Source organism: Ochotona princeps, unplaced genomic scaffold, assembly GCF_030435755.1.
Source record: "Ochotona princeps isolate mOchPri1 unplaced genomic scaffold, mOchPri1.hap1 HAP1_SCAFFOLD_148, whole genome shotgun sequence".
In the NCBI taxonomy this organism is placed as follows: Eukaryota; Metazoa; Chordata; class Mammalia; order Lagomorpha; family Ochotonidae; genus Ochotona; species Ochotona princeps.
The window spans coordinates 75,062-189,442 of NW_026697404.1; the positions used below are offsets into that span (position 1 = coordinate 75,062).

At 64.4% G+C, this 114,381-nt stretch overlaps 16 protein-coding genes and 1 long non-coding RNA gene across 37 annotated transcripts; 10 read left to right on the forward strand and 7 right to left on the reverse strand.

Moving 5' to 3' along the window:
• The first annotated feature begins 406 nt into the window (after positions 1–406).
• LOC101524297 (cell cycle exit and neuronal differentiation protein 1) lies at positions 407–1,436 on the forward strand. Its single transcript, XM_004599877.2, has one exon. The coding sequence runs from the start codon at positions 473–475 to the stop codon at positions 914–916; it is 444 nt and encodes a 147-aa protein (XP_004599934.2). The 5' UTR covers positions 407–472; the 3' UTR covers positions 917–1,436.
• A 973-nt stretch (positions 1,437–2,409) lies between these two features.
• Positions 2,410–4,854, forward strand: GATD1 (glutamine amidotransferase class 1 domain containing 1). The gene is made up of 8 exons (XM_058659614.1): positions 2,410–2,525; positions 2,667–2,743; positions 2,878–2,983; positions 3,074–3,181; positions 3,511–3,605; positions 3,698–3,791; positions 4,149–4,257; positions 4,342–4,854. The coding sequence occupies exons 1-8, from the start codon at positions 2,462–2,464 to the stop codon at positions 4,346–4,348; spliced, it is 660 nt and encodes a 219-aa protein (XP_058515597.1). The 5' UTR covers positions 2,410–2,461; the 3' UTR covers positions 4,349–4,854.
• Positions 4,855–5,600: 746 nt separating this feature from the next.
• On the reverse strand, positions 5,601–12,330 carry LOC131478945 (transaldolase). The gene is made up of 8 exons (XM_058659608.1): positions 12,178–12,330; positions 9,742–9,865; positions 9,050–9,157; positions 8,639–8,770; positions 6,414–6,589; positions 6,130–6,327; positions 5,907–6,052; positions 5,601–5,769 (listed from the first exon to the last, which is right to left on the reverse strand). The coding sequence occupies exons 1-8, from the start codon at positions 12,272–12,274 to the stop codon at positions 5,737–5,739; spliced, it is 1,014 nt and encodes a 337-aa protein (XP_058515591.1). The 5' UTR covers positions 12,275–12,330; the 3' UTR covers positions 5,601–5,736.
• Positions 12,331–15,957: 3,627 nt separating this feature from the next.
• LOC101520633 (epidermal growth factor receptor kinase substrate 8-like protein 2) lies at positions 15,958–26,037 on the reverse strand. 3 transcript variants are annotated; one of them, XM_058659594.1, is made up of 22 exons: positions 25,923–26,037; positions 25,450–25,577; positions 23,722–23,815; positions 23,545–23,600; positions 23,084–23,148; positions 20,401–20,562; positions 20,126–20,275; positions 19,969–20,048; positions 19,742–19,884; positions 19,449–19,519; positions 19,241–19,367; positions 18,986–19,074; positions 18,759–18,833; positions 18,465–18,613; positions 18,074–18,203; positions 17,869–17,978; positions 17,277–17,382; positions 16,909–17,028; positions 16,749–16,821; positions 16,493–16,673; positions 16,278–16,410; positions 15,958–16,186 (listed from the first exon to the last, which is right to left on the reverse strand). In XM_058659594.1, the coding sequence occupies exons 3-22, from the start codon at positions 23,733–23,735 to the stop codon at positions 16,121–16,123; spliced, it is 2,100 nt and encodes a 699-aa protein (XP_058515577.1). In that variant the 5' UTR covers positions 23,736–23,815; positions 25,450–25,577; positions 25,923–26,037; the 3' UTR covers positions 15,958–16,120. The 3 variants fall into 3 exon arrangements, with proteins under 3 accessions (XP_058515577.1, XP_058515576.1, XP_004599299.2); XM_058659593.1 differs by having other exon boundaries at positions 23,692–23,815; XM_004599242.2 differs by lacking the exon at positions 25,923–26,037 and having other exon boundaries at positions 23,692–23,815; positions 25,450–25,593.
• A 1,473-nt stretch (positions 26,038–27,510) lies between these two features.
• LOC131478947 (uncharacterized) lies at positions 27,511–27,975 on the forward strand. Its single transcript, XR_009244666.1, has 3 exons — positions 27,511–27,542; positions 27,612–27,661; positions 27,869–27,975. It is a non-coding gene; the product is annotated as an uncharacterized LOC131478947 (long non-coding RNA).
• Positions 27,718–30,777, reverse strand: LOC101520395 (transmembrane protein 80). Its single transcript, XM_058659618.1, has 5 exons — positions 30,612–30,777; positions 29,542–29,561; positions 28,858–28,951; positions 28,685–28,777; positions 27,718–28,133 (listed from the first exon to the last, which is right to left on the reverse strand). Exons 1-5 carry the CDS (start codon positions 30,628–30,630, stop codon positions 27,928–27,930), a joined length of 432 nt encoding a protein of 143 aa, XP_058515601.1. The 5' UTR covers positions 30,631–30,777; the 3' UTR covers positions 27,718–27,927.
• A 56-nt stretch (positions 30,778–30,833) lies between these two features.
• On the forward strand, positions 30,834–90,127 carry LOC101520149 (DEAF1 transcription factor). 3 transcript variants are annotated; one of them, XM_058659604.1, is made up of 13 exons: positions 30,834–31,542; positions 32,959–33,056; positions 33,417–33,546; positions 34,614–34,778; positions 35,038–35,177; positions 35,262–35,327; positions 36,120–36,246; positions 36,572–36,700; positions 36,824–36,952; positions 37,039–37,271; positions 39,197–39,286; positions 39,376–39,484; positions 90,116–90,127. In XM_058659604.1, the coding sequence occupies exons 1-12, from the start codon at positions 31,251–31,253 to the stop codon at positions 39,478–39,480; spliced, it is 1,704 nt and encodes a 567-aa protein (XP_058515587.1). In that variant the 5' UTR covers positions 30,834–31,250; the 3' UTR covers positions 39,481–39,484; positions 90,116–90,127. The 3 variants fall into 3 exon arrangements, with proteins under 3 accessions (XP_058515587.1, XP_058515588.1, XP_058515589.1); XM_058659605.1 differs by having other exon boundaries at positions 39,200–39,286; XM_058659606.1 differs by having other exon boundaries at positions 34,632–34,778.
• Positions 41,377–43,521, reverse strand: LOC131478946 (D(4) dopamine receptor-like). Its single transcript, XM_058659620.1, has 4 exons — positions 43,223–43,521; positions 42,387–42,499; positions 41,660–42,168; positions 41,377–41,579 (listed from the first exon to the last, which is right to left on the reverse strand). The coding sequence occupies exons 1-4, from the start codon at positions 43,475–43,477 to the stop codon at positions 41,377–41,379; spliced, it is 1,080 nt and encodes a 359-aa protein (XP_058515603.1). The 5' UTR covers positions 43,478–43,521.
• LOC118760747 (secretin) lies at positions 45,345–46,268 on the forward strand. The gene is made up of 3 exons (XM_058659619.1): positions 45,345–45,544; positions 45,610–45,703; positions 45,785–46,268. The coding sequence occupies exons 1-3, from the start codon at positions 45,345–45,347 to the stop codon at positions 45,896–45,898; spliced, it is 408 nt and encodes a 135-aa protein (XP_058515602.1). The 3' UTR covers positions 45,899–46,268.
• Positions 46,488–51,297, forward strand: LOC131478939 (cadherin-related family member 5-like). The gene is made up of 15 exons (XM_058659570.1): positions 46,488–46,849; positions 46,977–47,152; positions 47,330–47,380; positions 47,700–47,792; positions 47,871–47,972; positions 48,141–48,251; positions 48,331–48,501; positions 48,749–48,839; positions 49,073–49,170; positions 49,287–49,487; positions 49,565–49,681; positions 49,756–49,840; positions 50,065–50,214; positions 50,626–50,768; positions 50,862–51,297. Exons 1-15 carry the CDS (start codon positions 46,759–46,761, stop codon positions 51,243–51,245), a joined length of 2,064 nt encoding a protein of 687 aa, XP_058515553.1. The 5' UTR covers positions 46,488–46,758; the 3' UTR covers positions 51,246–51,297.
• LOC101519172 (interferon regulatory factor 7) lies at positions 52,061–54,265 on the forward strand. Its single transcript, XM_058659621.1, has 6 exons — positions 52,061–52,379; positions 52,452–52,614; positions 52,737–53,214; positions 53,291–53,806; positions 53,880–53,998; positions 54,086–54,265. The coding sequence occupies exons 1-6, from the start codon at positions 52,360–52,362 to the stop codon at positions 54,245–54,247; spliced, it is 1,458 nt and encodes a 485-aa protein (XP_058515604.1). The 5' UTR covers positions 52,061–52,359; the 3' UTR covers positions 54,248–54,265.
• LOC101518917 (PHD and RING finger domain-containing protein 1) lies at positions 54,403–72,046 on the reverse strand. 5 transcript variants are annotated; one of them, XM_058659589.1, is made up of 18 exons: positions 71,767–72,046; positions 70,274–70,389; positions 69,983–70,063; positions 69,173–69,378; positions 66,987–67,070; positions 66,037–66,152; positions 63,318–63,415; positions 63,000–63,175; positions 62,577–62,706; positions 59,925–60,037; positions 58,632–58,813; positions 58,353–58,472; positions 58,064–58,218; positions 55,474–57,936; positions 55,243–55,397; positions 54,904–55,155; positions 54,700–54,828; positions 54,403–54,632 (listed from the first exon to the last, which is right to left on the reverse strand). In XM_058659589.1, the coding sequence occupies exons 2-18, from the start codon at positions 70,365–70,367 to the stop codon at positions 54,489–54,491; spliced, it is 4,698 nt and encodes a 1,565-aa protein (XP_058515572.1). In that variant the 5' UTR covers positions 70,368–70,389; positions 71,767–72,046; the 3' UTR covers positions 54,403–54,488. The 5 variants fall into 5 exon arrangements, with proteins under 5 accessions (XP_058515572.1, XP_058515571.1, XP_058515573.1 ...); XM_058659588.1 differs by having other exon boundaries at positions 71,708–72,046; XM_058659590.1 differs by having other exon boundaries at positions 71,631–72,046.
• LOC101518680 (ras association domain-containing protein 7) lies at positions 78,406–81,698 on the reverse strand. Of its 5 annotated transcripts, none has more exons than XM_058659610.1 (6): positions 81,586–81,698; positions 79,811–79,935; positions 79,087–79,706; positions 78,863–78,976; positions 78,722–78,782; positions 78,406–78,644 (listed from the first exon to the last, which is right to left on the reverse strand). In XM_058659610.1, exons 2-6 carry the CDS (start codon positions 79,932–79,934, stop codon positions 78,613–78,615), a joined length of 951 nt encoding a protein of 316 aa, XP_058515593.1. In that variant the 5' UTR covers position 79,935; positions 81,586–81,698; the 3' UTR covers positions 78,406–78,612. The 5 variants fall into 5 exon arrangements, with proteins under 5 accessions (XP_058515593.1, XP_058515594.1, XP_058515592.1 ...); XM_058659611.1 differs by having other exon boundaries at positions 79,811–79,940; positions 81,586–81,687; XM_058659609.1 differs by lacking the exon at positions 81,586–81,698 and adding an exon at positions 80,454–80,561.
• On the forward strand, positions 82,006–86,058 carry LOC101518195 (lamin tail domain-containing protein 2). Its single transcript, XM_058659595.1, has 11 exons — positions 82,006–82,239; positions 82,309–82,461; positions 82,742–82,829; positions 83,515–83,670; positions 83,796–83,867; positions 83,954–84,042; positions 84,232–84,645; positions 84,740–84,917; positions 85,006–85,125; positions 85,203–85,683; positions 85,763–86,058. Exons 1-11 carry the CDS (start codon positions 82,073–82,075, stop codon positions 85,879–85,881), a joined length of 2,037 nt encoding a protein of 678 aa, XP_058515578.1. The 5' UTR covers positions 82,006–82,072; the 3' UTR covers positions 85,882–86,058.
• Positions 86,145–93,799, reverse strand: LOC101517950 (leucine-rich repeat-containing protein 56). 7 transcript variants are annotated; one of them, XM_058659601.1, is made up of 13 exons: positions 93,552–93,683; positions 92,880–92,950; positions 92,493–92,666; positions 91,888–91,975; positions 89,913–89,973; positions 89,018–89,114; positions 88,707–88,907; positions 88,039–88,222; positions 87,812–87,916; positions 87,667–87,731; positions 87,333–87,478; positions 86,962–87,167; positions 86,146–86,525 (listed from the first exon to the last, which is right to left on the reverse strand). In XM_058659601.1, exons 2-13 carry the CDS (start codon positions 92,901–92,903, stop codon positions 86,242–86,244), a joined length of 1,635 nt encoding a protein of 544 aa, XP_058515584.1. In that variant the 5' UTR covers positions 92,904–92,950; positions 93,552–93,683; the 3' UTR covers positions 86,146–86,241. The 7 variants fall into 7 exon arrangements, with proteins under 7 accessions (XP_058515586.1, XP_058515584.1, XP_058515582.1 ...); XM_058659599.1 differs by having other exon boundaries at positions 92,493–92,669; XM_058659602.1 differs by having other exon boundaries at positions 92,880–93,001.
• A 295-nt stretch (positions 93,800–94,094) lies between these two features.
• Positions 94,095–97,349, forward strand: LOC101531636 (GTPase HRas). 2 transcript variants are annotated; one of them, XM_058659616.1, is made up of 6 exons: positions 94,095–94,254; positions 94,638–94,778; positions 95,063–95,241; positions 96,212–96,371; positions 96,469–96,523; positions 96,804–96,927. In XM_058659616.1, exons 2-5 carry the CDS (start codon positions 94,668–94,670, stop codon positions 96,502–96,504), a joined length of 486 nt encoding a protein of 161 aa, XP_058515599.1. In that variant the 5' UTR covers positions 94,095–94,254; positions 94,638–94,667; the 3' UTR covers positions 96,505–96,523; positions 96,804–96,927. The 2 variants fall into 2 exon arrangements, with proteins under 2 accessions (XP_058515599.1, XP_058515598.1); XM_058659615.1 differs by lacking the exon at positions 96,469–96,523 and adding an exon at positions 97,115–97,349 and having other exon boundaries at positions 94,096–94,254.
• A 10,425-nt stretch (positions 97,350–107,774) lies between these two features.
• LOC131478944 (ribonuclease inhibitor-like) lies at positions 107,775–113,641 on the forward strand. Of its 2 annotated transcripts, none has more exons than XM_058659587.1 (10): positions 107,775–107,860; positions 109,705–109,858; positions 110,641–110,814; positions 110,896–111,066; positions 111,189–111,359; positions 111,443–111,613; positions 111,688–111,858; positions 111,969–112,139; positions 113,186–113,356; positions 113,545–113,641. In XM_058659587.1, exons 2-10 carry the CDS (start codon positions 109,773–109,775, stop codon positions 113,630–113,632), a joined length of 1,374 nt encoding a protein of 457 aa, XP_058515570.1. In that variant the 5' UTR covers positions 107,775–107,860; positions 109,705–109,772; the 3' UTR covers positions 113,633–113,641. The 2 variants fall into 2 exon arrangements, with proteins under 2 accessions (XP_058515570.1, XP_058515569.1); XM_058659586.1 differs by lacking the exon at positions 107,775–107,860 and adding an exon at positions 109,222–109,395.
• Positions 113,642–114,381: the final 740 nt, after the last annotated feature.

Genomic DNA, 114,381 nt, shown 5'->3' on the forward strand with positions numbered 1-114,381 from the left:
CCACCTGCGCGACAAACACTCCCAGGGGACAGCAGGAACTCTCTGACCTTGAGCTCCCGGCAGAGGAGGCCGTCCGGGAGGCCTTGTTGCTGGGTCTGTGTGGTCCCCTGGCCTTGGGCCGACTCCCAGCAACAGCCCCCGGCTGCCAGCTTGCCCATTCTGCCCAGCACCAGCCAGAAGGATATGGGCATGTACCGTGCCCTGCCCTCCCCCATGTATGGCCACAGCCGGCATACAACTTGGGGCAGCAGGAGCCAGCAGAGGCCAGGCAGGAGAGGGGTCTGACGCGCACTGGAGGGATGGGAGCACAGAGCCGGGTGGGGTCTCCCGGGCTCAAGAGGTGGGGGCTGCCCGGGAGCTGAATCCTTGTCCCCTGCCCCCGCCCCATGTGTCTCCTGCAGGCCCATATCATGCTCTGGGCCCAGCCGTGCTGAACTTACTGCCCATCCCACACACCGGCTGCACCACCGGCATGGAGGCTAGAGGGAAGGGAGCCGGCAGCCCCAAGCCTGACACCAAGGCGCCCCAGGCCACCGCTGAGGCCAAGGCTTCCCCGGCCGGTGACAGCAAGGCTACTTCGGGCAAGCCCACTAAGAAGGAGGGGCAGGCTGAGAAGCAGGGGCCGCCCACTCCTGCCTCAGCAGCCACCAAGAAAGCCCCAGCCAAGGCCGACCCTGCTCTTCTGAACAACCACAGCAACCTGAAGCCGACCCCTGTGGCCCCTGGCAGCCCTGAGGCATCCCCGGAGCCCAAGGGCCCTGCAGATGGGGCCGAAGAAGAAGAGCCAGTGGCCAGCGCCTCAGGGGGCCGGGCCTGGCCCTTGGAGAACTTGACTCCCTTGCTGGTGGCCGGGGGTGTGGCTGTGGCAGCCGTGGCCCTGATCCTAGGGGTGGCCTTTCTGGCCCGGAAGAAATGATGCCCAGCGCCACTTCCTGTACCGAGCTGGAGCATAATGCATGCAGAGCTGACCGCCACACACACACGCGCGCGTGCACACACGCCCCAGCACGCCCCTCCCAGGCTGCAGGGAGCCAAGCATGTGTCCGGCCTGGGCACTGGAGGTGGGCTGGCCTGCTTAGGGCCCAGGGCATTAAAGGGTGTGGCTGTCTCAGTCGTCCCTCTCCTGCTCTGTGTCTCCAGCGAGCCTGCCCCGCAGCGCACACCCCTCACTCCTGCTCCCCGACTGCTTCCTGCCCCTTGTCTCACAAGCGTATACATGCAATAATTCTGGTAGAGTAGACCGCTTGGCTGGCAACCGGCACCCACGCCCACAGCCTCTTCCAGCCTGCAGGGGGACCTTGCCCAGCCTCTAGGCACATGTGGTCCCAACCTGGCACTGGACGCTGAGGGAGGGGCTGCCCACCCACACCTGTCTGGTGCCCATGGAAACCTGCCCAAGGGGAAGCCAGGGCTGAAATAAACTCTGTTATCTGACACTGGGCTGCTCTCGCCTGCACATGGGGGAGGGGCTGACACACTGCTCTCACCTGCACTGGGAGGGAGGGGCTCCCCTCCCAGGAACATGCAACCACACCCTGGGCGTTCAGGGACAACAGGTGGGGACGCTACCCCTACCCTGTGTCCTGGCTGTTCCCCAGCCAGTGTCCTTTGACCTGATGGGTTCAGCCTTGCTGGGAGCCCTGGGCCCAGTGGGCATAGCCCCTCTGCAGCACTGACCCCTAGGCCTGGGCTCCCTGCCATGGTGTGGATGGAGACCAGGGAGGGCATGGGAGAAGGCAGCAGGACGCTTCCTGGAGCTGGGGAGGGGGAGGCAGGTTCCAGCAGGCCAGGCTTGCCGGTGCTCCCAATGGTGGGCTGTGTCCCTGGCATTTCCTTGGGGTGCTCCTGCAACCTGTCTTCAGAGACCCCAGCCTGTGTCCATCTGGGCCCAAGCAGAAGGGGACAGCACCTACCACCTGCCCCAGACCACCCCTCCTACACCAGCCCTTTTTTGTCAGTGTATTTTTTAAAGATTTATTTCATAATTTGAAAGAGAATTTTGCACCTGCTGCTCAGTGCCCAGCTGCTGCAAGGACAAGGCTGCACAGGGCCAGGGGTCCCAGCACTTGGCTATCTTCTGGGGCCCCTCAGCCCACAAGGACCTGCTCCTCCCTTCCCTCCCATTACCTGAGGAGTGAGCTTGGAGAGCTGTGGGGACACTCCCAGCCTAGCCAAGCAGCCCTGCTGGGCCGGATTCTTGCCTGGAACAGGCCAGGGGAGCCCAGGGCCAAGTTAGAGACAGCAGAGGGGTACCCTGGCACTCCGGGTTGTGAGCAGGCGCGGCCAGAGGTGCCGGGCATCCCGGCCAGCGTCCCCCCACGTCCGGGTTGCGAGCAGGCGCGGCCAGGGGTGCCGGGCATCCCGGCCAAGGCACCCCACGTCCGGCTCTCCGAGCTCGGCGCATGCGCGCATCCTGCCCGTCGCCCGGCCCCAGGCGCATGCGCCCGCACCCTCGCTGACCATGGCGGCCGAGCGGCTCCCCAGCCGGCCAGCCTGTCTGCTCGTGGCCAGCGGCGCCGCGGAAGGTGAGGGCCGAGCGGCGGGCAGCGGCTGGTGCGGGCCGGGCCGGGCCTGCTGCCGCGGTGACCTCCGGGGCCGCGCGCAGCGAGCCTCCCTTCCGCGTGTGCGCTCGGCGGCGCGCCCACCCGGGACCCTTCCTCCCGCAGGCGTGTCCGCCCAGTCCTTCCTCCACTGCTTCTCGCTGGCCAGCGCTGCCTTCAACCTGCAGGTGGCCACGCCGGGGGTGAGCTCGGACGCCGCGGTCCCACAGGCTGGGGGGTCTTCCCTGCTTGCCCGGGTGCCCCTGGCGGGGGGACTTGGGCTGCCTCTCGGTGTCCCCGGGAGGCGGGGGTGACCACCCGGGGTCCGGCCCTGCAGGGCAAAGCCGTGGACTTCGTGGACGTGTCCGAGAGCAACGCCCGTTGGGTGCAGGACTTCCGCCTCAAGGCCTACGCCAGCCCTGCCAAGCTCGAGTCCATCGATGGTGGGTGGGGGAGCCCGCGATCCCGGGAAGGACCGGGCAGGGCGCGGGCCACGACCCTGGAGGCTGACCGCAGCCCGCGATCCTCCCCAGGAGCCAGGTATCACGCGCTGCTGATTCCAAGCTGTCCGGGGGCGCTGTCCGATCTGGCCAGCAGCGGCTCCCTGGCCCGCATCCTGCAGCACTTCCAGGCGGAGGGCAGTGAGTGATCCGGGGACCCACCTGGTGGCCAAGTGGGCGGGTGTGGCTGCCCGGGGGCCACTGTGGTCCCATGGTGCTGCCCGGAGCATCCTGACTGGGTGTCGGGTCAGGTCAGGGCTAGCTCTCACACGGGACCCTTGTGAAGGCAGAGTGGGCCCCTCTGTGTCCTGGCGGCCCAGTAGAACCTGCACAGGCGTGAAGGTCCCCGACCGCCTGGTGCAGTCTGCAGAGCCCACGGGAAGGGAAGAGGGGTCATCACAGCTGCGGTCAGCCGACCTGGGCCCGTCCAAGCTGGGGACCCACCCCCTCAGCCCCGACTGCCATTCCAGAGCCCATCTGTGCCGTGGGTGACGGTGTAGCGGCCCTGTGCTGTGCCACCAATGAGGACAGGTCCTGGGTGTTCCGCGGCTACAGCCTGACAGGGGTGAGACCCTTCCCGTGGCCCACCCTGGGGTGGGGGTGGGCCCCCCTTGGGAGTGGGCTGGGCAGGGCTCCAGCTCAGTCCCTGTGCCCCAGCCCTCTGTGTACGAGCTTGTCAGGGTGCCCGGCTTCGCCCGCTTGCCACTCATTGTGGAGGACTTCGCGAAGGACGCAGGTGCTGGCTTCAGTGGTGAGCAGGAGACTAGGCTTGGAGGGGCACCTGCTGGCCAGGGATGGGCTCCAGGGGGGCACTTGCTGGCCAGGGATGGGCTCCAGGGGGGCACTTGCTGACAGGGGCAGGTTTGGGGGCACCTGCTGGCCAGGGATGGGCTCCAGGGGGGCACTTGTTGGCCAGGGATTGGCTCCAGGGGGGCACCTGCTGGCCAGGGATGGGCTCCAGGGGGGGCACTTGCTGACAGGGGCAGGTTCTGGGAGCACCTGCTGGCCAGGGATGGGCTCCAAGGGGGCACTTGCTGACAGGGGCAGGTTCTGGGGGCACCTGCTGGCCAGGGATGGGCTCCAGCCTGAAGCCTGTCTCGCCCTGCAGCCAGTGAGCCTGGGGCTGTGCATGTGGTACTGGACCGCCACCTGGTCACCGGGCAGAATGCCAACTCCACTGTGCCCGCCGTGCAGAACCTGCTGCTGTTGTGTAGCCGGTAAGCAGCATGTGGTCCCTGCAGGGCTCATGGGTGGGGCCCTGGGGTGGCCACTGGGCCCTGACTGACTGTGCAATCCCATAGGAAATGAGCAGAGGCAGCCAGAAGTGACCCACTATGGCCTAACACCCCTGTCTCAGGGGAGCCCCGGGAGGGGGCCCAGGGACCCGAGGTGAGCAGGAGCTTCCAGAAGCTGCAGCCCTGGCGTCTGGCTTCGCATGTGATAAGTCCACAGAGGTCGGCCGCGAGGGACTCGGAACAGGGACGCTACTGCCCAGCCCCATGTGGGGCCCGAGACCTGTGCTGCTGTATGCCAGAGTACCTGCAGTTCTCTGGGGCTGGGGCCGCCTCCCTGCTGAGGTTCAGGCCTGACCAAGCCCGTCCACAGGCCTAGCCCCTTATACCCCATCCCCCTGACCAGGGACACCCAGTACCGGCGACCTGGTAGGAGGCCCTTGGTGACTGTCCCGCTGTCCACCCAGGAAGAACCAGCCCCTTGCCCCCATGTGCTCTCAGACATCTCTGGACCCAGCCCCGTTTAAAACACAAGAAAGATGAAAAAAGCAGAGACTAGAAGTGGTGCTGTGCAGGCTCCTGTCCGAGACCAGGCAGGCTTCCTCGCATGGGGAGCCTGAACTGGCAGCGCCTGAGGGCTGTGGTGGGAGCCACCTGGGGGCAGAGGCCAGCGCCCAAGGTGAAGGACCTGCCTCAGTCAGAAGCCCTACCTGAGTGGGTGAGGCCCCCCAACATGGCTGTGGACGCTCCTGCAGGCCCACTCATGGCAACAGGCCCACTGGGACCTGTGTCGCCAGCTGCGTCCACTGATGGGTCTTGGGACCACTTGGACAGAGCTGCTGCCAGGATGTACGGGCATACTCTGAGCTGTGCCAGGAAGGCAGGGGGCAGAGGAAGCACTCCAGCTGTGCCCTGTGCAGGCCAGGCCGCTGTCCACAAAGCCTGGCTGAAGAACTGCCTCCCGGCAGGAGTACCTCAGCCACGGCTTCATGGGGTGGGGGCCACGGCCTGCTGGCCTTCCCAGCCAACCAGGGGCAGACCCACTGGGCCCAAGGCTTCTCCACCTGAACCCTCCCTTCCACCAGTGTGTGGGGAAGCACCAGGCCCGGGCAGGCAGGTATCGCCTGCAGAAGCCTGGACTCGGCTTGTCCCCCCGACATGCTCTGGCACTGTTGGGCACCCCCAGGCCCATTCCCTCCTCTCCCAGCCCACTAGTACCCGGACCTGGGTCCTAGTGCCTGCAGAACGGCGGGGTGGGCACTGCTGCCCATTGGTTACCTGGTGCCATGGGGAGGGGGAGGGGGAGGGGGGGAAGTGGGACAGCCCAGGAAAAGTGACTGCTTTACTGCACAAGGCAAAATTTACATAAAATCAGAAACCCATGATCCACCCCGCTCCACCTGCGAAGAAACGCGTGCCTCGTCCTGGCCCGTCCAGGGCACCTCAGGGCCCGCCTCGGGCGCCTCACTTGCCGTTCTCGGTGCCGAACATGAGTTCCTGGAGGGGAACCGGGGTGAGCGAGGTCAGTCGGGCAGTGACCGTGCGCCTGTGTGCCCAGGCCTCGCCGGCAGCACCCACCCACCTCGCACCCTCAGCAGTGTGTGTTTATGTAAATGTGTGTGCCCCGCCCTTACCGCCAGCACCCGCTCCAGCTTGACAGCGTCAGCAGCGAACTTGCGGATCCCGTCGGAGAGCTTCTCCACGGCCATCTGGTCCTCATTGTGCAGCCAGCGGAAGGCAGCCTCGTCTAGGTGCAGCTTCTCCAGGTCGCTGGCCTGGGCTGGGACACAGAACAGCCCCTGTATGCCTGCCCGCTGCCCTCAGGGCCTGGCTCCCGGGGGCCACGTCGGGCCTCACCTGCCTTGGCTGAGAGCATGGGCGTCAGCTTGGTGGTGTCCTTGAGCAGCTCGGCCAGGAGCTTGGGTGCGATGGTCAGGAAGTCGCAGCCGGCTAACGCCTTGACCTCGCCCGTGTTGCGGAAGGAGGCGCCCATGACGATGGTCTTGTAGCCAAACTTCTTGTAGTAGTTGTAGATCCTGGTGACGCTCTGCACCCCTGTGGCACAGCCAGCCGGAGCCGGTTCAGGGCAGCTCTCCCCGGCCCCTTTCCCAGCCCGGACCTTTCTCCACCCGGCTACTCACCAGGGTCCTCCAGGGGCTCGTAGGACTTCTTGTCTGTGTTGGCCACATGCCAGTCAAGGATGCGGCCCACAAAGGGTGAGATGAGCGTGACGCCCGCCTCGGCACAGGCCACAGCCTGAGCAAATGAGAAGAGCAGTGTCATGTTGCAATGGATGTCATGCTGCTCCTCCAGCTCCCTGCGGGGGACAGGGACGGACGGGTCAGTGCTGGGGTCCCTGCGGGGGGACAGGGACGGACGGGTCAGTGCTGGGGTCCCTGCGGGGGGACAGGGACTGGGACGGGTCAGTGCTGGGGTCCCTGCGGGGGGACAGGGACAGGGACGGGTCAGTGCTGGGGTCCCTGCGGGGGGACAGGGACGGACGGGTCAGTGCTGGGGTCCCTGCGGGGGGACAGGGACGGACGGGTCAGTGCTGGGGTCCCTGCGGGGGGACAGGGACAGGGACGGGTCAGTGCTGGGGTCCCTGCGGGGGGACAGGGACAGGGACGGGTCAGTGCTGGGGTCCCTGCGGGGGGGACAGGGACGGACGGGTCAGTGCTGGGGTCCCTGTGGGGGGACAGGGACGGACGGGTCAGTGCTGGGGTCCCTGCGGGGGGGACAGGGACAGGGACGGACGGGTCAGTGCTGGGGTCCCTGCGGGGGGACAGGGACGGACGGGTCAGTGCTGGGGTCCCTGCGGGGGGGACAGGGACAGGGACGGGTCAGTGCTGGGGTCCCTGCGGGGGGGACAGGGACAGGGACGGGTCAGTGCTGGGGTCCCTGCGGGGGGGACAGGGACAGGGACAGGGACGGGTCAGTGCTGGGGTCCCTGCGGGGGGGACAGGGACAGGGACGGGTCAGTGCTGGGGTCCCTGCGGGGGGACAGGGACGGACGGGTCAGTGCTGGGGTCCCTGCGGGGGGACAGGGACAGGGACAGGGACGGGTCAGTGCTGGGGTCCCTGCGGGGGGACAGGGACAGGGACGGGTCAGTGCTGGGGTCCCTGCGGGGGGACAGGGACGGACGGGTCAGTGCTGGGGTCCCTGCGGGGGGGACAGGGACAGGGACGGGTCAGTGCTGGGGTCCCTGCGGGGGGGACAGGGACAGGGACGGGTCAGTGCTGGGGTCCCTGCAGGGGGGACAGGGACGGACGGGTCAGTGCTGGGGTCCCTGCGGGGGGACAGGGACAGGGACAGGGACAGGGACGGGTCAGTGCTGGGGTCCAGGGACATGCATACCCATGGCATGTGGTCTGTAAACACTGGACAATGAGTGCCAGCCCACATACACACATACCACCAAGACCCAGTCTCCACTAATACCAGCAGGTGCTGTGGCCTGGGCAGAGTAACCCCTAACAACCTCCTCCAGGCCTGCCCCCAGCCCTGGTTTTTCAGCAGGGGATGTTCTGTAGCCTAGTCTAGCACATTGCATCTGGCTTTCAAGCATGCCACGGAAGCTGCAGCGTTCATCCGGCACACACGTCAGTGGTCTGGACCAGCCTGCCCCCCAGGCTGGGCTCTCCTGCCAGTGGGAGCTGCAGTGCAGCAGGGCAGTGCCCGCAGCTCCCCTGCCAGGCCCGCTCCTAGTCCCAGATCTTGAGCCTGTAAAGAGGGTATTGTGGTCCAGGCTGACACTTGCCAGCAGAGTGGCACGCAGGGGACACGATGGTCAGCTCATCTAGGCCAACAGGGAACATCAAGTGCAGGGTTGGTTGGACTACTCCCCTGGCCAAGCTTTGCGGCAAGCTTAGTGTGTCTGTGGATACACTAGGGTGGGCTTTGTCAACCAACACACCTCAGAAAGATTCTCTCAACCTTACCAGGACGAAGCCAACCACCTCTCAGAACTATCAAAACCACTCAAGTAACACTCCTGGGACACTTCCCTACAATGGGGCCAACTGATGCTGCTGATGCTGTCTGACAGGAGGGAGGGGTCCCTTCCCCATCCCCCTCACGTGTGAAACGTGTCCCACCCAGCTTCCTCCATATCTGACCTTCCCCACCCTACTCAGAGGCTCACAAGGGCATGGAACCCTCAATTATGTAAACAGTGTTAAAATAAACTAAAGGGTGTGGCAATAGTACCCCATAAGAGCACCAATTCTAGCCCAAAGCCTTGGACCCTCCACCCACATGGGCGACTAGAGGGGGGCCCCTGACTTTGGCCGTCGGGGGCCTGAGCTGGGAGACGAACATATGCACAGTGTAGTGCTGTCAGGGAGGGCACCCTCCCAGGGCACTCACTTTCCCGCCTGGATACCCTCCCAGGTGGAGGACAGCTTGATGAGAATCCGCTCCTTGCTGACTCCAGCTTCCTTGTAGAGCTCGATGAGACGCCTGGCCCGGGCCACCATGGCAGCCTTGTCAAAGGAGAGCCTGGGGGTGGGGGAGGGAGTCAGCAAGGCCTGTTGGGGGAAGGGTCCAGGGGCTCAGCAGGGCCCGGGGAGGAGGGAAGGGATGGGGAGAGGTACAAAGCCCTTTTCAGGCAGCTGAAAACCAGCCCTCGGGATACAGTGCCCTCCTGGGTCCCGTAGCCTGCCAGTGTTCCCGACAGCCAGCCCTGGCCTGGTGCTGATCCGTCACGAGGCAGTCGCAGGCTCAACCTCCACAACTCAGCCCAGGCAGAAGTGTGCCTCTTGCCAGAAAGGCAGGCACCTTGCATCTACTTCTGTGGACACACGGCCTGGAATCTTCTTCAGGATCTCGACGCCAAACAGCACAAAGAGCTTATCCATGGCATTTCTCAGCTGGTCCTCTTGTGAGCTGCAACCCAGATGGAAAAGAGACAAAAAACAATTCAAACCCACGGGACAGTTCTGCGAGCCCTTAAGACAGCGAGCAGGGCAGGCACTGCAGAGCCCGGCTGTGGGCGGCCAGTGCGGTGCCCGGGGAGGCAGACGCTGGTCCAGGGCCACTGGGAGCTGTGGGCGGCCAGTGCGGTGCCCGGGGAGGCAGACGCTGGTCCAGGGCCACTGGGAGCTGTGGGCGGTCAGTGCGGTGCCCGGGGAGGCAGACGCTGGTCCAGGGTCACTGGGAGCTGTGGGCAGCCGGTGCCCGGGGAGGCAGGTGCTGGCCCGAGACCTTCAGCCGGGCCCATCACGGGCTGGACTGGAGGATGGGAGCTAACTCATACCTTCACAGCCTGATAAGCAGAGGGACGCAGGCGCTCAGGGGAAGTTCCTTCAGGAGTCAGGCAGGGCAGAAAGAGCCTGGCCCCAGGGGGAGCCCTGGCATAGGCTGGCACAAACATGCGCACACACCCAGGGCCCGGCCCACACTCAGCTATCTGGCAATTACAGGAACACACACACACACACATCAACTGGCCTGGCCTGGCCTGCACTCACCCGCCCAGCTTCTTGCCATAGGCCACAGCCTCCTGCACCAGCTCCTGGTAGGCGGGCATCTGTGCTGCAGCCAGGATCAGCGAGGGGTTGGTGGTGGCATCCTGAGGTTTATACTCCTCGATGGCTGCAAACAGGATAGACAGATGGGGTCAGCTGGGATGGCCATGAGCCGCCACACCACATGGACACCACGCCTCCAAGCTGACCTCAGTGCACAGGCCTGGCCAGGGCAGCTGGAGTAGTGTCACACCGCAGGCCACAGGCTACATCCCTGGCTGTGCCAAGCAGACCCAGGGGCCAGCAAGCTGAGATCCAGCTTCAGACCCGGAAGCTCCTGCTTGTGGCCTGCGAAACCAGTGCAGGATATCCTGGGCCCCAGTCCCCGCGCGGGGACCCAGAGGGACACTTCTGGCTCCCGGCCAGCCCTGCCCGCTGAGTCCACTGCCCTCTCACATCTAGGATGAACAGGCGAGTGTTCTAGAAAGTCAGTTGGGGCAGAAAGAGCACTTAAGAGTGTCTGTGAATCAGGAGCAGCCTCGGGGTGCCAGGGCACTGGGGCACTCCGTGCCTTGACAGAACCACCGACACAACCGTGCTGCCACCAGGCCCTGCCTGCAGAGCAGACCCCAGCTCAGACACACCCATGGTGCCACAGGCCCTGGCTGCAGAGCAGACCCCAGCTCAGACACACTCATGGTGCCACCAGGCCCTGGCTGCAGAGCAGACCCCAGCTCAGACACACTCATGGTGCCACAGGCCCTGGCCGGCAGAGCAGACCCCAGCTCAGACACACCCATGGTGCCACAGGCCCTGGCCGGCAGAGCAGACCCCAGCTCAGACACACCCATGGTGCCACCAGGCCCTGGCTGCAGAGCAGACCCCAGCTCAGACACACCCATGGTGCCACCAGGCCCTGGCTAGCAGAGCAGACCACAGCTCAGACACACCGGCTGAGGGGACCCCTCCCCAGTTGGTTGGTTTGTTTATTTTCAAAGACCTATTATTTATTTGAAGGGCAGGGTTAGTGAGAAGGAAGAAAGGTCTTCCATCTGCTGGTCCACTCTCCCACTCTGGTCAGGGCTCGGCCAGGTGGAAGCCAGGTGCTTCTTCAGGTTTCCCACGTGGGCTGTCCTTGGCTGCTTTCCCAGGCCACAGGCAGAGAGCTGGATGGGAAGGGGGGCCGCCGGGACAGGAACCGGCGCTGAACTGGTGGGGGCAGGCGGAGATCTGGCAGTCAACGCGCAACGCGCCCGTCCTCCCCCGCCCTCCACAGGTCTTCCTGTGTCCCCCTCCCCGGGGCCTGGGGCAGGTTCTCAGGGCTTGGTGTGCCAGCTGGAACACACGGGAAATGGTGACAAGGTGGATTTCCCAACTCAGCAAGAGTCAGCAGGGACAGCCGCTGAGCCTCAGGGTGCAGCACCCCCACCGCTGGAGGCAGAGCTGGAAGAGCCCCCCAGGGCAGCCATCAGCAGTGATCCTGCAGCCCAGGACTCTCACTGGAATATTCTCCAAAGCTTGCATTTCCCCTGACAGGCAGACGGCCCACGTGCCCATGCTGGGGTCCCCAGAGGGACTCAGGGGTGGAGCTGTCAGCCACCAGGGCTCATCCAGGACACAGGAGCTGAGGCCTAGCCAGGCACCCACACTGCACATACCCGGCTATCTCTGAGGCCACCTAATCGGCCTAATCGCTCTGGGCCAGATAAACAGCCTCCTTCAGCCACAGGCTGTTTCTCAAGTCACCGTGAGAAAGCAGAATTGCAGGCAGCCACTTCCTCATCAGGCGCCCACACCCCCTGCCTCACAGGATCAACCTGGGAGCCGCCCCTCCTCCACCCTGCACCCCTACTCCTCCCTCAGGGTCACCCAGCCACCCAGCCAGGGCAGGAGCTGCAGGGCCACCAAGAGCTGCAAAGACAGGGTGTCCCGGCTGCCTGTGCGCTGCCCCCGCCCCCTGACCTCGGTCCCATCCCGCTCCTTCAGCTGTCCGATTCAGGGCCGCGGTGCTGGCGACTTTGGCACGCCTGCCAGGTGTCCAGGGCCGGCATCCGTGCAGACCTTCCCCGCTGCCTGCTGCTCCCGACCCCTGTCCCTGCCTGCTGCCCCAACCCGTGACCCTGCCTGCTGCCCCGACCCCTGCCTGCTGACCCCTGCCCATGTCCCTGCCTGCTGACCCCCGACCCCTGACCCTGCCTGCTGCCCTCTATCCCTGCCTGCTGCCCCCTGTCCCTGCCTGCTGACCCCCGACCCCTGACCCTGTCCCTGCCTGCAGCCCCCTGTCCCTGACTGCTGCCCCCTGTCCCAGCCTGCTGGCCCCTGCCTGCTGCCCCTGACCCCTGACCTCCGATCCTGCCCGCCGCCCCCCTCGGTGCCCAGGGAGCCCCAGCTCCGCTTCCTTCCGGGCCTGGCGTGGAGCGCTGCCCGCGGCGGCCTCACCGTGGAAGTCGCCCGTGTCGGCCACCACGGTGGTGAACTGCTTGAGCTGCTCCAAGGCGGACTCCACGCGCTGACGCTTCACCGGGGAGCCTGACATGATGATGGCGGCGGCGGCGGCGGCGGCGGCGGCGGCGCCAGCGGCGGGAGGAAGACCGGGTGCACCGGCCCACAATGCCCCGCGCCGCCGGCCAATCGCAGCGCGGAGCGGGAGGGAGGAGCACGAAGCTCCGCCCCTAAGATGTAGCTCCGCCCCTGGAGATTGAGTCCCGCCCCCTGGGGACAGAGCCCCGCCCCACGGGGTGCAAGGTGCACGGCTATGCACGTGCAGCAAGGCCGGAGGGCCCGGCTGCTCCAGCACCGAAACCCAGCTCCACCGGCTCCCTGCTCACCCAGGAAAGCAGCGAGCGTGGAGCAGGAGCTTGGACCCTGCACCCATAGGGACCCGGAGGGAGCTCCTGGTTTCAGCCTGGCCCAGTCCCGCCTCTGCAGCCATTTGGGGAGTGAACCAGCTCAACTATTCCTTTGAAATGCTTTCAAATAAAAAAATACATGTTTAAATTTTTTTTTAAAAGAGCGGTGAGAGCAGCATTGTCACCAGCCCCAGTGGACTCCCATGGGTGCCAGCACCCACTGCAAGGCCCAGGTCACCTCGCATGTGGGTTCTCCCAGGTCCACGGCACCTACCACCAAGGGTGCTCCGGCCAGCCACTGCAGACACCACAAAGCAGCAATCTTTTTTTTTTTTTTACTTTTTTAAAAAGCATTTGTTTATTTTATTTGAAATGCAGAATGACAGAGAAAGGAGAGAGAGAAAGATCTTCCACATGCTGGTTCACTTCCCGGGTAGCTGCGATGCCTAGGGCTGGTCCAGGCTGAATTCGGGCACTCTGTAGTGGGTACAGGGACCCTCCCAGCCGGCAAGCTGAATGACTGGCACTGCAGATGGGTGGGGTGCGTAACACGCAGGCGTCCACTCCCCTCCCCAGCAGCTACCTGGATGTGGTGGGTTTCAGCCAGCTGCACTGGCCAGTTCCCCAGGACCCCAGATGTGGACAGCCATTCCTTGGCCCTGACTGAGCCTGGCGCTGGCCCAGGCTGCAGGCAGCCCCACCCTGCGGGCAGTGGCTGCAGCTTCCAGGAACTGGCCAGGCCAGACAGGGCTGACTGGGGAAGGCAGGGGAGGTACCCGTCATAGCACCTCGCTTCCTGTGCTGCTTGGGACAGGGGAGGGATGCGATGCTGGCGGAAGCCACGACTGAGGGGGCCCATGGCTAGTTCTGTCCCAGCTTGTGGTTGGTCAGCAGCACCCGTGGCCTGCTCTTGGTCTGGGATGTTCTGTACCCCGGGAATGCTCACGGTGCCCACATGGGCTTCCCTCCGTGCGGGATGGTGTTACCTCCGACCTGCAAGTCCCCTTAACAAAGCCCCTTTTTATGTGGACCATAACCTAAGGGCGATACTATGTGGGTCTGTCCCCTGCTTCTGGCGGCCTCCTGGGGCAAGCACAAGAGGAGCGAGGCACCCCTGCCTAGAAGAGCAGCAGAGGCTGGCCCAAGTGCTGGGACCCTGCATCTGCGTGGAAGACCCAGGCCATCTCTGTTACTCTGTAATTCTGCTTTTCAAATAAAAATACATACATATTTGGGCCCGACGGCGTGGCCTAGCTGCTAAAGTCCTCGCCTTGAAAGCCCCGGGATCCCATATGGGCGCCGGTTCTAATCCCGGCAGCTCCACTTCCCATCCAGCTCCCTGCTTGTGGCCTGGGAAAGCAGTCGAGGACGGCCCAATGCACTGGGACACTGCACCCATGTGGGAGACCCGGAAGAGGTTCCTGGTTCCCGGCATCGGATTGGCGCGCACCAGCCCGTTGCGGCTCACTTGGGGAGTGAAACATCGGATGGAAGATCTTCCTCTCTGTCTCTCCTCCTCTCTGTATATCCGGCTTTCCAATAATAATAAAATCTTAAAAAAAAAATACATACATAGTCAAGATAAAATATAAAATATAATCCCCTGGGCCCAAGAGCTGGGATTCTCCTCATGGCTGCCTGGCCACACCGCATGCCTCAGGGTCTCCCCATCTGAGTCAGTGCACCGCAGCTGTCCCAGGTGCACAGGTGTCACAGACAGTGGGCACCGTGGAGGCAGTACCTGGGAGACTGAGCTGACCGCCTCCCGGAAGGGCTGCTGCCCCAGCCTCGGTGCCATGGGTACTCTCCAGTGCCTGCCACCCCCATCGTCCGACACACGCCTATTTACAATTTTTGTTTTGAAAGTCAGAGCTCCACGGAATGGACAGATGTCCCATCTGCTGGTTCATTCCCCAAATGGCCACAACAGCCTGAGCTGAGCTGATCCGAAGCCAGGAACCCAGAGTCTCTTCCAGGTCTCCCACACGGGTGCAGGGTCCCAAGGCTTTGGCCCATCCTCCACTGCTTTCCCAGGTCACAAGCAGGGAGCTGGATGGGAAGTGGAGCAGCCAGGACTAGGATCTGGTGCCCATATGCGATGCCCACCAGTGCTACAGGCATGCAGGCACACCCACACCCCTGTGGCTGTGCTGGACTCATGTCCACCCCCACCCCTGCTTCTTCCAGTGGACCAGTTGGCTGTGAGGTTCCAGGCAGCTCACCCCGACCCCTGCTTCCTTCCATGGAGTGGGTGGCTGGACCTCACACAGAGGGAGTGCATAGGCCACTTTTTCCCAGGATGCCCAAGGACGCCCAGCCACCATGTTCCCTCCCCTCACCCCTGTCCACCGCTTGGCTAGCTACACCACCTAAGACCATGCCCCACTCCCTGCAGCGGCCAGACCTGTGTGGGTGCGGGCAGCCAAGGGCCAGCCAATGACAGCCACAAAGACATACTTATTCCCAGCACAGAGAGGCCTTGTCCAGCTCCGGCCACCACCACTCCTCCACACCCTGCCCCGAGCTCTGGGGCCAACAGCTCAAACCTCGAGTGGACAATGCCCTCCCCCAGGCCCCAGGGTGGGCCTTCTGGTAGTGAGCGGCTGAGGACAGTCACCCTGGGGCCTCTGGCAGGTGGCCACAGGCCAAGGAGCTACAGGCCCTGTGTGCCCCACCTGCGGCGGACGCTGTGGCAGCCCCTACACCTGGCCAGGGAGGCCTGGATGGACACTGCTCTGAGAGGGACTGAGGTGAGCGGAGCCAGGCAGCAACACCAAGGACCGACGTCTGGCTGTCCGCCATCTGCAAAGTGGTGACAGGGCTCGGGAGCACTGGCCGGGGAAGCAGCTGGAGGTTTTGCGCCAGCAGAGGCAGGGGTGCTGGACCGACCCTGGATAGGTGGAGTGCTGGCCACCCCACCTGAATGCGGGATGCCCGCCGCAGCTTGCAGAGGGTCAGCAGAGGGCGCTAACAGCCACCTCCACGGAGGGCAGGATGAGGTTGGGGTTGGGGCTAGGGTTATGAAGGGTTAGTGTTCAGATTGGAGTTCAGGCTGGGGAGGCTGGACTCAGCCCCCTCCCACCCTTCCCGCCCGACTCGCACCCCCATGGGAGACAGACACGTGGCTGCTGGGAGACTAGGTTTAATGATGGGAAGGGATGGAGAAGGGGAGGCCACAGGCAGGACTGCACAGGCCTGAAGCTTGACACCAGGGTCTGCGGGGTGGGTGTGGGTGGCCCCCCTCGTGTCCACTCCATCCTGCTCCTTGAAGGCCTGTCTCCAAGCCCCTGTCCAGGCTGCCCCCTGGGGGATGAAGGGGTGGCTCGGAGCGGGATGGACAAGGGAGAGGCAGGCAGGGCCCGCTCCTGGGGCCGGTGGCCTGCAGTGAGGTGCCACTCCCTCTGCTGCAGCAGCTTCGGCCGAGGTCAACCGGGGGTGGGCTGGGGCAGGAAGAGGGGCAGGGGTGCGGGGTCCCACCCTGCGCTGCCCCCGTCTGCGCCCGGCACAGGCAGCCCCGCAGGTGCGTGCTGGCTCTAGGGGTCCCCGCGCCTCTGGAACCTGCTCATGAGCTCCTCCAGCTCCGACCCGCTCTGCTGCTTCTGCGGATGACACAGCGGTGTTCTGGGCGTGGGGGCCCCCGCGTCAGGGCCCCGGGGGGCGGGGGGCGCGGGGCGTGGGGTGGGTGCTCACCTCCAGCACGGCCTTCTGCACCGAGAGCTGGCTGTACACGCGCGCGCCCTCCTCCCCGCACACCTTCCTCAGCTCGTCCTTGTTGAGCGAGAAGAGCTGCGGGCCGGTCAGGATGCCCAGGTGCTCGACGACGCTGCGGGCGGCCAGGTGTGAGCGCGGGAGCAGGGCGGCCCCGCCGCAGCCTCCGCCTGCCGCCCGCGCCCCGGGCCGCTCACCGGGCGCTGAAGGCCTTTGCTTCCAGCCAGGCACGGACCTGGTCGGGGCCGGAGTCGAAGGAGAGCGGCGCGCTCACGGCTGGGCTGCGCTCCACGCGCACGTGGCGCTGCGGCTGCGCGCGGATGTTGCTGATCTTGCGGGCCAGCTCGTCGTTGACCTCGTCCATGTGTTGGATGAGCTCTGCGGGCAGCGGGGTCAGCCGCCGCGCCCGTCCGCCCGCCCGCCCGCCCGCCCTCCCGCCTCGTGGCCTCTCACCGTCTTTGTCGCCTGCAAAGCTGGGGGGCAGCTTGTGCGTCGGACTAGTGGGGCCCCAGTATTTCTGACCGGCCTGCGGGCGGACGGGGTGAGCTGTGGTCAGGCTGCGGCGACCACCCCGGGGGACCCCCTGCACGGCGCTGGGGGCTCAGCCGCCCACCTGCTCAGGCGGGCCAACGGCGTCCTCGGGCCGGGCCTCATCCAAGATGTTGCAGGGCACGTAGCCGGCCTGGCCGCTGCGGCTGCGGAGCTTCCACCACTGCCGGCCATCCTCCAGCACCTGCGGGTGACCCACGTGAGCCCGCGCCCGCAGCCCAAACGGCTTCTGCGGGGCCTTCGGCGGTGGTGAGGCCCTCGGCCCCGCAGGGCGAGGGGGCTCCAGGTCCCCGTTGGCAACAGCGACCGCCCAGCCGGGCTGCAGCGCAGGAGTGGGGATGTGGGACAGAGGTGTGATTGCGAAGCCCCCCTGCTGCCCCGCGTCTCCAGGAGCCCGCCCGGCCCCGCAGTCCCTCCCCCGCACCGCCTCACCTCCAGGACCTCGCCCCGGAGCACCGACAGCTCGTTGGCGTTCCGCGCCGTGAAGTCGTAGAGGACGCGGACGTACCTGGCCATGGCCGGGGCGCCCGGGTAGCCCCTGCGTGGGACACGAGGCACTCAGCCTGGGGCAGCACCGACTCCCCGGCTGCAGGCTGCGTGTGCGGCACCGCGCCCCGGTCACAGCGGAGCGAGGCCAGCTCGGCGCCGGCTGGGGAATGGGAACTGTGCCGGCCCCAGAGCGCCGGCGGGAGGTGGGGCGCGGGCCGGTGCAGGTGCAGGGGCTGAGGCGGGCGGGGCGGCCCGCGCAGGCGCGGCAGGGGCCTGCACCACGGAGGGCTCTGCCCTGCCTGGCCCCGCAGCTAGGACCTGCACCCCGTGGGGATGCCAGACCCTGCTCTGGACCCCAGGGCCGTCAGCTCTGTAAGCCATCCCTCAGGGAGGGCCACCTGCCCGGGTGACCCGACCACAGCCCAAGCAGGGCAGGGTGTGGGGAGCTGCCTCTCCAAGCGGCTTCCATAGCCACCCACCCTCACCTGGTGGCAGGTACCCACAGGAGAGTGAGGGTCCCTGCCAGGCGGCTTACCTCTGACCCTGTGTGGGGCCCGGGGGCAGGGTGTCACCGGGGGGTGTGCTCTCAGGGGCCACGGGGGGCTTCACGGAGTTTCGGAAGGACAGCCGGTTCCCGGGGGCCAGCTGTGGGCAGAGGGGGAGCGTGGGAGCTTGCCCCGCGAGGACTCGGGACAGGGGCAGCGGGCGCAGGGCAGTGTCCCAGCCACAGCAGGTCTGACCTCGTCCGCGGGAGGGCCCAGTCCCTCCACCTCCCAGGGCGCCTCCTGCAGCACGTCCAGGGGGGGCTCCCAGCCGCTGTGGAACCTGGGCACGTAGGGGGGCACCTGCGGCTCCCGCGGCCACTCGGCACTGAGACGAAAAGGAAAGTCAGGGTTCAGCTGTGGTCCCCGTCCCCCACCCAGCACCCCAGCTCCCTCACCCTATATGCAGCCCTCCCGGACCCCTGTCACCCCCAGGACCCTCAGCTCCCTAAGCAGCCCTCCTGGACCCTTGTCACCCCCAGGACCCCTGTCACCCCCAGGACCCCCAGCTCCCTAAGCGGCCCTCCAGGACCCCCAGGACCCCCAGCTCCCTAAGCGGCCCTCCTACACCCCTCTCCACCCCCCATACCGCGGCCGTGTCCATGTCTCCCCCAGGGACTCCCACAGCGCCATCTCCTTGGGCACCAGGTGGCCGCGCAGGAAGCCCACGGCCTCGCGGGACAGCAGGGGGCTGGAGACGCTGCGGGCGATGTCGGGTCCCCCGCAGGTGCTCACGATCTGCACTCGGTGGTGGGGGAGGGGTGAGCGGGCCCAGCCCTGGAGCCCCGCCCACTGGAGCAGAGTCCCGCCCCAGCCTGAAGCCCCGCACCACCACGAAGCCCCGCCCCGCAACCCCACCCTGCCCTGAAGCCCCGCCCCGCACCAGGTCCAGAGGGCCGAACAGGAAGTGCACAAGCTCCGCAGCGCTTGGGTTCTGGATGTGCTTCTGCAGCTTGGCCTGGGGACAGGTGAGGGGGCGGCGTCGGCTGAGGGGCGGGGCCGCTGGGGGCGGGGCCTGGGGCAAAGGCTGGGGCGGGGCTGAGGGCACGGCCGGGGCGGGGCAGACGGAGGGGCGGGGACGGGGCGGGGCCTGCGGGGCGCAGCCCTCACCAGCAGGTTGATGGCCAGCTTGGTCTTTTGGAAGCAATCGACAAACTCAGTCTCTGACGGAGGCCGTGCCCGCAGCGTGAGGACGCCCTCTGCGTGGGGGATTGGTGAGTACCCCTGAGGTGCCAACTCGAGGGCCTCCAACAAGCCACCCTCCCACCTGCCACTCCCCTCCCATCTGCCCCACGCCCCGCCCACCTGACCCACGCCCTGCCCACCAGCCCCACGCCCCGCCCACCAGCCCCACGCCCCGCCCACCTGCCGGCCCACGCCGCCCCTTCTTCTTCCCCTTCTTGCGCTGGTTCAGCTGCTTGAAGGCCTCCGCCGCCTTCTGCAGCCTCGCCACGAACCACTCAATGTCGTCCAGGGCGCAGTTCAGGATTTGCTGCGACGGGAGGGCAGGGTCAGTCTCCGCGAGGAGCACGGACAGCCCCTCGGCCAGGGGCAGCGCAGGTCGGGCACCCACCGTCTCCTTCTCGATCTTCTGGGCCAGCACTGCCCGCGGCTCCTCCTCCGGTGACTCCTGGTGGCGGAAGCCTGCTGGGGACAGAGCAGCTGCTGACCCGGACTCGCCAGGGCGCCGCGCTGCCCCCCACGTACCTCCTGCCCCCCACGCGCTGCCCCACACTCACCTGCCCCCCACGCACCAGCCCCCCACACCTGCCCCACGCGCTGCCCCCACACACACCTGCCCCCCACACCTGCCCCCCCATGTGCCTGCCCCCCCACCTGCCCCCACACGCCTTCCCCACAGCCCACCTGGCTCTCCCGGGCGCAGCCAGGGCCCCACGCGGTTCCGGGCCTGGGGGGAGTCGCCGCTGAAGCGCTGGAAAGGGATGGGGGCCGGGCCTTGAGGGGGCGGCAGGATGGACTGTCGCTGCCGGATCTTCTCCTGGTGGCCCCTGGCGGGAGAGGAGGCCGCGCTGAGCAGGGCTGAAGCTGCGGCGGGAGGGTCGGTGCCCGCGCGCCCCCTGCGTGCCCCCTACTTGAGCGTCTGCGGCCGCGTCTTCTTGCCCTGCCGGCAGTCGGCCAGTGCGCTCTCGATGTCCTCGTGGATGAGCTCCGCCTGCGAGCACGGGTGGTCAGCCTGGGACGCGGGGAGCATGCGGGGGGTGGGGGCCGCCTCGTCCCGCCCCACCTCACCTCCACCTCGTCGCAGTGGAAGAAGTGGACGTCGGGCTTGTGCTGCTCCGAATCCTGGCACACCAGCAGCAGCACGGACTGGTACCGCAGCTGGTTCAGCACCGTCTGGCTCAGCTGCACCGTGGGCAGCGGGAAGTTCTCCAGCTCCTCCTGTGGTCGGGGGAGGGCTCACACGCCAGGGACCCTCAGCCCCAGGCTCACGTGCCAAGGACCCAAGGCTCGCACACCAGGGGTCCGAAGCCTTCCCCACTCCATCCCACCGTGGAGCACGGTACCTGGGACTCGATGTCCAGGAGCCGCACGCACCGGTCGTCCACCTGCAGCAACATCTCCTGTGTCCAGATCTTTTCCTTGGAGCTCAGCTGCACCAGCTTGCGGATGGCGTCCTCCACCGTGGTGATGGCCTCGCTCTTGTCCATGATGAACGTGGCCAGGTGCTGGGTGGGGGAGGGGAGGGTGGTCACCGGGGGGCTGAGCCCTTCCTGTGCAGAACTCCCCTCCTCAGGCATGCGATGGGGGTGTCCATTCTGCCTTATGGCCACTGGGTGACCTGAGGCCAGGCCGGGATGGACCATGTCCCAATGGCCACAGCCTGCACCGCATCCCTGGCCCCACACTAGACTCCTGGTGAGCTTGGCCTGCAGTGTCTCTCCATAGCCCTGGAACTGCACGGTGGCTGCCTGGGGCTGGGCTCTGCACGCTGCTCTGTCCCCTCGTCCAGGGAGAGCAGCGGGGGTCCTGGGCCAGGCCCACCCCTTCTCTGTTGACTGTGCCTGCCACATATCCACCAGGATGTCCTGGGGCCAGAACGGGCAGCCAGTAGAGCCAGCTCCCCCACCTGGACACTGAACCATGGAAGCCCAGGAGAAAGCTCTCATGATTCCTGGTGATTTCTCACCCAAAGGAAAATCCACACACAAGAGGAAAGACAGACAAGCCCAAAAGCCTGGCTGAGACAAACCCCATGGGCAAAGCGCACACACGTTCAAGCCAGGGGTCCTGCAGCGGGAAGAGCCAGGTAGCAGAGGCCAGGGCAGGGGCAGCATCCCAGGCACAGCCAGCGAGGGCCCAGCAGGAGCTGGTGTGAGCTTGAGCAAGGGGGCCAGCAATTCAGAACATGTGGAGGTGGCAGTGCCCGCAGCTCCTTGGAGACAGGGGTGATCCTGACTTCCGGCCTGTTCCGCCAAGCAACATGGACAGCCCTGGGGTCACACCTGTGGCTGATGGGGGCCTGGGTGCCAGCCTTCGGGGGACCAGCAGGACACCCTAAGGATGTACATGCCCCCGGCCTTTTCCAGCACAGGTCCCAGGTACAGAGCTGCTGCCATGCCACAGGTGGTCTGGGGGGCTACGCAGAGCACACAGCACACAGTGAGCACTGCACCACTGGCTGGACAGCCCCGGGCTGGATAGTGTGCCTGGTAGATGCCCAGGAGGCTGCCAGGACAGGGCCCCTGCATGCATGTGGAAGACCCCAACGGGTGCCCATCTTGGCCGAGTTGGGCACCTTGGGAAGTGGGCGGGGAGTGCGTGACTGCTCTTTCCTCTTCACAGATAATTTGAGAAAACAAGAGGGGGCAGCAGCTCAGGCCTTAGAGGCACAAAAGCCAACTGGGACTTGAATCCCTGCTGCAAGGAAAACCACATGCCCCGACACCCCTGAGCGCCCATGGCCCCAGTGGCTCAGGCACCCGAAAGACAACGCCGGCCAGAACCTGCCCCTCGATGCAGTAAGAGTCAGCACGGTAACCCAGTGTCAGCCCAGAACTGAGAGCCGGCCCGGCACACCAGCCAGCCCATGTGCATGACAGGCTGGCCTGAAGCCCCACACCGGCCAGCACCACGTCATCCAGCAGCCCCGTGCCAGCCAGTAGCCCCACACTGCCAGCCTGGAGCCCTACGCTGGCCTGGAGCCCCATGCCGCCCAGCACCACTCCAGCCAGCCCCACTCTGGCCAGCCCCATGCCAACTTGCCTTGGACTTGGCCCCATGTGGCCCAGAGCAGGCCTCCGGGCATCACCTTGTCCTGAGCAGCCTGCTGGGCTCTGCTCCCCCTCAAGGGGACCAATGTAAGTCCTGTCCCCTGCCCTCCAAGGCAGCTCCCTGCCAAGGCACACGGGCAGACGCTTTGAGGGGACAGAAGTGGGGACAAGGCCGGAACGTGGCAGTGCCCAGCGGACAATGAATGGGGAATCCCTCTGACAGTGCCGCACCCAGTGTGGAGCCATCCCGTTCCGAGGGCTGCCTGCACTGGAGACCTGGTGCATCCCCGTGCACGACCTCTCCGGCCTCCGCAGGCAGACGGAGTGACCAGCACGCTGGAACTCTCTCTGCTGTCATGGTGCTGCTGGAGGAAGGGTCCCTGTCTCTGGCTGACACGCAGGGCCTCGGGATCACATGGTATTGGCCCTCCCTCAGGGCCTGGGTTTCCTCCGCAGGGTGGGGAGGGAAAACCCCACAGACTTTCCACTCCTGCTGGCCCCTGGGAGGGCAGGAAAGGCCTCAGAGCAGCCAGCCAGTGTGGAGCAAAGTCCAGGCGCTCCTGGGCGGCTCCTCCACATCGAGGCTAGAGTACCCGCACGAGGGCCAGAGCTGCCGGGAAAGATGGACGCCCCATGCCCTGCCCATGCCCAGTGTCGGCGCCATCACCTGTCTGGCCACACCAAGAGGCCTTGGGTCCATTTCACAGAGCAGGAAGCCAAGGCTTGGCGGGTGAGACTACCCATGGGGCATCACACCCCGCCATGTCTGCCCTGCCTTCCAGGCACAGCAGCAGGAGCCAGCACCTCCCAGCTCCCATGTGGGAAGACTGCTGAAAACCCATGTCCTGGGACAGCCACTGGATAGCTGCACCCCTCTTCAGACCTGCTGTTCCCCTCGCACCTTGAATTCAGACCCTGGCTACTGGCTGAGCCCCGCCTCCCTGTGTGAGAGCTGGGCGCAGCCACGGGGCCTCACCTGCACGTGGTACTGGGACGTCTCATGCATGATCACCGTGGAGTTGGAGTACTTCTTCCTCTGCTCTGGACGTGGAGAACACACTTAGCCCAGGAGCCCCGGCCCTGGTCCAGTGGGGCTTCTAGGGGCTGGTTGGGTCAGCATCCCAGCCCAGGCCTCCCCCGACACCCCCACTCCCCAGCCGCCAGCTCAGGTCTGCCCACCCTCTACTTTTCAGTGGGGGGTGTGGTGGGCTGGATGGGGGTGCAGGAGGCAGGGCTGGGGGAGTCGGCCAGCACTCCCCCAGACACCTGGCAGCTCAGGCCCCGGCGTGGCTGCCTGCGATCAGGTTGCGGGAGGAACGTGGGTAGTATTGATGCTCCCTGAATTATTCCTGAGGCCTGCTCCCCTTACGGCTGGGGCTGGGGGAGGGGCAACCTCCTGGGAGTGTGGTCAGTGGGACGGCCCTTTGGTCCACTCACCAAACAGGTCCTTGGCGCTCATTTTGGCCATTCCATCCGATCGTCCCAGGCTGCCACTGTGGGGTTGGGGTGGAGGGAGATGTCAGGTAAGGACAGAGCTGGGCCCCTCCCCCTCCCGGGCCCTGTGGTGGGCTGGGGGTGGCTCACTTGGTGGCACCCGGGCAGCAGCTCACAGACCCTGACTGGCTCATGATGTCCTACAACCCGCAGGCAGCGGGGTGTTGGCTGACCTCAGGCTGTCCGAGTCAGGAGTCCAGGGCCTGGCCTACACCTGTGTGGATAGAGGAACCACAGTGATCCCTCCCAGCCTGGGGCAGGCCAGACTCACAGGGCAGCCTGGGTGGGGCCTGTGGTGAGGATGGGCGAGGACCCTGCCACTGTCGAGTGGCCCCCTGCTAGCAGGCCCCCCAGGCCTCAGTCCCCAGCCCTGGCCTCTCCTTGGCTGTATTTTTGGGAAGATGAGGCCCAAGATTCGAGCCCTTCCCTAGTGCTCCTGGGCAGGATGGCCAATTCTGGCTGTCCAGTGTCCCATAGGTCCTGCCGCTGGCCCCCACAAACCTTCAGGCTTGGGGTCCACAGCATTACTCCCTGCCCGCTGGCAGTCCCGGCTCCGCCCCTGCAGCATCCTTGGCCATTACCTGGGGTGCTGTCCAGGGGGTCCTGCCTGGTGAGGGCCTCCTAGGGGCAGTGGAGGGGGCGTCCCCAGCATCTGGGTTGGCGCTGGGGGCTTGGCCAGATTCCTGAGTCCACTGGGCGTGCAGTATGTGCGGAATGCCAGTGACCTCAGCAGGTGAGCTGGTGTTTGCTCAACGAAATTCCGGGCGGCTCCACTGAGGGTGCCAGCATGTGGGGCCATGTGAGCACGTGAATGCCCCAAACTTACTCCTAACCCCCGAGACACACACCTGCACAGACCTGCACACAGGTACACTTAGAGGTCCACCAAGAGAGACACACACAGACACACCCTTGTACTTAGAGACACCCCTGCACTTACACAAATCTGCACTCATACCCAAACACACATACACAAATCTACCTCATCACCTTACAGACCTAGGCCCACGGCCTAAGATTTGTGGACACTATGCCCTCAGCCCCCCCGGCAGGGCTAGGCGGGGATCCCAGAGACTGGCCCCCTGTCATCTGGGGGAGCCTGATCGGGGGGTGGAAGGTGAGGACAGAGCCAAGGGCTTCCCAGGGCTTCTGGCCTGCTGGGCAGGTGGAGAAACAGGCTCCAAGTTCAAATTCCAGCTCCACGCTGGGTGACCTTGGGAAGGGGTCAGCCTAGTCACAGCAGGGCGGGCACTGATGGGGTACCCCCCTCCCCCGCCCAGGGAAGGCCCTGGTTGGGCGCCTGCCTGGGAGGAGGGAGGGCAGGGCAGCCTGGCTGTGGGTGTGCCAGGAGGGCTCAGGCCCTGCGGAGGCTGGGGCACAGGTGGTCAAGGGGGCAGTCTCAGGGCACCACCGACTTCTCGTCCCCAGTGGCTGGGCATGTCCCAGGCCAGCCTGGCTCAGACAGGACCTGGGAGAGTGAACAGTTGGCTGTCCACAGGCTCCTGCCTGGTGCCCTCAGGATTCCCGCAGAAACCCCATGGGGTCCTAGCACAGCTTGTGGGGCTGGAGGCCCAGGAAGTGCCCAGTGGCCTTGCCATTCCAAGGGCAGCCCCTCTCCTCCCCCACAGCCCCGACCCAGGCATTCCCTGGCCTAGGGATGGTGGCTGGTGAGGTGACTCACAGCCGCCGTCTTTGAAAACGTCCCTGCACCCCGGTGCTGCCCCGCACCCATGGGACAGGCCTGGCCCTGGTGGGTCCGACTTAGGCCCTGAAGCCCAGCGGAGGAGACGGCGGCCCGAGCCCCGCGCCCCTGGAGGAAATGAGACCGTGCCCCGGCCGAGCGCTCACCTGCTGCCCGCGGCCGTCCGCGGCCGTCCCTCGGCCCCGCGTGCGCCACCGGCCTGTCTGTGGCGCCCTGGCCGCCGCACTCGGTGTCCACGGGCGGGGTGGGGCGGCCGCACTGGGCGAGGAGGAACCTGAGCGACAGGTTCGGAGTCACCGGGGTGCGTGGGGCGGGGCCGCAGCGTCGCCCCCGCCCTCAGCCCGCCCCGCGGGTCCTCAGCCCGCCCCGCGGGTCCTCAGCCCGCCCCGCGGGTCCCCAACACGCTGCGCGGGGCAGGGGCCCCTGAAGGGGTACCCTGGAGCCTGCAGAGGTGGGGCTCCCACCTCGGGCGTCTGCCAGGTCCAAGGGTCCGGCCCCCTCCCCTCCAGCCCTGCCGGGGCCCGGGGTGCTGTGCGGGTCCAGAGGCGGCTCTGAGCTCTTGCAGGGAGGACCTCAGCCCCGCTGGACACTGGGAGGAGGGGGGCTCCCTCCTGCTCACCTCTGCTCTCCCAGCACGAGGCAGGCGACCTGGGCAGGTGGGCAGCAGGAAGAGGAAAGGCCAAGGTCAGGCCCAGGTCAGTGCCTAAGGTGAGGACAGAGGCCAAGGTGCTTCTAGGAAGCCCTAGCCAAGGCCAAGGTCCTAGGAAGGCAGGACTCCTCCCAGCTTGGACACAGGTGGCAGGAAGTGGCCTTGTGGGGACCAGCTTCCTGGTTTGTGGCCTCTGGCTGAGCTCGCAGAACACACCTGGTCCTGCTCTGACCTGGCAGGTGGGAGCTGGGCGCCCAGCTGTCCACCAGGAGGGAGGACCTGGCTCAGCCTCCTCCCTGGCTAAGCTGGGCGCTGGCCCATGCGGGAAATGTTCCTGTCCTACCTCCTGCCCCAGGAGGGGGTACTGCCTCCTGCGAGCAAGATGGGGGTGTCCAACAGAGAGTATAAGGTGGACTATGTCAATCAGTGGATTCTGAAGCGACGTCATCATGCTTGGAATGGTAAGATTGGCAGCAATTCATAACTGTCGAACTATCAGAACCACTTGAGCAAGACCCTTGAAGCATGCCCCACATCGGGGGTGGGTGGGAGACTGGGTGGGGCTTCTTCCTTTATCTCCCCCTTTACCCCAGATACAGAGGGAAAAATGTGAAAATAATAGTCTTACCCACTTTCCTGTAGCCCTTGAATCTCTGTGCCCTTATATCCATGTAAAAATTGTCAAAAATAAAAAAAAATTAAAAATAAAACATTAATTCTTAGATTTATTTAAAAAAAAAGATGGGAGTGTCTGACTGCAAGCTAGACCTTGCTGGTCTGCAGGGAGACTGGGGGGACACTCCCACACGGCTGAGGGGGACATCCCACATGGCTGAGGGGGACACCCACACGGTTGAGGGGGATACCGCACATGGCTGATAGGACACCCCACGTGGCTGAGGTGGGGCACCCCCACATGGTTGAGGGGGACACCCCCACACAGCTGAGGGGGACACCCCCACATGGCTCATAGGACACCCCCACGCGGCTGAGGTGGGGCACCCCCACACGGCTGAGGGGGACACCCCCACACGGCTGAGATAGGACACCCCTACATGGCTGAGGGGGACACCCCCACATGGCTGAGGGGGACACCGCCACATGGCTGAGGCGGGACACCCCTACACGGCTCAGGGGGACACCCCCACACGGTTGAGGGGGACACCCCCACACGGCTGAGGGGGACATCCCACATGGCTGAGGCGGGGCACCTCTACACGGCTCGGGGGACACCCCCACACGGCTGAGAGGGACACCCCCATGTGGCTGAGGCGGGCACTTTCACTTGGCACCCCCTCACAGCTGCAGCCTCAGGCGCAGGCAGTGGGGAGGCCCCTGCAAGGGTGGGAGGGTCCTGGCAGTGTCCTTCAGGGGGAGGCACCTGAAGGGTCTATGGCAGCAGCAGGGCGGGCTCAAGCCCACTTACTGAGGTCAGGGAGCTGTGGGTGTGGGGTGCTGGCAGTGTCTGAGCTGAGGAGGGTTACCAGAGGTGCTGAGATTTATTTTAAAAAAGTGAACAACAGGAATTGTGGTGACAAAAAGCAGGGCCAGTGAGATTGTCCTGTCTGGTGCCGGGGGCAGTGTCCGCAGGTGTCCTAGGAGCAGGATATGGGGCTGCGGCAGCCGTGGACATGGCCTGAGTGGGGGTAGTGTCCGCAGGTGTCCCAGGAGCGGGCTGTGGGGCTGCGGCAGCCGTGGACATGGGCTGAGTGGGGGCAGTGGCCGTGGTATTCCAGGAGTGGGCTGTGGGGCTGCGGCAGCCGTGGACATGGGCTGAGTGGGGGCAGTGGCCGCAGGTGTCCCAGGAGCGGGCTGTGGGGCTGTGGCAGCCGTGGACAAGGGCTGAGTGGGGGCAGTGGCCGCAGGTGTCCCAGGAGCGGGCTGTGGGGCTGCGGCAGCCATGGACAAGGGCTGAGTGGGGGCAGTGGCCGCAGGCATCTGAGGAGCAGAGTGGGGCGCTGTGGCCAGCTGGCAGCTATCTGATGAGGCCAGCGATGACTAGTACTTGTAGGATAGCCTCCAGGCCGTGCAGCGCCAGGAGCACAGCACCCAGGACCGAGTCTGCCCGCAGCACCAGGGTCTGCCAGAACAGGAAGTGGACAGCGAGGAGGGCATTGCCTGCAGTGAGCACCAGGCTGGCAGCCAGTGGCCCCTCGGCCTCAGTCAGGTTGCCTTTGGTGCCTGCAGAGCAAGGGTGAGCATGAGGCCCAGGCCTCTAGTCCTCCCAGTCCCGTGGCCCCACACAGCCCTGTGCCCACTATACTCCCTCGGCCAGTGCCTCTGTAGCTGCGTGAGGGCAAGGACCAGAGTGGCTTGAAGGGGGCCTGGGGTTCGCCTGAGTCCAAGTGAGACAGAAGATTCTACAACTCCTGGACCAAGGACAGTCCTGGACAGGACTCCTCCTAGGGCAGGACCACACCCTCCTGCTTCACCAACCAGGTCCCGTGCAGCCGGTCCTCATGGAACAGTGAGGACACTGGCTCACTCTCTGGCACCCAGTGGAGGCCCAGGGCCGGGGACAGAGACCAGCTGGGTTCCTGGCTGGGCCTCGTGTCTCCCCAGTGTGTGTGCAGGGCTGAGGCAGAGCCTGGGTTAGGGGTCCCCTCTGCACAGACAGGGCAGGGCGCTGGGTCAGGTGTACGTGCCCAGCGCTGACCCAGGGCCCCTGGAGAACCGTCCACTTTCTCCAACTGGCGCCCTCTGGCCTGGCGACAGGTGGCCCCAACACTCACCCAGGTACAGCCGTAGCACTTCCAGCAGCCCCATGGTGCACAGCAGGCCCAAGTCCAGCAGCAGGAAGCTGCAGGGGTAGCTGAAGGTCTGGCCTGCAGGATGGGGGATACACAGCAGGGCTGCAGCAGGTGCCGGGCTGGCCCCCCACCTAGTCCCCTCCTAGAGGACTCACTCTTATAGAGGATGAGCAGCAGGGTGGCTGGGAAGTAGAGCACGGAGAACAGGCCGCTGAGGCAGAAGAGAGCTTGCAGAGGGACGGAGGAGAGCTGCAATGGGTCAAGGGCCAGCAGCAAACAGGCATGTGCACACACGTATGTCCACCCCACAGACGTGTCAGCTTACAGACATGCGCATGCACACAGACACACATCCACATGCGTGCCCACCCCCCGACACATGTCCACATACAGACATGGGCATGTACACACACACACACACACAGGGCCAGTCTGGGCATGCCCCCCAGGGTGGGCATAGCAGTCCCAGGTTTAGCTCTCAGGTCTGTGCTGTGTGGGTTCCTGGAAGTTCAGGCTGGGTGGGCAGCAGGCACCTTCCTACCATGGGGTGGGGGTAGAGAAAGCCACTTCAGGACACTGCCAGGACCCTCCCACCCCTGCAGGAGGGGAGGGGCGGCAGTGGTGCTAAAGCAGCAGGACAGGAAGAGCTGTTGGCTGAGTGACCCCAGAGCCTGGGCCCCTGTCCCCAACATGAACAGGGTTCCTGGCCTCAGCCTGAGCCTGCGCTCGCATTGGTAGGGTGACCCAGTGTGAGCAGGTCTCTGTCCATCATCTTGAAAAGGCAGTGAGGTGACCTGCTTCCTGGCCAGTGGGTGCCTGTGGGTGCACGTCCAGGATACCACCTCACAAGAGCCTTGTCCTGCAAAAGACGGTGCCCAGGTCAGCAGGGAGCGCAGCCCACGGGAACAGTCCTGGTTCCTCCCCAAGCCTGGCACGTTCCCACCACCCCTGTCCCCTGGGGGCATGGTGGAGCGGAAATGAGGCTCAGTGCTATCCATGCCTGGGCCAGACTCAAGCTGGACAAGCAGGACCAGGGGCCCACCCAGGGCAGGTCTCACCCCGTGACCTTTGCTCATGCTGTTTTTAAACACTTGTTTGTTTTTATTTCGAAGTCAGGGTTACGGAGGGGGTGCGGGGAGGAAAACATTCCACTTGCTGGTTCACTCCCTCAACTCGCACACTGCCCCAGGGCTGGGCCTGTCCAGAGCCAGAAGCCTCCTGCCGCTCCCTCATGTGGGTGCTGGACCTGGGCCTCCTCTGCCGCTTGCCCAGGTGCATTAATAGGGAGCTGCATGGCCAAGTGGGGCAGCCGGTCACCTCCCCCTTCCGCAGACCACACTGCCCAGGACACGCGAGTACAGCATGGGGACAGCTCCCCACAGCCCAGCCCGAAGCCGCAATCCGAGCCGTGTCCAGTGCAGGGCGGCTGTGGGGCCAACACGGAGCAGAGTCCTCCCCGAGTGAGGCCACCAGCACGCCCCACCTGACTGCAGGACTCAGGGACACAGTCGTGGGGGCGTGGGATCTGTCCATGCAGATGGCACCTCAGCCCATGGGCTTCAGGTGGAACCCAGAGACGACTGGAAGCTGGGCGTGGCTGCATCCACGGGGGACAGCGGGTGATGGCTCCGGCCACCCTCGGGGGACAGCGGGTGATGGCTCCGGGCTCCGGCCACCCTCGGGGGACAGCGGGTGATGGCTTCGGCCGTCCACGGGGGACGCCCGGGGACAGTGGGGTCTCCGGACTGTGAACCACTACATCTCAAACACAGAAAAAGTGCCTCAGGGGGCCAACCCGCCACCTGCCCGGGGGCCGCAGGTGCTCAGGCCGGCGGCCGCGGGACCCTCGCTCGTGCCCGGGGGCCGCCGGACCAACACTCCTCAGGAACGAGCGCCGCCGCCCGCTCACCTCGCCGCGCGGCCGCCATCTTGCGGGCTCCTCCGCGCTCCCGGCAGCCCCCGCGCGGCCTCGGCCATCTTCGTGCGCCCGAAGGAAGCCGACCGGGAGCGGCGTCCGAGCACCGGCCGAGGCCCGACTCGTGCGTCCGGCCGCGCTCGGCCACTTTCGGACCGGAAGAGGCGGGGAGTCGAGGTTCGGAGATTTGGACTGGGGGGCGGGGGGGCTGTCTTCGGCTGAGCTCGGGCCGACTCGGCTCCCTCCTTGCGGGAGAGGCCGGACCTCGCGTCGGAGGCCGGGGAGGGGCGTCCCGGAGCCGGACGTCCCGGGCGGCCAGGGGCGACGCGCGGCTCGGCCTCGCAGCCGGAGCGGAGCGCTCGGAAGCCTTCGGACAGCTTCGGCACCTCTCGGACCGACTCGTCTCCAACTTCGGACTGCTTCGGCCCGCGCCTGGGCCGGCTCGGCTCGGCTCGGCCCGGCTCGGCTCCGTCCGACTCGGCTCCACTCGGCTCCGCCCGCCGGACGCCCGGCGGCCGCTTCGGGCGGCCTCGGCCCGGCTCGGACCGCGGCTTCGGGCCCGGCTTCGGGCTCGGCTCCCGGGGCTTCGGGCTGCCCCGGACGGCGCCTTCGGGCGGGCTCGGCGGAGTCCGGATGGAGGACTCGGACTCGGCGGCAAAGCAGCTGGGCCTGGCCGAGGCGGCGGCGGTGGCGGCCGCGGCCGCTGTGGCGGCGGCGGCCGCGGCCGCGGCGGGGGGCGAGGCCGAGGAGCCGGTGCTGAGCAGGGACGAGGACTCGGAGGAGGACGCGGACTCGGAGGCCGAGCGCGAGACGCGGCGGGTCACGGCCGTGGCGGTGATGGCGGCCGAGCCCGGGCACATGGACATGGGCGCGGAGGCGCTGCCCGGCCCCGACGAGGCCGCCGCCGCCGCCGCCGCCTTCGCAGGCAAGTGCGCTCGCGCACCTGCCCCGCACCTCCGCCAGCCCCTGACCCCTGACCCCGACCCGGCCCTGCGCGGACGCCTGCTGCCCTGGCTGCGTCCCCGTTCCAGAAGCTTCTGCACGTGTCTGTCCCGCACTCCCCACTTGGCACTGCTGCCGTGCAAGGGGGGCGCCTGGCCCCAGGCCCGGGAGCACAGGCAGGTGCTGGGTGTGGGTGGGAGCCTGGCCCAGTTCCGCGGGCGAAGGGAGGGTTGGCAGAAGACAGCCGCCCTGTGCCACCCTGGTGGGCGCCCTGAATCTAGTCCATGATTTTCTGAGGCGAGCCTCGGCGTGAGCTGTTTGCAGGTGTTCTGTAGGGAGCTGAGTTCTTGCAGGTTCAGGTGCCCACTGGAGGCCACCTGGCAAGGCAGTGGCTCAGTTCATCCACATGCTCACATACCTGTTTGAGTGGCGTGTGGTGCTGGCTGCTGCTGGTGGGACAGGATTGCCAAGGGCAGAGTGTGGCAAAGGTCGGGGGCTGTGGGTGTGACGGGCAGCCCTGGGTGGGCCTGACCACGCAGCGGGACTGCAGGGGCTGTGGGCGTGAGCTGGGGCCTGACCACGCAGTAGGACTGCGGGGGCTGTGGGCGTGAGCTGGGGCCTGGCCACGCAGTAGGACTGCGGGGGCTGTGGCCGTGAGCTGGGGCCTGACCACGCAGTAGGACTGCGGGGGCTGTGGCCGTGAGCTGGGGCCTGACCACGCGGTGGTAAGGGAACAGACTGCGGGAGGTACTGCCTAGAGCCCTAGAGCCCACCATGTGGGTCTCTGGAGCTGGCCTAGTGGTGGACAGAGCCTGGGCTGGCCACCTCCCCATGTGGTTAGACACTTTTTTTTTTTTTTGCAATATATGATTTTTTTTCTATCGGAAAGGCAGATTTACAGAGGAGAGACAGAGAGATCTCTCTGCTGGTTCATTCCCCAAGTGGCCAGTGCTGTGCTGATCCAAAGCCAGGAGCCAGGAACTTCTTCCAGATCTCCCATGTGGGTGCAAGGTCCCAAGGCTTTGTACTGTTCTCTACTGCTTTCCCAGGCCATAGGCAGGGAGCTGGATGGAACAGCCAGGACACAAACTGGAGCCTGTATAGGATCCCAGTGCACGCAAGGCAAGCATTTAGTCACCAGGCTATTGTGCCAGGCTCCAAATACTCGTTTATTCTTGGCTCGCGTTTGCTGTGAATGCAGAGAGGAGGAGCCGACGCTCTACCTGCCTGGCTCCCACAGACTGCCCGCAGCAGCTGGGGCCGAAGCCTAGCCAGGACCTCCACCCAGTCTCCGAGTGGTGACTGGGCCATGTCAGCAGGCCCTCCACCACCCAGGCCGGGCCTCAGGGTCCCAGGGTGGCCCTGGCTCCCCACCTGAGCTGGCCTCCTCCTGTTGCAGAGGTGACCACGGTGACCGTGGCCAATGTGGGGACCTCTGCAGACAACGTGTTTACCACGTCGGTGGCGAATGCGGCGTCCATCTCAGGCCACGTCCTGGTGAGCTGCCCCTGGGGTCCAGCAGGGCAGCCCGGGACAGACCAAGAGGGGCTGGCCATGCGGGGTGAATCAGTCTAGCAAGGGGGCACGTGGTGAATGTGGCATCCATGTGACCTTAGGTATGTGGGGGAGCGGGAGGGCTCAGCCAGCCACATGCAGGGGCGTTGCACTGTGGGCCCTGTCCTCTCTCCTCCTCTCCTCCATCTGTTCCTCCTGTCTGGCCAGCCCCAGAAGGTCGCCCCTGCTCAGCAGGGACAGGGTGGTGCTCCGAGTCCTCTGGAGCCAGCTCTCGGGGACCCTCCACTGGCCCTGGGCTGCATCCCCGGCCGGCCCAAGGTGACTGCCCGCCTGTCCCTGCAGTCGGGCCGGACAGCCCTGCAGCTGGGGGACAGCCTGAATGCAGAGAAGGCTACGCTGATTGTGGTGCACACGGACGGCAGCATCGTGGAGACGGCGGGCCTCAAGGGCCCTGCGGCCCCCCTCGCCCCAGGTACGCGCCTCCCCAAGTCCGTGCCCCCTCGCCCCAGGTACGCGCCCCCCCAAGTCTGTGCCCCCTCGCCCCAGGTACACTCCTCTCCCCAAGTCTGTGCCCCCTCGCCCCAGGTACACTCCTCTCCCCAAGTCTGTGCCCCCTCGCCCCAGGTACGCGCCTCCCCAAGTCTGTGCCCCCTCGCCCCAGGTACGCGCCTCCCCAAGTCCGTGCCCCCCTCGCCCCAGGTACACTCCTCTCCCCAAGTCTGTGCCCCCTCGCCCCAGGTACACTCCTCTCCCCAAGTCTGTGCCCCCTTGCCCCAGGTACACTCCTCTCCCCAAGTCTGTGCCCCCTCGCCCCAGGTACACTCCTCTCCCCAAGTCCGCACCCCTCCTCACCCCAGGCACATGTCCCCTCCTGGCGCCCCTCCCTGCCCCAGGTACCTGTCTCTATCTTGCTCTCAGTATGCATTCCCTCTGCCCCCTCCCCCCATTCCTACCCCCAAGTACGCGTTCCCCACCGCCCCCAGGTACCTGTCTCTATCTTGCTCTCAGTATGCATTCCCTCTGCCCCCTCCCCCCATTCCTACCCCAAGTACGCGTTCCCCACCGCCCCCAGGTACCTGTCTCTATCTTGCTCTCAGTATGCATTCCCTCTGCCCCCTCCCCCCATTCCTACCCCAAGTACGCGTTCCCCACCGCCCCCAGGTACCTGTCTCTATCTTGCTCTCAGTATGCATTCCCTCTGCCCCCTCCCCCCATTCCTACCCCAAGTACGCGTTCCCCACCGCCCCCAGGTACCTGTTCTCGCTCCACCCTCCACCCGCATGCGGTCCCTCCCCCTGCCACAGGTTCGCGCCCGCCTCCTCCCCGTGGCAGGTTCACTTCTGGCCCCTTCTCCCCCCCCCGCCCAGGTTTGCACCCCGCCCCTTCCTCCATGTAGGTTGGCACCCTGCTTCCCTCCTGCCCAGGTTTGCACCGCCTCGCAGGTCCATAGCCCGTTTCTGTGCTGAGTTTGAGCTGTGGTTGGGGGTAGTGGGCAAGCGGAGCACTCCACAAGCGACCCACACTGCCTCTGACCTTCAGCTTGCCCCCCTGGCCCAGGCTCCCAGTCTCCTCCAGCCCCCCTCACTGCGGGCCAGGAGAAGACCGGCACCAAGTACAACTGGGACCCATCGGTGTATGACAGTGAGCTGCCCGTGCGCTGTAGGAACATCAGCGGGACTCTGCACAAGAGCAGGCTAGGCTCAGGTGGGCAGGCCTTGGTGGGCAGGGCTGTGGTCAGTTGGGCGGCCTAGGCTAAGGAGGGGGTATTAGGAGGTAGTAGGGGCCTGAAGTGCCCCCAAGGCCCTGTGAGAAGGTAGGGGTTCTGTGGGCACAGTCGAGCTTGGTGCTGCACTTCGGGTGTGGTGGGGATTCTCCCAGCGGCTCACCCTGGGGCTGAGGCCGCAGGGAAGGGCCAGACCCAGTCGGTGGGAGGCAGGGCACTGGTGACCATGGCCGTGTGCAGGGGGCCGGGGCCGCTGCATCAAGCAGGGAGAGAACTGGTACAGTCCAACCGAGTTCGAGGCCATGGCCGGCCGGGCCAGCAGCAAGGACTGGAAACGCAGCATCCGCTACGCGGGGAGGCCCCTGCAGTGCCTCATCCAGGTGAGGCCGCCCGGGCAGGGCAGGGGTGTCCTGGGACCCCAAGGTGTGCAAGGCCGCCCCAACAAGATGTTTCTCACATTGCAGGATGGGATCCTGAACCCCCATGCAGCCTCCTGCACCTGTGCCGCCTGCTGCGACGACCTGACCCTGGTAGGTCCCGGGAGGAGAAGCGATGGGGCCAGGAGCACCGGGGGTCCCAGGAGGAGGAGCGATGGGGACCAGGAGCACCGGGGGTCCCGGGAGGAGGAGCGATGGGGCCAGGAGCACCGGGGGTCCCAGGAGGAGGAGCGAAGGAGGCCGACGAGCACCGGGGGTCCCGGGAGGAGGAGCGATGGGGGCCGGAGGAGCGAAGGGGGCCGATGAGCACCGGGGGTCCCAAGAGGTGGAGCGATGGGGACCAGGAGCACCGGGGGTCCCGGGAGGAGGAGCGAAGGAGGCCGACGAGCACCGGGGGTCCCAGGAGGAGGAGCGATGGGGCCAGGAGCACTGGGGGTCCCGGGAGGAGGAGCGAAGGGGGCCAGGAGCACCGGGGGTCCCGGGAGGAGGAGCGATGGGGACCAGGAGCACCGGGGGTCCCGGGAGGAGGAGCGAAGGAGGCCGACGAGCACCGGGGGTCCCGGGAGGAGGAGCGATGGGGCCAGGAGCACCGGGGGTCCCGGGAGGAGGAGCGAAGGAGGCCGACGAGCACCGGGGGTCTCAGGAGGAGGAGCGATGGGGACCAGGAGCACCGGGGGTCCCGGGAGGAGGAGCGAAGGAGGCCGACGAGCACCGGGGGTCCCGGGAGGAGGAGCGATGGGGCCAGGAGCACCGGGGGTCTCAGGAGGAGGAGCGATGGGGCCAGGAGCACCGGGGGTCCCGGGAGGAGGAGCAATGGGGACCAGGAGCACCGGGGGTCCCGGGAGGAGGACCTGCCGCCATTGTCCAGCTGCGCCATGTCTGCAGAGCGGACCGGTCAGGCTCTTTGTGCCTTACAAGAGGCGCAAGAAGGAGCACGAGCTGCCCAGCACCCCAGTCAAGAAGGACCCGGCGAAGAACATTGCACTGCTGCCTGCCACCGCGGCCACCACCTGTGAGTCCCCATCCCGCCAGGGCCCAGCGGCTGGGGCACACGTGGGCTGATACCCAGGTACTGGCCTGCTGGGACCTGTTGCATGGGCGATGCCTGGGCCTGCAGGATGTGTCCATTCCCCAGGGACGGCGGATCACTGCCCTGACGCCCACAGCGGCCGGAGCTGGGCCAGGAGCTCCATCCGGGTCTCCCATGTGGGTGTAGTAGGGCCCCAGGCACAGTAGCCAGCTCACTGCTGGACAACCAGGCGGTGTCGTGAGGGCATGCGTGGGGCCTGTGCCGCGGGTCTGGCTCACCCATGGGCACTTCACTTCTGCCCCGCCAGTCACCGTCACGTCCTCAGGCCAGATCACTACCTCTGGGGCCCTGACCTTCGACCGGGCATCCACCGTGGAGGCCACGGCCGTCATATCAGAGAGCCCAGCCCAGGGCGACGTCTTCGCGGGAGCCACAGGTGGGTCTGCTGGCCCGTGGAGCACCGCGCGGGGGTGGGGCCAGGGGCCCTGGCAGCTGTGAGGGCGGAGCGGACAGTGGGGCTGGCGTCTGTCCCGCCCGCCGCCTCGTCTTGTCTCTGCAGTGCAGGAGGCGGGGGTGCAGCCGCCGTGCAGGGTGGGCCACCCTGAGCCGCACTACCCCAGCTACCAGGACAGCTGCCAGATGGCGCCGTTCCCCGAGGCTGCACTGCCAACCTCACACCCCAAGATAGGTGAGTGGGAGGCCCGTCTACTCCCCGGGAGCCAGGGGGAGGGGCGCCGGGGCGGGGCAGTGCTGCGACCCCCTGGCTTGTTGCAGTGCTGACGTCGCTGCCCGCGCTGGCCGTGCCCCCGTCCACGCCCACGAAGGCTGTGCCGCCTGCCGTGGTGAACGGGCTCGAGGCGTCGGAGCCGCGCAGCTGGGTGTACCTGGAGGAGATGGTGAACTCGCTGCTGAGCACGGCGCAGCAGCTGAAGGCGCTGCTGGAGCAGGCGCGCCAGGCCAGCTCGTACCGCGAGGCCCGGCTGCAGGCGGACGCAGAGCGCAAGGAGGTGGGCCCGGGAGGAGGGGATCGCAGGATTGACGGATTGCTTGACGTGAAGGGCAGGGCCAGGGAGGGAGAAGAACGTGCTGTGTCGGGAGAGCTGCTCCTGGGTCTCCCACGCGGGTGCAGGGTCCCCAGGCCTGGGGCTGTCCTCCGTGGCTTTCCCAGGCCACACGGTGCTGGGTGCAAGAGGAGCAGCCGGAACTTGGACTGCTGTGGCTGGTGATGGGTTCAGCCTAGAACCCTGGGGTGTCAGGGGAGAAGAGGGGGCGCTTGCTGGGGGTGCAGGAAAGAGAGTGGGAGCTGGCAGCTTAGCTGCTGTTCCTGTCAGCCACGATGCCCCAGGGTGGGGGACACAGAGCTGCCCGTGCTTGTCTGTCTGTCCCTCTGTGGCTCGGGAAAGGTAAGAGGGCAGAAGCGGAAACCCCTCAGCTCCCAGTCTGCGTTCCCGGCATAACTACCCTTGTCAAAGGCTGGCAGGGTGCGCCTTCCCTGGCAGCCCCTTCTGTGCCGCCTGGGCACCAGTGCTGACCCGAAAGCCCCAGCCAGCCCATGCGGGACCCTCTTCGAGCGGGACGTGGGCTGTGACTGCTAAGTTCGTTTGCAGAGCAAGCTCAGCAGGGCTGGCCGGCCTCCCCCAGTGGGTAAGGCGTGCCCCTTGCAGGTTCCAGCTGCTGCGGCCAGCTGAAAAATGAACCTGCAGATGGAAGGTTCTCTGTCTCCCTCTCTGTCTCTCCCTTCTCTCTCTCTGCATTCAGTTGGCCTTCACAGCGCAGCAGGTGGCCTGGCTGCAGTGTCCTCTCTAGGTCACCTCCACGGCCGCCCCAGGCAGGGACCAGCAGGAGCGACTGAGCAGCCCAGGCCTTGGGCGGCTTCCAGGCCAGCCCGGGGTTGCTCCCTGCCCCTGTGCGAGCAGTTCCTCCCTGTTCATTCCTAGTCCCTCAGGTGGGGTTCCCCTTAGTGGGAGGGAAGAAGTGGGGTAACAGCCCCCCAGCTGGATGCAGTGAGAGCTGCTGGGGGTCCAGCCAGACTCCCGGAGGCTCTGCCAGTGCTAGCTGCGGACATCGTCAGAAGGTTTTCTTTATTTGTGTTGATCTGTAAAGCAGAGAGCTAGACAGAGTTTAGGCTCACAGCTGCCAGCCTTGGCCAGGCTGGAGCCAAGGGCTTCTTCCGGGTCCCCCCGTTGGTGCAGGGCCCCAGGCACGTGGGCCGTCCTCTGCTCCTTTCTTAGGCCACAAAAGGGGGCAGGATGGGAAGGGGGGCCCGCGTGGGATGTGGCATTGCTGGGGCCCATGCTTACGTACCCATGCCGCCTTTATCTGGGTACACGGGTGCAGGTGGGACTCCGAGCTCAGGCCCTGCCCTGGCCCACGCAGTCCTGCCAGCATACACAGTGTGTGCTGGACACAGGTGTGCCCCACAGCTGGCACAGCAGGGTCCTTGGGGTGGTGCAGGAGGGAGGCTGGGGCCAGGTGGGACATGTACATGGAGGGCCCACTGACTGGACGCTGGCTGTTTGTGGTGTCCCTGGGTTGTCCTGGGCATAGCACAGGGGGCTGGCAGTGGGCAGGCAGGGTTTGGCACAGGGGCTGGATTTACTGCAAACACAAGTTTTGCCCTGGCCACTGGCCCTGCGCTAGACCGCAGCCCCGTGCCTGCTACCTGCGCAGGCACTTCCTGCTTCCTGAGGGCTTGGCGGTGGAGCTGGCAGCTGTCACCCAGTGACCCGACCACATGAGGGTCACCTGCACAGCTTCCAGTCAAGTGAAGGGGACGGGGCTCACCTAGCTCTGCCCCCCCCACAGGGTCCTGTGCTCTTGCTAGTGGGGGCCTCGGGGTGCTGGGTGTCTGGAGCCCAAGCTGCTGGGAGGGCGCGGGTATGTCACCGGGCCCCGTGGGGCCACATGGCTGACCGCTGTCCGTGTCCTGCAGCAGTCCTGTGCCAACTGCGGCCGGGAGGCCCTGAGCGAGTGCACTGGCTGCCACAAGGCCAACTACTGCTCCACATTCTGCCAGCGCAAGGTAGCCCTGCCCAGGTCCCGTGAGCCCCCCTGACCCCTGACCCCGGCCGGCCAGGGATTCCCCAGTGCCCATGCTACCTTCCCCTGCAGGATTGGAAGGACCACCAGCACCTGTGCGGGCAGTCCGCGGCCGTGGCTGTGCAGGCGGGCGAGGTGCACGTGGCTGAAGGCGCCATCGAGAAGGTCCCGGTGTGAGGGTCGTGGGGGGCGGATGCCAACCCTGCCGCCCCCACCCACTGCCCGGGGTGTGCCTGTGCAGCATGAGTGGACACGCGCCTCCCCTGTCAATAAACTGTAAATATGGTCGTCCCTCGCTGTGTCTGAGGAGGGGGCGGGGTGGGCCGGCCCTCCCACACCTGCTGTGCCTGCACCTGCAGCCAGGTCTCTGGTGGGAGCAGGGGGAAGTGCTACCTTCTGGAAGCCCCTTTGGTTTCAGAAATGCCTTCAGGAGCCAGACTGGGTACCCTTGAGATGCTAGACTGAGCCAGGGCTGTGCACACCAGGGCTGGGGCTGACACACCAGGGCTGGGGCTGTGCACACCAGGGTTGGGCTGACACACCAGGGCTGGGGCTGTGCACACCAGGGCTGGGGCTGTGCACACCAGGGCTGGGGCTGACACACCAGAGCTGGGGCTGACACACCAGGGCTGGGGCTCACACACCAGGGCTGGGGCTCACACACCAGGGCTGGGGCTGACACACCAGGGCAGGGGCTCACACACCAGGGCTGGGGCTGTGCACACCAGGGCTGGGGCTCACACACCAGGGCTGGGGCTGTGCACACCAGGGCTGGGAGTGTGCACACCAGGGCTGGGAGTGTGCACACCAGGGCTGGGGCTGACACACCAGGGCTGGGGCTGACACACCAGGGCTGGGGCTCACACACCAGGGCTGGGGCTGACACACCAGGGCAGGGGCTCACACACCAGGGCTGGGGCTGTGCACACCAGGGCTGGGGCTCACACACCAGGGCTGGGGCTCACACACCAGGGCTGGGGCTGTGCACACCAGGGCTGGGGCTGTGCACACCAGGGCTGGGAGTGTGCACACCAGGGCTGGGGCTCACACACCAGGGTTGGGGCTGACACACCAGGGTTGGGGCTTGTACTCCAGCTCCCTCCTGTACCTGCCTGCTGCTTTGTCCCGTCCTCTCATGGAGCCCATTCTGCCTGTGCCCCAGCTGATGAAACTACTTCTTTAGTTCTCAGATTCACTTGTAAAGCTGTTCCACTACATGGCTCACCAAACACCCCCTTCCCGCTGCTGTGGTGTCCCTGCTCCTGGGGCGGGGTGGGAGACTGGGCGGGGGCCAGAAGAGGGCCCATCCGGCCTCTGGAGGGCCCCTGTGCCTGGGGCAGCCTGCAGGGGTCAGCACTGCCTCTGGGTGGTCTGAGAGGTCAGCTCAGCCATGCTGTCAGCCAACCCCGACCCTGGGCCCTTGTCCTGGATGAGGCCTCCAGCCTGCAGTTGGCAAGGACATCACCTTGAAGCAGGTGCCAGGACAGGTTTGGGGGGAGCCCACCACACCAGGCAGGACACCAAACCCCAGATCAGAAAGAGATGGACTTCAGGATTCCACTCCTGAAAGCCTAACCAACAGTCCTGCCCCTGCCTGTTCACTCCCAGGTGCGCCTGCCAGCCAGGTCTGGGCCAGGAGCTGGGAACTGTCCCTGCTGCCCAGGGACACTAATGGGGCACCCAGGGGCAGGGGGTGGCAGGTGGACAGGAAGCCGAGCCTTGACGTGGTTGTGATGTCGGTTAAGGAGGCAGGGCTTCCATGCTGGTGTTCTGTTTGACCCATTTTATTGGAAAGGCAGAGAGCTTCATGCCGTTCACCAGCGGGGCTGGTGGGGAGCCAGGAGCCTCAGGGGTCTCACGGTGTCCCACGTGGGTGTAAGGCCCAGACGTGGGCAGTCCTCAGCTGCCTCCCAGGACATCAACAGAGAGCTGGGTTTTGAAGTGGAGCAGCCAGGACTGAATCTGCACCCCAAGAGCCTGGGCATGGGCTAGGGTGCGCTTTCCAACCTAGGGCCAGCCACGGTCCCCTCCGTGCCAGATTCAGGCAGGCACCAGCGTCAGGGCGCTTGGACTTCAGCAGCAGGGGCGCAGCGCCCTGCGAAAGACGCCCCGAAACTCAGCGTTGAAGACGGTGTAGATGAGTGGGTTGAGGGCGCTGTTGACGTAGCCCAGCCAGGTGACGGCACTGACGAGCCGCGGGGGCACGGGGCAGGCGGGACACAGCGCTCGCGTGATGTGCACCACGAAGAAGGGCGTCCAACACACCAGGAAGGCCCCTGCGGGAGCGCAGAGCCGGTCGGCTTCCGCCAGAGCCACCGCCCCCTGTCCCCGGACCCGCCCCGGGGCCCACACGCACCGACCACCACCGGCAGGACTCTCATGGCTTTGCGCTCGCGGCCCGGGATCTTGGCGCGCCTCCTCCCGCGCGCCTGCGGCGGGGGCGGCGGCTCGGGGGCTGGGGCCGCGACGCCGGCGTCCGGGGGCGCGCAGTAGGGGCAGCAGGGGCCCTCGGGGAGGCTGGACCCGGGCGCGAGCAGTCCGGGGCCGCTGGGCCGGCGGGGCGTGCGGCCGTGCAGCTTGGCGCGCCGGGCCTCCTCCCAGCGACGCAGGCCCCGGAACGTGGCCCAGTAGAGCAGCAGCATGAGCGGGCAGGGCAGGAAGAAGGAGCACACGGACGAATAGACCACGTAGTCGCTGTCCTCCAGACGGCACACGGCAGGGTCGCGACCGCGCACGTCGTTGAGGCCGCACAGCACCGGCGCGGCCACAGCGGCCGACAGCAGCCACGTGGCGCCGATGAGCACCAGCGGGCGCCGGGCTCCGCCCTGGCTGTTATAATGCAGCGGCAGGGCTACGGCCACAAACCTGCGGGCGTGCAGCGGGTGAGGACGGTGAGGACGCGAGACCCGGAGAGGGCGCACCATACGAAGAGGGTGAGGGCTGGTCCGGGAGGGAGCGTGCAGCGCAGTGAGGACGCGTGACCCGCAGAAGAAACGCGGCGGGGTGAGAGTGGCCAGCCAGCACGGTCAGGGCACCGGGCCGGTGGGGATGCGCACACGACGCAGGGAGGGCACGCAGCCCACCTGTCCACGCTGATGGCACATAGGTTGAAGATGGAGGCGGTGCACAGCATGACGTCCATGGCCATGAGTACGTCGCACAACCGGGGGCTCAACAGCCACGCGCCGCCCTGCACCTGGTAAACACAGCACTGCGTGTGGCCGGGGTGTTCCCAGCCGGCCCAGGTCCTCCGCCTAAGCTGGGCGCGCAGAGGCCAGGGGGAGGGGCACAGAAGGAAGACCCCTCTCCCAAACTCCCCCTTCCCTCGTCACAGGGTGGGTCCAAACCCGCCGGCCCGGAACGGGGCACCTGGAGCGCCAGGGCCTGTGTGGGTGACGGTGAGAGGTGTGGCTGAAGTGGAGGTGCGACAGGGCTGGTGCCCCTATAGTGGGTGCAGGCAGGACGTGGGATGCCCGTCTCCAAGGGCAGGGAAAAGCCAGCCGCCCCCTCCCTCCGAAATCCCTCCCCGCCGATTTGGGACAATTAGCAGCTTAAGCGTGACGTCACCGTGATGGGGGGCGGCAGAGGTCGTGCGTGTTTCCCCGCTGCCCAGCCGCCCCTCCCCCGCCGGCCAGGTCGCCGCGTCTCCGGGCCTAAGCCGCTTTTCTCCGGCGGACTCGGAGCAGAAACCCCAACACCAGCCGGGACGCCTACCCGGCCGGTCCCAGGGCTCCCCTCCGTCCGTGCGCAGCGCGGGTCCAGTCGGGCGCGAGATGACCCGTGCCTGGGTACCGGAGGCGTCCCATTTGCTGTCCGGGCTCCCCTAGCAAAGTCGCCTAAACTTGGCGTTGCTGGGTCGGCCGAGGCGCGGGGCGGGGCGGGGCCGACGGGGAGGACGCGCGGTGCGGCGCGAGCTCACCTCCGAATACACGAAGAGTGGCAGTACCAGCAGGGCGAGCAGCAGGTCGGCGGCCGCCAGGCTCACGATGAAGTAGTTGGTGGGCGTCTGCAAGGCGCGCTCGACCGCCACACTGGCGCACACCAGCGAGTTCCCCGCCAGCACGGTGCCGATGAGCAGCACGCCCCCCGCCAGCGCCGCCGCGCCCCCAGGCCCCAGCCCGGGCGCACGTCCCGCCGCCAGCCCGCCCGCGTCCGCCGCGCTGCGGTTGCCCATGGCGCGCCCGGGCGGGCGCCAGCACCGCGGCCAGCGGCCAGCGCGCTCAGCGGCCAGCGCGCTCAGCGGCCAGCGCGGCGTCCGCGAGCCCCGCCCCGCCGGGCCCTCGTCCCGCCCTGCCCCGCCCCCCGCCTCGGGGCCGGTGCTGGGGCGGCCACCCGGACCCTCGCTGGGCGGAGAGCGACGGGCGCAGCCGCGGTGCTGCCGGAGGCCGGAGCCCAGCCCGACTGTTGGTGCACACGCCGGCGGCATCCGCGTCCAGGGCACCTTGGCAGTGCCCGGGCAGCCCGACCGCACAGCCCCGGGGGCGGCGGGTGAAACCGGCGGGGCCCTCTCCGAAGCGCAGGGGAGGCGCGTGCAGGTGGGCACCGCAGGCTGAGGTCGCGGCTCCTCACCTGGGGCGGGTCCAGCCCTGACACTGCACATGTCCTACCCCCAGGTGTCCAGCTGCCTGACCCTGTGATGGCAGCCAGGCTGGACGGGACCCGAAGGGTCAGATATGGGGTCCCCACAGGCAGGCGTCCGATGTGGACGTTGGATCGAGTCCCCGCTGCTCCACTTCCCATTCAGCTCCCTGCTTGTGCCCTGGGAAAGTAGCGGAGGACGGCCCAAAGTCTTGGGATCCTGCACCAACGTGGGAGACCCAGATGAGGCTCCTGGCTCCTGGCTTCAGATCAGCGTAGCTCCGGCCGTTATGGTCACTTGGGGAGTGAATCAGCAGACAGAAAACCTTACTGTCTCTCCTAATCTCTGTATATCTGCCTTTCCAATCAAAACAAATCTTTTTTTAAAAAGATTTATTTATTTTTATTGGAAAGGCAGATATACAGAGAGGAGGTGAGACAGGGAGGAAGATCTTCTACACGATGGTTCACTCCCCAAGTGACCGCAACGGCCGGAGCTACGCTGATCTGAAGCCAGGAGCCAGGAGCCTCATCTGGGTCTCCCATGTTGGTGCAGGGTCCCAAGGCTTTGGACTGTCCTCGACTGCTTTCCCAGGCCATAAGCAGGGAGCTGGATGGGAAACGGGCCGCCGGGATTAGAACCGGCGCCCATATGGGAACCCCGGGCACGTGCAAGGCCAGGACCTTAACCACTATGCTATCGCGCCAGGCCCAAAATAAATCTTTAAAAAGAAACAAAGAAAAGGGGCTCGGCAGCGTGGCCTAGTGGCTAAGGTCCTTGCCTTGATCCCATATGGCTGCTGGTTCTAATCCCGGCAGCTCCACTTCCTCTCTGTCTCTCCTCCTCTCAGTATATCTGACTTTGTAATAAAAATAAAACAAATCTTAAAAAAAAATAAAAATAAAATAAAAATAAATGGCTATTTAAAAAAAAAAAAGAAAGAAAAAATAAATAAATGCACACCACACCCAAGAGATTTGTATGATTATGGTCAATCAAGTGTTTAAATAAAAAAGTTGAAATTTCGACATTAATCATGCATTTTTATTTGAAAGACAGGAAGAACGAGAGAGTGAAGGATTCTATGCGTTCGCTCACCCCCCAAATCCCCAGAAAAATCCGACCCAGTTAGGCCCAAGTCTGCAGATCCACCGGGTCTCCGACCTGTGCGGGTTCCGCGCTGAGGCCGGCTCAGCACAGCGTGGAACTCTGGGCCGGGGTGTCTGCCCACTGCCCCGTGCCCCGGCTGCGTCTCCCGCGCCCTGGAGGCCTCCAGCCAGGCTGTCCACTCCGGACCCAGGGGCGCCGCTGCGGCGCGGGAGGCCCGGGCGACAGCTGTTGGGGCGGCCCCGACCCGGTGGAGATGGATAGGGCGCGGCCAGGCCCGGGGCGCCCCCCGCCCGCCCCCGGCGCCGCTATAAAGGGGCCGCGGCCGGAGCCTCTCCCCGTCTGCGCCCCCGCCATGGCACGCCCCTTCCCGTTGATGCTGCTGCTGTTACTGGCGGGCTGCACCGCGCGCCCCGCGCCCCCCGCCGGCTCCAGGGGCGTCCCCCCGCCCAGGGCCCCGCGACATTCGGACGGGACCCTGACGAGCGAGCTGAGCCGCCTGCGGGACCGCGCGCGGCTGCAGCGGCTGCTGCAGGGCTTGCTGGGCAAGCGCAGGTGAGCGGCGGGCAGGCAAGCGGCGGGACCCCCGCTAGGCGAGCTCTGACTCGGGTGGGGGACAGCCAGCAGGACCCCACGGACGACCCCGCTTCCTGGCCCAGGCCCTGGACGGGCCGGCTCTGTCCGATGTGGCCGCTCCACCCGCCTGCGAGCCCGGTGAGTACTCCGCTCCCTTGACCCTGGGGACTCTGCGGGTCCACCTTCAAGGCCAGGTCCCTAAGCTGCCCTTCTCCGCAGGAGGGCCCCGGGCGTCCCCTGCACCCCGCCCTGCCGCGCCCTGGGCAGAGGTGTGGGGTCCAAGCTTCAGAGCCAGTGAATGAAAAGACCCAAGCCACGCGGTCCCAGGAATGATGACCTTGGAGGAGGAAGGACCCCAACCCAACCGGATACAGGGGGTGGTGGGAAGGGTTGTGTTTGGCATCAATAAAGGCACGGCTGAACCCCTGGCCCTGAGCACCTGTGGCTGCGTGTGGGGCAGGCACGGGCCTGCAGGGTAGTGCCCACAAACTGTCCTTTATCTCTGGGTGGCCATCGCTGGCTCATTCTCCAGGTACCCTCCCATCACCCTCTGATCACCCAGACCAGCCCCACCCTGGACACCCCAACTCCTGCCCCCAGGGTCAGGAGGCAGTGTGGGCAGAGAGGAGGGGTCACCCAGGTCTGTTTGGGGCTGGCCTGGACCGGCTGGGGTTGCAGGTGGCCAGGGGCACCTTGAGGGCTGCGAGGTACATCCTGTCCTTGGCAGAAACTGTGTGGGAAGGGGCAGTCCCCAGCCCTTCTGCCCTGGTCCCACCCTGGCCTCACCTGGCTGCCTGGGGGTGGGAGCCAAGGAAAAGGCTGGGGCAATGGGGTCCCTTGCTGAGAGGGGCCCTGGTTGAGGGGACCCTGCTTGAGGCCCCCATCTGCTGAGCACCAGAACAGGCAGGGGTGCCTTGTGACACAGTCTGGGGTTCAGGGAGGTGGGCTCAGAAGGGACCTCCAAAGCCCGGCTAGCCCCAGCTGCTGCCCTCGGGCTGAGCTCCCCAAGGCTACTCAGGGGGTGCCGAATGGCCGCCGGCCAGCGGGATCCCCCTTGGTAGAGGCCAGCTGTGAGGACCATAAAGCCGGGCGGCGCCTGGCAAGTGCGAAGGTCGCTGAGGCAGGAACTGCGCTGGCAGGGTCAGTTGGACGCCAGACCTGCAGCACGTCCCCGCCAGACGGCGCCCGCTGAGATGGGGGCCTGGCCCCAGCTGTGGCCTCCGCTAGTGCTGGCCCTGCTGCTCACCGCCTTGCTGGGCCAATCCCCGGGGGCTGAGGCCCAGGGTATGTGGGGGCTGGTGGGTGGGGGACACGGTACATGGGGGCTGGATAGGGGACTGAAGCCCAGGGTATGTGGGGGGCATAACGTATGTGGGGACAGGTAGAGTGCCCAGGCATGCCCTTCCTCCAGGCTGCTCTGTGAACCCAACCATCGTGGAAATTGAGGAGAACACCCACAGATCGGAGGCCCTGGCCCACCTAGTGATCCCAGATGGCCAGCAGGTGGTCCTAGGGCCCTCAACCACCACTGGTGCGTTTAGGATTGAGGGGACCGAACTGTTTCTCAACGTGACTCCTGATTATGAGGTATGGGCAGCAGAGAGGGGCGGGAATGGCCCCAGCCCCACCCCCAGTCTACAGGGACGCCTGAGGGCCATGGCCCATGCTGGCTGGCCGGACCCCAGGGCCTCAGTGGACAGCTTCCTGGCCCCACCCCCTGCCCGTGTAGCGTACAGGTGTTCCCAACACTCCTGTGTCCCGCAGGACACTCCATGGCTGTTTGCTGAACTTCAGTGCATGAGGGGGACCACTCTGGTAAGTCCTCCCGGTCGGCCACTTCCTGCCTGCCTGGCGATGCCCTCACCCAGGATGTGTTCCCACCCTGGCCGAGGCCTGTGCTGGCTGTGCCACAGCCTAGGAGGGTGCCTGTCACTGCCCCAGGTTCAGCCCAGCTGTTCCCCCTCCTGCTGCGTTCTGGAACCTTCCAGCTGACCTCCCCCATCCTGGGGCGCAGCCCCTGCTACCCTTGGCCGCCGGCTCCCTCCCAGCCAGGCCTCCCCCATGCACTCACTGCCCAAGGCCACCTGCTGAGCCGGTGCAGCTGGACGCCCTCATAGCTGGCCACTGCCCACAGGTGACCACGCTGAACGTGGACGTGGTAGTGCTGGATCTGAACGACAATGCCCCAGAGTTCCCCTTCAGCAGCCTCGAGAAGTCCGTGGAGGAGGTTAGGACGGAGTGGCCCTGGGGGCAAGTGGGGGACATCTGGGGGCTCCAGGGTGCCCCAACCTGCCCTTCTGCCCAGGACACTAAAGTGGACACCACAATCATCCCTGAGGAGGAGCTGGAGGCCCAGGACCTGGACCAGAATGACATCTTGTTCTACACGCTCCGGGAGCTGACCCAGGTCAGTGCTGGCCAGGCCTGCTGCTCACTGGCCCCGTGCTCCAGCTCGCAGCCCCCAGGCTGTGCCCCCCGCCCCCAGCCTCTCAGACCACCGGCCCCGTGCTCCAGCTCGCAGCCCCCAGGCTGTGCCCCCGCCCCCAGCCGCTCAGGCTGTACCCCTTCCCTGCAGGGTGCCAGCAGCTTCTTCTCCCTGGTGGGTGAAAACCGTCCAGCACTGAAGCTGACCCGCACCCTGGACTACGACAAGTTCTCGAGCATGACCTTGGAGCTGCTGGCACGGGTGAGCATGGGTCCAGCCCTGGGTCCTGGACACTGGGCCCCTGGGGCTGCCACCAGATCTGACCTGGGGTCCATTGCAGGACACCTGGGAGGAGAACGAGCAGCCCAGCCATACGGCCACGGCCACACTGATCCTGACGGTGCTGCCCACTGATCTGCGGCCACCCTGGTTCCTGCCCTGCAGCTATTCGGATGGCTACGTCTGCATCCAGGCCCAGTACCATGGGGCCGTGCCCACAGGACACACACTGGTGACCGGGGTCAGGGGTTGGGGGTCAGGTTCAGGTCCACAGCTGAGGTCTGCCTTATGGCACTGGGCAGCCCCTTGGAGATGGGGCCAGGCAGGCTGGGCCATGGGGGAACCACAGGGCACCCCTGAAGCAGACAGGCAAGGGGCGTGGCCAGATAGTGCCAGGGAAGGAGTTGGAAATCCTAGGGTCACCCAGCAAATCCAAGGGTCAGCCGTCACAGCAGACACATGGTGTCCCCTCCCTACAGTCGGAGCCTCTTGTCCTGCGTCCCGGGCCCATCTATGCGAAGGATGGAGACACGGCCATTGGGCAACGCATCATCTATAGTTTGTTGAGTGGTCAGTGAGCCCAGCCCCAGCCCAGTCCAGCCGCAGTCTGGCCCATCCCCTGTTCTGCCCAGTGCAGCACAGCCCAGCCCAGCCCGATCCATCCCTGCCCAGTCCAGTCCAGTCCAGCCCCTGCCACAGCCCCCTTTAGCCCCTGCAACAGCCAGCCCTGCCCCTACCCCAGCCCCGTTGCAGCTGAACCCAGGTAGAGGGGGCCAGGCCTGACCTCTGGGTGGCTGTTGCAGGAAACCAGGATGCCACATTCACCATTGATGCAGCCTCAGGCAACCTCACCATGGCCAAGAGCGTGCCGCACCCCATGACCTTCCTCCTGGTGGTGAAGGTGGGCACAGGTGCAGGGGTGCGGGGTGGCCGGAGCAGTGTGGGCAGGATGCGGCAGGGCAAGCAGGGGGGCCCACCCTCCCTGCCCCCTCACTCCAAGGTCCTCCTGGTCCCCAGGGCGAGCAGGAGGACCTTGCCCGGTACTCTGTGACCCAGGTCACTGTGGAGGCCCGTGCAGCCACAGGCAGCCCGCCCTACTTTGCCCAGACGCTGTACCGTGGCATCGTGGCACCTGGCTCCACAGCGGGCGTGGCCGTCCAGGATGCCACTGCTCCGCCGGAGCCTCTGAGGCTCCATGCCCAGGACGATGACTTCCCGGTAGGCAGCCCCGCCTGTGACCTGGTGGCGGGAGGGCGGGGGCGGGGGAAGCCGGGACTCACCAGGGCCATGCCTAGGACTTGAACTCAGCCATCACGTACCGGGTCACCAACTGCTCTGAGTTCCGGATGGACGGCGAGGCCCTGCTGACCGCCAGCAGCGAGCTGCCCCAGGACCACATCTTCTACTGCGAGGTGCGGGAAGGGCCGCGGCCTGCCATTCCTGGGCCGGGGGGCTGCAGAGCTTCTCAAACCTCTTGCTGCCCCAGGTGGAGGCCAAAAACACGGTGACAGAAAGCACGGCCACCACCGTGGTCGAGATCCACGTCTTGGTGCAGAATCCACTGCCCACAGGTGACTCTGAGCCCGGGCAGGCTGGGTCGCTCTCCCCCAGGGCACGGGCCAGGGCCACATGCAAACCTAGGGCTGTCCCCACACTTCAGGAACCTCCACCGCGACTCAGCAGCCTCCCAGCGGGGGCTCCAGCACCATCCCTGTGAGCTCAACACCAACCCCGACAGCTGGACCCCCCAGGCCGACGCCTTCCAGTGGGGGTTCCAGCCCCACCCCCTCACCAGTCACCCCAGGGGCCTCGACAGACACCCCCAGCGTGGGCTCCAGCCTTGCCCCCTTGCCATCCACCTCTGCGGACTTGACACAGACCCGGACAACACCTGGGCCAACATCTGAAGGGAGCTTCAGGACCACCACTGAAACCGCCCCACAAGGTACCCGCTGACCCTCAGGAGCCCCCGTCCTGCTGACCCTCACACTGGCATGCTGGCTCTCCATCCCCTGAGCCTGCACTCTGAACCCCAAACTCAGTGCTGGGGTGCCAGCAGGGGAATCCCAGGTCAGGACCCCAGGGCACCTCCTGTGGGGGGTCTGAGTGGTGCCCAGGGCCCACCTGAACTCTAGCTGTCCCCAGGTAGGTGGAGTTCAGGTGGTCAGGAGTGGCGGCTGGTGCCCCTGCCAGGGTCCAGGGCTGTCCTAGCGGGACACCCACCCTGCCCTGCCTATCCACTTCCATCAACTGGGGGGTCTGGTCTGTGCTCAGGACACACTGCACTTACGCTTGGCCCTAGCGGGAACTGGAAACCTTAGAAGGCTCTAACCTTCTAGCCGCGGTGTCTCTGCAGAACCTTCTGGCTACTCTGCAAGGGACATGGCTGCGCTGGGCGGCACGTTGGGCGGCCTGCTGTTGCTGGCCCTCGTCGGCTTGGTCTTCCTGTCCCTCAAGCTCTATGGCCACCAGCTCAAGTGCTGCGCCCGCAAAGTGCTGGTAAGGCCCCGCACGGATGGGAAGGGGCATTGGGCTGCAGGCAAGCCCGGGCAGCTGAGACCCTTGCTGACGCCCGGGGCCTCCTCCTTCCAGGAGCCTGTTCCCCGAGGCTTAGACAACCAGGCCTTCCAGTCGGACCCCTATGACGACGACAACGCCAGCGTGTCCTCCACCCCCAACGCCGAGCCTGCGCCCCCGTCCCCGCCTGTAGCAGACCCCGACCCCGCGCCGCCCAGCCCTGCGCCCTCCGACAGCGCCCCCGGGTCACCAGCGGCCCCTGTGCGCACGCAGGGCAGCCCCGAGGCAGTGAGGTCGATCTTGACCAAGGAGCGGCGGCCCGAGAGCGGCTACAAGGCCGTGTGGTTCGGGGAGGACATCGGTGCTGAGGCCGACGTCGTGGTGCTCAACACACCCGGCATGGATGGCGCAGACGCGGAAGCTGACGACGACGACGACCCCGAAAACACCTACGTATAGCCTGCTGCTGCACGCTGCCCCTGTTCCTTGTTCGGGCGCACAATAAAGCCACTTTTCCCAGCCACCAGCGTCCGTGGGGTGGGGGCCTGCGCCGATGACTGCGGGGGCAGCCGCGCGCCCCGCAGCCCAGGGACCCCGTGGCGAGGGGCCGCCAGCACATTACGGTTTCTCACGGAGCCCAGCGAACGAGGGGAGGGAGGCTGTGGGAACTAGGGTCCCGAGGACCTGTGCGGGAGACTGCGCGGGGAGGGAGACCTGTCGCCACCGCGCAGCCACACCAGTCAGCAGGGAGGCGTCTGCCCTCCCACGGGCCTGGCTGCTGGGGGGGGGGGGTCTCTGGCTGGTCCCACCCAGAGCTTCCCCAGTAGCCGCCGCACACGCGGGGGCCCACCCCGACACGGGGCCCACCCCGACACGCTCCCGGCGGTGCCAGACCTCCCGCTTTCAACCTGCGGGAGCCAACCCGCCCAGGGCAACACGTGGCCCTGTCGGCCCCGCCCCTCCCCACAGTGCATAAATGTGCAGGCCCGGGGCTCCCGCGAGCTGTTTGTCCGGGAGACTCCGGCGGCCAGGTATTCTGGGCCCCCCGGACCCCTAGCGCGGGCGGGAGCGGCGTCCACGGCCTGGGGGTCTGAGAGTGGGGGGCTGGGGCCGCTGAGGGCGCCGGAGGGTTAGGGACGGAACACGCGCTGGGCGCTGGGCCAGGGGCCGGGAGGAGGGCGCGCGGGGCGCCTATCCTCCCGGCTTGCTTAGGTTTCGCTTTCCCGCGGGTTGCGGTTTCGTTTTCCTGGACCATTGGGCCCGCCGCCTTCATGCGGCTTTTTCGCGCCCTCTCCACAGGGTCCGGCCTGCCACTACCGTGCAGACCTGACGCTGGCTCAACACCTGTGACCGCACGTGTGCGCCCCGGCCGCATCTGCAGTCACAGCCTGTGGCCACCTCCACCCACCAGCGCTGGTGGCTACAATCCTCCATCCACACTTGTGGCCCCCACACCTGTCCCACCGGGTCACACCTGTGACACTCGGCCACGCTCCCTGTGGCCGCAGCCCGACACCTGCAGTAATATTTACGGTGATTCCTGTCGGGACCCGCCTCCCGCCCCCGGACAGAGATGGCCAAAGCTCCCGAAAGGTGAGCACCTGTCACCCCCGCCCGCCCGCCCGCCCGCCCGCCGCCCCGGCCCACACGGTTCCTCCGCCGCAGGAACGCCCCGCGCCCACGTTTTGGGGATTGGCTGCTGAGCCAGGTGAGCAGCGGCCACTACGCGGGGCTGCGCTGGCTGGACGAGGCCCGCACGCGCTTCCGTGTGCCCTGGAAGCACTTCGGGCGCAGGGACCTGAGCGAGGCAGACGCACACATCTTCAAGGTGGGACTCTGCCCGGCCTGAAGCGGGTAGCCCTGTGGCTGTGGCCAAGGCAGTGTGGCAACCGGCACTGCGCGGGCACCGGCCCGGGCCCACCTCCTCTATCCACCCCCTCCCCCCCGCAGGCCTGGGCGGTGGCTCGCGGCAGGTGGCCTCCCAGCAGCCTCGGAGGTGATCTGCTGTTCTCAGAGGCTGCCCAACGCGCTGGCTGGAAAACCAACTTCCGCTGCGCGCTGGAGAGTACGCGGCGCTTCGAGCTGCTGCAGGACAACTCGGGCGATCCCGCTGACCCGCACAAGGTGTTCCAGCTGCTCGCAGGGCCGCAATGCACAAATGGGGGCCACCTGCCCTCTGCCAAGGGGCCCCAAGTGCTGGCAGCCCAGCCGCTTGCTCCCGGCCCTAACGCCTCTCGCGGTGTGGCAGAGGAAGCTGTTCTGGGAGATGCCCCACCTGCACAGATGGCCTTGGCGGCAGACTGGGGGGCTGGGGACCCCAGCCCTCTGGCTGGCCTACCTGGCCCCGGAGAGGACATCTTACTTCAGGCTCTGCAGCAGAGCTGCCTAGAAGCTTGGCGGGTAGACCCGACCCCACCCCAGCCTCTAGGTAAGACCCTTGGGCGGGACTCCCTGAGAGAGGGCAGGGTGCCAGGAGCCAGCTTGACTCTTCCCATCTTCCTCAGGCCCGGGGCTGCCTGCTGCAGAGCTGTTTGCCACCCCAGGCCCTCGGCCCGCACTCCCAGCTATGCAGGCAGGTGAGGCCTCATGTGGCTGGCCCACGCCACCCTCACAACCTGCTGTGCACACAGAGCCCAACCCTGGCATCCTGGATGTGACCATCCTCTACAAGGGCCACCAGGTTCTGCACAAGGTGGTGGGTCAGCTGAGCTGCGTGTTCCTGTATGACACCCCGAGCCAAGCCTGGGGGCTCCCAGGGCCCCAGCAGGTGGCCTTCCCCAGCCCTGCAGCGCTCCCAGACCAGAAGCAGCTGCGCTACACGGAAGAGCTGCTGCGACACGTGGACCCGGGCCTGCAGCTCGAGCTGCGGGATGGAGGACTGTGGGCCCTGCGCAAGGGCAGGTGCCGGGTCTACTGGGAGGTGGGCGGGCCCCTGGTCTCCGACAGGCCCTCCTCCCCCGCCCGGCTGCTGGCACGCAACTGCAGTACCCCCATCTTCAACTTCGGGGTCTTTTTCCAAGGTGAGCGAGCTGGCCAGTTTATGGGGTGCAGTGGGGGAGGGGCAGCACAGCGCTGACCACAGCACCCCTGCAGAGCTTGCAGAGTTCCGGGCACAGCTTCGCAGGGCCTCCCCGAACTACACCATCTACCTGGGCTTTGGGAAGGACCTGGCGGCTGGCAGGTCCAAGGAGAGAAGCCTGGTTCTGGTCAAGGTGAGGCCAGGGGACAAGGGGAGGTGGGGCTGGAGGCCAGGGACACTAGCCTAAGCCCACGTGGCCTGTGCTCCCCTCCCTGCACAGCTGGAGCCATGGCTGTGCCGCGCCCACCTGGAGGAAGCACAGCGCCAGGGCCTGTCGTCCCTGGACAGCAGCAGCCTGGGCCTGTCCGTGTCCAGCACCAACAGCCTCTACAACGACATTGACAATTTCCTCATGGAGTTGGCTGCCTCAGAGCCCCAATAAAGAGCACCCTGCGAACCAGTGTAGTCTCCATCTGTGGGTTCGACGAGGGCGCCACCATCCTAGTTGTGCTGTGCCCACACCCACTTGTTTCTGCCAAGAAACACCCCACACTTGCTTCATGGCCAACCAGGTGTATTTGGGGTGCAGGAGGGGATCCCGTCATGGGGAATATGGGGCCCAGTGGAAGCACGTATCTGCAATGTGGGAATGCCCAGGCCAGCGAGTGGGGTGTCCTGTGACCTCAGGCTTCGGTGCCCTGTGCAGGTGGCTCAGCGCTGGCCTCTGCCTTCTTGTGCTTGCGCATGTGCCGGTACTTGTCCACGTACGCCTTCACCAGGTTGGCCACCTTCACAGGATTGATCTCGCCGCTCTTGCTGTGGCAGATCTGGGGAAGGGCCAGTGAGCAGGTGCCCACCCCGCGCTACCCCCACCGCCCGCACGGCCCGTGTTACCTTCTGCACAGCCTTCCGCAGGATGTCCTTGTACTCATCTTTGCTCACCTCCCTCCTTTGGTAGAAGGGCTTGATGGCCAGCTTTACCTCCTCCACTGCCCGCTCCTGCATGTGCAGCTTCTTCATGTACTGGGGGAGCACACCTGTCACTAGGGGGCACGCGAGCTGGCCGTCTGCCCACCCTGGCAGGCACCCTGGCCTTACCTCTTCCTTCTTGGTCTTTTCCAGGCCTGGCTTGGGCGTGGCCATCCTCTCCTCTGAGTTGGTGGCTTGGCTGCCTGGTTCTGTGGCTGTGGCCAAGGCAGTGGGCACTGGAGCTAGGCTCTGTGCCAACCCGCAGCCTGCCAGTGGAAGGCTCCCCTGCAGGACCAACTGGACTGTAGGCTGGCTGGCTGGCACGTATGGGGGGAGGTTGGCAGGTGGAGCCAGGGCTGGAGGCACATAGGGACTGTAAACCTGGGACACAAACACCACCACTGAGAGCCAGGCCCAGCAGCTCCTCTCCCTGTCCTCAAGCGGCCAGCCCAAGGCTCAGGGACACACCTGAGAGGGGTCTGCACCCAGGAACACAGGTTCCGGAAGAGCATGGCTGGGCGGAGGCAGCTCAGGAAGTGGTGCCAAGGTTGCTGCAGCAGGAGTGACGTTCTCCGTGTCCCAGGCTCCCTCTCGGGACCTCTGGGGCCTGTGAAGTGGGGCCCCTGGGGGCCGACATGGGGTGAGGCAGAGGGGCAGGGAGGCTGCCCTGGCCCACCCAGCCAGGGAGTGCCTACTCACTGGAGGCCCTGTCGGCTGCAGCGCTGCCTGCCGGCTCCTGCAGGTTCCAGGTGACCCGCTTCACCAGGGCCCGGGAGCGCAGCAGGGGCGCCTGCCAGGCCTGCTCGGGCCCAGGCACCTCGTGAGCCTTCCCACTTGCTACCGAGTCAGCCCCCTTGTCCACAGACACCATGCCAAGGGGGTCCTGTCCAAGTGTGCGCTGTTCGGGGGCGCCCTGGGCTGGGAGTGGGAGCTGCGAGGTTCCCTCCCTGTGAGTCAGTGACACCTCACCCTGGGTGCTGGCTGTGGGCAGGCTAGTGCCAAGTGGCCAGGTGGCTGGGGCTGGTGCGGGCTTTGGGAGGAAATCTCGCTCTGGGGAGGAGTCCGTGCTCTCGGGAGAGGGTGGTGAGCTCATGTCGTCCAGCTGGGTGATGATGGCGTCGCTGCAGAAGTCCTCGAAGACGTGGCCTGCCTCCACCGAGTCCCCGTAGTCCAGGTCGTCAGCTGGGACCTCGGCCGACACGCTCAGTGCAGGGGGCTCCTGCACGACCGCCCTGCAGTCCATAGCCCCCGGGGAGGTGGTACCTGCTGGTGCTGGCAGGCCAGCTGGGGGCTCCCCCAGGGGTGGAGGTGCTGTTGTGGCTTCTGTCATGGCCACCTTCTCAGGGGCCAGGGGCCGCTTCTCCTGGGAACTCTGCGGCTGAGGCTCCCGCACCCGGTGCTCTGAGCTCGGGGAGCGTGACCTCTGCTTCCTCCGCTCCCGAGGCCGGGCACTGCTGTCCCTCCTGTCGGGCCTCTCCCGGCTCCGCTCCCGCTGGCGCTTGTGCCTGCGGCCCCTCTCCAGGCTGCTGGCAGGGGAGTAGTCCCCACTCCGGGACCTGGATTCTGACCGCCGCCGCTTCTTCCTGCGGCTGTCACGGTGCTCATATGAGGAGCTATGGGGGCTCCCCGAGCGTGACCGGGTCCGCCTCTGGCCCCGGCCATCCCTCCTGCGATCCTTGCCTTTGGCCTTCTTCTTCCTGGTCCTCTCGTGGCTGCTGGAGCGCTCGCTGGAAGACCTCCGGCTCCTGGCCTTGGCGCGGCGCCTCCTGGGGGGGCTGTCAGTGGCTGCTGGCGAAGTGGAGTGTTCACTCCTGTCTCGAGAGCCTGAGTGGGTCCTGGAACGCGTCCTCCGGTGCTCCCTGACCACCCGCTTCTTTTTGGCCTTCCTCCTGCTGCGGGAGCTGGACCGGGACCGTGACCGCGATACTGAGCGGGACGAAGACTGCAGCTCCACCACCCGGTGGGTGGTCTCCTGTGGCATGTCAGGGCTGGGTGGGCCATCTGGCTCCAGGATGGTCACACGGGTCACCATTCGCTCCTCAGAGCTGAAGAAGGTGTCCTCGTCCCAGGGCTCCGGGGCCGGGGAGGTCAGGCTCCCCATGGGCCTCCCCTCCTCCTTGGCTCCCTGGGCCCTGAGCTGGAGTGTGCTGGGGCAGGGCCCACGGGAGGCCTCAGCCTCAAAGATGCCCTCAACCGTGTAGGAGGTGACACAGCGCACGGCCTGCAGTGGGGGTGCCTTGGGGCTGCGCACGGAGATGGTGCGTGTGATCTCTGAGGGCAGCAGCCCGGAACCCAGGCTCTCGGGGCTGCTGCTGGGGGGGCTTGAGTCGGAGCCCGTGGGCTCAAAGGGGTCGTAGATTTCGCTCTTGAGCTGCTTGGTCTTCTTGATGGAGAAGAGTGGGGAGGAATTCTCCTTCCTCTGCACCTTGCTGTCTACGGGCCGGAACGTGTTACAGAAGCCGGGGCTGGCCAGGCGGCCGGTGGGAGCCGTGTTCCCAGGGATGTTGACCCTGAAGCTCTCGAAGGTGGAGCCGACACCCTTCCCCCTTGAGGGCCCCAGTGGGGGCAGGCTGCAGTGGGAGCTGGGGGCTGGGGCCCGGGAGCTCCCTGGGTGGGAGCTAGGCTCCTGGGGGCCCCTGTTGCTGGGCTCCCCTTCCCTCCGGGCACCCTGCCCTGGCTGCCCAGGGCCCTCCTTGCCTGTCAGCCGGCTGATGCAGGCACTAGGGAGCTGACTGCCCTGCCCTCGGGCCGGGGCAACGTCTTGGCTGTGTGTGCCACCATCCTGTCTGATCTTTGGGATCCTGGGTAGTTGTGCAATGCTGGTTCTCCCCAGGGCAGTGCTGCCAGGGCTGTGGGAGGGCTTTGGGATCCCCAGCCCTAGGGCCAATGTGGATTTGCGGGAGCCGCCAGACGGCTTCGAGCCCAGCCCTGACCCAAGGACGGCAGATGAGCCCGGCCTCCCAGGAGGCCCCGTGTGGAGTGGGTTGCGGGGCAGGGCCGGCTGGCCTGGACCGCTCACCCCTAGGCTCTGTGGCCTGCTTCCTGAGAGGTGGCCAGCTGGGGCCCCTGGCAGGGGTGCTCTGGGTTGCAGGTTGCTATAAGGCCTGGCCACTTCCTCTGGCCTGAATGGACTGGCCGGGTTCCGCTGCAAGGACACTGGGGCTGGAAAACAGAAGCCCGGGAGCCGCTGTCTGCCTCTGCGCCCCCTGACCAGCCCTCCAACCCCACCTCTGTGGGCAGGGAGGCACTCCAGGTCCTCTGAGCACTGCCTGGACGAGCAGCAGCGTACCTGTGCTCCTGGCACTGAGCGAGCCATCGCGGTGGATGAGGACGTCCGAGCTGTTGAGCATCAGCAAGCTCTGGCCCGACAGGATGCTGCCCACGAGGTCGGGGGTGGGTGCGTGCTCCGCCGCTGGCTCTGCTGGCCCCAAAGGGAGAGGCCTCCTGCGGGCACACAGCCAGGCAGGTCCTGCCATCACCGCCTCTGCATGTGCCCTCACGGCCGGAGACCGTGCAGAACCCAGAGGTACCTGGTCCTATGCCCACACCTGCTGCCCCCCACCATCCCTGCCACACACCTGGAGGAGCCCAGAGACACAGGCCTGGCCACAGGCTGGTGTGACCGCAGGGCAGAGCGTGACAGAGCCCTCCGCTTGGCACTCAGAGGTGAGGGGGGACTTACAGGCAGCTCGTCGCCACTAGAGGTGAGGGGGACAAGCAGCAGGGGACAGATGGGTGAGCCCAGACCTTGACACGCAGTGTCCCCCCGCCACCTCTCATGAGGCCTTGCCCTCCTCTGCAGAGGTGAAGGCCAAGGCCCCAGCGTGCCCTACAGGATGGTCACTCTGCACAGTCACCTGTCGAAGGGGTCCAGCTCGTAGGGGTCCCCAAACACAGAAAGGGGGGCCGCTCCGATGTCCGCTCGCATCAGACCCAATGAGGGCTCCAGAGGCCGGTGTAGCCCCGGTGTGCAGCTGCCTCGAGCTGGCCTGCGCAGGCCCAGCGTCCGGGCGATCCGGGAGCGCGGGGCAATGTTCCTCTGAAACAATGGGAAAGCCAGCCTGTGCTGAGGCAGGGGAAGGTGCCGCCCACAGCGCCCCCTGCAGGCAGCATGGTGCACAGGGCCAACACCTCCCTGCCTCCCTCTCAGCTGGGTCCACCCCCCCCCACCCCTTCCTCGCAAGATGGGGACTGCCCCCCAAGGAGGACACCGACACACAGCGGACCCGGGCAGGTTGAAGGTCCTGAGCCAGGCAGGGACTATAGTGCAGGGCCACCAGTTCCCCGTGCCACGAAAGCAGAAACAAATTCTCAGACAAGTGTACTCCAAGGGCTTTGTAAAGAGCCAGAAACCGAGCAGAGTACCCTTCTGCTGGTTAATACCCCAAATGCGCCGTACCCGGGAGCCCTGACCTGTCTCTCCAGACACTAAGCCTCCACAGTGGTGCCACTTCTGAGCTGTATTTGTCTTTCAAATAGGTAAAATAAACCCTTGTATAAGGAAATAAATGCAAAGCTGCGGCAGCAGTGGGCAACTGGCTCAGTGGTGAGGGTCCTGCCGGGGGCACCCCTTGAGCAGAGGGGCTGGGAGGGAAGTGTGCTCTTGAGTCCTGCCACCCCTCCCAGCTTTAGGCACCCAGCCTAGGCTACTGTGGGAGATTCTGCAAATCTACAAACATCCGGTAAGAGGCAGGCACGGTGCCAGCTCCTGTGCCTGGGACAGACGGGCAGGGTGCCCCTCTGCTAGCTTAGGCCTGGCCCAAGAGTTGACCCTCACAGCCACCTGGGGAGCGACTCCTCTCTGCTTTTGCTCCTGCACTTCTCGCTTCCAGAGCCTCCTGAGTCAGGGTGCAGCCACCTTTCCTGCCTGGCAGTGAGTCAACGTGGCCCTAACACCGTGGGGACAAGCCTGAGGAAGCAGTGTCCACGCAGACCCATGGGGCCAGCAGACTGAGCATAGCAGCAAGCAGGCTCCAAAGCCTTGCCCCATCTCTCGGGCATGCCACAGAAGCAGCTGTGTCTACCCCTTGGCAAAGCAGGGCATCCCGACCTCCAGGCCTCGCCCAATCCTCATACAGCCCTGGCCCCCCTACCTTGGGGGTCTGGTCTCCCCTTCCCGCCCAGCCCTCACACGGCCCTGGCCCCCCTACCTTGGGGGTCTTGCCTCCTCTCTTCTTCCCGCGATGCTGGCGCTTCTTGCCCCTGCTCTTCCCTGATGCCCGGGACTGGGTCTTGCGTCTAGCCGGCACCTTCTTCCGTCTTCCTACAACAAGGTCCCTGAACGTCTGTGCCCTGGCCACCTGGGTGCAGCCTGAGAGCAGAGCGACCAGCAGGTGGTATGGGCGGACAGCCGCGCAGGACACAAGGACTACAACTGGTTATGATGGAGGCCCGCTGTGTCTCCCGAGACAGTGCCAGCAGGCAATCACAGCCCCTCAGCTGTGGCAAGCAGACATGAAGAGGCCAGTGTGTGGCCCAGGGTTCTGCCACCACTGGGGATGCCGCAGCCCTGCTTCTCCATACCCCAGTAGACGGCAGGAGATGGCCAATCCTTGGATCCCTGCCCCAAAGGCCGTAGCCACTGCAGCTTTATGGGGAGTCCAGTGGACAGGAGAAATACTAACTAAAACTCCAGCAATGAACACTTGAGACTTGGCCTCCAGGCAGTATCTCAGCTCAGGCACCCGCTGGCTACTGAGGTCCCAGCGGTTCCCTTGCTGTTCATTCCACAGGTCCGGGCATGGGGCAGCGCACAGTCCATGCCTTCACCACTGAGGTGGCGCTGGACACAGCAAGTAAAGCAGCCTCCTGGAATACCAGCGTCCCACACAGCCGCTCCACTTTCCATCCAGCTGCCTGATGTGCCTGGAGAGCAGCGGAGGGTGGATCCGGTGCTGGAGCTCCTACACCCTTGTGGGGATTAGATGGAGCTCCTGGCTCTTGGCTCCAGCCTGGCGCAGCCCTGAGTGCTGAGGTCACTCGGAAATCCATAGCACATGGAAGATCTCTGTTGCTCCCTCTCTTTGTAACTCTAACCTCCAAATAAACAGGTCTGTTATAAAAAGTTATAGTAGGGCCCAGTGATAGTTCAGTGGCTGGGTCCTTGCCTTGCAGCTGCTGGGACCCCACATGGGCACTGGTTCAAGTCCCCGCTACTCCACTTCCCATCCAGCTCCCTGCTTGTGGCCTGGGAAGGCAGTGGAGGATGGCCCAAAGCCTTGGGTCCCTGCACCCACGTGGGAGACCCGGAAAGATGTTCCTGGCTCCTGGCTTTGTGTCCACCTGGGGAGTGAATCATTGGACAGAAGATCTTCCTCTCTGTACATCTGTGTTTCCAATAAAAAAAAAAAAAAATATATATATATATATATATATATTTAAAAAAAAAGAGAGAGAGAGACTGGGAGGAAGCTACTGGCTCCTGGGTTTGGATCGGCTCAGCTCTGGCTGTTACGGTCGTTTGGGGAGTGAACCAAAGGATGGAAGATGTTTCTCTGTCTCTCCTCGCTGGAAATCTGCCTTTCCAATAATACTAAATGTCTTTAGAAAATAATCTATCAAAGTGTTATACCAATTGTTCTAATACTGTCACAGATCTCTTCCTGTGTCTGCTGGGGTCCCTGCGGTGGGTGTGGAAGACACAAAGGTGTGAACAGCACTGCAGGCAGGGCCGCAAGGAATTCCCCATTGCTTGGCAAGGCCAGGTGGATGTCTCTGCATCCATCTGAAGGCATTCCCACCTCCCTTTGCATGACAACCCCGCTGAGATTTCTGTAATCTATTTAGGCATTGTCTGCCTCTGTGAAGTTGGTCTTTACTATCAATGTGAGCTTGGAAGTTGATGTTACTGATATCGTCTTTGTAGCAAAAGGGCCTTTTACTCTTCATATTGTCTGGCTGCCCCCATTGAGCACGTGTCAATCAAGGGTGTAGCAGACACCTATGCTTAGTTTTCCTCCCCCACTGACCATATGCTAACCATGGGTGTTAAGTCCCCAGGGGCATTGGGAATGGATCCTTTCCCTCTTTCCTTGATCCTTAGCTCCCTCCTCCTGTGACGCACTTCCTCCCTTAACTGATTCAAGATGAAGTTGCAGCATGAGCATTGTAGTAGGAATGTGTTACTGATTGATATACGGCATCTATTGAGAACTTCCTGACCACAGGATCAGGACGGCTGATATTCTGCCAGCCTTTGTAAGTGTTTCTGTATAAATAAAGCGGACAGCTTTCCCGCGTGGTCCAGTATCCTGAAATTGTAGTGGTCCATTTCTTTTCTACGCCTACTCCATGCGCCCTTCTCAAGTCCCAAACTTGGCTGGAGCTGGACTCCAGCATGTGTCCAACCTAGAGCTTAAACTACCCCCAGGCTCACACACAAGGAAAACTCGAGTTAGGGCACTGTGGGCTAAGCCTGAGAGGGTGGCACCAGCTCAAATGCTGACTAAGGAGCCTGGGAGGCAGTGCAGGATGGCCCAGGGACCTGTACGTAACTCTAACCCTACATGGGACACCCAGACCCACTCCAGGCCTCAGGCTGGCTTTGCTATGGTGACAGCAGCCATCCGGGGAGAGAGCCAGCAGACACAGAACCCCCTGTGTCTTCTGCTGCCACTCTATCTTTTGAGAAAATTAATCAATTTCAAGGAAAAGCTGGTGACTCCTGATTTGCGGACGAACAGGACAAGAGTGCCCATGCTCAGTGCAGCCAGTTTGTGCCGCTCAGGTATGCCCAGTCCTGTTGAGAGGAGAGCGCAGACCCCACGCTGAGGCTGCAGAGCTGCCCGCCATGCCCAGCTGACCTGTTGGCCGCTTCCGTTTGGCAGGGGCTCGCGGTGTCAGGGGGCGCTGGTACACGGCGGTGCTCAGACCCCGAGCCACCGCCTCGATGGTCTCCTCCAGCAGAGACGACACGAGATGCCTTGGCACGTGCTGCACGAACAGGATGCCACCGATCAGGACTGGGCCCGGGGCTGCCACCGTGCCCACTGCCACCAGCCCTGCCCTCATCTGAGACACCAGAGGGACAAGAGACTGGGAGGGTTCCAGGGGAGCGACAGCCACCCCCAATGGGGCAGGCAGGGGACACCTGGCAGAACCTAATGTAAGAAGCAAAGCCAAGCATGAGGGAGGACACAGAACATTTAACACCAAGGGCCAGGGCAGCACGCAGAGGGCTAACTTGGGGCGCCCAGGCTCTGCTGAGCTGTCCCTGGCCTACCCACCTGGACCCTGCTGGCCGTGGAGATGCGGTTCCGGTTCACAGTGGCTCTCACTCGCTCGCTTTGGCGTGTTCTGGCAATGGCACGGGTCCTGCCAGTCCGAGGCCGCAGCCTGCTGGTGGTAGGCACCACGTCGGCCAGGAGCATGGAGACCTCTTCTTCACTCACGCCACTGGCATCTGGGAAGAGGGCAAGGCCTGGTTGCTGTGTACTTGTGGAGTCTGGCAACAGCCCCCAGGAGAGACTACACACGTGCAGGGCACCATACCCGACAGTATCCTGCCAGCGGTGCCCAGCCCAGGCGTGGTGGGCAGTGCTTACCAGCGGCTTGGGCTGCGCCAGGGGCAGCACACTCCGGGCAGAACCATTCATCCACCGGCACCTCCTGCAGAGGCGGCTCCAGGCACTCCATGTGGTACCTGTGAGGTCAGAGGGACAGGGGATGTCCTGTGTGCAGCCGCACCCGTCTGCAATGCACCCTGCGCTGGACGCCCCAGAACCCCAGTCTGCAATGCACCCTGTGCTGGACGCCCCAGGACCCCAGTCTGCAATGCACCCTGTGCTGGACGCCCCAGGACCCCAGTCTGCAATGCACCCTGCACTGGACGCCCCAGAACCCCAGTCTGCAATGCACCCTGTGCTGGACGCCCCAGGACCCCAGTCTGCAATACACCCTGCACTGGACGCCCCAGAACTCCAGTCTGCAATGCACCCTGCGCTGGACGCCCCAGGACCCCAGTATGCAATGCACCCTGCGCTGGACGCCTCAGCTAATGAGGCTGGGGGCTGATCGCACAGTACTGGTGTCCTGAGAGCATGGCAGCCCGTCACCTCCTCCCATTGCTGCCTGGTGCCCCCAGGTACCTCCCCGAGGAGTGGGGAAAGAAGGGAAGAGAGGGTCTGGCCTGGTTTCCCAGGCTCTGCAGGAGCCAGTCAGAATTCTTGAAAACCAAAGACAGCCCTAAGCCAGCACCCTGTTCAATTCCAGCAGCGCTGCTCTCCATGTGGCCGCATCCACCTCCCTGGGGTGGGGAGAGGCCCATGTGCAGAGCTGCGCTCCTCGCTGTGACCTGTCCAGGCTGGCTGCTGTGGGCAATAGACGGAACAGCTGTGACTCTGCCTTTTGAAATGAATAACTCAAACTCTAACAATATCTGGAACTTTGTTTTGGGGGACACAGGGTGCCTACACATAACCTGTGACCCCACTTTTAAAAACAAGATTTCATTGTTTAGTTCAATTGTTTTTTATTCAAAACGCAGATTTATAGAGAGACAATGATCTTCTGTCCGCTGGTTCACCCTTCAAGTGGCCACAACAGCCGAGCTGCACCAATCTGAAGCCAAGAGCCAGGAGCTTCTTCCGCGTCTCCCCCCCATGTGGGTGCAGGATCCCAGGCTTTGGGCTGTTCTCCACTGCTTTCCCAGGCCACAGGCAGGGAGCTAGAGCAGCCATGACATGTACTGGCATCCATACAGGATCCCAGCACACACAAGGTGAGGATTTTAGCCACCAGGTGACCGCACTGGACCCATGATCCCATTTTAATCAAATAATTGATTGAGTCATTTTACTTTTTTTTTTTTAAAGTTCAAAGACAACTGCAGAAAAAGGCAGCCAACTGGAAACATTAACACTATCTGAGTGTGTTCAGCAATGAGAACCCTCCTGGGGCCAGACCTAGGGTGCAGGGGTCAAGGCAGATTGTGGCGCTGGTCCAAGTCCTGGCTGCTCTACTTCCCATCCAGCTCTCTGCTCATGATCTGGGAAAGCAGCGGAGGATGGGCCAAGTGCTTGGGCCCTGCACCCACATGGGAGACCTGGAGGCTTCTGGTTCCTGGCTTCACCTTGGGTCAGCCTTGGCCAATGCAACCATCTGAGGAAATGAACCCGTGGATAGCAGACACAAGGTCTGTCTCTTCTCCAACTCTTTCACATAAACAAAGCTCCTGTCACAGATGAGCTGCTTGCGTCCACACACCCCCCGAGGCAAGGCACCATCTGCCCGTCTATACCTGCAATCACGGGGCCCTGGGGCAGACCCTGGATGTGCACGTGCGGGACTTCTAACTACACTGCTGTACTCACTAACGCGGGGAGGACAGGGGAAGGGGAAGAGGGGACTCTACCTACCAGACTCCACCATCAACAATAACAAAAGTAATGACAACAGCACACCAGCCCAAAGCTGCCAAGCTGCCCGTCAGCGAGATGCTGACCGAGTTACCGCAACAGGAGCCCCGGGCTCAGCTTGAGCGGCTGAGGAGCTCGGCCCTGCCATGGCCCCTCTGCACAGCCACTGCTGGGAGAAGGATCCAGCTGCCCACTGATTGTCCAAGTGTCCTGCTGCCACACAGGGTGCCAGATGGGAAGCCTTAAGGTGGGGTGGCACCCCAGGCGGTGCCAGTACCCCAGGCTAGAGGACATTGAGCAGGCCTCCTGTCAGCAGGTTTCAGGCGTGACATGGGTCTCTCGCTCAAACCTCAGACAGTGACTCCGACGGGCCTCAGGACACTCTGGACAGCAGGTGCCCCTGCCCTCCTGCTGCCATTTTAACACAGGAATCCACAGCGAGCTCGGGGTCTCCATGGATACCAAGCGACAAGGGGAGCAGCCATGGTCACAGACAGGTGCCAAGGTCACCAGCTGCAGGTGTCAGGCATAGCGCCACAGGACGCAGAGACCAGGACACATGCCCACAGGAGGAGTCAGGGAAGCCTGACCGGGGGTGCACCTGCTCCTCGGGCCACCCCACAGCCTCCAACTGTCCTCCCCGACGTGTCACGTGTCCTGTGAGCAGTCTGTCTGTCCCCTGACGTGTCACGTGTCCTGTGAGCAGTCTGTCTGTGCCCTGACGTGTCACGTGTCCTGTGAGCACTCTGTCTGTGCCCTGACGTGTCACGTGTCCTGTGAGCAGTCTGTCTGTGCCCAAGAGTGGCCTAGCACACACTTTCTGAGAGAGTGGAGGGGTGAGTAGACTTGATCCTGGAGCTCGGGCTGGGCTGGGGCTGCTGTCTCCAGGTCCCGCCCTGGTCCTTACCCAGAGTCGCAGCCATCACACAGCAGCAGCCTGTCCTCACGGTCACTCCTGCCGCACACCTCACAGAAGGTCGGATCCTCTTCATCCTCCTGGGCACCTGGGTCAGCCACAGGAATCTGAAGGGCAGAGCTGTGGGTCACAGGCTGACCGAGCGCTGCAGCAGCCAGGGCAGCTAGACATAGGCTGTGGCAGGGAGCCTGCTGACTTTGCGGACCAAGGGTCCAGGGAGACTCTGCCCCCAGAGCAAGCACCCCAAGTCAACAGCAGCCCAAGTTCTGCATGTGCTGGCTCCAACCAAGCTCCCTGCGAGAGCCCACAGAAAAGCACCAAGTGCTTAGGCGCCAACACACTCATGGAAGAGGCTCCTGGCTCCAGCCTGGCCCAGCCCTGGCCACCGCAGCCATCTGGAGTGAGAAGCATCAGTGGAAGATCTCTTGTTCTCTTTTTGGAAGTTCCAGCCATGCTTTGGTGGAAAATCTCTGCAACTTTGCCATCTTGGTAAGAGCGAGCTACCAGTGCACTCGTGCAACGTCTAGAAGATCACCCCTGCTCTTTCCTGCAGCCTTTCGAGCACTAAGAATCAAACTGGCAACTGTGCACCCAGGGACAGAGAAAGCATGTTCCCACACCCACAGGCCACTGACTCCCAAGCCCTGCCAGGGCCTGGGAGGAGCAAAGCCCCAGACAGGGATCCAGGCAGCCAAGGGTTGCCAGCACCAGGCTGCCCGCCTCACCCAGGACCACAGCCCTGTGAGGGGCAGTAGCCACTGCCAGGCTGCCCACACCCCTGCTGCCCACCTCACCCAGGACCACAGCCCCATGTGGGACAGCAGCCAGCAGCAGGCTGCCAAGCACACAAGGTCCCCTCTCAACAGCGGCACCCCACATTCTGCTGGCATGGAGAGGGACACTGAAAGAGGCAGGCACCTCCACATGGCACCCACACTCACCTTCTTCAAGATTCTGCCACCAAACTGCGCTCGGATGCAGATACACTTGAATGTCGTACGATCCACAGGACAAGAGTTGGCATTCTGAAAGAAGCAACTTTCTAAGGGCCCACCTGCAGCTCGGGAGTCCCCCCGGCAGGAGGACCAGCTGCCTGCAGAGCTGTGGGCCAAGAGGAGAGAGGGCTCCCCCAACCAGGGTCCCCACGGGGCCAGCCTGGAGGGTTCCTGGGCTCTCAGACCTATTCCCCCAGGGCTCTGCCCACCTCCCCTCAACAAGACAACACTACCCCAGTGGCTGCAAGTCCCTATAGCCTGTAGGCAAGTGGGGCTGGCACATAGGAGGGAGCACACAAAGCTGGTGTGTGTGTATGTGTGTATATGGGGCATACAAGGCTTATGTGTGTGTAGGGGGCACACGGGGCTGGTGTTGTGTGTCGGGGGCACATGGAGCTAGTGAGTGTGGGTGTGTGTAGGGGGCACACGGGGCTGGTGTTGGGTGTCGGGGTTACACGGGGGTAGTGCGTGTGGGTGTACGTAGGAGGCACATGGGGCTGGTGTGTGCGTCAGGGGTACACGGGGTTAATGCGTGTGGGTGTGTGTAGGGGGCATACAGGGCTGGTGTGTGTACACAGGGTACATGGGGTTGGTGCGTGTGGGGCACACGGGGCTGGTCTGTTGGTTCCTGCCATGTCTTATGACTCTCCTCCTTTCAGCACACAGCATGGTCATATTCCACTTGGGCGTGTCAGCAGGCCAACAGCCCTGTGACACCGCCCACTCCCACTGCCCCCCACCTCAGTCACACCTGGCCTGTGTGTGCAGGCCCCACCTATCCATCTCCACCAGGTGGGCCCAGGTACCTCCCTGGTCTGGTTCTGGCCTCAGGTGAATTCATGGTTCACCACTAGTTTGTGAGTATTCACCCTCGGTCTTTCTTTTTATTGAGGCCAGTGTGGTGGTATAGCACGCTAACCCTCTGCACCATGTGGGCATTGGTTTGTGTCCCGGCTGCTCCCCTTCCCATCCAGCTCCCTGCTGCTGGCCTGGGAGAGCAGTGGGGGTGGCCTGAGTCCTTGGGACCTGCACTCCTTTGGGAGACCCAGAGCCTGGGAGAGCAGTGGGGTGGGTCCTTGGGACCTGCACTCCTGTGGGAGACCCAGAACCTGGGAGAGCAGTGGGGGTGGCCCGAGTCCTTGGGACCTGCACTCCTGTGGGAGACCCAGAACCTGGGAGAGCAGTGGGGGTGGCCCGAGTCCTTGGGACCTGCACTCCTGTGGGAGACCCAGAAGAGGCTCCTGGGTTTGGAACAGTGCAGCACCAGTTATTTGGGGAGCAAACCAGCAGCTGAAGATCTTCCTGTTTCTCCCTCTGTCCGTAATTCTTTTTTTTTTTTTTAAGATCTATTTATTTTTATTGGGAAGTCAGATATGCAGAGAGGGGGAGAGACAGAGAGGAAGATCTTCCATCAGATAATTCACTCCCCAAGTGAGCCGCAACGGCCGGTGCTGCGCCAATCCAAAGCCGGGAACCTGGAACCTCTTCCAGATCTCCCACGTGGGTGCAGGGTCCCAAAGCTTTGGGCCATCCTCGACTGCTTTCCCAGGCCACAAGCAGGGAGCTGGATGGGAAGTGGAGCCGCCGGGATTAGAACCGGCGCCCATATGGGATCCCAGGGCGTGTTCAAGGTGAGGACTTTAGCCGCTAGGCTACGGCGCCGGGCCCTGTCCATAATTCTTTCAAGCAAAAACAAAAACCCATTTATCTAACAAGCAGATTGAGGCAGAGAAGACAGAGGTCTTCCACGTGCTTCATTCCCTGGAGCCTGGGTGGGCTCCCCCAGGGATGTAGGGACCAAGCACTGGGGCCGACCTCTGGAGTATTATGTCAACCACAGTGGAGTAGCCATGACCCCAACCAGGCCCTCCAACACAGGACATGGCACCCAAGCGGCAGCCTAACTCACAAAGCACATGTACACTTGTCAGTGACCCTGACAAACAATCCTACCCTCGGGGGCATCATTCCCTGCCACCAACCACCCTGCCTCTGGGAGGGGCCCTGAGGGGCACCCCCATCAAAGGAGGGATCCTGCTTTGCTGGGCCAGAACGGACCCCTTGGTCACGCAGGACTTGCATCCCTCTGATGGCTGCTCCATGGCAGCACACGGCGCAGGAGGCCGCCCTACCTTGGCCCACTCAACGATGCAGTCCAGGCAGAAGTAGTGGGCACAGCTCTCAGGCGTGCCCACGGCCTGGTCTCTGAAGGCATTGAGACAGATGGGGCAGCTCTCGGCCTCGTCGTCTGAAGTGAACACTCCAGCACCGGGCAGTGCCCCCTGCACCTCGGCCTGTGCCATGAGCGCATCCGCATCATCTTCAGACTCTTCGAAACCTTGACCGAGATAATGCAGCGTTATGCCCTCAGGCACACACGCCAGTCACAGCCCATAGCCCTGCACAAGGGGTGCCCAGCCTGCCCGCTTGCCACTGCCCTGTGAACAGCCCAGGAGGCGGGCAGCGTGGGGCCGGCTCAGGGAGGGGGCAAGTCCCACCCTGGGGCTTCTCCTTCTCCAAGCCCTGAAGGCCACCAACCATGGCTTCAGCCAGGACCTTCTTCCTCACAGGACTAACTGTACCACCAGCGAGGGCAGCGACAGAGTGGCCACGCGCCACACTTCATCAAAGCGCCAAGGGTCCCCAAGGAGGAGGGGACAGTGAGGCAGGCAGGCCCTCACTCAGCGGCGCCTCCCACCTTCCAGGGCTCTCAGGGTGGGTAGCGTCATGCTGGGAGTTCACTCCAGGCAAGAGGGAGCCCCAGTGGTCCCTGCCGCGGGCTCTCTCAAAGCCCAGGCATGGGATGGTTACCAGGACATGGTCAGCGACGACAGGGCTGTGGAGGGCAAGGCCAGGGACCCTCAATCCCTGCACCCTTACCGTGGCCCAAGAGACCACTGGCAGAGGGGCAGAGGCAGCTGCACGGTCGCAGCCCCACCTACCATATTGGTCTCCGTCCTCCCTGCCAGAGGTGTCTTCATGGTCACTGCCCGAGTCTTCCTCAGAGTCCTCACTGCTTCCCTCTACTGCCAAGACAGAGATGGTCCAGGAAAGGTCATGACCAGGGCCAAGGAGCCAAGGGGGTCCATGGGATGGGGACCCATGACAGCTGGGTGGCAGAGGGGGAACGGACACAGAGTGGCTGGGCTGGGTAGCTGTGGACTCATGTGAAACAACTGACAATGATGAGCACAGGCGGCTCCAGGGCCACACGATGCCTCGGGGGACCTCACCAGTGTCTCCTGGCAGCTCCACGGGGATGCCTGCTGAGCGTCCATCTGGCCCCGGGCTCCGGCTCACAAGCTCATCGTGGGCATCGTCATCCATCGCTGCACATTGGAGTCCAGCTCTGAAAACAAGGAGCAGGTGCTGCCACGGGCCCACAGGCCAGCCGCCCCGTGGGACCTCACACAGGGACAGCCTGAGGCTGCACAGTCCCCCCACCCCCCGACTGTGGGACCCTCACACACAGGGCACGCCTGCAGCAGCACAGCCCTCGGACTATGGGACCCCTCACAGGGCATGCCCGAGGCAGCACAGTGCCATCTTGCCCCGGACACCTGCTCTGGTCCAGTGTGACCGCCACTCTTCTGCACTAACACCCGCTGAAGAGCCTTGACCAAGCAGAGCTCAGCTCCGTGGCGGTCACCTGGTCCCTGGTGGGCTGGGGTGCTGAGCAAGCCCTGGAGCCAAGACTGGCTGGCCTGGCCCTGCGCCCTCAGCCCCAGATTCTAGAAGCTGCTGGCTAGCAGAGCCCACGTAAACTGCCCACTGCCACTGCAGGCGCTCAGCAAGAATCGATCTGCAGAGTCCCCAACCGCAGCAACGAAGGGTAGTGACTGGCAGGGGGCTCCTGGCCACTCCTGGAGCAGTGATCCACAGTCCCCCACGACCTCCGGGCTTAGTACCCCAACCTGCGGCCAGCCCCCACAGTCCTGCAGAAGCCCTTGGTGGGTCCCCCACAATTTGCTACTCGGCCAAAACCCTGACACGGACACAGCAGCCAGAGTTTAACAAAAAACCACAACACTCAGGGCCTGCAGAGGTCACTGGGAGACCTGGGCCAGCCGGTCAGGCCGCTGGTCACGCTGCAGCCCTGGGCAGTGAGCAAAGGGCAGCACAGGAGGCAGCAGTGAGGCCGGGCCTTCCGGGCAGGTGGCTTGGCCCTCGCCCTGTCCGTCCAGCCGGCCGCCCCAGCCCAGTCGGGCCTCCCCTTGCCCTGTCCAGCCCCGCCCGGCCTCCCCTCTCCCCGTTCAGCCTCCCCTCTCCCCGTCCGGCCTCCCCTCTCCCCGTCCGGCCTCCCCTCTCCCCATCCGGCCTCGTCCGGCCTCCCCTCTCCCCGTCCAGCCTCCCCTCTCCCCGTCCGGCCTCCCCTCTCCCCGTCCGGCCTCCCCTCTCCCTGTCCGGCCTCCCCTCTCCCCGTCCAGCCCCGTCCGGCCTCCCCTCTCCCCGTCCGGCCTCCCCTCTCCCCGTCCGGCCTCCCCTCTCCCCGTCCGGCCTCCCCTCTCCCCATCCGGCCTCGTCCGGCCTCCCCTCTCCCCGTCCGGCCTCCCCTCTCCCCGTCCGGCCTCCCCAGCCCCGTCCGCGCACCCCGAGGCTCCGGATCGCAGGCCGCACACAAAGCGCGGGGCGGCAGGCCGCCCGGGTGTCGACCCCGCCGCGCGTACCCGGCGTCTCTCCCTAACCCGGCCCGTAGGCCTCACCGCCGCCCGCCGAGGGGACGCGCCGACCGAACAGGCCCGGTCGCCACTGTCGCCGCCGCCGCGCGCCGCCACCCGGAAGTGCTCGGGCCGCTTCCGGGTGCCTGTGCCCCGCCCGTTGGCGGGAACCGCGGAGACAGGCAGGAAGGGGGGCCCGAGCGACAGTCGGCGCCGCCCCCGCGCCGGCGGCCCGAGGCTGGAGGGCGGCCCTCGACCCTCAGAAACGCGGCTCGGCGCCGCCAGCGACCGTCCGGGAAAGTCCAGGAGCCGGGGGACTCGAACCGCCGAAACGCCCGCCGGGACGCCGGGGACGCAAAGCGCGAGCCCCGCCCCTCCAGCCGCAGGCCCCGCCTCGCCCTGGAGGCCACGCCCCGTAGCCACGCCCCAGCAGCAGGCCCTGCCCCTCCTGCTGGCGCCCTCTGGCGGCGGTGGCTGCGGCTGCAGAGCCCGACCCGGCCTCCCCGCCCCTTCTCGGTCCTCCGGCACTCTGCAGCCGTCCGCCGCAGGGAAGGCCACGCGGCACGTGGGAAGCTACTCGTCCTCCCAGGCCAGTGTGCCGCCGCGGAGCCCAGCGCAGGGAGGCGCTGCCCCGGAGCCTGCACACGAGCCGACCTCGGAGAGGCTTGGGCCCCGTGGTTCAGCGCAGCTCTGGACAGCGGTCGGAAGAGCTGGGGACAAAAGGGGCTCCCTGGAGGCCACTCTGGAGCTAAACAGTGGTGAACCGGTGTAAGGGGGTGCACCCTGAACCCGATATCAAGATGCCAGAGGGGCCTGGCTCGATAGCATAGCAGTTAAAGTCCTCGCCCTGAATGCGCTGGGATCCTATATGGGCGCTGTTTCTAATCCCAGCAGCCCCACTTCCCATCCAGCTCCCTGCCTGTGGCCTGGGAAAGCAGTCGAGGACGGCCCAAGGCCTTGGGACCCTGCACCCGTGTGGGAGACCTGGAAGAAGCTCCTGGCTCCTGGTTTTGGATTAGCTCAGTTCCCACCGTTCTGGCTGCTTGGGGAGCGAACCATTGGGCGGGTGATCTTCCTCTCTGTCTCTACTCTCTGTATATCTGCCTTTCCAATAAAAATAAATCTAAAAAAAAAAAGTCAGGAATCTGCAGGTGCAGGGTGACACCGGGAAACAGGGAAGCTTCCTCAGTGGAGCCCCCGCCCACAGTTGTGGGGACAGAGCTAGAGGAAGACCCCAGCAGAGGCAGCTGGGGGGCTCTGGGTGCTGAAGAGAGGCTGTGTGGGAAGAGCAGTGAGCTGGACGCTCCGCCAGGGAACTGGGGAGACCCAAGCCTAACCCCCTCCTGGCCAGAGGCCTGGGCACAGATGCCACACCGCCAGCTGTGCCCCCAGCTGCCCTGCTCCTGGAGACAGATGGGGGTCCCAGCGTGGAACACCCCACCCCTCTCCTGGAGAATGAGATGGGGGGTCCCAGTGTGGAACACCCCATCCCTGCTCCTGGACATGGAGAGATGGGGGGGTCCCAGCATGGAACACCCCCACCTCTCTCCTGGACATGGAGAGATGGGGGGGTCCCAGTGTGAAACACCCCAGCATGGAACACCCCACCCCTGCTCCTGGACATGGAGAGATGGGGGTCCCAGCATGGACCACCCCACCTCTGCTCCCGGAGACTGAGATGGGGTCCCAGCATGGAACACCCCACCCCTGCTCCTGGAGACTGAGATGGGGGTCCCAGCATGGAACACCCCACCTCTGCTCCCGGAGACTGAGATGGGGTCCCAGCATGGAACACCCCACCCCTCTCCTGGAGACTGAGATGGGGGTCCCAGCATGGAACACCCCACCTCTGCTCCCAGAGACTGAGATGGGGGTCCCAGCATGGACCACCCCACCTCTGCTCCCGGAGACTGAGATAGGGGTCCCAGTGTGGAACACCCCACCTCTGCTCCCAGAGACTGAGATGGGGGTCCCAGCATGGACCACCCCACCTCTGCTCCCGGAGACTGAGATAGGGGTCCCAGCATGGAACACCCCACCTCTGCTCCCAGAAACTGAGATGGGGGTCCCAGCATGGACCACCCCACCTCTGCTCCCGGAGACTGAGATAGGGGTCCCAGTGTGGAACACCCCACCTCTGCTCCCAGAGACTGAGATGGGGGTCCCAGCGTGGAACACCTCTTCTGCACACTCCCCCATCCCTGAGGGCCAGGCTGGAAGTCGCCATCAGCAGCCCTGGTGAATTCCAGCGGGAGCTGCCCAGACCCAGCTTGCCTCAGCGCAGTGGGGCCTCTCAAGGCGCAGGCCATGTCTTTGTCTGCCTCAGCTGTCCTCACTTGTTCCCATACACAGGAACACCTCGCAGTCCCCTGACCTCGAGCCACGTGCCTAGTGCAGCCCACAGCCAGCATTCCAGGCCCCAGCTGGATTCCTGATGAGGCCGGCACACATCGGTGCAGGGCTTGTCTGGGAGTGCCCTCTAGTCTGTCCAGGCAGGCCAGCCTCTCCCAGAGGGCACAGGGTAGATGTACACAGAGCCTGGCCATCACCCCCTGCTCCACCCAGCACCCAGTAGCTGCTGAAGGAGGTGGGGGCAGCAGCAGGGTGAGCAGACAGCAGGCACACACTTGTCCCAGGCTGCGGTAGCCAAGGCCAGGAAGCGGACACAGGCAATCAGGGTGGGGCCTGGCTCCATGGCCTCCTGCCTCGCCCAGCTCCAGGCGCACTGGGCCAGTGGCTGGATCGCTCCAGTCCTCTGTGAGGCCCCCTTTGGGAATCAGGACACTGTCCTCCCTGCTATCAGGAGCTTTCCACTTAAGGAGCCTCTCCTTTCAAGAGATGCCCCATTCCCAGCTCTCTCCCGGAAATGCTCGCCCCTAACCCTATGCAAATAAAATGTCTCTGAAGAAAACAAACAATTTTCACTTAATTCCACCTGCAAACCTGCATCTCCATGGCTAGAGTGGCTGCCGGAGTGCAGAAAGTGGATAAGTGGATTTTGGGGCCTAGTGGGACAGCTCAATTGGCTAATCTTCCACCCTCCACCCACAAACCTTGTATGTTCCTGAATCCAATACGGGCACCGGTTCTAATCCCGGCTGCTCCACTTCCCACCCAGCTCCCTGCTTGTGGCCTGGGAAAGCAGCAGAGCATGGCCCAAAGCCTTGGGACCCTGCACCCACGTGGGAGACGCGCAACAAGCTCCTGGCTCCTGGCATTGGATTGGCTCAGCTCCCACCATTACACCATTTGGGGAGTGAACCAGCAGATGAAAGATCTTTGTTTCCTCTCTGTATATCCGACTTTCCAATAAAAACAAATACAATAAAAAAACATGTCAGGATATTGAAAGCAGATATTAGGGTACAGAAAGTGGATAGCAGTGTAAGAGAGGGGGCCAGTGGGGGTCTCGTTAGCATTCTGTGATGGGCGGAATCCCACTCCTAGGGTGTCCCCACTCACGTGGTTCAAGTCTTGCTAACCCTTCCATATCTGGTCCTCAGAACTGAGCCGGCTCCAAACCGCTGCACGGCTGTGGCCCAGGCAGGGCATGGGGGTGGGGTGCGGAAGGAGGCGGCTCTAGAGGGAAGGAAGCCCTGCTGGTTTTAGGGAGCTGGTGGTGCACAAAGGGCTTGGGAGGGCCTCTGTGGGCAAGGGCACCAACGGCAGGCAACCAGTCCCGCCAGGCGCCCAGTTGGTGCGCGATGCCGCCTGGCGGGCCACTCTAGCCGGCCACCCTGGCCGCGGAGGGGGGGGGGGGTGTGCGCGGCTGCCACCCTGGAGCCCCACGCATTCGTCAACAATTCCGTCCGTCCATTCCCAATCTTTTCAGGGCCAGCCCGTGGAGATGGCAGGGCAAACCGCTCGGGAGTTGGAGCTCCTTCCTCGAAACTACAACAGCCCGGGGGTACTGGACCCCTCTCCCGGCGCCCGAGGTCTCCGCGGGCTCACAAGGGGCGGCGCGCGCGGTACGTGCGCTCCCAGGGCGCAGAGTCCGGCTCGTCCAGCCCCTCCCAGGTCATGGCCCGGGCTACGTGCTCCGGCCGCTAGGGCCGAGGGCGGGCCTCGCCGAGGACAGGACAACAGCTGCCCAGGGACTGAGGTCGTCGCGTGCAGAGGGGCCGGTCCGGCCCACTACGTCCCGTTCTGCGTGAGCGCCGAGCCCGCGGGGCCGCCCCACCGCACGACGCACGCGGGAACCCCTCGGCCCCGGCCAGCGGGGGACGCCGCCCTCGGCTCGCCCGGGCCTCGGCGCCCGCAGGCCCCGCCCGGCAGGTCCCCGCGCGCCCCTCGCGTCCACTGGCTGAGGCGCGGCAGGGCGGGCCCAGCGCGGCCGGCCATTGGCTGTGGGGCAGGGCATTTGCATTCGGGGCCGGGCGGCGGGGGCCCGCTGGGGGCGCGAGGGTGGCCGCGGCCGCCCCCGAAGTTTGTCCGGGAGCCGGAGATGGTCCCACTCCAGGTCGCAGGTGACGCGTGACGGGATGTTGGGCTGGTGGGCGGGGGACGCACCTCTGAGATCTGCGGGGGGCGCGGGGCTCGGGCGTCCCGGGTTGGAGCAGTCGGGTTCGGGGGCCGCCCCTCCAGGCGCAGGGCAGCCCTGCCCACCGCACACTGCGCTGCTCCGGACCCACTGTGCGTGTGACAGCGGCTGATCTGTCCCTGGGCAGCGCGAGCCCCCCGAGCCCCCCGACCCCGCGCCTCCGTGATCTGGGTCTGCCGGGGCGGCAGGCGGGCAGAGAGGATGCTGCGGCTGGATCTGCCCCTCTGAGCAGGAAGGTTCCTTGCCCCGAGGGCGCAGGGGGTCGGGCCAGATGCCCCCTTGGAGGGAATGTCCTTTTGTGTTCCAGGCAGCCAGGCGTGCAGAGGCCCGGGACACCTCCTGGATGTCCCCAGCCGGGGCCGGGACTGAATTGGACCATCCAGACCAGGCCCCAACGATCCTCTATGGGACTTCTCCCAGGAACGTGGTGATGGACGAAGCTCTCCTAGAAGTCCCTGTCGTTTCAGTAAGGGAGCCAGGTCCTTCCCTGCCCAGCTGAGTGTCCACAGTGGCCACCAGCCTCATGGGGCAGCAATGCCTGTGGCAGGCTGTGGGATGGAGTCAGGCTGTGCACCAGGGAGAGGCAGCCTGGAGGCTACCACCTTGCACGCACTTGAACTAGCCCTTACTTCTCAGGTGGCAGACTTGGTGTGGGCGACAGCAGCACCACCAGTGGCAACCCCAGGGGCCCTGGATGTACCGGAGGCACACAGGCCAGCAGCAGGGTCTGCCCCACTCAGGCAGTGGCAGTGTGCCCCATGCAAAGTGACCAGCAGCCTGGACCTTGCTGGAGGAGCCTGTAGTTGGCATGCCTGTTTGTAATGACACATCCAAAACCCAAAAGTAAACTTAAAAAAAAAAAAAAAGATTGATTTGTTTTTATTGGAAAGGCAGATTTACAGAGAGGAGAGATCTTCCTTCTGCTGGTTCACTCCCTAAATGGCTGTAACGGCTGGAGCTGAGCCAATTGAAGCTGGGAGCCAAGAGCTTCTTCCAGGTCTCCACATGGATGTAGGGGCCCAAGGCTTTGGGCTGTCCTCGAATGGTTTCCCAGGCCATAGCAGGGAGCTGGATGGGAAGGGGAGCAGCTAGGATATGAACCGATGCCCATATGGGATCCCGTGCGTGCAAGGTGAAGATTTGGCCAATAAGCTACTGTGCCAGCCACAAAAGTAAACACTTCAGAAACTTCTGACTTGCTGGTTTTCCAGGGATGTGGGGTTCTGTCGTCCACCAAGGACAACCCTGGGAAGTATGGCTTCATGCTGTGCGTGTAGATGGGCCTCTGTGTGGTGACAGAAGTGGCACACAGCAGGGAGTGTGCCCCTCTGCTCCCTGACAAGTGTGGTCTCATCCCTTGGGGCATGGCCTCATCTTGCAGGGAGTGGGCTTATGCTTGGCTTGAAGATGAGCATGCCATGGGACCCGGGTACTTGGCTCCCTGAATGACTACCTGGACATTACCCAGCATCTGACCCAGCTGGCCCTGGCCCCATCACCCCTGAGTGACCATTCGCCTGGCCCATTTCCCCTGAGTGACTGTCCGCCTGGACCTGGCCCCGTCTCCTGAGTGACCATCCACCTGCCCCGTCTCCCGAGTGACCATTCGCCTGGCCATGTCTTGGTCATAGGTCCAGCTCCCAAGAACCCCCAGTGCCAGGCTACAGTCAGTGAGTTTGAGTCCCAGGGTCAGGTCTGGGCTCTGGCCTCACTATTTCCTGCTCTCTGCCTCAGGTGGCTCCTGGTGCCCTCCACTAGGCTTTGTCCTGCAGTGTCCCCTGGGGGCTGCCCCAGAGGAGGACAGGAGTGCCTGGTCCATCTCACACTGTCCTCCAGTCCCGGTGCAGAGCCCCCCTCTGACAACCCCAGACTCTGCCACAGCAGCCATGGCCCTGGGGCTGGCACAGTGCCCTGCCCTGGGCGGAAGCTGCCAGGAGTCCAGGACCCGCCCCCATGCAGGGAACCTGACGGGCGGGTCTGGCTTGTCCCTGTGTCAGTTCCTGCTGTGCATGGGGTGTGGGCCAGGGAGAGGGAACTGGGTAGGACAGGCACTGGTCAGAATTCAGGATGGGGGCAGCAAGTACCTGGGGTGCGGGCCTGGCTGGCAGCAGGAGTCCAGGCAGTGTGCCCACCCAATCCCACAGAGCTTGCTGGGCACAGCACAGGACACAGGGAAGCCACTGGGGCCTTTATTGAGGTGTCCCCATGGGACCATGTCTGCTGTGCGCGCGTGCACACACACACACACACACACACACACACACACACGAGTCCTGGCTGGTCAGGATGCAAGGGCGTCAGAGCTTGCCGCCATCCAGGGCTTGTGTTCCAGGCCAGGGAGCTGGGCCGTGCCTGCAGAGGCTGCCAGGGGCTGCTACCTCCAGCAGTTCTGCCTCAGAGGTGCAACTGGGGGAGGATAGAGCAAGTGAGGCTGAGAAGGGACCCGCTCCCAGGGTGGGGCTGGACAAGCAGGGGACACATACCCTCGGGGCTCAGCCTGCAGGCTCCCAGGACAGCTTCCTCTTGGGCTGGAGGCAGAAGGGGCTGTGGGAAGAAGGGCCAGCTTGCAGCGGGCTGGAGTCCTGCCACTCAGGCCCTGCCCGGCCCTCTGGAACCAGGCAGACCTGTGTGGCTGGCCGCGGGGGTGGGGGCAGCGCAGCCCCTGCCTGCTGGATGAACTGCTGAAGGTTGCACTGCCGTAGCTCCCGGTTTAGTTCCTCCAGCTCCTGGGCCTGGGCCTGGGGGTGGGCGCACCATCCTCAGAGGGACCCCCAGCTCACCTGCAGGGCCAGCTCAGCAGTGACCCTGTCCCAGGCCCCTCTGTCCCCTGCTGGAGCCCCCAGCTCACCTGCAGGGCCTGATCAGCGGCGGCCAGGGCCTGATGCACCAGAGCCAAGCTGGCCTGCACCTCCGTGCTGAGCCGCTCCTGGGCAGCCAGGTCCTGACACAGCCGCTCCCTGGTGGCTGCTGTGGGGGGTGGGGTTTCCTGGGCACCAGCCACCAGCTGCAGCTCAGCCTCCAGGGCGCGGGCCTGGGCGTCCAGGGCCTGCAGGCGGGCGGCGTGCTCGGCGGTGGCCTCGGTCAGGGCCTGCAGGCGGGCCTGCCCCTCGCGCTCCCGTGCCTGCTCCCGCAGCAGCTCCTGCTCCCAGAAGGCCAGGTGGCCCAGCTCCTCGGAGTTCCTCTGCACACGCAGCTCCAGGCCCTGCAGGTCCAGGCTGTGGCCCTGCGTGGGAGTGGCAGGGGACCCCGGCTCACGGGCCCCCCGCGGCTTGGGAGGAAGGCTGGCTCGCATGGCACATCGCTCTGGGGGCACGCAGCCCTGACTGGGCCCGGTGCGTCTCAGCACAAACTGGACATCACTGGCAAGCTGCCCGCAGGTGGCCTGAGCGCCCACAGGACACTCCTGGGGCAGCAGCTGCCGCTCCTTCTCCCTAAGCCGCTGCACCAGGACGAAGCGGCCCGTCTGCCCTGGGGGAGACAGGGTTAGGGCTCAGCTGGCCCCCCCAATGTCCATGCTGAGGCCTCCTGGCTGGACAGGCCAGCAGGAGGGGCGGCCCGACCCCTGCACTCACCGATGGCCTGTGCTAATGCGATGACCACTTCCTGACAGGTGGTCTGCTCCGAGACACCACAGACCACCCGCGGGATGCCGTCCACCCACACCTTGAGCTCCATGGCCGCGGGGTGCAGGACCATCCTGTGCTGCGGACAGCGCCGGTCAGCGGGGCCATCCAGCCTGGCGGCCAGCGCCCCGCCAGGGACCGGGAGGCACATTCACCCGGGGAGGGCATGCCCGGCAGGCGCCCCCGAGCCCCCCACGCTCCCGATGCCCTCTGAATCCCCTGAGGCCCCTGTGTCCCCGCACCCCCCAAGTCCTCCGGTGCTCCCCAAGTCCCCTGAGCCCCCTCCGAGTCCCCCGCTGCACCCCATTCCCCTGAGCCCACCGTGTCGGCGCGCCCCCCTGCCCCCAAAGTCCCCCGGTGTCCCCCGTACCCTCAAGCCCTCCGAGTCCCCCGGTGTCCCCCGGTACCCCCCAGCCCCCCGAGTACCCTGAGCCCCCCGCGTCCCAAGCACCCCGAGTGCCCGCCGGCCCCGCCCCCAAGCCGGGGACCGGGCGACTCCTTCACCCGGGGAGGACGCCCCCGGCCGGCACCTCCGGTGCCCCCCTGTCCCCGGCGTCCCCCGCGCCCCCGAGCCCCGCCGGTCCCGGCTCACCTGGGCGGGCGCCGGCCCGAGCGGCCGCGGCGCTGAGAGCCGCTGAGAGCCGCTGAGAGCCGCCGCCCGCCGCCCGCCGCCCCATTGGTCCGTGGCCCGCACGGCCCGCCCCTGCCGCGCTCTCATTAGCTGCGCCGCGCACGCCTCCCGCCTCCCGCTCGCGCCCGTTGGCCTGCCTCTCTAGGCTCCGCCCCCATTGGACGCGCGCCCGCCCCGCCCCCAGCGGCGCACAGGTGTGGGCGGGGCCGGGGGCGGGGCCGGGGCTCGGGCTCGAGAACAACGCGGAAGCGCGTCGGCCGCGGCGGGGCGGCGGGCAGGTGCGTGCCGCGGCGGGGCCGCTTCCTCGCCGCTCTCCTGCAGACGCGTCCCCTCGGCCTTCTCCCTCAGGGCCCGCGGCGTGAGCGCCCTGAGGGCGGCCGGGGAGCAGGGGCTGTGATTGGCGAGTTCTGGGACCCCCGGGCCGGGGTCTTCCTCCCTCTCCAGGACCCCCAAGCTGAGGACCCCTCCCTCCTTGGGACTCCCGAGCTGGGGACCCCCTCCCTCCCCGGGACCCCAAATCCAGGGACCCCCCCCTCTCTGAGACACCTGGGCTGGGGACTCCTCTTCCCTCCCCGGGACCCCCGAGCTGGGGTCCCCCTCCTTCCTCTGGGCCGTGTACTCACTCCCTCCCTGGGACCCCCAAGCTGGGGACCCCCTCCTTCCTCTGGGCCATGTACTCCCTCCCTTTCCCGGAACCCCCAGGCTGGGAATCCCCTCCCTCCCCGGGACCCCCAAGCTGGGGACCCCCTCCCTCCTCGGGACCCCCAAGCCGGGGACCCCTCCCTCCCTCTGGACCCCCTAGCTGGGATCCCCCTTCCTGCTCTGGGCCGGGTGCTCCCTCCCTCCCTGGGACTCCCAGGCTGGGAACCCCCTTCCCTCCCCATGACATCAGGCCAGGGACCCCCGAAATAGGAACCCCCCCACCTCCGGGACTCCCATGCTGGACTTCTGGTCCAGGACAGCAGGGTGGGGGGTTGGGGAGGGCCAGGGATGTTCAAGTGTGTTGGAGGTTGGGGGTGTCAAGTTTGGCAGAGGGTGCCATGCAGGAGGATCCTTTGCCAAGGTTATGGCATTATCCCACGCCAGGACACACCACAGGGTGCAGCTGGCCAGGCCGGGGCTCCGCTGCTGGCCGCTGCCCAGCACAGCCCCTCCCTGGCTTTCCCCGCCATGGGATATTGGGAGCACAGTGCTGTCCTGGGCAGGCTTAGCAGGCTGAGCTGGCCCCCAATGGGGTGGGGTCTCCTTGGAGGCTCCTGGCAACCCACAGCCCCACCTACTTCTGGGTGTGGGTGCCCACGGCAACCACATAGAGGCCTTCCTCTGAGTCCTGGGTGCTTAAGCCTCAGTCAGCACCCAGTCAGGGCTCTGGAGTGGGGGCAGCAGCCTGTAGCACCCACAGGGTGACACCACAGGGGTGGCTGGATGCCTGTGTGGCCAACCACCTGGCTGTGTGGGCTCCTCAAAGCCAGCCGGCCGTGCCACCTGGGCCTCATTCCTAGGGACAGGCCAGCAGGGGCCCACCTACAGGACACAGGGACAGCTGGCCCAGCCCACCCAGCTCCCCCAGCACATCGTTGATGACTCCCAAGGCTGGCCTGGACCCTCCAGAGGCCGAGGAGGAGGCTCCCCCAGGCCTGGCAAGAGACCCCAGTGCTGGGGACCTCAAGCCTCCCACAGGCTTGCCCACCAGCCAGCAGGACACAAAGCCTGTTTCCCCACCCGGGGCTGCCTCTGCTACCCTGCAGTAAGTGGGGGAGGGGAGGCCCGGCAGGGGGAGCGGGTTGCTGGAGCCCCAGGCACGCTGGCCTTGCAGCTTGGCACCCGAGACCCTGGACCCCCGCACACTGCAGCTGCTGTGGGGGCAGCGGGAGCTGGAGATCCAAGCACTGCGATGGGCCGTCAAGAACGGCTGCAATACCCAGCACCAGCGTGTGCTGCAGGAGGTGGCCGGATTCCCACCCCAGAGGTCAGCACAAGGCTTCCCTCCCCGCCCTAAACCTGGCTTCTCGCCTGACCCTGGGTCAGACCTGGACCCTTGTCCAGAGGTTGGGGGTGTGCTGAGCAAGCCTGTCCCCTAGGAGCCCCCACAGCCCTGCCCGGTTGGGGGATGACCCCCAGGAGCCCCCACAGCCCTGCCCCGTTGGGGGATGACCCCCAGGAGCCCCCACAGCCCTGCCCGGTTGGGGGATGACCCCCAGGAGCCCCCACAGCCCTGCCCGGTTGGGGGATGACACCTGTCCCCCCAGGAGCCCCCACAGTCAGGAGAAGCTCTTGCAGAACCAGGTGCATAAGCTCAGGCTGGAGCTGCAGGAGCAGAAGGAGAAGAGCCAGCAGGTAAGATAGGAGCTTGTGGAGTGGGGGGGTCAGCTGGTGAGACGGGGGCTCAGGGAGTGGGGGGCCAAGCTGGTGAGACGGGGGCTCAGGGAGTGGGGGGGCCAGCTGGTGAGACGGAGGCTCAGGGAGTGGGGGGGCCAGCTGGTGAGACGGGGGCTCAGGGAGTGGGGGGCCAAGCTGGTGAGACGGGGGCTCAGGGAGTGGGGGGGCCAGCTGGTGAGACGGGGGCTCAGGGAGTAGGGGGGCCAGCTGGTGAGACGGGGGCTCAGGGAGTGGGGGGCCAAGCTGGTGAGACGGAGGCTCAGGGAGTGGGGGGCCCAGCAGGTGAGACAGGAGCTTGTGGAGTGGGGGGCCAAGCTGGTGAGACGGGGGCTCAGGGAGTGGGGACCCCAGCTGGTGAGACGGGGGCTCAGGGAGTGGGGGTCCAAGCTGGTGGGACGGAGGCTCAGGGAGTGGGGGGTCCAGCTGGTGGGACGGAGGCTCAGGGAGTGGGGGGTCCAGCTGGTGGGACGGAGGCTCAGGGAGTGGGGGGTCCAGCTGGTGGGACGGAGGCTCAGGGAGTGGGGGGGCCAGCTGGTGGGACGGAGGCTCAGGGAGTGGGGGGCCCAGCAGGTGAGGTGATGGGCCCTGGGAGCAGGGAGAGGGCACCTTGTTGGCCCGGCTCACACCCTGACCCTCTGGCCAGGACAAGGAGATGTTGGAGCAGCGCCTGCTGCAGGCGACCCGCACCCTGCAGCAGCTAGAGGCAGAGCTGCAGGTCTACCAGAAGTCCTGCCTGCTGCAGCTGGCACGGGCCTCCTGGGTGGGCCGCACGCTGCGCTCCCAGACTGGCAGTGTGGAGGTGGGTATCTACCCTGCCCTGCGGCTAAGTGCCCCTCCTGGGTCGGGGAACCTGCCCAGCACTTGCAAGGTCAAACAAGAGAGGCACTCTCCCCCCAAGCTTCCATCTTTGGTCTCTGCATGCAGGTGGTGACCGCAGAGACCCTCAGGGAGCCCAGTGACATGGAAGACAGTGATCCGGCCTTGGGGTCTAGGGAGGTGAGCAACCCTCAGGCCCAGCCTGGCAGGGCTCCACTGCCACCCTGCAGGCCAGCGGGACCCCAAGCCTCTTGCTCGCTGGCCAGGGCTTCCGTCTGGAGGACACGGACTGGAACAGCATTGCCCGCCGCTACCCCAACCTCTTCACTGACTTTGAGCCCAACCCAGAGCCCAGGTGATGGCAAGGGGCAGGGTGCCAGGTCCCAGCATTGGGCTGCAGACCTTCACTCTCAGCTCAGCAGTGGGCAGGGAGGAGCTCTGGGGCATGGTCGTCCCACCAGGAGGCCAGGCTAGATTCCTTGGAGGTGTGGGCAGGTCTGGGGTTCAGGGATGGAGCTGCCACTGAGCAGAACCTGGTCCCCAGGGAGCCCCCGTCCCAGGGCTCACAGCCGGACCAGAGGCGCCACAAGAGTGTGGAGTGGAGCTCCTTGCCCCAGCCCAGCAGTAGCAGCTCCAGGGGTGCAGGCTCCGACTCCAGTAGCTGCCAGCTAGCCCCTGAAGAAGCGCAGGCGCCGAGGGGCGTGGCAACCAGGAGCCTGGGCAGGGAGGAGCCCTCAGAAGGTGGAGTGGGCTCCCCCAGGGGCCCGTCATCCCCTGGCCCAGCTGGCTGTTCCCAGCCAGTTCAGCGTCGCTTCGGGGCAAGACATCCCCACAGACAGACCCCACGAGGGGCCCCCTTGGAAGGGCTTTCCCCAGGTCAACAGATGACGTCCGCAGGAGAGCCCACCAGGAGCAAGGTGGCAGAGCCCGACCACCTGCACATGGGTTCCGGGTTGAGGTGAGTGGGCGCAGGCAGGAGTGGGCAGGGTTCTGCTCTGCTGGGCTGGTGGGCAGGCACAGCTTCGCCTTCCTGCCCGCCTGCCCGCTGGCAGCCACCTGAAGATCGTTGCGGTGAGCCGCCGGCAGAAATTCGTGCGCATCCTCAACCAGTCTCGGGAGCAGACAGCCGACCTGGCGGGTGTCACGCTGCGGCAGCTGGAGCACGGCTTCCCTGTGCGCCTGTACCGGTTCCCGCCTGGCACGCACCTGGGACCCCGGCGCCAGCTCACGGTGCACTCCCTGCGCGCGCCCCACCCTCCCCACACCCTGCCGCTACCCCACGTCACGCACCTCACGCGTACGCCTGTGCCACATGCAGATCTGGAGTGAGAGTGGCTGCGGCACGCAGAAAAGGCAGCCCTTGAATTCTGGCCAGGAGCCCATCCTCTTCCACGTCAGCCCAGGCTGTGTGACCCTGCTGCTGGGGCCCAAAGGCGAGGTGGGTGCGCGTCCCAGTGCAGGACAGCCAGGCGGTGGCATGTGGTGCACGGGCCAACATGCCCTGCTGGACCTCAGGTCCTCAGCGAACACCAGGCCCCACACTGCGTGACTGCTACTGCGAGGCTCTGTGCTGAGGACACCATCCTGTCGGTCGATGGCTTCCCGCTCCCAGAGGCCCAGCTTGGCGCTGACCTTCCAGAGCCGCGGCTCCAGCCTCCATACCCGCGCAAGGGCCGGATGCGGCAGGCCCCAGGCGGGCACGGAAGGCCCCCGTGGTGGCTGCGGACTCCATTCGCTTTCCCAACCCCGGGATCCCCTCGCCAGGCCTGTGCCCCCACTGACTTTCCCAGGACTTCCTGGAGGAGGCCCAGGCCTGGGCAGGACCACCTTGCCTTGGGCGAGTCGCGGGCTGCCAGGACCCCCTGCCCCGCCAACATGCCAGCCCCCGTGAAGATGCCGTCACTATCCCCGTGCGATGCTTTGCATTCCCAGGAAGTGCCATCGCAGACCAAGTGTTTCGAGAGCCCTGTGCCAGAGCTCCTGCCCTTCCTCCTGGGTGCGCTGGGTCGGGGGGTGGCAGGGGGCAGAGGGTGGGACGAGCCGGTCTCACCTGAGCCATCCTCATACCCCATCAGAAGCCAGGCTGGGCCTGGAGGACTGCCAGGCCAGGAAGGAGCGACAAGTGCAGGTGAGAGCAGGCCCGCGGGGCATGCGGGGTGCATGGCACTCTGGGTGCGCAGGGCGGCCGCGCTGACCCGCCCCTGCAGGTTGGCCGCAGGAGCGTGGACCGGGACTGCCCGATGGTGCTGCTGTCCATGCAGAACACAGCAGAGAGCAGGTTCGGCTTCCGCTTCCTCTGCTGTCCACCCATCACAGCAGACAGGAGCAGGCGGTACTGGCGCTAGGCAGGTGGTGCCTGCCGCCCATTTATTAAAACGTCACCTACACTTGGAAACGGTTCACCTGATCCACGGGCACTGGTGGGCAAGGGGTTCTGAGTTGGCCTCTAGGGAGGGACACCTTGGGGGGCTTCTGTCTTCTGCTTCCTTTTACCCAAAGGACTGGTTGGGACCAGGCCCACCTCATAGCCCAGTGTACCTGCCCAGGGGTTGGGCTAAGGGTGAGCAGGGGTCGGGGTGAGCGGGTTTAGGGGTGGCAGGTGCTGCAGGCCCTGGACCCCTGCTGCTGCCTCTGCCGCTACCTTTGTGTCCGGCTGTCCCTGTGCTGGGGGGCCCGAGGCCACCTCCGCGGTCCTCAGCGCCGTCAGGCCGCCCAGGGCTCGAAGCCGCCACCCCCTGAGCAACAGCTCTGTGGAGCCGGGGGTGCGACTGCCCCTGGAAGCCAGGGGGTACTTGGGGGGCGAAAGTGCCAGGGTACAGCATAAGCTCCCAGAGGGTTCTAAAAAGCAAGAAAGGAGGCATGTCAGAGGGACCATCACACTCTCCACTTTCTGATGACCCAGCTCCATGACCTCTGATGCTGCTGGGGGGCAGGTAGGTGGGGGCCCTGGTCACCAGGGGTCAATGGCCAGAGTCGCTCCGGGTCCCTCTGGGCTTGGTGCCAGCAGGAGGCCTCAATGTGGCCCCTTCAGCCCCTGCCAGCAGCTGTGAGGCTGAGAATCCCTCCTAAACCCACGTGACCTCCCACTTGCAGAGACCCTCAAGGTTCACCTACGCTGCCCAATGGGCACATCCACCCGGGTGCCCAGGGCATCCCGTGCTGTGGCCCTAGCCCTGTGCATACAGTCCGGCGGGAGGCCCCTCTCCCTCCCTCTCTTGGCTCCAGCCCCAGGGGCTCTTGAGGGGGAGAGCAGGGGTACTTGGAAGTGGCCCACCTGTGTTGTAAGCTTCAGGGTCCTGCAGGTCAGAGGTGAGGGAGACCACCCCAAGGTGGGGGTCAGTTACTCTGGGGCTCCGGAGCTGGGTGGGCAGGCTTAGGGGGCTGCAGCAAATCCTGGGACCAGCCTGGTCCTCTTTTACCTCAGGGACCCTCTGCAGGGCCCAGGGGGCTGCAGCTCTGTGGTGCTGGAGGTCCAAGGGCCTGTGAGGGAGGGGGCTGAGGTAAGGCTAGGCAAGAAGCCACAGCTCGCTTTGTCCACAGAGTGCTGACCTGGGCTAATGACTGCTCAGCCCAGGCAGCTCCCCATCCTGAGCACCCCCGAACCAGACAGGGTGCAGCAGGATTGGGGTGTGAGGGGTCACCTACCACAGGTCAAGTTCCATCTGGGGCTGAAGCCCAGCCACAGCCAGGTGGTCAGTGTAGCTCTGTGCAGGTGTGGGCTCTGGGCCTGGGGTGCTGGCAGCAAGTTTTGCTGGCCCACACCAGGGCAACTGCTCGGCAGAGGCCCAGGCCTAAAGAAACGGGGGCTGGAGAAGCCGCCTTGGACAGGTGTAGGGCCCCAGTACAAACAACATGGAGAAGACCAGGACAAGGGCAGGGCAGGGGGCCGAGCAGGGCTGTGGGCTTCCTGGGGCACCTGGGTGGAGGGCCAGGGCAGGGGGCCGAGCAGGGCTGTGGGCTTCCTGGGGCACTAAGGTACCTGCTCTTGCTGCCTGCGCTCCCACAGGCCTCTGGTGGGATTCCCACACAGGACTTGGCCACCACCTGGGGGATAGCAGCATGTGGCTGGGCCTGGCCTGGGGCCAGGGCCTGAGGGCAGCCTGGGATCAGGTAGGGCTGGTTACCGTGGGTGAGGCTGCTGGCATGGTCACTGTGGTCTTCAGGAACCTGGGGCTGCGGCCCAGGCAGAGCCAAGTCCAGTCCACACTCGGGGATTCTGAGGGCTCCACCTGCCCAGGTCACAGCAGAGTGACACTGTCAACTCATGTCACCCCACATCAGCCCATACCCCACAGTCAGATGCCCGAAGGCTCTCCCTCATGGGGCCGAGGGCTTGGTGCTGCGTCCATACCCGGCCTAGGGAGCAGGCTGTCCAGGACACTGGCCTGCTTGATGGCCTTCTTGACCAGGAGCCAGTCCTGGGTGAGGGGCTGAGGGGCCGGCAGACTTGTCTGGACAGCCGGCACCTCATCCAGGACCTGCAGTTGTGGGAGGAGCCGCCTCACCTCTGCCCTGTAGTTGTAGCCCTTGGGTGCCTGCAGATGCAGGGTGAGGCTTAAGGTTGGCAGGTGTGGGTCCAGTGAGTCCTGTATCCTGGGGCTCACTTAGACCTACAGCAGGGCAGCGTAGGGGGAGCTGTGGGGCTGGCCCCGGGATCACCCCCACTAAAGCAGGATGCATACCCATTCCCTTCATGCCCCAGTGGGATGCTGACCCCAGCGGCCAGTGAGGTGGACGGCAGTCCACAGGCACGCTGTGGTGGCCATGGGGGTGAGTGGACAGTGCCGTGTGTGAGGGGGTGTGCATCTCTGTGTGTGTGCTGCCCCACGCTGAGAGGACACCACGGGGCAGGGCGGCTGGCCTGAGGGTCCCACCCAGGAGGCAGCACGCTCTGCAGTCAGGCCTCCAGGGAAGGGAGAGTCAGGCATGGAGGCGAGGCAGGGGTCTCTGGGCCGTGGGAAGGCCAAGGAACTAGGGCCACAGAAGAGGTCCTCCCAGGCCCCCGGCATCCAGCCGCACCTCTCCGGAGGGGCCAGGGGCTGGCCGCAGACACACCAGGTTGCCCTCCAGAGTGAGTGTCGCCAGGCGCCGGCACAGCTGCAGGTACTGCACCTGCTCCAGGTCTTCCACACTGTTGCCTTCCAAATCCAGCACCTCCAGCTGCTCCAGCAGGCACAGCGGGCTCAGGTCTGAGATGTCATTGTAGGAGACGTAGAGCTCCTGGCAGGATGGGACTCAGCTGGCCAAGGGCCAGACCGGTCTCTGCCCCGTCCCCCAGCCCTGCCCTGCAGGCCCTTCCCACTGCCCCCCTGGAGGCACCACACAGCCACCTTTAGCTCAGGCAGGGAGCTGATGCCATCCAGATCTGCCAGGCCGCAGCGGGCCAGCCACAGCACCTGCAGGTGGCCCAGGGAGCTGCCCAGGTCCCTGCAGAGGGTTGGGGTCAGGAATGTGCCCTTGAGGGCAGCCTGTTCTAGCTAGCAGCTGGGCCGTGGGGGGCAGGATCCCTCATCCTGCCCAGTCTCTCCTGGCCCTGGCAAGCTGCCCCAGGCTGCAAGGATTTTGTCCCTGAGGCACACCATGCAGGACTGCTGAGACTCTGAGTCACGGAGGACAGGGGGGGTGGGGGTGGCCCTGTACCTGACCCCATCATGTCCCCACCTTGTGCTCTCATGGATCGGTCACAGAACAGCTCTCGGCCATGCTCTGATGGACCCCCCACCGGGCCAGTGCCTCGTCCACACACTCGGCCTCAGCTGTGTCTGTCCCTCGCCTGCTGGTGGCTTGGTGGCTTTGCCTGTCTACCCATGCCTCCTTCCTTACAGGAGCTGGAGGGTGGGCCTAGCACTGCAGTACATCGAGTTAGGCTTCTGCTGGTAGGTGCCAGCATCCCATTTGGGTACTGGTTCAAGTCCTGGTTGTTCCACTTATGGTGTAGGAAAACAGAAAATGGCCCAAGTTCTTGGCACTCTGCGCCCACATGTGAGACCTGGAGGTGGCTCCTGATTCAGTCTAGCCCTGCCTCAGCCGTTGCAGGGTTTTGGGGAAGGGAGCCAGCAAGTGGAAGGCCCTCTTTCTAACTCAAGTAAATAAATCTTAAAAAGATTCACTTGAATTCATGTCCACTGTGTCATTGCAGGCTTACAGCCCGAGGAGTCCACAGACTTGCCCCCCTTGGCTCTGTGGACTCCTCACCCCTCAACCACACCCCAGGGAGGCACTTACCTGAGGGAGCCCAGATGGCTGCCATTCAACTTCAGCTGTCTCAGCTTGGGCAGGTGCACTCCTGGGGGCCACAAGCGGGGAAGCTGAGCGCTTCCTCCCTGCCATACCCACTCTCTACTCCCTCACCATGCCCCCTTACAGCCAAGCCCGGACTGCAGGCTGGACCAGGGTAAAGGCCTGACCCTAGAGTGCACAATATGTTCCTGGGGGCCGGGGGGAACCCCAGCTGGCCGGTGTCCTAGCAGGGACCCAAGTCCCAGGGCCGGTCAGTGGCTCAGGATGCAAGACCACACTGCAGGCAGGAGGTGCTTGGAGCCCCTGGGTGGCCAAGCCAAGGGTTCAAGAGCCAACCAGGAAGCAAAGTGATGTCCAACCAGGCATGTGGACCTCCCCACACTAGGAGCCAACACATGGAGATGCTGCCAGGCTGGGGGGACACTGCTGGGGGATACTGTTAGTCTGGGAGATGCTGCTGGGCTGGGAACACACTGTTGGGGGATGCTGCCAGGCTAGGGGCACACTGCTGGGCTGGGGGGATGCTGCTGGCCTGGGGGACACAGCTAGGGGATGCTGCCAGGCTGGGGGACACTGCTGGGCTGCGGGACAGCTAGGGGATGCTGCCAGGCTGGGGGACGCTGCTGGGCTGGGGGACAGCTAGAGGATGCTGCCAGGCTGGGGGGACAGCTAGGGGATGCTGCCAGGCTGCGGGACACTACTGGGCTGCGGGACAGCTAGGGGATGCTGCCAGGCTGGGGGACACTGCTGGGCTGCGGGACAGCTAGGGGATGCTGCCAGGCTGGGGGACACTGCTGGGCTGCGGGACAGCTAGGGGATGCTGCCAGGCTGGGGGACACTGCTGGGCTGCGGGACAGCTAGGGGATGCTGCTAGGCTGCAGGACACAGCTAGGGGATGCTGCCAGGCTGCAGGACACAGCTAGGGGATGCTGCCAGGCTGCAGGACACAGCTAGGGGATGCTGCCAGGTTGCAGGACACAGCTAGGGGATGCTGCCAGGCTGCGGGACAGCTAGGGGATGCTGCCAGGCTGCGGGACAGCTAGGGGATGCTGCCAGGCTGCGGGACAGCTAGGGGATGCTGCCAGGCTGGGGGACAGCTAGGGGATGCTGCCAGGCTGCGGGACAGCTAGCGGATTCTGCCAGGCTGCGGGACAGCTAGGGGATGCTGCCAGGCTGGGGGACAGCTAGGGGATGCTGCCAGGCTGGGGGGCAGCTAGGGGATGCTGCCAGGCTGGGGGGCAGCTAGGGGATGCTGCCAGGCTGCGGGGCAGCTAGGGGATGCTGCCAGGCTGGGGGACAGCTAGGGGATGCTGCCAGGCTGCGGGACAGCTAGGGGATGCTGCCAGGCTGCGGGACAGCTAGGGGATGCTGCCAGGCTGCGGGACAGCTAGGGGATGCTGCCAGGCTGCGGGACAGCTAGGGGATGCTGCCAGGCTGGGGGACAGCTAGGGGATGCTGCCAGGCTGCAGGACACTGCTGGAGTGCCATCGTGCGTAAGAAGTTGGGGAACCTGTGGGGAAGGTGGGAGCCCTTCCTTCCTACTGCTCCTGCAAGCCCCTGACACCTGCTCTGTTTCACTTGGCTCCAGGTGCTAAGTACCCGAAGTGTGGAGACCTGGTGGTGGGCTGGCTGTAAGTATGGCCTGAGCCCTGCTCTGATCTCAGTGCTCCATACACAACCCACAACCGTGACTTTCATGACCAGGGAGGGAGCCAGTGTGGGCCCCCTCCCTCTCCTCTCCCACTCCTTACCCTTCCCCACTCCATGCACAGGGCTGGGGCAGTGGACAGAGCTGGGCAGAGGTGGGTGGAGCCTGGGTGGTGGGAGGAGCTGGGCAAGGGAGGGCGGAGCTGGGGTAGTGGTGGGCGGAGCTGGGCAGTGGTGGGAGGAGCTGGGTAGTGGTGGGAGGAGCTGGGGTAGTGGTGGGAGGAGCTGGGGTAGTGGTGGGGGGAACTCTCACCAAAGTTCCCCAGGCTGCCCCTGCGGGTGTCCACACACATCTGCAGAACCTGTACTAGACGGAGGTCTTCTACCCCGGCCAGGGCTTGCTGCAGAAGGCAATGGAGGTGGGTGACGATCACTCACTCCCTGTCACGTTCATGGTCAGGCAGCTTCCTGGCCCTTCTCTGCTGGCCATGGATGGTGTGGCAGGCAGGATATGAATGACTGGCATGAGCAAGAGTGACACTGCCTGGGTAGAGGGACCTGTCCCATGTTCCGGGGCTGCCTCAGCGGACGCCTCCCTCGCCCTCCTCCCCCAGGCGGGCCTGAGGCCAGCCCGGCACACACCCAACATGGGCCAAGGGTCTGGGACCCTGTGCCCTGGCCATCTGTTCCCACTGCAGCCTCGGCCGTTGCAATGAGCGAGGGACTCTGCTCTGGTTCAGCCAGGCCGCCTGGCTCAGTCCAAACGCTTGAGGGGATCCTGGGCACTGGGGTGCTGGCCTCAGGGTCTGTGGGGGAACCCAGTCACAAAGGCAGTACTGCAGCTCAGGGGGCAGACTGGATGGCAGCAGAAAGGAGGCCCCGGGCTGTCACCCCACATGGTGCCTGTGGGGCACTTACCAGCCGGCTGGGGCACAGGTGTGTCTCCTCCAGCTGTTCCCTGGGGCTGCCTGGGCCCTGGCTCTGGGGGCAGGGGTTGGGCAGGCCTCGCCAGCTTAGCTCCCGCACCTGGATGTTAGCTGGGTTTGGCCGAGGTTTGTGGGATCCATCCCAGCCTGCATCTGTCCACATAGCCTGCTGGGAAAGGGTGGGAGCAGGGGCAAGCTGTGAGCCCGCGGCTCAGCAGATACCCCACACGATCAGAAGGCTCCAGGCTGGGCCTGAGGGGGCTGCTTGGGTGCCTAGCCTTGGGGTGCACGGGATGGGGTCTCATGGCTCCAAGGCCTAAGGAGGGCCAGGCCAGCTGTCTGCACCCAAGGGTCCCTGAGACCCCACTGGGCTCCTCACCTGCAGCTGGCGGCCTTCTGCCATGGGTCAGACATCCGGGCCAGGGGGAGGCATGTGTCCCCAGGTGGTGCCTGTGAAAGCGTTGAGTTGGCCTGCTGATGGGGTCTCGTGTCCAGGCACCCCTGGGTGCCCAGGAATCCCGGGGTAGGGCTGGGGCCAGGCCCCACACTAGCAGCAGGCAACTGCAGAGGCAGAGGGAGTCAGGAACCAGCATGCAGCCAGGAGCCCCTGGCCAGCTAGAAGCTGGGGGACTGGGCCCCACTGAGGGGAAGGCAGACAGAGCTGGGTGTGGACACCAGATATCACCCTTTGCCCCAAAGCACACAGCTACCGAGGGGCTAACGGGGCCGGCCTCAGAGAGGGTGCAGTCCGCCAGGAGGTCCCCCACTGCCCAGGGTTTCCTGCTGCCCCACCAAGTCCACCTCTACTCCATCCCTCAGGCCTCACAGATGACCAGGGAGCCAGGCTGCACCGGGACACCCACGGGTGCCCAAGGGGGCTAAGCCCTCCAGCAAGCTGTCCAGTCCCCCTGTAGCGCCCCAAGGCCCCAGGCTGGAAACCTGGGTCCCCTCTGCCTCTGCCCTTGCGGGAGCCTCCCCTGTCCCTTGCCCCCAGGCTGGAGCCGCCCACAGCAGCCCCGAGGCGTGGGCACGGTCTCCGGGGGGCACTGACCTGAGGGGCGCCAGGGTGCCCGGCCCAGGGCTCAGCCCTGGGCGCCCACGGACTCCGGCTGTTCTTCCGGCCCGCGGGGTCGCGGCCCGGGAACCATGGAAACCGCGCGGGATTCATCTGCATGTGTGAATATTCATGAGCCGCGGGGAGCTCCGGCGCGGCCACGCCCCCGGCGGCCGTTGCTAGGGCCGGGAGTGGGGGTTCGGGCGCCCCCAGGCTGGAGGGACGCGGGGCGCGCGGTCACCCCGACGCCGGGGCGGACAGCACGGCCGAGCGCCCCGCGCGCCCGTTTCCTGCCGGAGGACGCAAGTCCGGCTCCGCAACAACTTTTGGCTTCGATTCGACGTTAGTGCTTCGGGCCACTTCAGCCGGGAGGACCGCGCGCCGTCCCGCGCCCCCGAGCCCGCAGCCGCGGCCCGCGCGCCCCCCGGGCACCGCCCAGCCAGCCCCTCCCGGAAGCCCCGCCCGGCCCCCGCGCCTGAGGGACGGGCCGCCTCGCCAATGGCCGCGCGCGCCAGGCTGACGGACGGGCGCGGGGCGGGGCGCGCGGGCCGCGGCAGAGTGTCCGGCGTCCGCAGGCCGAGCCGCACCCGCCGCGGACGGAGCCCATGCGCGGGGCGCGCCGTGCGCCTGCAGCCCGCGCCCGCCCGCGCCCCGGCCCCGGCCCCGGCCCCGGCTGCGGGGGCAGTCGCGCGCGTGAGCGGTGAGTGCGCGCGGCGGCGGGGGGACCCTGGGCCGCGGCCCCTCGCCGGCCTCCCGCGCCCTCCGGCTGCGGGCGCCGCCTCTGCTATGGCGCCGGGCGCCTCCCCGCGCGGCTCGGCCCCGCGCTCCCGAGCCCCGGCCGGCGCGGCACCTGCGGGGCGCGGGGCGCGGGGCGCGGGGCGCGGGGCACGGGGCTGGCCTGCCCGGGCAGGCCGCGGCCCGGCGCGGCAGGACCTGTTCCGGGAGCGTCAGCTCAGCCCGCGGGGCCTCCGCGCCGGCTTCTGCCTACGCAGCAGCTTCTAATTGGGGAGACGCGCGGGGCCGCCAGCTCTCGCTCCCCCGCCAGGGCCTGGCCCGGCCTGAGCCAGCGTGCCCTCTTGGCAGGTGGGGCAGGAGGCTCCGCGGCGAGGAGCGATGACGGAGTATAAGCTGGTGGTCGTGGGCGCCGGGGGCGTGGGCAAGAGCGCGCTGACCATCCAGCTAATCCAGAACCACTTTGTGGACGAATATGACCCCACCATAGAGGTGAGCAGGGACCCCCCCACCATAGAGGGGAGCCACGTGACGTGGACACCCCCATAGAGGTAAGTGGGGATGCCCAAATGGGTGAGCTAGGGTCCCCCCTCTGTAGAAGTGAGCAGGTCCCCCCATAGAAGTGAGCCTGGGCATCTCACGCACACCCCGTGTGGAGGTGAGCTGGGGACTTCAGTCCCCTGGGTGAGCACCTGCCCACTCAGCCATGGCTGGCACAGGCGGTGGTGGGGTTGGCATTGGAAGCTGCAGGGTCCCTGAGACGTCACCTCTTGCAGGACTCATACCGGAAGCAGGTGGTCATCGATGGGGAGACGTGCCTGCTGGACATTCTGGACACGGCTGGCCAGGAAGAGTACAGTGCCATGCGGGACCAGTACATGCGCACGGGAGAGGGCTTCCTTTGCGTGTTCGCCATCAACAACACCAAATCCTTCGAGGACGTCCACCAGTACAGGTGCGCACCAGGTGGGCTGCATAGGGGTGAACAGGAGGGCTGTGTGGGGTGAGCAGGTGGGCTGTGTGGGGTGAGCAAGTGGGGTGAACAGGAGGGCTGTGTGGGGTGAGCAGGTGGGGTGTGTGGGCCTGTGTGGGGTTAGCAGGAGGGCTGTGTGGGGTGAGCAGGAGGGCTGTGTGGGGTGAGCAGGTGGGCTGTGTTGGGTGAGTAGGAGGGCTGTGTGGGGTGAGCAGGTGGGCTGTGTGGGGTGAGCAGGTGGGGTGAGCAGGTGGGCCTGTGTGGAGTGAGCAGGTGGGCTGTGTGGGGTGAGTAGGAGGACTGTGTGGGATTAGCAGGAGGGCTGTGTGGGCCTGTGTGGGGTGAGTAGGAGGACTGTGTGGGGTGAGCAGGTGGGGTGTGTTGGGTGAGTAGGAGGGCTGTGTGGGGTGAGCAGGTGGGCTGTGTGGGGTGAGCAGGTGGGGTGAGCAGGTGGGCCTGTGTGGGGTGAGCAGGTGGGCTGTGTGGGGTGAGTAGGAGGGCTGTGTGGGATTAGCAGGAGGGCTGTGTGGGCCTGTGTGGGGTGAGTAGGAGGACTGTGTGGGGTGAGCAGGTGGGGTGTGTGGGGTGAACAGATGGGGTGAGTAGGAGGACTGTGTGGGGTGAGCATGTGGGGTGTGTGGGCCTGTGTGGGGTGATCAGGTGGGGTGAGCAGGAGGGCTGTGTGGGGTGAGCAGGAGGGCTGTGTGAGATGAGGAGTTGGGCGTGCGTGGGGTGAGCAGAAGGGCTGTGTGGGGTGAGCAGGTGGGGTGTGTGGGGTGAGGAGTTGGGCCTGCGTGGGGTGAGCAGGAGGGCCTGTGTGGGGTGAGCAGGAGGGCTGTGTGGCGTGAGCAGATGGGGTGAGCAGGTGGGGGGTGTGGGGTGAGCAGGTGGGGTGTGTGGGGTGAGCAGGAGGGCCTGTGCTCTTGGCCACCTGCTCACACATGCGTCTCAGGGAGCAGATCAAGAGGGTGAAGGACTCAGACGACGTGCCCATGGTGCTGGTGGGGAACAAATGTGACTTGGCGGCACGCACGGTGGAGTCCCGGCAGGCCCAGGAGCTGGCCCGCAGCTACGGCATCCCCTACATTGAGACGTCGGCCAAGACCCGGCAGGTGAGCACCTCCGCCTCCCGCCAGGGCCCTGCCGCCCCCTGCCGCCCCCACCCGCCCCACAGGGAGCAGCGCTCATGGCCCCTCTCCCTCCACACAGGGCAGCTGCTCTGGGACCCCCCCGGGACCCCTGTGACCCGGCGGCCCCCCGCGCTGTAAGTCTCCCTGGGCAGCAGAGCAGTGAGGGCGGCGGGGGCCGGGCTGGCTCTCGCCCTGCAGTCCTGGGCTGCCCCCAGCGGGCAAGGCGGGGGGTCCCTGCTGGAGAGCTGCCCGGAGCCAGGCTGGAGCTGTGATCTCGGGCCCTGCCCCCTGCTTTCTGGGGAGCCCGGGCCCTTACTGGGGCTACCGGCGACCCCCACTGTGACTCAGAGGAGCTGGGGGGCTGGGGGTTCTGCAGGAGCTGTGTGCAGGCCCTGAGCTCCTGTCTGCCCACAGGGCGTGGAGGACGCCTTCTACACGCTGGTGCGCGAGATCAGGCAGCATAAGCTACGCAAGCTGAACCCGCCTGAGGAGGGCGGCCGCGGCTGCCTGAGCTGCAAGTGCGTGCTGTCCTGAGCAGGTGAGGCGCAGGCCGCTGGCCGGCTGCACTGCCCTTGGCCACACCGGCTCCTGACCACGCCAACCCCTGCCTGTCATCCCTTATGCCTGCCCCGGACTATGCTACCTCTGGCCACAGCTCCAGACTGCTGACCCGTGACCATGCTGGAGCCTGTCCGTGCTCAGTGGCGCCCTCTTTCTCCCCACAGTGCAGTCGCAGGCTATGGAGCTCCTGGACATAGGGAGCAAGTGCGGACGGAAGGAAGGCCCTGCTGGAGCCCTGCCTGCCCGCCTGGGGACAGTGGACAGCGGTGCCCTAGTGGTCACATCCCACGGACTCTCAAACTGTTCCTGAGTCCCTAGCCCCCTGCCACCGACGGCTCCTGGCCCCGTGAGGGCCCCGTCGGTGGGTTGAAGTCGCAGTAAATTATTTGTCGGTCCCGACTGTGGTGTCTGATGAAGGAGGCCCTGGAAGCCTGACCGCATGTGGCCACAGTCTCTGTTGCTGATCTGCAGGGTGGAGGACTTGTCCTCAGGCCACTGCCACCCTCGGGGTTCCTGCGCCCCCCAGGCCTGGGCTGGAGCAGTCATTCTGATCCTTGGGTCTGGGTCACTGCTGTGTGGCCACAGGGGGCTAGGCCCCTTGCCCCAGTGACACTGGGCAGCCAGTTTCCCTGGTGGGGGTGAAGTTGCCCTGGGCACTGGCCTCCCTGCAGGGTCCGGCGCCCTGCTTTCCCCTGCTGCTGAGGGCCAGGGAAGGCCAGCGTCCCTGGGGATGTGGGGGTGGATGTCATGGGAGGCCCGAGGGGTGCTGTTTGTCTCCTGAGAGGCGGGGTGGGGTAGTCACTCCTTGCCCAGCCTAACTGGCTGCTGACCTCGGGCATGGGGCCCTGGCCAGGGCAGTGGGACTGTCCCTCCCTGTGTTTGCCGGGTTAGACCTCAGGTGGGTCTGACCCGCCCACCCACTTGCTGCCTCCTGGGGCCTTGGTGCTCATTCCACAGCCAGGCCCCGTGGTTTGGGATGTGGATTCCACGCCCTGGGTGAGGCAGTCACCAGGAAGGCTTGGCAGGGTCTGCGCTGTGGGCAGCTGAGGGCTTGCTGCCTGGGTCTCCAGAGGGGGACAGCAGGGGGAGGGGGCCTGGGCATTCAGCCCTGCACTATCTGGCAGTGGTGGGGGTGGGGACCCACATAGTCACTACTCCTCCCTGTACTGCTGGGCCTGGAGGCAGGCTGTGGCCCCTAGTTCCTATTGGTCCTTGCTTCTGGCTGGACAGCCTGAGGCACATTGTACAGGCTGACCAGGGGTGTGGGGGCTGACCGCGGCTGGTGGTCCAGTGGGACATGGACTGAGGCTGGAGTCAGGCCAGGTCTGGACACATATGAGGATCCCAGAGCCCTGTGCTGCCCTCTGTGCCTGGCCTAGCCGGCCATGGGGAGCGGGGGAAGTGTGAGGGCCGGCCTGCCAGCTCCCCCTCCCAGGCTTGTTGGAGTGTCCCAAAGGCTTGGGTGAGCTCAGACTGGGGCCCCCGAGTGCAGGCAGGTTCCTGCATGCCCTGTAGGGAGTAGGCTCTTGGGAAGTTTCTGGGACCCCCTGGGCTGTTCCAGGATGGGTCCTGACATCGGGTACAGTCTCAGGCAGGGCCTGGCCTGCTGATACAGACCCTCCTGGCCTGGGGGTCTGCCTGTGGCCCTGGGCTGGCTGCACCCTACTCCCCCACTGGGTCCTGCGGGTGCTTTCCCAGGGGCAGACTCAGCCGAGGGCCTGGAGCAGGGAAAGGAACCCCTCCTCGGTCCGGGAGAGCCCCTGGGTCAGGCTCGGGCTGGATGGGCTGTGAGGAGGCCATGGTCCCCTGGACAGGTCGGTCTTAGGGCTCAGGTCCCTCGCTCCTCTGTGGGGAAGCAGGAGGGGTTGAGGCTGGCGCTGTGGCTGGCAGCAGTATCCACTCACCACCAGGCATTCTGTGGTCAGCTGGGTAACCCCTAGGAGTCATGTGGGACTGGGGGCAACCTAGAGGCTCTTGTGGCCTGACGGAAGGATGGGCAAGACCCCCCAGGGCCAGGCTGAGGTGTGGGTGGCCAGAGGGGGCCTGGCTGTCATGCATGGGCCCACGGCAAGTGTTAGGACTAGACCTGCTGTGGGCAGTGAGGGTGACCTGCCAGCAGAGGTCGGGAGCACAGAGCTTCCTCTAGGGGAGGGTTGGTACCTGCCCTCTGTGCGCCAGCTGCCTGCAATTGCTGAGCTGAGCCCAGGAACCGTGCCTCATGCTGCTTTGCCCAATTGCCTGTGGGGTGTGTGGGTACCACTGTCAGCCCGCCCTCTTTGGGTCCTTGTAGATGCAATATCTTGGTCCAGTGCCCGCCAGGATCTTCCAGCCTCACAGTCCATGCTGAGTCTCCAAGGCACCAGGGAGGGAGTGTGGGCCTGGTCTCCAGCTGGTGTTCCCGTGGAGGTCCTGGTTGGGTAACAAGCTCTTTGGTGCGGCTGAGTCAGGGACCAGGGACGGGACCTGCACAGCCATTTGGGGGTGCTCACGCCAGCAGGAGGTGCCTGGTCCACCAAGTGAGTTCCAGCAGCTGCTCCAGGGCCTGAGCTCAGCAACATGGGTCAGCGAGTTGTGAATGTGTGTACCCATGTACGCACATGTGTGCCTGCATGTTGTCCATGTGTGGGCACACCTCATGCACATGCTTGTTCAAGAACAGCTGCCATAAGCCTCCGTATTTGGGTGTCAGGAGCAGCGATGCTGGCCAGGTTCACTTCCCATAGTAGGAAGGAGGGGCATAGGGGCCACCCCATGGGCCTGGGAGAGGGTCCAGCTCTCCCAGCAAGTCCCCAGACCAGGGGTGCAGCGAGTGACCTCAGAAACTGCAGTGTAGATGCCTGTGGCCACCCAGCCCCACCTGACTCCCTTCCCAAGGGTGAGCTGGGAGGATGGCCATTGGCTGGTTGACTGAGAAGTGGCCGCTTGCCCTCAGGCACCGGTGAGTCTGGACAGCCAGCAGTGTGGGCCTGGTCTCCCACTGGCTGCCGACTGCTGCGGACAGATGGGCACTCCCTGGCCTTTACTGGGCTGGGATGCCATCCTTGGGCTGCCACTGTATGTGCGGTGTGGCTATCTAACTCAACAATTTTGCTTGTAAGAAAATATGTTTATGAGATCAAAAATCTGCTGGTACATTCCCCAGACAACATAACCAGATGTCTCAGGGACACCTGGGGCCGTCACACCTGACACCTCAGGGACACCTGGTGCAGTCACGCCTGATGGGGCCGTCACACCTGACACTGCAGGGACACCTGGGGCCGTCACACCTGACACTGCAGGGATACCTGGGGCCGTCACACCTGACGCCTCAGGGACACTTGGTGCTGACACCCGGGATTGGTTGTAGCACCCCACCCTTTCTGTTCATGAGAACTTGGAAGGATGACTCAACCTAGTGAGCAATATGCTAACTCCAGGATCCTGTGTGTGGCAACGGAAGGCTCCCCCGCCCATGCTGGGTTACTGGCTTTCTGTGAGGCCTAACAGGTCGCTGGAATGTTTCTCTTAGGCAGCCTCATCCCTCATTCCTTAAGCATCTTGGAGTGACTCGCTGAGCAGATGCCCTGAGGAGACAGCACCCCAAGCCAGGCCCAGGGCCCCACCCTGCTGGAGCCTCTCGCCTTGGGGAGTTGGGCCCTCTTCACAGACCCTCAGTGTGGAAGAGTGATGTGCTTGGGCGGCCAGGGCAGACGTGTGTGGCACGGGTACATGGTACCCATGGGTGGGAAGGAAGTCGGGAAGACAGGACAGCCTTCTCTGTGGAGTCCAGACCTGCACCTGTTTCTACAGCTGCTTGCTGTCACCCATCTCTAGGGATCGCTCTAGAGGGGGACTCGGCCCTCCAAGCCCCCTGCAACCCAGTCTGTCAGCTCATCTCAGAGCCGTGTGTCCCACTTTCAAGTGTCACTCAGGGCCGTAGTCGCAGCTCCCGCTCAGACCGCCAGGCCTGGGAGTTTCATCCACTGCGCCTAGGGCGGAAGTGCTTTCCGATGCCGGTCACCTCTGGCAGGGGCTGCACAGGCTCGGGGCTTCCGGGATCCTGCCTCCCGCCGCTGACCCCCGTTCCAGCTCCAGAGCCCTCCGGCTCCGTGTTGTCCCGCGCGCCGTCCTCCCGGCCCCAGCAAGCCGGCGGAGCCCGGGCCACGTGGACCGCGCGCCCGGCCCGGACGAGGCCCGGCCACGACCCCGCCCCTCGGGCCGCCCCGCCTCCGGAGCCGCGGAGACCTCGCCCCTTGGGCGCCGCCCGCCCGGGTGACCCGCCGCCGCCGCCGCCTCGCCGCCCGTCTCCCGCTGCTCGCCGCCGGTCCAGGTCAGTCTGCGCGGCGCCGCGTTCCGGCGGGGAGCCGCTCGGCTGGGGAGGTCCGCCCGTCCGCGCGCCGCCTCGGCCCGGCGTCCCCCGGGCGTGCGCCCGGCTCTGCTGTCGTGGCTGGGCCGCCGCCGAGGCTGCGCCCCGGGCGATCGGGGCCGGGGCCGAGGCCGGGGTCGGGGTCCAGGGCCCGGGAGGGGTCGGGGTTCGGAGGCAGCGACTCCGCCCGGCGCCGGGGCGCCCGGTGATGTCAGCGCGTCCCGCGCAGCACGCCGGGAGTCGCGGGCAGGGTGTGTCCGCCGAGTTGAGCAACTCCGAGGCCCGGGACGGAGCTCCCTGGTAGCGCTCTCCCGGGATTCCGTCCCCAGGAAGCGGGGAGAAGGCGTGGGGGCTCGGCCGCGCGCGCCCTGGGCAGGCCCTGGCGCGGGGCGGGCCGAGGCGCGGGATGGCGACGCCGCGGGCTCTCGGGGCCGGGCCGGCTCCCTCCTCGGCCGGTGGGGAGCCTGAGGGGCAGCCGCGTCCCGCCGTGGAGCCGAGCCCAGTTCCCGGGAGAAGTCCGGGAAAGGCGCCTGGTGGACCGCGCGCGTTGACGCCCAGGGTGTTAGTTATTTAAAAAGATGGTAGAGTTCTAGTTCATATGATATTACGATATTATTACGCGCAGCTAATTCCCACAACCTGGTTCTTTACCGTGAGCTGAAACACACCAGACGCAACGAGGTATCTTAGGAGGTTTATTCCAACGGGGCAGGAACGGGTAGAGGTGGTGAAAATCAGGAGGAGAAAAGAGGGGAGAGGAGAGAGAGTAGAGAGACAGAGACCAGAGAAGGAGGGATAAGAGAGAGGTAGGAGCGGGGTAAGAGAGGGAGAGATAAGAGAGCGAGCCGCACCTGGGGGGCCTTTTTGTCTGCCAGGTGTAGGGGGTGGGGATTGGGAGGGATTGAGGCCAGGCCCCCAGGGGATTGGTGCCTGCAGGTGAATGCCTAGGGATGATTGGCGAGTGGGCGGAGTTGGGGAGGGGGCTGGAAGATTGGGAGGTGGGATTCAGGTGGAATCCGGCGGGAGTTTCGTGAGCTGTGAGGAAGGAGGAATGGCACCGTCCAGGGAAGGATATTGGAATAACTCCTTACATTCCTCCCTTTTGTTATATATAAAGGAAGAGGGGCATTGTTCTCTGGCTTCTAAGGAGCTGGTCTCTCTTGGCAGTGGTTGCAGCCTGGTGGGAAGAGTGGGAGACGGAGGGACGCTTCTAGTCCTGCAAAAGAAACTGGTTAATGGTTTGATGAAAAAAATTTTACATTTCAGTGGCTGGGAATGGAGGGAAGGGTTATTAAGAGTCCTTATTGAAAAGCTGGCTTGAGTTGATTTTCTCTTAGCCAGGCCTTCTTGTAGTTGATTCTGCATTACTCCTGAATGGTCAGCATAGACAGGGTAGCTTCACCAGGAACCAGAGACCCTGGCTACCTATCATCCTATCTAACTCCTCACATTTCCAAACAGAGGACTGAACAGGGATAAAGGACGACGACCGCTCTAGCTTCTTCGAGCTGAAAGGGGGCGTTGTTGAGTAACTGCAGGAGTAAGGGGTTCTAGAGGTTCCTGGTAGAAGTAGAAGTCATCAGGTGTCTGAAGTACTGCCTGGCACGTGAAGGTTTCTCTTTCTTGAAGTCTAGATAACAAAACAAATCATAATTACAATCTTTCCCAACCTAGCAGGTCATGAGTTCAGTTAAAAACCCAGCTGGAGTACTTGGGCTTTCAAGCTTAGATGTAAAAGAATTGTCAGGTTTCAAACTTTGTCAGAGTAAACATTAGTTTAAAATGATGGACTAGATTTATAACTACTTCAAGTCCCAAATTTTGAAACATACCCAATGAATGCAATGGAACACATTAAACCTTTTGGGTTGTATGAAATTGTTATCTGAAACAATGAAAAGATTAGTGTATGGCATCAGAATACAAACCCATCACAAGACAGGTAAATGCAAGCTGACTCCTTGAGTAACTTAACAATTATTGCATTTGATGTTTTTTTTTTTTTTTAAAGATTTATTCATTTTATTACAGCCAGATATACACAGAGGAGGAGAGACAGAGAGGAAGATCTTCCGTCCGATGATTCACTCCCCAAGTGAGCCACAACGGGCCGATGCGCGCCGATCCGATGCCGGGAACCTGGAACCTCTTCCGGGTCTCCCACGCGGGTGCAGTGTCCCAAAGCATTGGGCCGTCCTCCACTGCTTTCCCAGGCCACAAGCAGGGAGCTGGATGGGAAGTGGAGCTGCCGGGATTAGAACCGGCGCCCATATGGGATCCCGGGGCTTTCTAGACCACGCCGCCGGGCCTGCATTTGATGTTTATAGTAACTTTGAATCTAGCTGGGAAGCAGGCAAGTGCTAGATTTAACAATTAACAATTATACTTTACCAATCGTTGCAAGCCCTAAGAGTTTCAGGAAGACATAGCCTGGAACATAAAGCACAGTACTTAAAACATTCTGTTACAAGACTACTAGTCACATTGTAGATGGCACAAGATTTTAACTAGTTTTCATGTACAATAACTCAGCAGTTTATAATATTCCAACAAGATTTTACAGAACTTTATACACTTTAAGGCAGAGGCAAGCAATCTACTAACTTATAGGCTAACAAGTCATGTACTGGCAATTGAACACAAGAATCTTAAATAGGTAAGCTGAGAAATCACAAATAACTTGGCAAATTATGAGCAAGACATGAAGTCTGCCTTAGGGCAGTGAGAGTATCCTTCCTCAGTGAAGTCTAGCAAAAACTGAAGAGGGAGATGGCAAACATGTCTATTAGGAGCCTGGTCATTGAGGCAGGCTGAACAATTACAGGTTAACTAAGTTTTCCCTAGGAATGCTTCTTTTCTGAGCTTCTAGATTAATCTGTCACCTAAGCTAATCTGGGGCTCCTGAGAGACCCTGATGGTCACTGTAAGAGAGGGAAGAAGCCAAAGCTAGCTAGGACAGAGAAGGCAGTGTCCAGATGGAAACTTACAGTTTCCCTTCCACTGTGAGAACCACCTGGGGCTCTTGGGTGCTGTTCCGAGCTGTCACCGAAGTCCGTGGATGGCCTTGAGCCTGTGCAGGTTCCTGGGCTGCTTCAGTCCCGTGTTGGAGATCCAATGGGAAATGACTGACCTGAAGTACTTGGCCTTCAGGGGCAGTCACATCTCCAATGACCTCCTTGGTAGTTGGGACATGGCCCTGGGCGTCCTTTCTGATGATCCTTGGCGAAGTGTCCATTGCTTCTGCAATGAAGAGCACTTGGGAGGCCTCCGGGGGTCTCACTGGAACCAGGAACACACACCTCTCACATCCTGCTCTGCCATGGGATCCCCTCCTGGTCTCTGAGGTAAAAGACCATAGTGACCCCTTTAAGAGGATATCAGGGTACATCCAGGTCCCATTTGTAAGTTTCTAAAGTTCTTTCCTAATGTCCAGGGCAGTTAAGAGTCTGCTATCTGTACATCACCTATTCTCTACATAGAATCTAATGGAATATACTCAAAGTCATTCCTCAGGCATTTTAGGAAGCTGGAGGATTACTCTGTGGCCCTAATCTCAAGGAATTGTTTAAAGCAAAATTAAAAGATTTAGCTTAGCAATTCTCATCTATGAAGATTTTCATCTATAAGTCAATTAAAACAGACCACATAGTTTGCCACATAAACATGTACATGCATGCCAGCTTACATTATAAAATAAAACAAGTTTTGTAACAGCTTTTGAAAAATCTCTTAGATGTTTTAAAGTTACGTTATTTAGAATTACATCTTGCTCTCAGCAACCCGAATTAAAGATGCTTTCAGTTGAAAACTGTTCAACTTTAGCTCTATCTGCAGTGGATGCAATAGTATCTGTTGGAACTAGAAGATGAAGCATTCACTGTTAGAATTATAATATCGACAAATGTAAACATCTATTTACTACACACTTGTACTGTTTAGGCCTCTAGGCCTTGTTCATTAGGATAACAATTGTGATTAATAATGCAACAAATTCATTAGACTTTAGTGATATTTTGACAATTATAGCAAAATATCATGTATAAATGATACATAAAATATAATAGCAGTTTGTTAACATTTCATTACTATAATATAAAGTTTATACCACTTCACATCTTAACAGCACCTTTTGATAAAATCCAAACAGCCTAATTAGTGGTCATCTCTACAAAATGAGAGATAAGTTCTTTTTGACATTCCCATGATGCCTTGCTGGGAATATCAAAAATCAGTAAGTTTGAAATGTTTGAGTTTTTAAATGACTGTTAAATGACTGTGAAGGGTGTCAAGTAAGCTTAAAATGTCTGGTTGATCAATTCATTGTTGAACCCAAATAATCCCACAACTTGGAACAACTTCACAATAAGAAAACATTTTGACCAATGCACATAAGCACCAGTATACATAATTTATACCAGTGTATTTTATATATAACTGTTACATTACATTTAGTTACAGAACAAGTTGCATTTTTTCTTTTTCCTCTTTGTTTTTTAAAGAAAGGCTAAATCACTTATCTCTTACTCCACCCCTCAAAGCTAAGGGGTGGGAGGGAAAGTTAGAGAAATTTAGGCCCTTAGGGTAGCTGGGTGTGGTCAAGTCAAAAGAAACTGGCAAAGCAAGTTAGGCCAAGGGTTAAAACAGAAAAAAAGTTTTAAACAGGAAATCTTTGCTATCCAGTGTGGAGAGCAAACAGAGACCTTCAGACAGGGGGATGGAAGGGAGAGAAAAGGCAAGACGGCGGACAGAGGGATGGGGTGGGGCTGACTGCAGATGGAGAATAAGATGGCGGTTTCTTAGATGACAAAAGAGATAGGGAAAGCACGTGGCGCCAGAGCCCCGGAAGAGGGCACTGGGGTTTCCTACTTCATGGCTAGAAAACTATGGAAAAGACAGACAGAAAGCTGAGTGAAGAGGGAATGAGACCGCCCGCCCATTTTTCCGAATGCACACACTAGTCAGCTAGATTCCGGAGGATGTCCGGATCCAGAGTGTCATTAACCGGCCACCTGGAGGAGTTAGCTAGGGAATACTGAGGCCAATCCACATTACAGAGGCGTATTAGAGTCTTACGTTTTAGGTAACGAGCCAATTGAAGGGTTTCTAAATTTGATAGAAAACAGCCCAAGGGGGTGTTGGGAGGAACTGGCAATGAAAAAAATAGCTCCCATGATTAAGACTCAGGACTGATTAACACAGTGGACCCGGTGGTCCGTGAAAACGACCGGTGGTCAGGAAAAACTGGCTCTCGTAGAAGGTCGTCACCCTCTACGTAAGGGACAAGCCAGGTCCCAAAACACCACCTGTATCCGAAGTTGTTAAAAACGACCCAGTGGTCCAGCCCAGTGGCCCAACTCGGAGGTACAGGGGGCCCCCGTAGTGACCCAGTGGTCAGGGGACTTCCAGCCCGGTGGCTAAGAGACACGGCACCTGGCCAGGGTTTACAGAACCTGTCTCCCAAAAACTCACATAAGTGGAAAATCAGACCTGGTTAGAGGAGCACAAATGTGCCAAGCCGCACCCAAAACTCCAAGGGCTGAGAGGGAACCCTACCTACAACAGTGTATGCATGCAACAACTTAGCATTCGGGAAGATGGGGAATACCTCGTGTGCTCCACGTGCAGATGGAGTACCGGGGAGCACGCGTCTGGGCTATGTTGTTGCTGGATGGAGGCAGATGCTAGCACCGTCAGGTCAGATGAACTCAGGAACGGCCACGTGGAGGTAGAGAATCCTGGAACTGGCAGGTGAAGAGGGCGAAGGCAGGAACAGGCCGAAGACAGGAACAGGCCGTTGGAGATGAATTCACGAACCAGCGGGCGGATGGAGATGGATTCTGACGGCTGCTGACGAGTCTCAGTGGCACAGATGAAGACAGTTAACACAGATCACAGTTCTCACGGCTCGGGTCCCGGTAATGGCCGAAGGCCCGAAGGCCACACGGCCAAGTGCCGGGGGAAACCGACCAGTCATGGCACCAAATGTTAGTTATTTAAAAAGATGGTAGAGTTCTAGTTCATACGATATTACGATATTATTACGCGCAGCTAATTCCCACAACCTGGTTCTTTACCGTGAGCTGAAACACACCAGACGCAACGAGGTATCTTAGGAGGTTTATTCCAACGGGGCAGGAACGGGTAGAGGTGGTGAAAATCAGGAGGAGAAAAGAGGGGAGAGGAGAGAGAGCAGAGAGACAGAGACCAGAGAAGGAGGGATAAGAGAGAGGTAAGAGCAGGATAAGAGCGGGTTGGTGCCTGCAGGTGAATGCCTAGGGATGATTGGCGAGTGGGCGGAGTTGGGGAGGGGGCTGTAAGATTGGGAGGTGGGATTCTCAGGTGGAATGCCAGGTTACATCTGATTGGTGGGTAGCTAGGCCGGCGGGAGTTTTGTGAGCTGTGAGGAAGAAGGAATGGCACCGTCCAGGGAAGGATATTGGAATAACTCCTTACACAGGGTGCATCCCGGTGGGGCCTGCCCGCCCTGGGACTTGGCCGGAGCCTCTGCGGACTCGGAACAGGAGGGAGGCACAGTGGGATGGCAGCGACCTGGCTGCGGCAGGTGCGATCCACCGACACCCCTGCGAGATCCTACCCTGCACCCGGGGGGCCGCAGGGCCAAGGGAACCACCCTCCCCTCTTCCAGCCACAGGGGGCAGTAATGACCCTGGTGGTCCACGTTGGGTAACACACGGGTTTGGAGATTGGGGCTGCTACCCCGCCTGTCACACCTACTGTCCTGGGGGAGAGGGGTGAGTCATTCACTGAATGCCTGTGACAGCTGGGGCTGGGCCAGGCTGAAGCCAGGAGCTTCCTCCAGGTCGCCTGTGGTGCTGCAGAACTCCAAGGACTCGGATCGTCCTCCACTGCTTTCCCAGGTGCTTAAGCAGGAGCAGGGTGGGAGGTGGGGCAGCCGGGATTGAACCTGTGCCCATGTGGGATGCTGGCACTGCAGGCAGTGGTTTGACTGGTGGCACCACAGCACGGGTGGCAAGGGGCCCTCAGCAGGAGCTGGAAGGTACAGGGCTAGGTCCCTGCAGACAACTCCTAGCCTAGATTCTGGGCAGCTCAGCACCTGTTCTGCCTGTGGGAGGTGGCAGAGGGGACAGGGAGGCCTTGATGTCAGCTCCTTGGGGCAGAGCCTGCACCAACCGCTGCTCTGGGTCTGCTCCCCCCACTTGCCTCACCCCTGCCATCCCACTTGCTCTGCACCTGTCCCTGCCCCACCACCTGCCCCTGACGCCCCTACTTGCCTCTGCCCTCCCCTCCCCCAGCCCTCCCCTCCCCCTTGTCTCTGCCCTGCCCTCCCCCTTGCCCTGCCCTGCCCTCCCCCTTGCCCTCCCCTCCCCCTTGCCCTCCCCTCCCCTCCCCTTGTCTCTGCCCTCCCCTCCCCCTTGGCCTGCCCTCCCCCTTGCCCTTGCCCTCCCCTCCCCCTTGTCTCTGCCCTCCCCTCCCCCTTGTCTCTGCCCTCCCCCTTGTCTCTGCTCTCCCCTCCCCCTTGTCCTGCCCTCCCCTCCCCCTTGCCCTGCCCCACCTTATTTGGTCTTTTGGTTTCTCTGTGGTCCTTCCCTGGGACACATGGCTGAATGAGCATCAGGGTCTACCAGGTCAGAGGGTCATCAGAGGCTGGGGCTCAGAGCCTGGGACTGGCCAGGGGAAGGACAGCCTGGCCACTGTGGGATCCCAGCCTGGGGTCCCCCACAACAGGACAGAAGGGTGTGGGAGTCTCAGTGACCAGAAAGGTTAGGAGCCCCTTCTCTTCCCACTCCCAGGTGAGCATGGGATGTGGCCATATACCAGTCCTCTCCTGGTCCCACACTGATGGCCAACAGATCAAGTGCCCAAGCCTTCCCAAGCCATGGGCTCTTACATCCAGCTGAGTATCTCTGTACATGATTAGGTTAGGTGTGCCTTGCCTGGGCCTGAGAGAGTTACCAGGAACCAGGAACCTGCTTCAGGCAGCTCCTGTGCCATGACCTTTGTGGTCGACACGGATGGCTTCTGAGTGTATCCTGCCTCCCCTTCCCCTGCCCAGCCCCGGCCAGTGCCTGCCTGGACAATGGCCTGACCCCAGCCTTGCTCACAGGCTGGCCTGGGGTGAGAGGTCCCAGCTACAGAGGTATCCTGGCGTCCCCATGTCCCTACCCTGGTTGGTGCAGCTCCCTATGGTGTCCTTGGGTGCTGGGCAGTCAGGGCTTTGTCCTGGTACCTTGGATTTGTAGCCCTGACTGCCTTGCAGGTGCCAGGGCCAGGGGCACGGGATGGTGAGCAGTGGGGCGGGGTCTCCACAGTGGCTGGCTCCACCCCCAAGTCCTGCCCTGCCCATCTGCCCTATGCCTTTACTGAGGCCGGTGGGTGAGGGCAGCAGTGGCAAGGCTCCTGAGGGGCCCTGCCCTATTCCTCCAGCCCCAGGTCCTGGCCGGTCAAGCTCTGGGTGGTCGCAGCTGACACTCTATCTCTCATCAGCTGCCACCATGAGCCTGCACATCCAGTTCGAGCAGCTGACCGATGCCAGGTGGACGGAGCTCCTGCCCCAGATCCAGCAGTGCCCGGTGGTCAGGTGGGTACTCAGGATGCGTGGTGGACAAAGAGAGATTTTGCCTCTGCTGTTCATTCCCCAGTTGGTTGCAACAGCTGGATCTGGGCCAGGCTGAAGCCAGGAGCCAGGAGTTTCTTCTGGGTGTCCTGCCCAGGTACCGGGCCCCAAGGACTTGGGCCGTCCTCTGCTGTTTCCCCAGGGACATTAACAACAGCTGGATGGGAAGTAGAGCAGCTGGGACTTGAACTGGTGCCCATAAGGGATGCTGACGCTGTAGGTGTTGGCTTAGCATGCTGCCCCACAGCCTGGACTCCCAGACACGGACAAGGGCCTTGTGTGACAGCATCAGATGTCACTTTCATGGTTTGTGATGGTTTCTGTCCATTTGAAAATACAAAGTCTACAGCCCAGGCAGGATTGGCCAGCACTGTCTGAGCTGAGCAAGGGCCTGGGGCAGCTGACCTCTCTGCTTCCTCTGGGAACACGGAGGACAAGTTCTGGCTCTGGTCAGCACTAGCTTCTAGCCTCTTGGCTCTAACAGCGCAGGATGTCTGCCTGTCCCAGGATGCCCCCACACTGTCCCTCTCGGACATACCTGGGACAGTGTGGGGCCTCCAGCATGTGGTCAGATGCTCATGTGTGGGTCTGCTGAGCAGGGGCTGGCTCAGCCCCTGGGTCCACTCACAGCCCTGCCCACGCCCGAGGCTGTGCCTGCTCAGCTACCCCCCCACCTGTGGACGCTGGCAGGCCCTAGTGGGCTGCAGGAGGGGGTTGCCCACCAGCTGACCGGGTGCTGTTTGCAGGGTTGAGGACTGCGGTGTCTCGGGAGAGGCGCGGTGTGGCGCCCTGAGCAAAGCACTGCGGGCCAATTCCGCCCTCACGGAACTCAGCCTGGCCTTCAACGCGCTGGGGGACACGGGTGTGGGCCAGGTGCTGCAGGCGTTGCAGGGCCCCAGCTGCCAGGTGCGCAAGCTGAGGTGAGTGGCAGCATAGGCGGCTGACTGGGGAGGCCCTGCCGGGGAGGCGGGGTGGGGGCAACCCTGACGCTGCTCCCTCAGCCTTCAGACGTGCTGCCTGAGCGAGGCCGGCTGCGGGGTGCTCCCGGGCGCCCTCCGTGCCATGCCCGCGCTGCGTGAGCTGCAGCTCAGCGACAACGCCCTGGGGGACGCGGGCCTGCGGCTTCTGTGCCAAGGACTCCTGGACCCTGAGTGCCACGTGGAGAAGCTGCGGTGAGCTCCCCGCCTGCTTCCCTGGGGAGCATGCGGGCCACTGGGGACTCCCTCACCCTCTCTGGGCCGCCGTGCGGTGGGGGGTGTGCGGAGGTGAGACCCCAGCCTGGCCTGCCCCGCAGGCTGGAGTACTGCAAGCTGTCGGCCGCTGGCTGTGAGCCCCTGGCTGCAGTGCTCAGAGCCAAGCCCGGCTTGAAGGAGCTCGCGCTGAGCAACAACGACCTGGGCGAGGAGGGCGTCCACGCCCTGTGCGGGGCCCTGCGGGACGCAGCCTCGCAGCTGGAGGTGCTCCGGTAAGGCCAGGCCCGCGGGGTGGGGCGCGGAGGGCGGGCTGCGGGGCACACACAGTGTCCACTCACGCACGCCGCATCCCCAGGCTGGAGACGTGCGGCCTGACAGCGGCCAACTGCACGGAGCTGGCGGAGGTGGCGGCGTCCAGGGGGTCGCTGAAGGAGCTACACCTGGGCGACAACCCGCTGGGCGACGCGGGGCTGGCGGCGCTGTGCGCGGGGCTGCTGCGGCCCAGCTCCCAGCTCAGGACCCTGTGGTGAGTCTGCGGGTGCGGGGCGGCGCGGGGCGGCGCGGGCGCGGGGCACCCACTGACAGCGGCCCTGCCCGCAGGCTGTGGGACTGCAGCTTCGGCGCCGACGGCTGTCGCGACCTGTGCCGCCTGCTGAAGGTCAAGGACAGCCTCAAGGAAGTCAGCGTGTCCGGGAACGCGCTCGGGGACCAGGGCGCGCGCCTGCTCTGCGAAGCCCTGCTGGAGCCGGGCTGCGGGCTGCAGACCCTGTGGTGAGCGGGGCGGGCCCTGCTGGAGCCAGGCTGCAGACCCTTGGGGACCTGGGCCCGGTCTGGCTGCAATGGACCCAGAGGAGCCCTCAGCGACACCGTGGTCCCCACAGGGTGAAGTCCTGTGATCTGACGGCCGCCAGCTGCCCCCACTTCGGCTCCGTGCTGGCCCAGAGCACGAGTCTCCTGGAGCTGCAGCTGAGCAGCAACCCGCTGGGGGACGCAGGGGTTGAGGGGCTGTGCCAGGGCCTGGGCCAGCCTGGCTGCGTGCTGCAGGCGCTGTGGTGAGTGTGGGGTCCCTGGCTGTGGGCGCTGTGGTGTGTGGGGTCCCTGATTGTGGGTGCTGCTGTGTGTGGGGGGGTGGTCTCTGGCTGTGGGCGCTGTGGTAAGTGTGGGGTCTCTGGCTGTGGGCGCTGTGGTGTGTGGGGTCCCTGATTGTGGGTGCTGCTGTGTGTGGGGGGATGGTCTTTGGCTGTGGGCGCTGTGGTAAGTGTGGGGTCTCTGGCTGTGGGCGCTGTGGTGTGTGGGGTCCCTGATTGTGGGTGCTGCTGTGTGTGGGGGGATGGTCTCTGGCTGTGGGCGCTGTGGTGAGTGTGGGGTCCCTGGCTGTGGGCGCTGTGGTGTGTGGGGTCCCTGATTGTGGGTGCTGTGTGTGTGTGGGGGGGGTCTCTGGCTGTGGGCACTGTGGTGAGTGTGGGGTCCCTGATTGTGGGTGCTGCTGTGGGGGGGGGGGTCCCTGGCTGTGGGCGCTGTGGTGTGTGGGGTCTCTGGCTGTGGGCGCTGCTGTGTAGGGTCCCTGATTGTGGGCGCTGTGGTGTGTGTGTGTGGGGGGGTCTCTGGATGTGGGCGCTGTGGTGTGAGGTCTCTGACTGTGGGCGCTGTGGTGTGTGTGGGGGTCTCTGACTGTGGGTGCTGTGGTGTGTGTGGGGTCTCTGGATGTGGGCGCTGTGGTATGTGGGGTCTCTGATTGTGGGTGCTGCTGTGTGTGTGGGGGTGGTCTCTGGCTGTGGGCGCTGTGGTGTGTGGGGTCCCTGACTGTGGGTGCTGCTGTGTGGGGTCCCTGATTGTGGGTGCTGCTGTGTGTGTGGGGGGGGGTCTCTGGATGTGGGCGCTGTGGTGTGAGGTCCCTGGCTGTGGGTGCTGTGGTGTGTGGGGTCTCTGGCTGTGGGCACTGCTGTGTGTAGGGTCCCTGACTGGGCGCTGCGGTGTGTGTGGGGGGGGTTTGTGTCTGGCTGTGGGTGCTGCGGTGAGTGTGGGGTGTTCTGAGCTGAGGGTTGCCCCACCGTTGGCTTTACCAACTGCTCTGTCCTGCCCACCCTCCTCCCACCAGCCTAGGGGACTGCGAGGTGGGGAATGCCGGCTGCAGCCGCCTCGCCACGGCCCTGCTGAGCACACCCAGCCTGCGCAGACTGGACCTCAGCAACAACTGCATGGGGGACGCTGGGCTCCAGCAGCTGGTGGACAGTGTGCGGCACCCAGCGTGCGCCCTGGAGCAGCTCGTGTACGTGAGCGCAGCCTGGTCCAAGGCCTCCTCCCCTGCCTCACTTAGGACACCTACTGGATAGTGGGGGCTGGGGGAGCTGGCCCAGGCCTATGACCCCTACCCCTACAGACCCTGTACCTGCTGGTCAGTGGGAGAGGGGGACTTGGAGGGGAGCTGACCCAGGCCTGGCCTCTCTCCCGCCGCAGACTCTATGACATCTACTGGACGCAGGACATGGAGGAGCAGCTGCATGCATTGGAAGAGGCCCGGCCCCCACTGCGTGTCATCTGCTGAGCTCCCCCCCACCAGCAGTTCTGGTCCCGGTCCCCTGTGATTGTGACAATTAAAGCGTGTATGGGCAGGACGGTTTCCTTTTGGGCTTGGGGAGGTCACATCGTGCCCTGCCTGGACGCTGGCCCACTCAGACTGATTGGGCCTTAGAGTGCCCTGTTGTCGCAGCTGGTGACAAAGTCAGGGGCTGGGGCTGAGCCCCCTCCTGTGGCACCAGCATCCCACATGGGTGCCAGTTCAAGTCCCAGTTGCTCCTCTTCCAACCCAGTTCCCTGCTAATGACCTGGGAGGACGGCGCAGTGCTGGGGCCCTGTGCCCAGGGGGATGGTGTGTGACAGCCCAGAAGCTCAGCAGCCACTGTCAGGGAAGAAGGAAGCACCCAGTCCCACTGTCATGTGAAGGTCTGTTGGACTCACTGTGTCAGTACGTAATGGCTCGCCTGTGTATGCTAACACAATGCAGATCCTCTGTGCTTTTCTCTTTCTCATGCAAATGTGGGATATGAGAATGCCCAGGACTCTTCTGTAAGGTCATCCAAGCTACCCATCTAGTGACCCTCTTACATATGGCCAGGAGCCACTCCCCATGGTAGGATCTGGACATGGCTCCTAGCAGAGGGACCAGGGTCCTGGGTGGAGGGGGTGACTAGCTGAGCCTTGGGAGCTGGGCTCCCTGTGTGTGTGTGTGTGTGTGTGTGTGTAACTGTAGTCTGGGGGGCTCCCTGTGTGTGTGTGTCTGTGGTCAGGTGGGGC

What these genes read in the sequence shown, in the direction of transcription:
- LOC101524297 (XM_004599877.2), top strand. Translation starts at nt 473, where the DNA reads ATGGAGGCTAGAGGGAAGGGAGCCGGCAGCCCCAAGCCTGACACCAAG.
- GATD1 (XM_058659614.1), top strand. Translation starts at nt 2,462, where the DNA reads ATGGCGGCCGAGCGGCTCCCCAGCCGGCCAGCCTGTCTGCTCGTGGCC. An exon ending in CAAGCTCGAGTCCATCGATG is followed by an intron (nt 2,984 to 3,073) that starts GTGGGTGGGGGA and finishes GATCCTCCCCAG; the next exon opens with GAGCCAGGTATCACGCGCTG. An exon ending in GCGGCTACAGCCTGACAGGG is followed by an intron (nt 3,606 to 3,697) that starts GTGAGACCCTTC and finishes CCTGTGCCCCAG; the next exon opens with CCCTCTGTGTACGAGCTTGT.
- LOC131478945 (XM_058659608.1), bottom strand. Translation starts at nt 12,274, where the DNA reads ATGTCAGGCTCCCCGGTGAAGCGTCAGCGCGTGGAGTCCGCCTTGGAG. An exon ending in GAGGGTATCCAGGCGGGAAA is followed by an intron (nt 6,590 to 8,638) that starts GTGAGTGCCCTG and finishes TGTCCCCCGCAG; the next exon opens with GGAGCTGGAGGAGCAGCATG. An exon ending in AGCTGGAGCGGGTGCTGGCG is followed by an intron (nt 5,770 to 5,906) that starts GTAAGGGCGGGG and finishes GTTCCCCTCCAG; the next exon opens with GAACTCATGTTCGGCACCGA.
- LOC101520633 (XM_058659593.1), bottom strand. Translation starts at nt 23,735, where the DNA reads ATGAGCCAGTCAGGGTCTGTGAGCTGCTGCCCGGGTGCCACCAA. An exon ending in TGCTGCCCGGGTGCCACCAA is followed by an intron (nt 23,601 to 23,691) that starts GTGAGCCACCCC and finishes CCAACCCCACAG; the next exon opens with TGGCAGCCTGGGACGATCGG. An exon ending in ACGCGGCCGCAGACGCTCAA is followed by an intron (nt 19,885 to 19,968) that starts GTAGGGGGCACG and finishes CTCTCCCGCCAG; the next exon opens with GGGCCACCAGGAGAAGATCC.
- LOC101520395 (XM_058659618.1), bottom strand. An exon ending in GACAAGGCTCTTGTGAGGTG is followed by an intron (nt 28,952 to 29,541) that starts GTATCCTGGACG and finishes GACCCATTGCAG; the next exon opens with CTCTCCTCCGTCCCTCTGCA. An exon ending in GCTGCTCATCCTCTATAAGA is followed by an intron (nt 28,778 to 28,857) that starts GTGAGTCCTCTA and finishes CCCATCCTGCAG; the next exon opens with GCCAGACCTTCAGCTACCCC.
- LOC101520149 (XM_058659604.1), top strand. Translation starts at nt 31,251, where the DNA reads ATGGAGGACTCGGACTCGGCGGCAAAGCAGCTGGGCCTGGCCGAGGCG. An exon ending in CGTCTTCGCGGGAGCCACAG is followed by an intron (nt 36,701 to 36,823) that starts GTGGGTCTGCTG and finishes TTGTCTCTGCAG; the next exon opens with TGCAGGAGGCGGGGGTGCAG. An exon ending in CCACATTCTGCCAGCGCAAG is followed by an intron (nt 39,287 to 39,375) that starts GTAGCCCTGCCC and finishes CTTCCCCTGCAG; the next exon opens with GATTGGAAGGACCACCAGCA.
- LOC131478946 (XM_058659620.1), bottom strand. Translation starts at nt 43,477, where the DNA reads ATGGGCAACCGCAGCGCGGCGGACGCGGGCGGGCTGGCGGCGGGACGT. An exon ending in CACTCTTCGTGTATTCGGAG is followed by an intron (nt 42,500 to 43,222) that starts GTGAGCTCGCGC and finishes TGTGTTTACCAG; the next exon opens with GTGCAGGGCGGCGCGTGGCT. An exon ending in TGTGCCATCAGCGTGGACAG is followed by an intron (nt 42,169 to 42,386) that starts GTGGGCTGCGTG and finishes GCACGCCCGCAG; the next exon opens with GTTTGTGGCCGTAGCCCTGC.
- LOC118760747 (XM_058659619.1), top strand. Translation starts at nt 45,345, where the DNA reads ATGGCACGCCCCTTCCCGTTGATGCTGCTGCTGTTACTGGCGGGCTGC. An exon ending in GGCTTGCTGGGCAAGCGCAG is followed by an intron (nt 45,545 to 45,609) that starts GTGAGCGGCGGG and finishes GGTGGGGGACAG; the next exon opens with CCAGCAGGACCCCACGGACG. An exon ending in TCCACCCGCCTGCGAGCCCG is followed by an intron (nt 45,704 to 45,784) that starts GTGAGTACTCCG and finishes CCTTCTCCGCAG; the next exon opens with GAGGGCCCCGGGCGTCCCCT.
- LOC131478939 (XM_058659570.1), top strand. Translation starts at nt 46,759, where the DNA reads ATGGGGGCCTGGCCCCAGCTGTGGCCTCCGCTAGTGCTGGCCCTGCTG. An exon ending in CGCTCCGGGAGCTGACCCAG is followed by an intron (nt 47,973 to 48,140) that starts GTCAGTGCTGGC and finishes CCTTCCCTGCAG; the next exon opens with GGTGCCAGCAGCTTCTTCTC. An exon ending in ACCACATCTTCTACTGCGAG is followed by an intron (nt 49,682 to 49,755) that starts GTGCGGGAAGGG and finishes TTGCTGCCCCAG; the next exon opens with GTGGAGGCCAAAAACACGGT.
- LOC101519172 (XM_058659621.1), top strand. Translation starts at nt 52,360, where the DNA reads ATGGCCAAAGCTCCCGAAAG. An exon ending in GACCCCACCCCAGCCTCTAG is followed by an intron (nt 53,215 to 53,290) that starts GTAAGACCCTTG and finishes CATCTTCCTCAG; the next exon opens with GCCCGGGGCTGCCTGCTGCA. An exon ending in GAAGCCTGGTTCTGGTCAAG is followed by an intron (nt 53,999 to 54,085) that starts GTGAGGCCAGGG and finishes CTCCCTGCACAG; the next exon opens with CTGGAGCCATGGCTGTGCCG.
- LOC101518917 (XM_058659589.1), bottom strand. Translation starts at nt 70,367, where the DNA reads ATGGATGACGATGCCCACGATGAGCTTGTGAGCCGGAGCCCGGGGCCA. An exon ending in TGGGTGCAGACCCCTCTCAG is followed by an intron (nt 55,156 to 55,242) that starts GTGTGTCCCTGA and finishes TTTGTGTCCCAG; the next exon opens with GTTTACAGTCCCTATGTGCC. An exon ending in AAAAGACCAAGAAGGAAGAG is followed by an intron (nt 54,829 to 54,903) that starts GTAAGGCCAGGG and finishes GTGCTCCCCCAG; the next exon opens with TACATGAAGAAGCTGCACAT.
- LOC101518680 (XM_058659610.1), bottom strand. Translation starts at nt 79,934, where the DNA reads ATGGTCCTGCACCCCGCGGCCATGGAGCTCAAGGTGTGGGTGGACGGC. An exon ending in CGCATTAGCACAGGCCATCG is followed by an intron (nt 79,707 to 79,810) that starts GTGAGTGCAGGG and finishes TGTCTCCCCCAG; the next exon opens with GGCAGACGGGCCGCTTCGTC. An exon ending in CCCCGCGGCCAGCCACACAG is followed by an intron (nt 78,783 to 78,862) that starts GTCTGCCTGGTT and finishes TTCTTCCCACAG; the next exon opens with CCCCTTCTGCCTCCAGCCCA.
- LOC101518195 (XM_058659595.1), top strand. Translation starts at nt 82,073, where the DNA reads ATGACTCCCAAGGCTGGCCTGGACCCTCCAGAGGCCGAGGAGGAGGCT. An exon ending in GCTGCCTCTGCTACCCTGCA is followed by an intron (nt 82,240 to 82,308) that starts GTAAGTGGGGGA and finishes CTGGCCTTGCAG; the next exon opens with CTTGGCACCCGAGACCCTGG. An exon ending in CCCAGACTGGCAGTGTGGAG is followed by an intron (nt 83,671 to 83,795) that starts GTGGGTATCTAC and finishes CTCTGCATGCAG; the next exon opens with GTGGTGACCGCAGAGACCCT.
- LOC101517950 (XM_058659596.1), bottom strand. Translation starts at nt 93,674, where the DNA reads ATGCAGATGAATCCCGCGCGGTTTCCATGGTTCCCGGGCCGCGACCCC. An exon ending in CCCCTGGCCCCTCCGGAGAG is followed by an intron (nt 88,223 to 88,706) that starts GTGCGGCTGGAT and finishes CTGCATCTGCAG; the next exon opens with GCACCCAAGGGCTACAACTA. An exon ending in CAGCCTGCTCCCTAGGCCGG is followed by an intron (nt 87,917 to 88,038) that starts GTATGGACGCAG and finishes TGACCTGGGCAG; the next exon opens with GTGGAGCCCTCAGAATCCCC.
- LOC101531636 (XM_058659615.1), top strand. Translation starts at nt 94,668, where the DNA reads ATGACGGAGTATAAGCTGGTGGTCGTGGGCGCCGGGGGCGTGGGCAAG. An exon ending in GAGGACGTCCACCAGTACAG is followed by an intron (nt 95,242 to 96,211) that starts GTGCGCACCAGG and finishes CATGCGTCTCAG; the next exon opens with GGAGCAGATCAAGAGGGTGA. An exon ending in CGTCGGCCAAGACCCGGCAG is followed by an intron (nt 96,372 to 96,803) that starts GTGAGCACCTCC and finishes GTCTGCCCACAG; the next exon opens with GGCGTGGAGGACGCCTTCTA.
- LOC131478944 (XM_058659586.1), top strand. Translation starts at nt 109,293, where the DNA reads ATGGCTTCTGAGTGTATCCTGCCTCCCCTTCCCCTGCCCAGCCCCGGC. An exon ending in TCCCAGCTCAGGACCCTGTG is followed by an intron (nt 111,614 to 111,687) that starts GTGAGTCTGCGG and finishes CCCTGCCCGCAG; the next exon opens with GCTGTGGGACTGCAGCTTCG. An exon ending in TGCGTGCTGCAGGCGCTGTG is followed by an intron (nt 112,140 to 113,185) that starts GTGAGTGTGGGG and finishes TCCTCCCACCAG; the next exon opens with CCTAGGGGACTGCGAGGTGG.